At 35.5% G+C, this 144,179-nt stretch overlaps 6 protein-coding genes across 7 annotated transcripts in view; 3 read left to right on the top strand and 3 right to left on the bottom strand.

The window, feature by feature from the left end:
* Positions 1 to 4,960, bottom strand: part of LOC124630805 (netrin receptor UNC5C-like) — a 15,006-nt gene extending 10,046 nt beyond the window's left edge. Inside the window, exons 1-2 of the mRNA XM_047164816.1 lie at positions 4,825 to 4,960; positions 1 to 346 (exon numbers count right to left, since the gene is read on the bottom strand). The exon at positions 1 to 346 is cut by the window's left edge and continues 104 nt beyond it. Coding sequence (XP_047020772.1) covers positions 1 to 346; positions 4,825 to 4,894 — 416 coding nt within the window. The 5' untranslated portion in view covers positions 4,895 to 4,960. The remainder of the gene's footprint in view (positions 347 to 4,824) is intronic.
* A 22,694-nt stretch (positions 4,961 to 27,654) lies between these two features.
* Positions 27,655 to 29,109, top strand: LOC124630806. Its single transcript, XM_047164818.1, has one exon. The coding sequence runs from the start codon at positions 27,655 to 27,657 to the stop codon at positions 29,107 to 29,109; it is 1,455 nt and encodes a 484-aa protein (XP_047020774.1).
* A 30,348-nt stretch (positions 29,110 to 59,457) lies between these two features.
* LOC124630538 lies at positions 59,458 to 60,997 on the top strand. The gene is made up of 2 exons (XM_047164487.1): positions 59,458 to 60,499; positions 60,871 to 60,997. Exons 1-2 carry the CDS (start codon positions 59,606 to 59,608, stop codon positions 60,871 to 60,873), a joined length of 897 nt encoding a protein of 298 aa, XP_047020443.1. The 5' UTR covers positions 59,458 to 59,605; the 3' UTR covers positions 60,874 to 60,997.
* A 3,689-nt stretch (positions 60,998 to 64,686) lies between these two features.
* LOC124630746 (SET domain-containing protein 4) lies at positions 64,687 to 66,216 on the bottom strand. Its single transcript, XM_047164726.1, has one exon. The coding sequence runs from the start codon at positions 66,066 to 66,068 to the stop codon at positions 64,695 to 64,697; it is 1,374 nt and encodes a 457-aa protein (XP_047020682.1). The 5' UTR covers positions 66,069 to 66,216; the 3' UTR covers positions 64,687 to 64,694.
* Positions 66,217 to 66,679: 463 nt separating this feature from the next.
* LOC124630373 (mitotic spindle assembly checkpoint protein MAD2A) lies at positions 66,680 to 67,978 on the top strand. Its single transcript, XM_047164249.1, has 3 exons — positions 66,680 to 66,904; positions 66,990 to 67,136; positions 67,478 to 67,978. The coding sequence occupies exons 1-3, from the start codon at positions 66,835 to 66,837 to the stop codon at positions 67,882 to 67,884; spliced, it is 624 nt and encodes a 207-aa protein (XP_047020205.1). The 5' UTR covers positions 66,680 to 66,834; the 3' UTR covers positions 67,885 to 67,978.
* A 4,035-nt stretch (positions 67,979 to 72,013) lies between these two features.
* LOC124630590 (protein vein) lies at positions 72,014 to 125,774 on the bottom strand. 2 transcript variants are annotated; one of them, XM_047164554.1, is made up of 6 exons: positions 125,261 to 125,774; positions 77,011 to 77,179; positions 76,047 to 76,195; positions 75,287 to 75,386; positions 75,057 to 75,115; positions 72,014 to 72,722 (listed from the first exon to the last, which is right to left on the bottom strand). In XM_047164554.1, the coding sequence occupies exons 1-6, from the start codon at positions 125,673 to 125,675 to the stop codon at positions 72,700 to 72,702; spliced, it is 915 nt and encodes a 304-aa protein (XP_047020510.1). In that variant the 5' UTR covers positions 125,676 to 125,774; the 3' UTR covers positions 72,014 to 72,699. The 2 variants fall into 2 exon arrangements, with proteins under 2 accessions (XP_047020510.1, XP_047020509.1); XM_047164553.1 differs by lacking the exon at positions 72,014 to 72,722 and having other exon boundaries at positions 73,132 to 75,115; positions 125,261 to 125,768.
* Positions 125,775 to 144,179: the final 18,405 nt, after the last annotated feature.

Raw genomic sequence — 144,179 nt, 5'->3', positions numbered from 1 at the left:
GACACATTCAGTTCAGCTTCAACAACTCTCACTCCATTATGAGGATCTACATATTCCAACTGAACAGTTTTATTAGACCTCTCATCATTACACTTAAAGTACACTTTGAGAGCATTTGCAGCTTTACAGAGCAAATTCGCTGGTCTATTCCTTAACACATATGAATTCTTAGGTTCTAGTAGAAATATTGGTAGACCGTCTATGGTTTCATCGTTTTCTGGTAAAGGTATGTAGTCATCATCTTCTTCAGTTTCTGTTTTGAAGTCTGATAGATATGGGTCGAAGTTTAGTAGACCATCTGGGTGTATGTATTCGGGTCTTCTTTCTTTTGTGGTGTGTTCTGGTTCTGCAACAAATTGAAAAATACGTTAAATTACACATTAACATAGGTATAACTGTAGAAATACCACCCAGAGGTCTTTGCTTATTTAGTGAAAAAAATATTGTACTGAAGAATCCAGAATTGCGATAGTATCAGATGAATTCGAATTGGGGGAATCATGGACGCCTAAGGTGCTACCAAAACATAAAAATGGTTAATGAGAAGGTAAAGATTTTATCATCAAAGGCATATCTCACTAAGAACTACAATTCCACTCATGGATATAATGAAGTAGATAAAGATTCTATTAAAACATTACACATTTTATTTGCCCTTTGTCGGTATTTCAAAGAGCGCGTTCAACCTACTTCAGTAGCTGTCTTTTCGTTGATAAATACTCAAGATTACAGCGAGTAAGCCCAGGCGGTGCCACTGCATGTTTTAAACTAAGATCATAAATATTTAAGCGTGCATATCGGGGCTATGAAAATAGACTAGATAATGGCGTAATCAAGGATGCCCATAGATGATTCATGAAGCTTGATACTGTAGTTAAAATATATAAATGTTTTGATCTGGTATGAATTAAGCAATCAGAGCAATAAAAATATTCGAATTTATCGACACGCAAGCGCTTCTTGTGCAACTGAGGCAATACTTGTATTCGATATAAATAGTTAAATGTTGTGGCAAATATAAGCGTACTTTTTTTAATATAGGTTCAATTTTTTCATCTTTTTAAAATAGGTAAGCGAATGACTCAACAATAGTCGTGAACTCGTGAGTAACCCAAAACCTCACAGATACACCATCCAAACCGTATCAATAAATACAAACGTCTATCGTATTTCAACCGAATCCTTAACCGGCTGTCAATCGCAAACGGTCGGTTACACACAGAAGTCAACGACGCGTTATAACCGTACACAGGCTTCCCGCAAACTGTTAGGGTGGGCGCACATTGCGGCTACTGTAGTGTTCAACTGAATTGAAAGCACCAAACGAACAGTGACAAATTATTATGCATAGATTTAGAAGTATTGAACAGTAAAGAACTTTAGTCTAGTATCAAGAAAAAGTTTTGAACTTTAGACTAAATCCTTGATAGTGTGGTAATTTTCTCTTGCACTTTTGCTTAGTAACAAGTCATTCAAGATAATAATGGTACATAAATGTGGTAATGAGACCTTAAAATTACTAAAAATACTTCGCTAGAAGAAACATAGATTGTTCATATTCCTGTATTTTCTACAGAATTCGCTGCAGGCGGTACCTGGTAAACAGATAATAAACAAGGCGTGCAAGCAATTTTCTACTTCTGTTAAACGTGCTGTCAACTTAAAAATATCTCGATTAGCATAAAAATTACAATCCACTTACGATGCTAAGATGAGGTAGGTAATGAAAATAACTGCGGTTGCGTGTTACAGCCCCATAATTGAAATTGTAACTAGTCACAGTCGTTCCGATGGCTTCAACACTTATTTTTTTTATTTTTAGCATACGTAATTGCAGTACTTGTACAATGAAACTTTATGATTATTATTCAATAAAAAAAGTTGTCAAGTTAAGGCTGACTCAACTTTACAAAACGGGGATAAAACGAATTTGTTAAGTAGCTTAATATATTCTTACTAGTCTTCTAATCTTTTAAGCTAATATTTTTACTTTTTCAGATTGCTAATCCCTAGTCTTCTAATCTTCTAAGCTTATATTTTTACTTTTTGATATCCAAGCACTGCGATAAAAACTATTCTCTCTCTTCCTCTAGATTTCTAACTTCATTAATATCCTCCATTTAAACCAGTTCACAAGAGGAGAGAAAACTGAGTTTAATAATTAAAATCTTATATTCATTTAGTCAGTACACTTGAACTTAGTTCAGCCTGGCCAGGATTATGATTTTATTGGCGAAATGGGTCCATAAAAGTTAATGCAGAAGTAACTCTTATAGGTTAATGTCAACCTGTATAAGACGAGTTTCGGTAAACAAACCTATTAAATAAGTTATGACTAGTACTTCAGGAGCATCCTAGTGGAAGTTTATGATTTAACAGGCGGCGATATTGACGTCATCTGCCGTCACCTTAGGTATTTGATGGCACATAAAGGGCTTAAGAAAGAACATGATGGATTCTAGTCAGCAAGAGTCCGATACCCTCTCACGCTGCACCCGCTGCGGGAGTGATCATTTGATGACTTCCCTCAAAAGACTACTTAACTACCTAATTGTCGGTACGTATGTATGCAGCTAAGTAGTTAGCGGTAGTTAACATAGTCATGTAGCATAATGCATGAGAGGCTGATAAATCAATTGAATCTAGTCAGCCTGCAAGCCGATACGCAATTGACAAAAGGCAAAACGATGATGAGTCAATCCTTAAAGCTTCAAATTGACAATAATAAGCAAACCCAACATGAACAGTTAACTAAGCCACAACCACGTCTTACTGCGGTTAATCAGAGGATGAAACTCGTCCCGTAATTGACTTTAATAAATTTAGGATGTTAACTCCATGTAAGTCTTGTTACGTAACTTCCTTTTAGTCCGTATTGGATTATTAAGACAGGATATTACGTCAGAATTTATTGCCTTTGCTAAATTAGTTTGGTGTTATTTGATAAGGATTTGGAAGTTTAAGATTTGGAGTGTTACTTAGAATCAACATCTGTATCCAAAAAAAAATTTTGTGTCATACAAGACCAACACTTTTTTTAGGAAGAGTTCTTTGAGTATTATCAATCCTAATGTAAACCTATGAAGATAGTCTAAATAATACAGTCCTTTTTCTCTAAATATCTCCAACTCAACAAATCATCCACCTACAAGGATTAAATTCACAGCAACAACCGATATGAATGAAAATATGGAATGTAATGCTGCTTATTATTCCGCGCGAGTTCGTGCTGAGAGGAGCAGGTTACGCGTAACCGATGGTTTGACATCCTGTCACTATCAGTTCTAGGATTACTGGCATGCGTGGAACATTGACTGATATGATTGGCGGAGCGAGAGGTTGAAGATGTAGCAATGTCTGTGACGTTGATGGACAATGGATTAATAACTTCATCTGTATCAAATGTGTACGTTTTTTTATGAAAGTCCATTGATTCATTTAAGGAAAGTGTCATTGTGAATTGACTTGCTAGATTTATGAATGACAATAGTAGACTCAGTTCCGATCAGTAGTTAAAATATGCTACATAGGTTAGCATACGTCTATAAGTAGCATTGTAAGGAATATTATATATATAGCTTCTTTTAAAAGCAAATATAGTTTAACTTTTAAATAAACCTAACTTGGGAACCGAGTCACTCCTCAACAATAAACAGATCATACAATACAGATACAGTATTGCATACTAAGATACCATCAATTGTTTCAGAGACTGTATCTCTGTACTTGAAACTTGATGCAGGTGAATGGGCAGCTGCAAGCTCACAATAAGCTACTCAGGTTACCAATCCTGCCATTTGAGGGATCCCGCCTTTATCTCCGGATCTTACATTGTAGTTATGACAAGGATTGTATTCGACATAATCAGCCTGTAATGTTCCCAGTGTAAGGGAATTAGGGCTTGCCTTTATGAGAAGTAATCGGCCGTTGGGCTGTTACACACATTGGTATTGCGTATAAGAATAGGTTAGTGATTGTGTTTTAACGAAAACTACAGGTATCTTAATTTTTTCAAAGTGTCCTGCAATTAGATCACATTTTAGTTATATCTGAGTAACGCAAGTATTGTGCTTTTCTGATATCTATTGCTATTGACATGATGAAAGGTAAACTTTAGACATTATTATGTAAGTTCTTATCCGGAATCTGATCTACCACTCAAAAAACTATAAATATCTGCAAAGTGGCAAGAAATAAGACCTAACTAGCTACAATTCAAACTTAAATTAAGAACGCGTTCTTAAAGGATCGTTGCTCCATCATTACGAATAATCGATGCGTACATCCTTTTGCGTTATAATTGGATAAGTTCAAGTGGTAATCGATTCAATTAGTGGTGTTATCTTGTGGCTACCGTTCTCAATAGTCTGTGTTAGACACATTTAGATCGCTATTCATGGGTGATTGGTTAAGTATGTGGCTTAGTTTAGCTCTTGAAATATTAATTGGTTTTTGTATAATTATATTGAAGGATATCGGGATATAGCATCTTGAATCTCATAAAGAAATAGGTACTATCTTGTTTAAGTATAGGTAAGCTTTGATTTTTAAAAGGTCATCTGAGGTCTTCAACCTTATATCATGCATTAAAACAAAACAAAAAAACTAGAATACGGAAGTAACCTGACAAAAATATTCATAAGATCGTTATGAAAAAGTAATAAAACATTCATTTATTATTCTTTAAACAGCTGCTATTTTTTGCCCCCACAATAATATGACTCAAGCGGTCAAAGGGTTGATATTATAACACCCCTATGTGAATTGACCGGTGTATCATTCCCACATTATTCTTTATAATCAGATTATCGAAAAAGCTCTCACCTCCATTCAGAACATTTTTGGAAAACATGACAACGACGAAGAAAATCCTCAAAGTCCTTTTCAAAATCATCACTGATTAAAAATTCACAAAAACTTCATTCACTGTTTACCGCGATGTTTTTCGTTGAATGAACGAATGAATGAACGAACGTGCGCGCGACACGGCGGCCCGCGGGTTACTGAATCTACCCCATACGTTATGGTGATACATTGTAAGGCCCATAGGATGCGCACCAATTAATATTCATTACGTTTCCTCCTTTAGGTTTTTGTCTAATGAGAATAGAAATTGAAACAATTGAAGAGCAAACAAAACATTTAAATATGGTGCCAGAAAAATTAGCGTGTGAAGATTGTTAATTGAAGTAAAATTGGGTTGGTGTCGTTAGTTAGTTGGGCAAACACGTGATCACTCCTCCCAAAAAAAAGAGAGGAACTTACTTGCAGTTGAATAAAATTTTCATTGATTTATATAAAATATGTTGTACCCATTTCTGGAGTGCCACACTAGAAAAATGTGAATACCTTTTCAAATAAAAAAAATGAATATGATAACTCACTGAAAGTACTAAACAATAATTTCACTGCTTGAATTAAAATCCCGAAAATAGCGTTTTTTCAAACTATTCCTTATTTACCAAAACATGTCACTGGACCACTTATTTTACGCAAATAAACCAGAGTTAACTGAAACAATACACCGTTCTCATCTAAGTTTATAGTTTGAAACAAACTTGAAATTACACGTTCATTTTTCACAAAGAAAGCTTTTATTGACCTTATATTAAGACATTCAGTGCCATCTACATTTACTCTTCAACAGTTAAAAAGCTCCCCAAAAGCTCCAAGCTCAACGTACCAAATAGTTCAATGTGATACCAATAGATGGCGTTATTCCAAATGTTCTGAAGATTAGTTCGAAAGCTCTCTGCAGATGTCACTTCGTGAATAATTTTGAAAAGCGCCATCTGTGTTTTGTGTCTTGAACGTTGGAATATAGGGGTGGCTCATTCGGGTAAGCGGTTTGTCTCATTTACCACTCCACAATCGTGATACTCCCTTCAATATTACAGTGAGCATCACAGAGATGGCTATAGGGATGATTTTTGTATGTTAACATCAGGATCTCAGAAATTCTCGGGGGCAGTCGCTATTATAAGGTAGGGCTGTTAGATGGCATTGTCAGATCCAAAGCGTTTTCGTTATCCGGTTATCGTTTTGAGGTACATTCATCACGGGCAATCACTCATGTCCTTTACCTACTAGTTAATTCTCCGGTTACTATTAATTGAAGGTATATCTTTAACAGTAATTACATAAAGTCAGAAGCCTGAATCTGAATTTGAAGTGTGTGGCTTCACAATTTAAGGGCGCTTATCGTGTTGCTTGGGAAACTGGGTTGAGGAGTTCAGATAGGCATCCAATAATAATATTAATGATGTGGTCAGGCTTAGGCATATAGCTAAAAGTATACCCTTCCTCAATGACCTTTGACTATAATATTATTTTTCCACCTCGAAACTGTATTTTATTAAGGTATCTTTTATTTTTACACCAACTGCCTTCGTTTGAAATTCCAAATGATTGATTTCAAATTCAAACTTGGAAGAGCAGTGTTGCCAACATTGAATATTGATTGCACAAAAGGCGTTTGGCGCCAAAGCGTATTCTCAATTCAAAATTATTCGTGAACCATCGACTCCTTTTGATGGCGCAAAAATATGTAAGTAGCTGAATTCGTCAGTCACATTTTTATTCCGAATAACATTTTCTGTTTCTCTCGCTCCCCTCATAAGAGCGTCTTCTTACCCTCTCTTAATTTGCGGTACGGAAATTCAAATTTGACGGGTTGGCTCGCCTTTCCGCTGAATTTCGTAGTATAATGAGCCTTTAAAGGTGGAGCAATCAATAAAAATATCAAAGGTTTACCTATTTTATGGAAAGCTTTGACTCCGTTGGAATATTTCACATTAGCATCGAAAAATCGTAGTGAGGGTGTGAATTTGCTCTCAATTTTTGTTTGACCTCAAACAGTAATTTCTGTTTAATGCGTGAATTTTAAATTATCCAACTAGACGGTTGACCAAACATAGTTATTATCATTGTCCTCATCATTCAGCATTTCAGGAGGTCTATAGCTGAACTTACGCCTCCCCCACTGATTGCCAAAAGAACAGGTTGGCAGCGGCCAGTATCAAGCACCTAGTTACCAGTTTTACTTTTCGATCCAATTTACAAAAATCATCATCATATTCTCCTTCAAAAATTCCTTATATTAAATATAATACTAGAACTACCATCCACTGGAACCAATTATTATAATAGTTAAGCGAGCAAAGTGGATAAAATGGACAAACTTAAGTAAATCCGTATTTGCGGGGCCGCGGCCGGTTGTTAGAGACACTCCAGCCGAGTTTGTTCTGAGCTGCTCGAGTGCCTCGGACTTTTATACTTGACGATAAATAATCTATACTAATATTATAAAGCTGAAGAGTTTGTTTGTTTGAACGCGCTAATCTCAGGAACTACTGGTCCGATTTGAAAAATTCTTTCAGTCTTAGATAGCCCATTTATCGAGGAAGGCTATAGGCTAGAGGTTTCTACGGGATGCGGGTGAAACCTCTGGCAGAAGCTAGTTACAGATATTTAGTTGCTCTACATTTGCAATAACTAAACCTTACTTTTCAGGAATAGGTATTCTAGCAAAATTCCCTAGCAATTCTACGGTTGTCTATTATCTATTAACAAGTTCGCTGAATATAGCAAAGAATTGAGGATAATATTGCAAGGTTTATCTGTGTTCTCTACATAAATGTACGTTTAGATCTGTAGGTAACCATAATTAGTCTTTGTTCCGAGACATTGCTTGAATGCACCTCATCATCGTATCGTCCACGTATCGTACACTTTAAGAGCTCTGCAACTGTCAACTTTATCCAGTTCGTTCTGCTTCGATCCTCTTTAGTATCCACGTCACGTGCTGCAAACGAATGCGGGACGACACCGACACGTCTCCAATTGTTCGAATCTTGGGGCTTAACTCGATCAAGCGGGTTAGTTGCCAAGTGATAAAGCGCTTACGAGCCGCACTTTTTCGGCTTACAGCTGATTGGGGAACCACTTCGATGGTCTGCTAGCCTAGAGAAGGTTTAAGTGATTACGTCGAATGTGTGGCTTAGAATGGTTGATAAGTGGAATAATGATAGCAGATTATTGCTATTTTGCTAGAATTGTCTTTAAGTACCATGATTTCTGCCGGGTCAAAGAAAACAGTTTAGTGTTACGCCCTAGTCCAAGAATTTGATTTAATTTAGCTACATTGTAAATGTTAAGAATTAAGATTCGTTCCTGTTAATGGCAAACCTGTGATGGAAAATTATTTTCTCATAAGAATATTCCCATTTCTAGGAATTCGAATAAAAATGCAAAGGATGGTCGAAATAATCTTCTATGTATTATAAAACATATATTATATCATACAGCACGGAGAAAAGTCCACTTGTTTCATTTGAAAATCACGTTCATAATCCTTTCTTAATCCGCACCACTTGTGTCATCCCAACTTATTTCATCTCGCGTCTCACTCGCACACAACTGTTTACATTCCCACAGACAACGCGAATTTTATTAATTCATTTTTTCTCGTCGAATTAAAACCTTTATCTGATTATCTTGTATCGGTTTTTGTGGCAGTAATAAATAAAATAAAATTATTTTATTATATTCGTGCGTTCAGTAAGCTGATGTGTTTTTACGCTGCAATGATTCTGAATGAACGTTTCATTTTTTGGCGAGTGATGTTCATTTTGATAAAATGATATTTAATTGGAATAACCTTTTTTGTTACCGCAGGTGTACGAATTTATTGGAACAAGTGTTGATTATAATTGGATGTGTTTTTTGGGGTTGCTTACCAATGTTTTGCATCGACCGTGATGTTCGAAGGGTCGATCTTCTGTCAAGAGCAATTTTACCGTCTCAGTAAAAAGATAAACCACAAAACATTACAGCTTTCTAAACTAGACGTATCGAATCTTCGTACTCCTCAACATTTTGAGAGCCTTTAAATAAAATCACATTGATTTTTAACCTCAAAAAACACAGATTTACTCCCAAAATTCTCAGTGACCCATGTACGCAAAATAGATTTGAAAACTAAGCTCCGTAAGGGCAGTAATCCTGTGGCAGCTAGTTGATATAGCATCACGTTTGAGCTGTGAGCTTCGGGTATAATCCGCGAACAAGCCCGCCCTACCCTTTAACCAATACGTGACCACAAGCATTATGTGACAGGATGCCTGAAGATTTTGATACGGTGTCTTTTTCTTCAAGAACATTTTGTATCATATATGATATGACTGTAGTTCGTTTAGATTAAAAACAAAGAGTTGTCCAAGTTATATTGCCGGTGCGGCCTTAAAACACTTTTCAGGCAAGTATTGTGTAGGTATGATTCATGAGAAAGCTAGTATTTAAAATGCTGTTCAATTGTAGCAAGGCTATTTAAAATGGCATTTTTATACTTGCCAGGTTCTAAACCTGCACTTTTAGCGTCATAATTTAAAACTTATTACTTACCAGATGTAAGTACTTACCAGTAGAAATTATAAAATAATGAGATAATAAAAATAAAAAGTATAATTAAATACACCACCACATCCATCCAGCTATATTCCATGTCCGTCAGCAGGCTTGTCTCTTGTCTCTCACAATCGGCTCAGTGTCCACCGCACCGTAAAATTGTATTTGACGTTCGCTGGACGCGGGGCGCTGTGAAATTAACGCGGCTTAGGAGAAAATCTCCGTGTTATGATATCGCGCCGTTTGTGGAACGATTATCGCTTTAAGTATGTTGCGGGATTTATTCACTGGATTCTTATGGTCAGGTGCGTTTGGGGTAAAAGTTATTTCGTTATGGTCACTGTGGTAAATATATCTTCTACGTTGAACAAGATCAATTTGTCATTTAGGTAATCATTTCAGCGTACTTTAGCATCCATCACAAGTTCTACACATGGAAACTTTTACTATTTCTACTTACAAAAAATGCCATAATTCTCTTCCCCGTAATAAAGGCTGCATATTTCGCGGCAGTCTGCAGCTCAGTCCCGGGGGATCAGATAAAAAGTGACGCTAAAACGTCTCTCATTCGCTCAGAGTGGGAAAATCATATTCTGTTAAACTCGTTACGTGTCCACGACTCGCCTTGTCGCGCTGACCTAGCAGGGATGGGATTGTAAGGACCTGGCTTTACAAAAATGTTTTTTTTTTTTAGTACAAGGCCAGAATTTTAAGAATTATACTTGTACGAGTATACTAGGTACTTGAAGCTACAATTACTTCTTTGCAAAACACATATCTGTCTAACTGCTAATATTGATCTAGGACTGTTTTGTAAAAATGAAACTGCTTAGGTACCTACTTCTATTTATACATGACTGAAATTTGAGAATTGACACTCTATTAAGGAGAAAAATGACCTCCTTCAAAAACGAACACTGTGAGGCATCTTGTTTGAGTAGCTAAAATAATTTGTAGAAAAACAGCAGAAAGATGAATATTGATTAAAAACTTCAGAATAACAAAAAGAAAATCAAAATTGCTATGACAGTTTAAAAACGTCAGCAATATAGTTTTTTAACCAAAAAACTAACTTCATATCCTCACTGTGTCCAACACAGCTACTTCGCTGTGAAAGCAATACTGTATTGAGTTTTTAGTGTTCGGCAGGGCTCAACTGTCGCGCGATAACACAAAATATTGGGTACGGAACCTTTTTACCGGCGAATGTGGGCGATGATTGATTTTTTGATTGGACTACTATCGTGCCCTACTTAGGCGGGATTGTGTGGGGTGAATTGAAACATGTTTTGTTAAAGTATACTTTAGTGTGGAAGTCTGTTGTATTTTAGGATTTTTAATACCACTGATGCATCACCTGAAGCAACTGAAAATAGTCACTAAAAATATTTATGCTTTATTTTGTAAAATATTCCATATACATAAAGAATGCAGTACCTAATAAACATACTTCGGTAGGCACTAATTGACATAAAGAACTTGATTTTTATTTCACACAATCTGCCTAAAACTTCTGCTCTCCCAAAAAGCACTTGAAACCAATATTCTCACAGGAAAAAACCCGACAATGACCACTGCTCTTCAGCGGGACAAATGTCGGGAAAATTAATAAAAAAACAATACGAACTCTTCTGAAATCACTGAGCCGTTATCTCTTACAATTATAGAACATTTTTATTCATTTATTTTGATCAATTCGAGTCAAGCACCTATCGCATTGCACGGGTTGAAAACTTTACAACTTTATTTTACAACCCACCCAAACTATTATCAACTCTATTCTTATACGTGTTAAGGTAATTTTCTAAACAAATGACTGCAAATATAAGTTGGCATGGGGTGTGTAAGTGGTTATTGGAAAAATGGTTTTTGAAGAACTCTTAAAATATTGGTCGAGAGGTTCTCGTTGCAAGACGACACGATTTCGGTATTAATATAGAACAAAGGAGCCATTGTTTAAGAGTTTTATTTGTGGGAATTATTTACAAAGTTATTTGCAGCTTTTCAATGATTTTGTTGGACTGAGGTTTATACTATTTTATATGGTTATATGTATACTGCTGAAAACATATATATTTTTTGAAAAACACGGGGCAATAAATAGATAAGTAACGAAATAACCTTTTCATGTCAGAAATGGGCGTATCATAAAACATATCTTCTTAATAACACGCGCCTGCTGCTTACGTGTTAGGTTATGGCTATATTGTGACACAAACTGGCCGCTATGATAGCAAAGAGGCTTCCAGAGAAATAGGTGATGATGGTCCGAGTCCGACTATACGAGGGCACAGAAGCTAAGAGAAAAATGTGCTGTGGACTAGCTCCGGTACGATAGATAAAGGACGCTAAATGAATGGTTAATAAACCGTAACGTTCATCTACTGGATAAAGTGAGTTGAACTAGTGGTTAAAGAGGCTCCTGAAAACTACATCCAATAAATACTAATGGGAATTCATAAAAGCACATTATGTGTCTAAGTTCATCGTGTAAGTAAATGAAGACAAACTTGGTGGTTTGTCTAGGTACTAATAGAACACATATTCGTAGGTACGTAAAGTATCCACTATTCGGTAAATACATATGACTACATCCCCAACAGTACATAAATACAGCACAAAAACAGCTCCTCCTCAGTTATTAATAAGGCGTCTATATATTTTACGGCGGCGAACATTTGAGGGTGTCGGATTTGCTCCTATCTCCTCCGCCCGTGGTTTGACCGACATATTCTTAGAGCTTGCCTTACGAACCCTGGCACAGGGGCATGGAGTAGACCCAGGATTTTATAAATAGAGCTGTTAAAGAAATAACTTTGAACGTGACTAAAATCGTCTTAGCCAAAAAGAAAGGCATTTATGTGACGACATACTTAATTAGAATGTATTAAAATGTTATAGAGGCATCTATTTAAATTTAAGGCACCTTAACGTAGAAGGTTTGGGTATAGCACTGTCTTGAAAATAACCTAGGGACTTCGAAACAAAACAAAATGTTTCGATGATCTGCTGAAAAGATGAACTTAAGTCTAACCTACTATGAAACCATATCTACAGAGATTACAACATCACTAATGTATATTCTGCACAATCTTGACCGTTAGTTTTAAATACAAACTGTTCGTGCTCAACAAAGGCAAAATTCATCAGAAAATTACAAACCTTCGCGAGTTCAAAAAGTTTCACAAGAGCCATTCCATTCCTTCCATATTCAAAAAAGAACGAATATATTTTTACGATTGCCACGCCATCACGCTCAATCCGATGAGTTAGTGTCGGAGAGCGCGTGCGACATACGCTGTTCTATATTCAAATTGAACGGCGTGCCAAGACCGTCGCCATTTTGTCGTCGTCACTGGAATAAGATGGCGGACGGTAAGAGGCTTAGAGGAAATGTGGTCGGTATGTTTATTGAGAGCTTTTGAAGTATATTTAAAATAAATTGTGTTAGAGGAAGTTAAATGGCTTCGTCGAATTAAAATTGTGGTTTCAGAGTTTTTAGTAGCAGTTTCGCTTGTTTTCTGCTTGTAGTGCTAGAATGAATCTTCCAATTTAGTTGAACTCCAGAATACTATAATATTTTTTTCTGATCACTATTCCAGGAATATATACATATTGAATTAGGTGTTTACACGTCTTAGGTAAGTATAGTACAGGATTCAATCCTCAAAAAATATTCCATAATATCTATTCCAAAGTTCAGGTTAACCATTGTAGCGCTATATTATTCAGAGTGTCAGCATGCACCTGAAACATCAGGGTTGTCCAACACAATATGATGTCATACATTATTAGCTGAATAAACAACAGTAGCTCGAGGGATGGACCATTTGGCCACCCTAATTGTATGAATCTGGCTGTAGTCGACGCATTTGGTACTGAATAATAATATCAATTAATTATCAAGCACTTGACACAGGCAGTGGCTTTGAAAAATCTAGAAAGTTATTGGGCCTTTTTTTATAATCCTGTTCATTGTTGTGATAAAAAAATAGATTTAAAAACAATTAATTATTTTATCATTAATTACCTAGTAGTTATTAAGTTCTATAATCAAGTTATCATTCATTTTGGATTATAGGAAATTAAATGAAATTTGAAACAAAAATAACTGCCCACAATACATACCTACTTAATTTCTCACAGTGCCAAATACGCCGTAGTTAACGCGCAAATACGAAGGGCGCTAAACAATTGCTTTGTTAAGGCAATGAAGACGTATTAGGGCTGTGGGTTGCAAGTAGATGAATAATTGACATGCTCTTTAAGTTTCATTGCGTTTAAGATCATACATTCTTCAAAACCTTTAACATACAAAATCATTAGGAAAAGTATGTCTGAGATTTTGAAAAATAACAATGAAGGGATAGAATTACTATTTTAATCATTTAACTCTTGGTCCTCATCATGTTTTCATGACATTCATTCATACCCATTTTAGCTTCCATAACTTCTTGCGGACAAAAGGAGCAAGACCCCACAATCCATCAAATACATTTTATACGCCTGTTAGTGTAATTACCGTTGTCCCATCATAACTTTTGGCCATCCCTAACCGTGCGTTCGCGTGACAATGCCCCGACTGAATAGTTATCTGTTTAAACCTGGATTAGCACTCGATAAACCATGATTAATAGTCTTGCCGACGGACCGTACCGTCCGCAGAATATCCTTGCTGTATTTATTGAGGGAATTTATGCTTAGTGTTTCATATTAAAGAGCAAATTGAAAGAGGTTTTAAAACTAACTTAAGATGCTGGCTTGCTATAAATTCACAAGTATTTAAACTTTTGTATCATCTACTATCTTCAGAAACGAAATTAACCTTTCAAAGAAGGTAATGCCAGTAGCCAGCTTTTGGTAAGTGGAGAAATAATAATAGAATAATATAGATACTATAAGATGCGGCATCGGATGTGGACACTAAAATTGACACGTAAAACTTAATGTTAGTGTTTGCCTGAAAGGCCTGATGCCCGCACAGTTTTACTTTGGTTGAAGTATTAGATTCTTAGATCACTTTTAAGGCACATAATAATATCCTTTTAGATCTTTTTATATTATTTTTGCTCTCAGTACGTATGGGTGCGTATTCTGGTCGAAGCGCGGAAGGTGTCGGCGTGCGGCGAACAGATAGTGGCGCGCCGCCGCAGAACTTCGGATTAGTACCGCGCGGATAATTTACTGCCAACCGGACATGTGCGGATATTCTTCTGCGGACTTATTATTTAATTATTTGACCATTCATTGTTAAAGTATAGGAAAATGGTTTTCTTTTTGAAGTATTAGATACTTTAATCTCGATTTCCTTTAAATCTGTAATTTTATGTGATGCCATTTATGAAGAACCAGCAGACGTGTCCCGAGGGAATACTTCCCACACCCGTGTAAAAATAAGCGTTCTTTCTCAGGCTTTAGACCATATTCTGTTGTGAAGCTGTTGGTAAACCCTTTAATAAATAAATAAATATTCTGTGAACCACGTTAATTTAAGGTGAAAGATTTTCTATATATTAACACACAGATAAGAGCTTCCTACTTTACCTTTGCAGAATGGTCAACTTCATTACAAATCTTCAGATAGAGAAATCCGTATAATTCAATTCGCAATAGTTCAATATTCAACACGTTAATCTTAGATTGAATTACAATATCATGTAGACTGGAGCTCAGACCGAGAGGCTCCTTCGCATATGCATGCCACGGTACAGTGTGCTGTTAAAACTTAGGTTAATAATAACTGTAATAATTTATCCAGAAAAAATACATGGGAAATGGTAAAGAGCGATAGATTTGGGGACTTTATGTTTTAATTTTCAAAAAGTGCTGACTGCCAGCCTAAGATGGTTGAATGCTTTTGAGTTTTAAAATGAAAAGCAAGTACCAATGTCACCTCCTAAGTCGTGACGTCTATTTTTAAATACTTAAAAAATATTATTGAGGAAACCTGAACTTTTAAATTTGAAATTACCAATCCGCCTCAAGCAAGCGTTAAGCAATTCATGCTCATTCCTTCACTGCATTAGAAGAGTGCTTGTGCTTGAGCTTCGCCCTGTTGGAAAATAAAAAGGCTGATGGTGTACAAAATTTAACTAGATAAAGTTTTGTATATCATCAGCAGGCAGCATTTAGTTAAAATGTAACTGTAAATCTTTTCTGACAATCGGTTCATATTTCAATTGACATCACCCTGTATATCACAAGACACAGAGATACACCGGTTTATGTAAACTCAGCCGGTGGGAGCCACATGTCGACCCACACCTGACGGTCGAACACACCCTGTATAATCCTAGTCTTAATTAAACACATTGATAATCTGTTTCTGTTTAGGATTAGACGAATATTTTGAATGAAGAAAGGTGTAGTTCCATGAATAGTAGGTTTGATGAAGTTTTTAATTTATTAGGGTGTTTAGTTACATAGTTGTGTGTACACTTAAAACAGATGAGTGTTAATGTATTTTGCTCTATAGTATAGAAAGAAAGTACCTTACATAAGAATAGAAGAGTAGATAATTAATAAAATAAGGATAAGGGGAGAATCGGGATGATGATGATTAATTTTATTAGTAGGTATACAAGCTCTCTAAAGCCGTTTAAATGTTGCATAACAGGTTTTCAAAATGACCTACAGCTGTTGTCATTTTTAAGGGAATTGAGTGTATTATCTTGAAGTGGCAAAAAAACAACCGTACTCCTAATGCACTTTATTCTTATTAAATACCATAAAGTCATTGCCAACTGAACCATTAAAATAAAATTTCAATTTTCAAAAACACATTACACCATACCGCCACCAAAAATCACAACCGATTGAAATCGCCATCCATTACAATCGGATCGAGCAAATGTTTTCATATCGATATGAAATCGAATTAAAATCGTCATTGAATTTGTAAGTATCGAGTTCGTTGTCCAATGGAGCGTGGTTTAATGGTGATATTATACGAATGTGTGGAACAACTGTTCGGAAGTGAGGAAAAATATTGAGGAGTTCCTTACTATGGCTTCCTTGATTTGATTGGATTGAGTGTCTTAGTTTCTTTGTGATATGGATATTTTATATCGATATTTGTTACATACGTATTGAACACTCCTGAAGTAGTCGCAGGAAATTGGAAATTATTCAAGATTTGCATAAGAGCAATATTCGTGTTTTTATCAATGATAGCTCACTAGGTATCTTAATTATCATTTCGTTCAATTTAATTACCGTCCAAATAAGAATCCAATGAAAATCTATCGATTAGTTTTCTAGAAAATTGGGATTGGATGAGAAAAAAATTAGAATGATTAATGAGACTTCTTAAAACAATAAATTTTAAATACAATACTTAACCTAACCACATCTAACAACTGGGGATCATTAGTTAAAAACTTGAATCAATTGTATTTGTTCCAAAACAAATCACGCTAAAACCCTTTGCTTGAATAAATCATATTTAAAAAAATGCCTATCGTTTCATTTGGAGCAGCGCATGCCGCTAAATGCGATCAAATCTAACAAAACATAAATTTAAATTTAGAAACGTAGGGTGTAAACCCTTTGTGTTTCAAAAATCAAGCGGTGTAAGCGACAACAGATAATTTGAGCCAGTAATTATAAAATGGCTGGCAGTCTCACCTACTTAGGGTTTTATTGAAGCTTTTGGAAGTGAAACTTAGATCACAAGTCCTACTCAACAAGCAATGGAACTTAAACAGATTGGGTTGAACGGTTTTGTAGCGAGAGTAAATGTAGCGGGATCCGTCCAAAGGTTGTGGAGTTTTGAACATTTCCAAGCGACGAATCCGCTTCAAGCGCTGTTTTTACAAAAAAAGAGTTTAATAGAATTTGGCGTATCTTACTAATGGAACGGTTGGCGTAATGAAATAAGGTATTTCTGCTCGTAATGGAGAATGTTCCAGACGATTTATTAAAAAATCGCTCGTTTTTCAATATGCGGCTGTGATTCGGAATCTGTTGCTCTGTTTTTGTTCGTGTTCGATTTTAGCTGTACTAATTGAGAGGAGAAATCTGAATTGTAATTGTAAAAGTTGAATGAAACTGCGATCACAAATTGGTCATTAATTAAAATTACTTTTGGTACATTAGTCACTTTAGATACGGATACTAATGAATTACGCTGATGATGTTTTTTTAAAACCAATTTAGAGGTTCTCCGTAAAGAAAATCCCTATTTCTTGAAACCAGCCTCCTTGCTCAAAGAAAAGCAAAAAAACTCGCCACCAGCGAATCAGTGAAACAATAAAATTAAGCATTATAAAAACACCTCGACCGAATTATCTTAATCTGCTTCCATATACCAACTGTCAAGTTAAAAAAGGGAAGAAAAATAACTAAAAGCTTTATCAGGGATCTCGGCGAACAAAGAGGGAAAGATACTTAGCATAATGAGTGACATTGTACGCACCGTTTAGAAAGAAAGAGATAGATTTAAGGGAAGCTTAACCAGCAAGAACGAGAGAGGTGCAGTTTTAGAGAGAACAATATCGCAATCTTGTTTCTGGGCCATTTCCTTTAATTAGTAGAGGACAGCAGGATTGCTACGTTGCTGAGTTACTGCCGGATGCGACTGGTTAGCGTGTGAAGGGTTGAGCGTTTGCACACTGCAGGGTTATGTCACTGATGATTTGGAAGTTAAATATGTGGATGATATGAAACTGGAAATAGGAATCAGTATTTTTATTAAAAAAAAAAATTTTTTCTTTATTGATGAAATTGAATATTTAAATTGAGCTGGAATTGGAATAGTAATCGTTCATAGAAAGCAAAGTTATTAGAGATGTCTATCAAGTTCAATGGATTCTTTAAGGATGTCAGTTTTGAAGGCAAAGAACTAAAAAAGCAAGATAGTGCTTGGTTTTTCGCAAACCTGTGGTTATGTCTATCTTCAGAAGACCCTTTTGAAAACCAAATCTGCACGAATTTAAATAAAATCTGGCTTTGGCTAACAATACAGGTCTATTGTGCACACATTATCTATCACAGACGATATGTCCCAACATTTTCAACCACCATTAATATTATTAAACAAAGACAACCCGTTTACAAGTGCGCGGTTAGCGAGAATCTTTCCATCGAATTAACCCTACAAAACCGACTGTGGGTCATAACGACCGCTGGGGCGTCGCGGTTGTTACATTAAATTGAGACATTTAACATTGAGAGCCTTTTGTGTTAATGTTTAACACGGATGACACCGTGCTTGATAAATACGGAACTGTGTCTAAACGATATGGATGGGTTGAGTGAAATGTCAGCGAAATCACCGTGGAGGTTTAAATCTATTTGATACACGTCTAATCGTGCTGATGTTTTGTACGTAACAATGCCCTGGCACATGACATAGTAAAATTAAATCGTCCACAGTGTACTTCCACGATTATCGATCTAGATACATCAATTTAGTGCCCTTTGAGGAAAAAAAGGTTAATTTCTGCCTAAAAATTCCTGCATAAAAATCCAACGTTGGCATTTCTAAAAACTACATTCTTTATCAAAATCAAAGAATTTTCATCAATCATGTAACACTCTATAAGCTCATACCTCATAAGTATATTAAAATAACAAAAAAATAAATAGAACAGCTTCGTAACCATTCAACTCCGACTTGGCAATGACCAAAAAACTTGGCGCCAAAAACTGCAGAATTAATTAACTCGGTTCTATCAATATGCTCTCACATTACTTGGCTGGAGTTCTGACTCTTGGCTGGAGGGGGGAGAAAATCAACAAAAAATAGTTCATAAATCATAGAAGGCAGACGGGCGGGCACAGAATTCAGAATACGTAATGAGCTACCATTCATTTGAGGGTTACCGGCCACATTTTTATCGTTTCGTATGGATTTTTTCGCGGTATTTGTGAAAAATATTATGTGTTTTGGCAGTATTAAACTGCTATAGCTATCTGGCGTTATGAGGGTCTCTTATTTTTTTGTAAGTATTGATTGGAAGTTAATGCAATTCTATTTTATAAGCACGCATTATCTTTGGGATGAAAACTTCACAAAAATGAAAAATTAAGCAAAAGAGGTGATTGTTTTTCTCCAGGAATCAACTTCATGGCAATCATTTGCAGTTTAGGTAGATCGATGCAAAAACACAATCCCATTAATAGATCTATATTGCCTGTATAAATTAAGAAGTCAGTTTTAATGAATACTCAAACAATCATTAATGAAACCTCCCTTTAACCTCTCACTTTAACTCAATAAACACAGTTAACAGGTAAACTTTCTAATTACAAATGATCAACAAAGAAAGTTCCCTACTTTCCCGTACAATGGGCGGCACTTATTCACGCAGTGTTTCCTGCCCTGTGTTCAAAACCATTGTATTTTTTACCCAGGGAACTTTTTCTCTTCATTTGTTTCCCTTTTTTTCAGCTTCAGGATTTCTTGAACCCATATTTCACGCTCATATTGTCCCCAATTTGCATCTAGACTCTGTAAGTTTGTTTGCTTTGCTTTTTAAAGGTAACATTTTTAGATTTTTGTTTGTATTTTTTTTATTTAGGTGTCCTTTTGTTTGGAGTGCTTTGAGAAGATTTTGTTGTGGTTTCGTATCTTTTGAATGTATTTTTTATGTAATAGTATTGTTTCACTTAACGAGTACATATCATTTGACGTGTTGATTATGACCTTTCCAGCTTGATGGCATAGAAAGTACAACTGCAGAAACACGTCTACGTTCCGGCTAGTGTAGGATAACATCAGATAGAAAGTTATGTAGGAAAACATCCTGCGCCTAGCCCAAATAATAAATCGGAATCGAAGGGCAGAAGAATGATGATGATTTCAGCTAGTAGTAGATACAAAGCACCTACTAAGAATTCTGGTGATCCCTTAAGCCCAGCACAACTACCCCTAAACACCACATATGCCTAAGTGGATCGTCATAATTAAAAGCCGACCACTCGACTTGGGGTGACTTAATGCAATTACAGCTGAATTTTTCGCGACATATGGCGACGATGCGCTTGCGATGTAGGGTGCAGCTTTTGCTAAACGACGATGAACGAATGAGTAGTATTTTGGAGTATTTATAGTTTTTTTATATCGATTTTATAGTAGCTTAACACTTGGATATACTGCCGTAGTAAGTAGGTACCCACCCAAAACAAAAATGTGAAAGACTGCCAAGTTCGATAATATGGGAATGCTTCGCCTATAAAAGAAGTGAGATCTGAATAAGTACCAAGTTCCATACACATACCTCAGTTAAAAATAGTTACTTTTTAATGATGTTACTTGGCAAGTTTTCATACACCGTTATAAACCTACTAAACGCAATGATTCAAGTATTTAATTTTCTATTAAAACTTGCCAAGTAACATCATTAAAAAGCAACTATTTTTAACTGAGGTATGTGTATGGAACTTGGTACTTATTCAGATCTCACTTCTTTTATAGGCGAAGCATTCCCATATTATCGAACTTGGCAGTCTTTCACATTTTTGTTTTGGGTGGGATTTCATTTATTTTTGTAAGGTTGTTTATTTTTATTTTTTCTTATGATGAAGTTAGTTAAAGAAATGTCTCATTTATACTATCTTTTAGATTTTTTTATATGCACTATGTTTCTTACAAAGAAATGAACTAGATTAAATAAATGGACTAGATTTACCAACTGACTGACATGACATGTTATCATATATTATGTTCGTGGATCAAAGTTACACATTCGTTATTTTCGAAAGTGATTCACACTTGGCCGTTTTCAGATTTTTACTTTACTTTGACTAAATATAAACCTTTGTACCATTCGAAGATATATTATATAAATATAGATAAATTTAGTAGTTTTAGTTCCTTAGGGGTATAAATTTACACCGGGTATAAAACACCTTCATTATTTTGAAACCGACTCACACTTGGCCATTTTCAGATTTTTCCCTTTACTTTGACATAAAGACCTACCTCCATGCCAAATTTCAAGTCAATACGACCATTGGAAGTGGTCTAGGTTTTTGATGAGTGAGTCAGTGAATCAGTCAGTCAGTGAGTGTATAGTAAAAATAGCTATTTTCTGACGTCAATATCTCAAGACCTACAATAGGTATATTAATGAAATTTTGTATTTTAGATAAGTGAGGGGGTCTCAACAGATACTAGAAATTTGATATGCATAAATAAAATAGATTTTGAGTTACAGGGGGGTCGAATTTGGCCCGAAATGGTTCGTGTAATATAACCCACGGCCGGTGTGTCGCTTTTTTTTTTCTCGAACTTGGCGGACACACTGCCGTGTGTCTAGATTATTTGAGCAATTTTAGCTTAACTTTTAACATCATCTCACCTTTCATTTGTACACCAGCAACCAATAATACTAAGGCAAATGTAATAAAACCACTACAAGATTTTTGAAGCCACTAAATGGGAACTCTTACGGAAATCTTACAGGGAAGGATTACGGAAAACAGCATAGGTTCCACTAAACCAATCTTTTCAAAACAAGCATTCACTACCGAGAATCTCCTCTGCATATTTTTTTGGGGATAACTAACTTACAGCTGAAAATGTACTTACTTCAAAACTACAATTACAATAACATTCACTACAATTTGACAATATTAAAAGCGCTACTCCATTTTCATTAGCGTAGGGCGTTGTCCCTTGAGCCCTTAAGCCCAAAGGTACATATGGCGTGTAAATGCTCTTCGTATTGAGTAGGAGCCCTTCACCAGAGGGCCTTAAAAAATATTGATGCGGTTGCAAATTGTTGTACAATGTTTTGGGTTGATCACGAACTGCAAACTCAATATAAGAAATTATTTCAGGCAACCATACTGCTATTGTGTTCACTATTTCACTGCAAATACTGGATGATTTAATGTAAAGCACTTTTGAAGGGCTTGGTGGAGTCGAAAATCTTACTAACTCAGTACGTGACGATCCCTCTTAAATGTAATTTTCGAATCAACATTATATCTAGAATTTATTTGACGAATCAGCAGATATAACTTATTTTTTTTTTAATTCGATCACTCAACCACAAAATTCAAAACAATAACAGCAAAACCTAAGAGCATTGATGTGGCCTACTTCAAACCGAAGCTCGGATTGCAAAGATAAACGCCCTAGGGGATGCTCTGTGACCATTATACTTATTGTGATCAAATGGCAGTACACCAGCGCATATGTTGTGTGATCACGACGAACAGTGCTATTTGGGCAACAATTTTGATACTTGAAATATTATGAAATAAAAAAAAATGTTATATTTCTCTTTAGTCTGTACTACAGATTAACTTCATTTAAGCCTAAGCAACCCCTTACAAGAATGTAAATAAGACTAGTTGTAGTTGTGTATTAAACAATCTTCAATCATCATCATCCTCCGAGCCTTTTTCCCAATCATGTTGGGGTCGGCTTCCAGTCTAACCGGATTCAGCTGAGTACCAGTGCTTTACAAGAAGCGACTGCCTATCTGACCTCCTCAACCCAGTTACCCGGGCAACCCGATACCCCTTGGTTAGACTGGTGTCAGACTTACTGGCTTCTGACTACCCGTAACGACTGCCAAGGATGTTCAATGACAGCCGGGACCTACAGTTTAACGTGCCATCCGAAACACAGCCAATGGTGTCTAAGATATACTTAGAAAGTACATACAGACTTAGAAAAGTTGCATTGGTACTTGCCTGACCTGGGATCGAACCCGCGCCCTCATACTTGAGAGATTGGTCCTTTACCCACTAGGCCACCACGACTTTTTTACAACAATCAAAAGTTTTTTAACAATCTTCAATCATATAAGACCTAAAACCAGTAAATAACGGCAAGATTTTTTTTTATTAAGTTTTGCACTAAACTTTTACATTACATGCCTATAAAAATACAACTTTTTAAATTATATTTCCTTTGAATTTGCATAAAAAAAATACAAGTATCAAAACCATTCATCTCCAACACAACTCTACCATCGTCAGCGCATACAATATGCATTATTGCATCACATTGTCCAGAATGTTGTTTATTTGCGCACGCGCACCGTACCTTTACTTGACAAGTGCGTGCATTTTATAGTATGTTGTTACAATTAATGGAATAATATATTACCAGATGATTCTAGTCTTTTGGCGTATAGTCCTTACTTACTTGGGCATGAAAAGTGAGAGTTAATAATGTCCATTTACCACTACCATCCATCATTTACCCATATTTTTATTGATCGCCCAACTTCTAAGGTCAATGCAATACGAAACTCTTGAAATACGTATTTAACGTGTCCCATATGGTAATGGGGTACGTACCACCATGGGGGCGTATTGTCCAAGTCGGCTTTTAGACCATATGGTCCAAAAATTCATAAACAAGTGTTCGCCAAATCCCAGTTTAATGCGAGCACTCACTCAAACATTTCGGTTGAAGAACTATAAAACGCAATAATAGACTTTATATTTGAAGCATAAGGTTTAAAATATATTTTATTTAAACAACAATTTGATTAATATTGATGAAATAGGTTATTTCAATATAAACCTTAACTTTAAGGATATTAGACTCAAAATCACTACAGCAATTCGACAGCAAATACAAAAGTATTGAGCGCAAGTTTTAAACGCGCCAAAACTACTATAAACGAGCTTTTCAATGCACAGAACTCAACCAAACATGAGACTAATCACACTAAGCATAAAGTTGATAATGCTCTGAAAGCCACAATAAAAGAAATTTTCACAATTAATAGGGTGAATGATCCAAAGGCCATTGAGAGTACAAAGGAGATGATTACGTAGCTGGGTTATATTGTCGGTGATCAGAACACCATATGGTAGGTTGGTATTAGAAGCGTTCTGTATTATGGGGATTAAACTGAGCATATTTTAATAAGCGGTACAGGTGCTGTGTTTATTTGCGAGGTCGTTGTTTGGTTTGTGGATGACACGTTATGTATTGTTATCATTTTGCCCAAAAATATCAAAGTATTTATATTCTTAGTGTATTTTGTTATGACCCTTTTTTGACCGGGAAACGCAGAATTTTAAACTGTTTGAGTTTGAATCTCAGTAGTTGGGTAATAAATACCATTTCGTAAATACCTTAAACTAAATATGGTTTTAGTGAATATTTCTACATCTTTATCTCGGTGCTGCGTGAACAAAAATCACTTAAACATTTATATCCACATAAAACCTTTTTTTATATCCGAAAAAAATAAACAAACTAAAGCCAACACAATCAAACAAAACAAATTGAAACAAAGGCAATACCTCGACGTTCACACCCACTTCATCATTGTCTGAACACAATCGAGTCAGGTCCTAAGGGACGCGTCACAGAAGACCATTCAATAGGAACAACATTAGCAGTAGCAGCTAATCTGTCGGGACACGAGGACCGATCGCAATCAAACTTGCACATGTGAACTTTGAGCCGACATCATCCGTCACTGCTTGGAATTCATTCTGTGAGTTACACAAGAACGGGTTAAGTTGTAACTGTTTTCTTGAAAGCTTTGCTGATTAAGTATATACGGCCAATCGTCTGAACTTAAACAATATTTTTGATTAGAATGTTAAGTATAGGTAATCCTTTTACATCAAAACAAATGAAAGAGTCCATCAGTGATCCAAAAAAATCTTTTAGAACCTCTCTCCAATTATTTAAACTAACAGAACATTTAGTTTCTCTCAAACATTTTATCGTAGGCACAGATAAAGTACTTTCTTCTTTTACTATCACTTTTTCTACCCTTCCATACCGTTATTCAATATTTCGAATAAATAATCTTCTAATCTGTTATTTATCGTGAAATAGGATTATGTTGGTGCAAACACATCCTGGTCCTTCCCTCCTGACACGTGCGACTATATCTGTGGCGTGTGCCTACAATTACTTATCAAGGAATTTAGAAGTAAATCTATTGATAAACAATTTGTTTTGTTGACTGAAAAGATCGTTTCATAGTCCTTTGAGGTCTTAATAGATAGGCAAATACAATTAACTTTTTTGCAATCTCTCTGAATTAGTAACATCTTTAAAGAAGTGTACAGGAAGCATTCGTTTATGATATACTTCTTGTGATATAGAATAAAATATATTGATTACAAGGAACTACTAAGATACTGATCGCAAAGAAATAATTTCAAAATAAAAAGTAACATCCCTCCTGAAACGATGATCTTAATTTCCTCTAAGATGAAAATTCTTGCTCAATACCAGGACGAATTAACAACACGGCATTCCTACGTCTTGCAAACGGTACCAACATTCTTCCCGAGGCAGTTCCATCAATCTTTGTAACAGGCTGACTCGTCATTGACATCTTATTACGTGTAAACACCGACAAATGTCCTTCCAAGATTGGTTGAACGTCCGCTTGTTGGAGTCTTGTACAATTCATTTGAGAAACTGAGTTTAAAGAGTAGTTTTTTTCTCCTGAAGATTTACTTGAAGAAAAGGTTCATGTTGAGGATTGTACTCAAACACATAACGAAAAACATATTTTAATAATTATCTATAGAAACTAAAAAAAAAAATAGGTGATGGGTACGACTACGAGCCTACCTATGATGATCACATTTTAAACTACAATCGATTTTTATTAGAAACACAATACTCAATAAAAGTCAAAAATATTTCACAGCTGTATAAACCTTTCTACTATCAAAACCACATTACGAGAAAAACATATTATTTTCCAAAAGGGATGTTTTTTAGCTTACGAATCACTGTTATTGTGGCAGCGAAGACAAATGACTCGCAACTCTGGTCGGGCTGATTCTCTCTCCTCCCATTGCTAACACATTTTTTCTTTGCTTCTTATCAAAAATATATCATTTTTATGCAATCTGTGTACAATGGGTGCCTTTATTATAATCATATTTTTGATGAGGCGGAAACAATAAATCATTGTTTTCAAACATAAAATGCTTTTGGAATCGTACTTGTCATATTCAGTCTCAAATCAAATTGTTATATTACGATCTACCATGAATAGCTTCAGGTACCGTTTTGCACAAAAAAAAAACTTAATTGTTTTCCACACACTTCTATACAAGTTCAATTGTCGATTACACGCTACCCCTATCAACAAAAAGTCTTATAACATTTCTTAAAATTTTCTCATTAACGCGCCGAGCAAAATAAATGGAACAGATTTTCATTGAGAGCCAACGAATGGGCAAAAAATGGCTAAAATCTGACAAATGGTTTTCCTTTAACGTCTGCGCCCATCTTATTATCGTTACCCACTACCGAACAGAACTCATTTGGGTCTTCTTTTAACTCTCCCATATATTGCCCATCAATCGAATTTATTCTCTGTATTCTTACTTTTACGACCGATTTTACTCTGGCATTTTATTCGATATTAGCTTCGATCGCAGTTATAGAATTCACGATGCTATTACTTTCGTGTTTAAGCTCAATTTCGTCTGCTCCATCTTCGAGTATGATATCAATTTGAGGAGAAGCGTCTGTGTTAATAGCATTATTCGCAATCTCATCTATACAGTCGGGGGTTAGGCCGACTATATGAAGTATCATTTTTTATGCGACATATAAAACATATTTATTGCAATCATAATCGTTTCAGTTTCTCCAGTACCATGTTTGGGTGTGATAAATAGAAGATAATGTTTGGAAAAACTTTTTTATTGATGAACTTAGTTTATATAAGTTTTTGTTTGTTAGCCTATTATTACAGGCATGCAATGTTTTATTAGTCTTAAAATGCTACTTTTAAGGCTTATAAAATGTAAGTGCATTTTTTATGCAATTATTACTGGGCATTGTTGTGAAGTTGACATCAACCATTTGTTACCTCTGCGAAACTAGGAACCGGTATTTTCAAAACCTATCGTAAGACGATAAAGGCCATAATTTTGCCGACCGTACCTAGTGAATAGCGAAATAAACCACAGTTTTCAATATCGCGGCGCTATTGTCAAGCTGACCCTACCACAACTCAATGCGCTCTCAATTCACAGCAGTTATTATTATCTTGACCTGGTGATTGAGCTCTCCTGCTCTCTATCGTCGCGAAGCGCTCTCATTGGCCGACCAATTCCTTTCACGCCTCCCGGTCGACGCTTATTGGTTCGTCTCGCCACGCCTTCACAACTTCAAACGCTCTATTAAGGGTAGTTCAAAACCCCACTTATATATTTTTCACCCTTATGTTACTCACATTCGTATTGTGGCCGCCGGGTAGTACGCACGCGTCTTCTCAATCACGCCGCGATATAAGTGCGAAAAGTTTCGAGTTCATGTGCTGTTTGTTAAATGAGTAAACGATGACAATGGACGTTCAAAATAGCTATCAAAATTATAAAGAGACGTCTCCTGATTCTAAGGAAACTAATTTGAACATTGAAAGTGCCAGAACTTCACAAATAAAACCGGAGATGCAGTCAACTGTTATTAACCCTGGAAAAGCTTCGAAGAGATCATTTGATGTCGCATTCTTGATGATGCCCGATGAGAAAGTTCGCCCAAAACCACCAGAGAGGCAGCTGAGAGTCTCCAAACAACTTTTTCACCATGAAGAGTGGGAACAGGTGCCTAAGAGGATGCCAGAAATGTACAAGCACAGTGATTACTCTAGTGATAATACGATGGATTTAAAAGACCAAGATGATGATCGGATCTGCGCGAACAACAATATATCACCGAGCTTCGGATCTGACATTAACATTGACGTCGGAACCGACGAGTACCCAAGCAAGTCTATGTATTGTAGTGATTCTGATAATTCTGAGAGGTCACGGAGCCGCCCAAACTCAAATGAAAGTGCAGCACGTCAGCCAAAGTTTCTCCCAGAATATAAGAACAAGATTTTTGATGACCCAACTTTAATCAGCATGCAGTCACGTGCGAGGTACGAGAGATATTCGGAGAAAACAGATATGTCACCGAAGAGCGCGTTTACTAAAGTTTCCAACTTTTCAATGAGATCACCCAATCCTTCGGTTAGCCCTGACAACTTGCTTTACCAGAACTCTGTTAGTCCACCGCTGTCCGCTGCCAGTCCACCTGCAAGTTCTTTCAACAAATCGCCGGGTTTCAACAATCTTCTGACGCCAGCACATCTGATAAATGGCAGCCACTTCTTTAAAGGCCAGAACGTGCCGCCGTCGTCATCGCCAAACTATCCAGATAACCCAGCGACGAACCACCGATCTTCAGGGTTCAATAAAAATTTGGAGTTTCAAGATAAACACGACGCAAAAACACCGCAGATGTCACCTAATAAAATTAACTTTTTGCCATTTAGACCAGAGATACCGTACCTTCAAGCTGGGTCATCTTATCCGTTCGGTGTTCAGAATTTCCAGTCACCTAATCCAGATTTTATGAAATTTCCTGTACCGCCGAGGGAAAATCCTTTGATAGCTAATCCTGCTGCGGCGATTCTCAGTACGCTATTGCCTCCAACTTTGGCCGCATTTTCTCTGCCGTCGCAAAATGTGTGTGCAAAATGCAGTATCAGCTTCCGAATGACTTCAGACCTGGTGTACCACATGCGTACTCATCACAAAAGCGAGTCAGCAATCGACCCTCACAGAAGAAAACGGGAAGAGAAATTAAAATGCCCCGTTTGCAATGAAAGTTTTCGTGAAAGACATCACCTGACTAGACACATGACAGCTCATCAGGATAAAGAAGGTGATTTAGATGAGGTCCCAGCTGGACATAAGAAAAGCAAACAATTTTATTCACACAACGGTAGTTCTCTCATTCATAAATAAAATACTCTTTTAGAATAAGTGCTGAAACACATGAGTTGAAAACTTTTAAATGTAAATGTCTTTTGAAACTACGCAACGAGAAGTTAGGCTAATCAAATTCATTTGTTAATCTTAGTGTACAGTTGTGAAAAAAAATACTACGGGCATATAATTATGTCGTGTGTTTCGGTACTTTTATTTGGACTAAATGTAATATTTTCTATAACTACGATAATTATTATAATGGTAGGGGAATGTGTCACGTTTGATTCTGTTCCGTTGTTTCGAAAATGTTAATTGTTGTTATCACCTAATTATTAATCTATGTGCAATATTAGTTGTTAAGAGTTTATTTTGTAAATATTAATTTTAGTAGCGGATCATCAATTACAGAGATTTAAAATTCTACGATTATTTTATTTTCACTTCCTATTTTTTCAAACCTTTCTAAATGGAGAAGACATATTGCCTAGCAAGGGGGCGATTTTGTTCAATGTTGATTTGAAATGAAACAAACTTTTTTTAGTGAAAATGGCTTTGAAACAAACTTTTCTAATTTATTTTAAGAGCTAATTTTAATACAAAATCTAATATATTTTATAGCTCTTACAATAATTATAACAATTACGTTCTCCTCGCCCCAAACGATATGAAACATTTCAGATAGCCAGTTTCCCTCTATGCATTAGACCCGCTAACAGGGCGAAGCATAGCGAATTATGCGTGGGGAGACAGATATAGACGTCATTGTACCCCTGTTTTGGCTGATTTGATTTAAAATAATGTTCTATTTTGGTTATCTTTGTCATTTTATTTCTTTTTTTGGGGTGCACTTCTAGTTTCTCTTGAAGGTTATCATTAATCACATGAAGAGTCACTCAGGGTTACGTAGCAAAAAGGAAAGAGTTTTTTTTTAATCATCAAAAAACGATAAGACGTAATAAACATTATTGTAGTGAGCTATATCTTATGATACTAGTTCTCAAATGATTCTCACAAAACTCCTAGCTTCTGGCTACATAGATCTTGGCTTATTATTAGTGGTAAGGAAAATTTTGGCGGGTCAAGCCATGTAGGCATCATAGGTTGTTGCAATAAAATGTACCGAAGACTTAATTTTAGAATACAATTAAATATAGGAATCAATCACAATGTGGAGAACTAAGTCAAATCATTGAGTTTAAAATGAGATCTTTACATGGTATTCGTAGTAATTATGTTAACAGAAATTCGTACCTTAGGAGACCTCCTCTCCGACAGTAGACGATAAACGAATTTCACCCCTATCTTAACCAATTCCCATATCCACCCCGATTAAACATATCACAATCATAATCGATAATCAGATTCATCATCACATCAATCCAGCCAACTCCATAGAAGTTCCGTTGTATATGTTGCGGAACTAAGGCCCCATGACGAAATCCTTGCGAACAGACCGATTCCCATGTTCGTGGACGTTAGCAGGAATGTAGTTTAGTCCGGCTCGTTGGACGAACGACCGTGGTGAATCGCTATGGGAAGGACCAGATTTTAGATGCAGAAGGGTATGGAGAACAAAATTATGGATAATGATTTTGATATGAGAAGAAAGTTGTCATTGTTGCAAAAGTTTTTTTGATTTTGCAGTTTTAGTGGCTTTTCCATAAATATTGGCTGGCCATTTACCTACTGCACGGTTCAATCACCGAAGTTTGATAATTTTGAAACAATTTCCTTCTTTATATCATCATTTGACAAGAATATTAAAGGTAAACCTTACGCCAAAATTTCTACATAGTGCTGACGCGAAACTACACCATACAGAAACAAAAACGTGTAACCAAACGCTTTATCTCGACCAACGTCCGCATAACGTGGAACTCAAAAATGGAAAACTTGAAAACAAACATACAAAAGTACATCTGTGTGTCGTAAATGTGAAAACTTCTTGGTGTCCGCGTAAGTACGAAGAGGACAATATTTTTGGTGGCCTGCCGAAGCGTGAGTAATTCAATAGAAAATATTCATACTGAAGCTGGGACCGGCGCCCCTTACACGATTGTACAGAGTGTTGCTTTTCTCACTTCTAGGGTTAGTTAGGAATTAGGAATGTTCATTTTTGGATTGGTTAAATGTCCTTGAATTTCATAGAAAATGGTTGAAGAGACTTTAAACAATAGTGATGAAGCCTTTTGGAAGACCAAAGAAACAATGGAGGAATCAAATCAAATAAGGATTGTATGACAGTCGATACGGCTAGAAATAATGTTATTTAGATAATGGCAGATAGAAGAAGAAGAATATAGAAGAAAAAAACGCTGCGCTGAACCTTATTAAAGTTGGGGTAAGAGCAAGATAATGATGATACATTGGCGAATTCCATTGATATTATTTGAAGTCAGTTATCTGCTATTAATTTCTTGTGCATACATACTACAGGCTTTGTGCTCATTTTTTCCGGCTTTGATCTATAAGTGAACACCATGTGTAGCTGGTGTTAGCAGACGCCAGCAGTAAGACGGATGGGTCGCGTAACAGCTATGAGTATGATCAGATTTGAACATTTGAATACGCGGTGTCCTCTGAGCACTGACTTGCTCCTTATGACCAGAACTTCTGGAGTTTATTGGATATGGATAATTTGGTTTTAGAAGCTGGTCCTTCTGTAGTCCTACAGTTAAATGGCATTGTGTTGCTTGATGGAATTATCTGGACAATGGTAGAAAAGAGAAACTGTGTAGGTATATTGCCAGATAACATTTAAACAATCCTTAAAATGAAATCAGCTTAAACAAACTGAAATGAAACTACTTTGTTCTTAGAAAGTTCTGTTGTTGCAAGTTGTTTGTGTTACTAGTTGGGAGCAATAGATCAATGCGTTTGACCGGCCAACCTCTCGACCGCCGGTCAAATCCAGACAAATAAAACCCAAAACTACAGATGGGTATAAATGACTAGACAACTATAAGAACCGTTCAAAACATTAGACGGTCATGCATAATCAATGCAAAAGCAATATTTTCCACTCAAATAGCTACACAGAATACGAAAAATAATAAATATGTATTTTGCTGAACGCATTTACAAGATTACAATATTAGCGAGCACGTCCTCACGCTGCAAACGCGTCATTACAAATGATAAATAGTCGGCACACTTCGATAATCAAATTCTAATTTCGAATCTGTTCAACCCTCGGGAGTATTTTTTCGAAGCAAGGGAAAGGCGGCAGGCAGCCTGTTTTGTATTGTGAGAAGATTGTGACTTTATTAACCGTGAACGAATGGTCTCTTTAACCGATTCACCACGGAGGCCACGTGACCCGGAACCGATTATGGTTCCGTACCCGATTTGTATGTATTTGTATGTAAATTGGTGCGTGGGGTGAAGAGATAACCGGGCGTGCTTGATAGGGATCTGTATTATTGAATTAAGTGTTGGCGTTTAGTGATTGTTGGGATGATTGTGTCATTGAAGGATTTTTTGTTTTGTTTATTGTGTGAGGAAACAAGTTGCTTTATGAAGGACATCGTTGTTTCCCATTTTATTTTACACTGCATTCGGTGTCATCAGCCAGGTTTTAACGTTGGTAACTACCTCCTGGTCTATCAATCCTGTCAGATTTAAATCCAAAGCCAAGGCATTACCTCTATGTGAGTGGTTAACAACCACTTATGCATAAAAGAAGAAAATAATTCAATATGTGGATTGGACGACAAATACAGTTTGATTAGTAATTGTTTTAGTTTTAGAGGATCCACTAGGACCTTTAAGAAATATATAACTGAAATAATGAAATAAAAAAATGACACAAAACTACAATTTTTCCCTCCTATTTTCAATTTTCATATCTCTCAAACATTAGCAATTTAAAATACTATCAGATTATTCACAGCACAGTACCAGGCGATCATAACTAAGAGGAACAATGCAGAGAGCTTCCTACGCAGACATAGGGTGGGCAACAACGCAAGAACATACGGAAAACATTGGACACGCTCGCCGAACCCAAGATATGGCTCTCGTATAATTGTTGGGGGTCATATTGTAATGTAAGATGGTGGATTTGATAAAGAGTTGTTTTAGTAAGTTAAAATTATAACTTAAGTTTGAAAGCACTGCTATGGAAGCAAAGAGAAACCAAGCAACAAAAGTGTATAATTGCGTTAGACCTTCTTGCAAATATAAACTTCAAAACCTAATAGACCAACAACACAAACACAAAAATCATCATCTGTCTAGCCCTCCCTCAAATTTGAGGGAGTTGGAGAATTTTAGTCGAACTATATCTGCTGTGGTACTCACCAGGGGTGGTCAAACTGGTGGCCGACCCGCAACATACATAGTTGGGAAAAGATTCAGCAGATGATGATGATGTTGGTGCCTAGCTGCCGAACAATGAGTACGTATTACTATTCTGTAATCAAATACAATGAACATGCAACAATATTTATGATATTCCACTTCCTTTACCCTTGCACGTATTATCACCAAGATCACCGTAACCACAGAATTTTTGACCCAAAACATCCGAAGCCCACCTTAACTATCACCGTACCTTTCTCCCACAAGACAAAGCCTTATCGTAAATTAAAGGAACTAACGCACTTCCTTATCCGCTGTGACGAACAAACTAACAATACATGTAAATATTTTTGGGACCTTCCGTTGTACTTCATTGTACACAACCCTTTATGTAAGGTTTTGTTTGAAAACTGTTTAGTTCGTATGGTTACTGTGTGTGTGAATCTCTTGTAGTATAATAATTTTCCAGACATGGTGTAGTTTTTTTAATTACAAAGGGAAAGGATAATCAGATGTTTGTATCGGTGTGTAATTCCTTGGCTATGTCCACTCCTTAATGTTAGGCTTATGAAGAAGAAAAAAGAAGAAATGCAAGTTTTTTTTACTAAACTTAACATGTTTAGTAAAAAAGGCTTGCATTTCTTTGTATGAATGCGATATAGAAAACGATACATATTTTATGAATTTTTTACTGACTTCTCATTATCAACTGCGCTTTTAGTTGACAATGAAAAGCCAACATAGGATGTGCATAATATCTGCAAAATTCACCTAAAATGCTGATTCCGAAAATCATCGTTTTGTTCATGTCAGGGGTTTTTTGGCTTAATTCTCAATGTTAAGATAACTATTATGAAAATAAAAAAGAAAACTATTTCAATTACGACCAAACTTATTACTAAACCGTCTCGCCTTCAGCCAAAACAAATACCCTAGCTACTACAAAATTAAATCCCATTATTTAATACAACATAGTAGAAAATAAATTAGAATATAAAGCAGAGACTGTTTTCACTGAATTAGCAGATGGTTGCTCGAAGCGGATACTGTTCAAAATAAAGCTGATTTATAACGCCTTATTTACATTTTGTTGGGACTATGTCTTGGAATATGGAGGCAGGAATATCTTTAGATAGTTGTGGAATATTATGTTGTTGAAATTTAACATTTTTTACTAAATATTTTAGTATTTTGGTACGTTATTATAGTTCAGCACTAAGAAATGAAAGATTCATAACTTGTACTCAAATATTTTCAGTAATACATTCTCTGATTCTGAATAGTGCTTACAGTTGATCAAGTTTATAATTTGATTTTCTTTTCCAAATGCTAATATTATAAAGAGTAAAGTACATGAAAACTACTTTCAACGCTGCGGATATAAAATCACATAATAACCACCTGCAATTACAACAAAATGACTGAATAATTTTCATACATTTACAAGCAATTTATAAATAATCGTTCCCGTAACAGCAAAACAATAAAGTTGGTAGCGAAATAGCGAACGGTTGACAAAACACCGCATCTATTTAGCATATGAATTAAATACAGTGAAATATGGTTTAAATTAATATGGATATATGCCGTCGCGCAGAGCTGTTACTGGTTGCTTCGTTTCGTTTGGTACTTTTGTATTAATGTTTCTGTCATACCTTGCTTTTACTATTTATTGAAAAACTGGTTGAAGAATCACTTATTGAGAATTGGGCTGAAGCTTAAAGTATTGATTGAGTGATACTTTCTCTTTACTTTCTAGAAACATATTTTATGATGTAATTTATCAGTTATTCTATACTCAACTAATAGGTAAAGTATCGAAACAATATTGGAAAACCTGTAAGTCCAAACCATGACCGACGCGACGGCGAGTTAGTACTGTTTTACTTTCTGCCGGAGATAATTAAAAAAAACGAAGGCAATCAATTAAAAATGTGCAGCAATTAATTCTCAGTAATAAAAACTACAGAGATAACGAAAAAATCAAATTCAAATGCGTCAAACCTAGCTACAGTTTTTAAAATTTGTACATACGCAGCTCAAAAGAAAATGCTTCTCATGAACTTATGTGTCAGAACGGAGCATTATTAGAATTTTTAATCATCGTTAAAATAGCAATATATCATAATTAACAGGTACAAATCACAAAGGTCTTGTATGGAACTGAGCTGAAAGTAAGTCGAAAGTAATAAGCGGGCTCCCGCGACAATATTCACTGAATACATTATATTTTGTCTTGCTTTACACTTGGTACTTAGGTAACTATAGTTATTTGTTTAATGTTGATACGTTATGTAGTCAGTTCAAGAAAATTCGGAGTCAGTACATAGTCAGTCAGATCGCGAAAAATCTTAAGGAAACAAAGTCTAAATTTCTGAATAGTATGCAAATAATATTTCAGGATTCACAATGGTGCATGCTTATTTCAGATTTACACTCAAACTGTTCACTATTTTTACACTGAAACAATGTGTACACTAAGAATGTTTTTATTAATTAAGATATAATAGGTTGAAAACTATCACAGGTATCTGTGGAGATCTAAGGGGAGACCTATGTTCAGCAGTGGACGTCCTATGGCTGAGATAATGATGAGGTTGAAAACGTGATCTGTGCATTTCATTTTCAAGCCTATCATTGCTCTTATCGTGATCTTATTATGAGTTATAAGTTGTAACACAATCTCATGAAAGTTTTCGCCAAACGTTAAAACCAATTTCAACCTGAAAGAAAACTACTTTGAAAATAAATTGTAAGTTAAAATCAAACAATCTTCCAAATAGTGTGGAGTGTGAATGAGCTACAAATTCGGCGGCTCCTATAAAATTGAATTTAGTGTGATCCATTAAGGTTCGATTCGGGATCGTAAATCGGTTATCACATTAGCTTGATGTATGGAGTGACGCGGTGGACTTATATGAGATCTTAAGGCGATGTTGGACTTATTTTTAGTCTATTTAGAGATTGAGAAATTTGAATTACTTACAAAGACACAACTTATTCACTTGCATTATCTTATATAAGTAACATTTGTGTCGTCTTCATGATAATACGCACTACCTAACGAAGTGACGTACGGCTAAATACTTGGTTAAAAGAAAGATGTAGCTTCCGATAAAAATAATAAAAATAACGTGTGCTATTTTCTGAAATTGAACCCATTAAATTTTGGGTATGAACTTTCCACCACAAAAAGTCACACAATTTTTTGAAGACCGTAGCTCTCTCACTGGGCCTTAAACAAAAATATGATTACTAGTTGTCAAACGTTCGCGATGTCGTCTGATCAGTGATATATAGATTACGGAGAATGTGCTCAACTTGATTGTGTGTTTGATGGAGAACTCCGCACTGCTAATATATAGCTTTCGCGAAATAATTGCCTAGTTTTTTAAGACATTCTTCTTAGCGAGGAAGTTTTGTTAGGACAGAGCGTTTGGGGAATTATGTTGTTTGTGCGTTGCTTTTTCAATAGTTATCTTATTTATCAGCTTTTGTCAAAATTTACTTCAAAGAGATCTACTGCTATTAGGTGATCTATGTCCACATAGCTATAATTTTACTTATGTTGCATATACTTAGGTGGTATAAAACGTGGAAAGATAAAAAAAAATATTGCTGCTAATCTAGTTGGTGCATATACTGTGTTTCGGATGGCACGTTAAACTGTAGGTCCCGGCTGTCATTGAACATCCTTGGCAGTCGTTACGGGTAGTCAGAAGCCAGTAAGTCTGACACCAGTCTAACCAAGGGGTATCGGGTTGCCCGGGTAACTGGGTTGAGGAGGTCAGATAGGCAGTCGCTTCTTGTAAAGCACTGGTACTCAGCTGAATCCGGTTAGACTGGAAGCCGACCCCAACATGATTGGGAAAAGGCTCGGAGGATGATGAATCTACTTGGTGCATAGGTACCTATTTAGCAGCTAATAAAAAATAATAAAAAAAGGTTAAGCTCCTAATAATATACAAACATTTTCAATAAAAAACCGTGCTTGAAATGTGAAATGTTTAATCAATCAGCACATAAAAAAGATATGTGATTTAAACTTCGGTATTTCTCTTTATAAGTACATACATACACAAAGTCCCATATACAAAAGCTAGTGTAAAAACAAATACATTCAAGTATTGTATGGCCATAAAACCAGCGGGCCGTCACGATAGCAACGTAAAATATTGACAACCGCCATGCAAATATTGCTAGCATGAAATAAAATGCCGATATGCCGGCGAGTACCTACTTCTTTGTTCACTTGGATTTTATGTGTTTTGTTTAACCATTGCTTTGGTTGGCAAAAATCTTTTGGTTTATTTAAGATGCGTAAAGAAAGTTTTTATCTAGTAACTGAAAATGTATTTACATAAATAGAAAAAAGTTGAAACTCTTTTCACATGCATTTATATTTTTGAAGTAACTCCACTATGTCTTATCTATTGGAAAATATAATAGTAAAATGTCCTTGAAGCCTTTTACAAAATAGGTGGTAGGTGCATACTGCCGACGCGACGGATAAAAAAGAGCCCTTATCAATTATCTTAATACTTTTCACATTATAGCTAAAAAAACAAAAACCGACAAACCCTGTAAAAATAAAACAAAAGCCCACCATTAATCTTATACAAAAAGGTGCAATACATAACCGAAAGCTTTTTTCAGTTGTCACCGGACGGGCCGACGAACGGCGGAAACTGCCGAATCGCTACGATGAGGTTACCAATTGACGAGTGCTGTCTTTATCTAATTCGTGGTGTGTGAGAGGGATGGAGAGGGTTTTAAAGCAGAAATTGAGAGAGGCATCGTTGACGATGAGCCGCAGGAAACAATACTCGATTCGGTGAATTAATGACAAACAGGGGTGTAGTGGGATGGTATAATTGGTGATTTTAATCTTCGTGTTTATATAGGTTTCGTGTGATTATAGTTCGGCCATTCAGAGAATGCGTTCCTGACACGTCGCGATTGAACTGACGACGTAACTACATTCATTGATTATTGATATAATAATGTTGTTTTAATGCTCCTCAATTGTTAAAACGGTAAACAACCAGCAAAAATATTTTTATCGTAACTGCAACGCCATTGCAAAGTTACGTCGTCAGTTCAATCGCGACGTGTCAGGAACGCATTCTCTGAATGGCCGAACTATAATTAATAAAAAGATTTTCAATTGACTCAAACTTAACGAATGCCATTAGGTATGTGCATAATTTCACGGTGTAAGAATTGTAGCATGTTAAAATGAGGTACCTAAGTAATTATATTTCATTTTTTTTCATTTCATTTATTGAGAACAACATTACATTGTGTAGAACATACAACTTACAACTAATAGTTAAAATGATGTTACAATTTAATTCCCTGACACAGTTATAATTGTAAGAAAACTGATACAGAGTACAAACATTTTTCTAACAAAAATGCCTTTAATTCCTTTTTAAATGAATTAGGGCTATAAATTAATAGTTTGAGATTAGTTGGTAGCATATTAAACAATTCCACTGCTTGGTACCCGGAGCAATGCTTAGCTATATTAAAATTTGGAGCTATCTTGTGCTTGAAGGTTTTCCTTCTTGTACTTTCCCGTATCTTTCTTTCCTCTTGTGATTCAGACTGATGAATATACTTAGCAAAGTGACTTAAGGTAGTTATTATATATAAACTTGGAACTGTTAGTATTTTTAATACTTGAAAGTGTTTATAAGGTTGTCAATTGAAAATACAACGAATACAATATTTTAAAATTACTTGTGATTGATGAGAGAATGCTATAAAAATAGATTGTGCAATAGTATATCACACATAAATAATAAATAAAATGTGTTATTAGCATAATAAAATAAAATACAATTACAAAGGAAGCCCTGGCTCCTGAGCTAGGTGAGACCTGTGTTACAGGAGGCAGTGTCTTCACCCGTTTTTTAGAACAACACTTTATATGCAACTAAATCTAAGGACAAAATAAGTAATGTAAATACATAAGAAAAAAAAGAATGATATGCTTGCTCTTTTACTGAGTGGTGTAGTGACATTATGTTCTATAAGTTCTTTAAACGTAAACGATTAAACCTTTGTTTAAGATCCATTTATATTCAGTTGATTGATAAGTTGGGCTCCCATTATTACCAGATGACGTTATTACCAGTACATTGCATAATTTTGATTTCGTCGTAAAAATCCATGTTAACAAAATCAACGCTTTTCAAATCCGTGTTGAGTACCCCTGCAGCGCAATATTTCAGTAAAACAATGGTTGTGTTGTACAAAGCGAACGATGCGTCGCTCGTTCGGATCAACCTGCGGATATTACCTGTATCACTTGTAATACTAGCTACAGCTTAATGGTTCGATTTCTGGAATACATTGATTGTTTTAGAGTCTAGCGTAATTTTCAATAGGTACCTATTCGATTTTATATGACAAAATATTTATCTATCTATGTAAATGTTATCTATGTTATATGTTACAAGTAAAAGTATGTCCAGCAACCTTTTGCTGACAAACAAACCTCGAGAGTATTGAACCTTATAATATGTATAAGTACTTTTAGTTTAGTAGGTACTTGTTCTCTGCTGAGTTGGTTTAGCCATGTAAGGAGAAACGCAAAAGCCAAGAAGGGCCGAATCTCATTTGAAACTGTTTGCTAAACTGGTTAAATATCACGCAAAAAATTTAAATACATACTTACAATTTTGAATAGTCATCTATGTCCCAATTTGACATATAAATACCTGTTCATATTAGACAAGCCCTTTAAAACCTCAACTCAAAAGTGAAGCTACCTAATCCCCGGTGTGGTGATTATCGCGGTCCGTTCCGGCGCGTGTCCGGTGATCGGAATTAGAATGGGCCGCAGAACCGTTCCGATCATTACGCGTTCCGGACCGGCGGACGATGAAGCCACTAATTGTGAATGGCTCCTTTTGTTTGCCGAACATTCCATTAGAATTATGTTTGGATATCAATTGCAAGTCTTTTGTGGTTTTTATTGTTATGTTGTGACATAAATTCATCCGGCGAATTTGCAAAAAAGGAGGGAAAAAAGTGAATTACAATAGGCAACCATAGGAAACCCAATTATATAAGACATTAATTTAACTAACAATTTGACACAAAAAAAAACCTTCCAATAAATCTTATCACATCTTTTCAAACAAAAAATAATCGTTACATCTAACCTTTCTCAACCATTTACAATAACAAACATCTTTGCTCCACCATTCCCAAAACTGAACAGCCCAATGATAATTAAAAATCGTTGTAAATCCCAAAGTTAATCAACAGCGAGCAGAAAGTTCCCGAACGCTCTCATACCCCACAAATCACGAACAAAATTGTAACTAGATAAAAACATCATTGGTGAACAAAAGTCTAACTTTGAGAGAGAGCCACGCTAATAACTGCTGAGAGAGTTAATGACTTATGCCAGTGGAGTGTGAACGCACTTTAAATGTTTTTGGCTATTACTTCCCCTTAAATTTTCGGTTACGTTTGCAGTAGTTTTGGGGATGTAATTATTTTTGATCAGGTATGGATAGTATTTTAGCGGCGTCATTAGTTTGTCTACGTGGCTTAGATGGTCGCCTCTACCCATATACTCCATTATTTTTACTTGCGGCTAAATCAATCGTCCTGGAAATTATAGAGTGTATATCGTTTGTTGCCCGTGGTACTACCAATAGTACTACCAGTAGTACCACGGGCAATTTTCTCTTCCCGTAGTACTACCAAGCGGTCTGGTAGTACCACGGGCAAGAAAAAATTGCCCGTGGTACTACTGTCAATATTATAGGTTTTTTTCAACCCTTTTGTTGTCACCGTTGATATTGTCATCCTAGAAAGAGAATTGAAATATATATATTTTTTTAATGTTGATATATTTTGGTACTATTTCGTAAATAGATCTGGTAGTTTAGTTTAGTTTCTATTTCGTTTTTGACTCTTGTCAATTTTGAGCAATGAAAAATTTCACAACTACCAGATCTATTTATACCACGGGCAGTTTTTTGTTGCCCGTGGTACTACCAGACCGCTTGGTAGTACTACGGGAAGAGAAAATTGCCCGTGGTACTACTGGTAGTACTATTGGTAGTACCACGGGCAACAAACGGTGTATATATAGTGAAGAAAATCGGATGCAAAATAACAATACTGTTGATATAACTGACAATTGTCGGCAGCTAATTCATAAACAACTTAACTAGGAACTTTACAACCTCGAAAGTGGCGGCCACAAAATAAAACCAACTTCCCCAATCAAAATAAGGATCAACAAAGCTACGAAGGAAACGGCAGAACATTATGTACTTAAATCGGAACGAACTATCGCGGTAGGCGGCACTGCAGCCATTATCTTATCGAACGCGCAACGAATCAGTGGGCACGCGAGTTACGACCATCGCCGAATGCCACCGAACTTTGGCGAGGGAAACGTTTCGAAATTCGAATCCTAAAAACTGTTGTTAAGGGGTATGATTTAAAGATCTGGATTATTTTTATTTTATTTAAGAATCGGATACAACTTTATGATAAATTGCAGAAATCCATGACATTTAACTGTTGGACTTCAGTCAAATCATTCACTTTAGAAATCGCGTATTTTTTCGTTTAATTTACTTTCGTAAATAGATTGCATTAATGTGCTATTAAAATCTGCCGTGGATGAGTCTGAGGATCAATGATAGGATTAATTATGAGAAAACCTTATTTATTCCTGTCAGAAAAACCTGGTGATTAAACACGGCGTAGGAATGACTAGTCCCTGACTAGTTTAGACCCTAGAAGGGCCTATTGAGTCTCCAGGTCAAAGTTTTTAGTAACATAATCGTCCTAATCTCTATTTCTATACCTTCAACCTTTCCCTTAACCAGTTCACCTGGTAATCGTCACACAACAGCCTCCTGAACGAGTGTGTCGACGTGTTAAACCAGATATCGTAATGACTGCCACAAATGGCACGGAACGATTTCTTTTATTCTAATGTACGTTTGATTAGGACGAAGTCAGGTGAGAGGAAATGATATGTGGTGTTAACGGGTGATCGTATAGAAAGGTGTAATTTTAAGGGTAAGTAACTGGGAATATTCATACTGTTGACCAAGTAATCGAAAAGTATATCGAATACAAAAAACCGCTCTACATAGCTTATATTGATTATAAGAAAGCTTTCGACTCTATTCATCATACTAGTATATGGGAAGCACTAAGTGAACAAAGTATTAACGAAAAATATATTAACATTATCAAAAACGTTTATCATAATTGCACAAGTAGAGTCAGGCTAGACAGAATAGGTACCAAAATCAGCATTGGCCGTGGAGTCAGGCAGGGGGATCCTATCTCGCCAAAACTATTTATAGCGGTTCTTCAAAACGTAATGAAAGAGTTACCATGGGCAACGCAAGGGATAAATGTGAATGGAAAACATTTAAGCCATCTACGTTTTGCGGACGATATCGTCGTTTTCTCTGAAAGCCCGAATAAACTGAACACAATGATCAACCAACTACAAACTGCTAGCGCTCGAGTAGGACTGGAAATGAATTTAGAAAAAACCAAAGTAATGACTAACAGACAGCTAACTCCAATACTGGTAAATGATGTGCCACTCGAGTATGTAGAGAGTTACGTTTATCTTGGTAAACAAATTTCATTTAGAAAAGACCGGAATATGGAAGAAATAAACAGAAGAGTAGCTATCTCATGGAAAAAGTACTGGGTTCAAAAAGAGGTTTTGAAATCGAAATTACCAATTAAATTAAAAAAGATAATTTTAGACTCGACAATTTTACCCTGTCTCACCTACGGCTGCCAAACATGGACCTACGACCAGAAAGCAAGACACAAAATCCAGACAACTCAGAGAGCAATGGAAAGAAGCTGCTTAAACTTAAAGCTGAGAGACAGAGTTAAAAATACAGAAATTCGAGAAATTACCAAAGTAAATGATGCTCTACATTTCGCTAAAAGTTTAAAATGGAGGTGGGCTGGTCATGTTGCGAGATACACGGACAATCGTTGGACAATCAGCATCACAAACTGGAAAGGCCCACTAGGCAAGCGAGGTATAGGGCGTCCATGTGGCCGGTGGCAGGATGAGATTGTGGCTACCGCAGGAAGAGACTGGATGTCAACGGCCAGAGACAGAAATAAGTGGAATTCTTTGGAGGAGGCTTTTACCCTAAGGGGGTCCACATTACCTAAATAATTAATATATAAATATCCCTGATTCAAATCAATTGATCGTGTAAATTAATGTGGAACTTAAATAAAGCTTAATTATTATAATTATAACTGGGAATTATTTTGTATATCTTACTTTTTGAATGACTTCAGGCCTATGATAGAATAGGCCTTTGAACTTTAAGATTATAGCTATGTAATAGGTACTAGCTTCCACTAGCGGTTTCAATACACAACGTTCTGTGAGAACTTCTCCACAGACCCTCATAAAAGTACCCTGTTGCTCTCCTCGATAAATGAGCTAGCTATCTAACATTGAAAGAATTCTTCAAATTAGTTAAGTAGTTTCCGAGTGTTTTGTGTTGAAACACATAAATTTCAAATTCAAAAGTTAAGTAAAGATTGGCCTATCAAGTCCAAGGTCAGTTGCCAGTATAAAAACCATTGAAATGAAGCGTGTACCACAGCACCGCACTGAAAGTGGTCTGTTTAATATTTATGAGTTTCGCAAAACGCATCATCGTGCGGTTTGTTTAATAGCGTTGTTTTTAAACGACTATTTGACGGGGAGAGAAACCCTTTAGGCTATAACTGGGGAGTGGTAGGGCTGGCACGAAAGAGTTCCTAGTATTAAAGTTTTTTTTGCTGTTAACATTCGACATCATTAGTAGTTGATAACTTAGTATTGGATTGGATTTCTAAATTAATATTGATGATCATTGCTGGTGTAGTAAATGAGTACAACAACGGAAGTACCACGACTTACGATCAGTTGTTTTAGTGCATGTTAGGCTAATCTAAGAACAAATTACCAACAATTAGTGAAAATAACATATAGATATATAAACATATTATTATTTCTAGGAGACAAATCATCAAAAAAAAAAGACTAATTATTGTAAAAATATATTTATTTTTGTGTTTTATTTTTATATTTAATATTTAAAAATGTTAAATATATGTATAAAAATAAATAAATGAAATAATATTTATTTTTAAAATATAAATCATATGTTGTAAGATAAATAAATGAAAAGAAAATATTTATTATAAATATTTTAAGAGCCCATAACTTTGATAGTAAATGTGTTTCATGACAGCCCTATGTACAGCGTTTGCGGGCGCTAAACGGTAGCGTACCCGCTGAAACCGCGTTACACTGTCATCTTCCAACACAATCTTCTCTAACTGATTTATATAGCGATTGATATCCGCACTTATTTTTAGCACCTACCATCACCGATACAAGAACTTCTAGCAAAAATCACGGTAAAATAATTTTTGAGTAATAAATTACAATATGATTGTGTACTTAATAGCTAAAGAGACTGTTGAAACCATGAAACCATTTGTTACAAAGCCCAAATTAAGAAAGAAATCTTTGAATATCTTTGCTAATCTGGCATATATTAACTTACAATATAGGAGCGTTTGAACACACCGATAGAACCGCTGAAGGTTTAAGCTTTCCTGCCAGATAATTTAAGTTACCTAACACAGATACAAGTCCTTCGATACAAAAACTATTATTACCTAGCTGTCATAAAATATACAAAAACCGAGTCTCCCAGAAGAGCACTTCCATTACTCTGTATAACAGGTTAAATAACATCACAACAGTTGTCTAAGTTAAAACGGATCTGGTATTTGCATATTCCAATCTCGTAGAGCCTCGGGCTACGAGCCTCGTAGTCCCCGGCTACGCGCCTCGTAGCCGCCTACAAAAATGTGTAGCCGAAACTTGCATAGCAATGGTTGGTTTTTGGTTGTGACATATTTAGTAAGTTTTGTGGGTAATGAATTATAGTATTATCTGTAAAAAGTATTTGGGTCAATTAAGTGGGTTATAAATTTAAGACAAGAGAAAATAACTTGAATGGTAATGCGAAATTATTCCCCAAAAATGTTGGTAGGTTACTCATACGCTTATCACTAATATGTATTTATTTATTTTTTCAATGTACAATGGTGGACTTAACGCCTTAAAGTGGTGGTGCAATAGAAGTGGTGCAACACTGTTGTTGAGATTTAAGGCAGAGATAAAAAACAACAAGTCTATGCAAAAATAAACTGTTTATTTTTATTATTACAACTTATATAATCGTATTATTATTTTATCAGTAGGTATCATTTAAAAGTCACCATTTTTTTTGTCCTTATATCCATTTACATATGAAGTCAATAACTGAATGGTTCCTCAAAAGCCTGGCACATAGCACACAGCCTGCATACAATAAACCGCCTATGCCATCAGCCCGCCCGCCGCTCGGGCGCCGCCCTAACTTTCCGTTTCAGACCATTAACGGAAGGGTTTGCCAATTAAACAGTTTTACATGGCTTTAGCTTGATTTTATTGTGGTTACATTTGCATGAAAATAAGCTCAAATGGGTTACACTGTTCTGGATTTGTTTTCGCACGATTAGCGGGATAAGTGAGGTTTGTTTTAGGTATTTTTATCCGAAATCAAATAGGTTATCGTATAGCACAAATGATGTAGTTTTAATTCAGATTGATTAAAAGATTAAAAATTACCTCACATTATGAGTCCATAATTTGACCCGCTAAATCGGTATTTACGAACTTACTGCATTTACTGAAAAAGAGTGCCAAAATATGTAAACTCTAATGACAATGTTACTTAACATATTTCAGGAATTAATACCACCACTACAGCACATGATTTTCCACAAGAACATCAATCATAAACAATCAGATACTGTACCGTAGTGTCAGTGGACTAAACGTCTTCTCCAGCTCAGGGGTGACTGTGAATCATATTTTGTTGCGTAATCAAATGCGGAGAACACCCTTCTTGTTTTACGTACTATGCTGGATAAATGCGACGGCTAGTTTAGTTTTCCGAGATTAGAATACTTAGTGATCAAATAAGACAAGATTTTTAGGTGCGAATTATTTTCTGCTAACTTTACATTTTTAAGGGTTTTAGGTATGTACATATCTGTTGCTTTATTTACATTCCATGAAGGAAAACTTTGTAACAAGTTTTCCTTCTTTGACTACTTTTACTCAGAAAATCCTACATAAATAATTTTCAAAGCTCATCTCCTGAGCACAAAGTTTGGGATTCCAATATGATAAAATTTGAACGTGAGTACTTTTTATTTATGTAATAAATTCCCATATTCTAAACTGGATGTCCTTAGTCGTTACAAAAACCGCCGCGTTTTATACCCGAGTGCGTGCCCCCATCAGCGAATAACGATAGTAGCGCATCAATCATATCGCAGCCAATTCATTACCGCCACTTGGCGCAGATTGCCCGTAAGCATTGCTGTATGTGCCACTGGCCGGTGTCATGGTCAACTTTTTCATGTGGTGGCTGAAAAAATAATTATAAAAATAGTGTGTTGCGTTGCTTAACATGACCTTTTGCAATAGTTACTAAAATCAGATGCGATGATATCCCATGAGACCATAAGAGTCTGACTAGAATGCAGGTTTCTCGTATCAATGGTACTTATGTTGTGTAAAAACCACCATAATCCGAATTCCGGTTTTATGCCGTAACTTTGTACAACAGAAATTATTTTCATGACCTTTTCAACACTACGTTTTTATTTATTTCAGCTCTGCACAATGTTAAAAACATAAGATGAGTCCTTAGTTCTCGGTTCTTGATCTACAAAAACCATAAGAAATCTCAGAAAAAAATGCGTGACATGTCCAATATTTTGCTCCAAAGGCTGTCAGATCACAGCATGATGTATCATGTAGGTCCTGACGTACCACTGTGTTCATATTGTGACGACAACTTTGTCGGACGCATATGCGATGTCTCTGACGTCACAGCCCAATCTAGTAAATGGTCGACATGGAGTTGTGAATGAAGAGATAGGAGATCAATTGTGTGCTTTATCAAAAACAGGTGAAATTGAGAAGCAACTATAGAAATGGCTTCCTAGGAATATTTTTGATGCAACTTCAGCAAGTTATGGTATGATTTATCATAACAAAGAAAATTCAGCTCAATAAGCAGATGATGAAAAACTCCAAAGAATATAAAATACTGAAGACGCTGAAACTAACTAAGCGATATAGCGCACACTGACTTAATACACCAAAAATTCTGTTGAGTTTATGGATAAATTATTGTATATAAAAAACCATTTCAAATGCCACATCCACACTACATTCTTCTGTGGCCATCAAACCGTCTGACAGGTCCACTGCGTTCCGTTGTCCAATTTAATTATATTTGTCGGGTCGCCAGCCATTTTTAATATTTCCTCACATGTCCTGACGCATACGTACAGAGGAACGCTTGCCAAAAGTTATATTTGGTTGGACGACAGATTCCTCAGGAGTATTTTTGGTATTTTCTTTTGCCATATTGAATTGCTGATATAACCTTTTATAGTATTAAGTGAAGAGGATGTGGAAAAACTGAAAAAAGTTCGCTATTACATTATGTTTTTGCCTATTTTATAATAATACAATTATTGTCAATCCTAAGAATGGATAGAATTCAAAAAAAAGTTTAGTTAAATTCGAGATAATTGGCCAGGATTTGTGAAATCGACCGTAAAAGATGCCATAATCTTTCTATATTCAAAGTTTAGTTGGACTTTCTGTTGTCAGGTCCCTTGAAAACTTATTCAAGTAACACTGTGTCTATGGTAGACGGGTAGACAAGAACTGTCTCTCAAGTCTGCCAAGAAGCAAGTACCCCTTTTCTTCTGTCAGCAAGTAAATCACTAGTATACTAAACAATACGTTGACTACAATAGCTCCATTTAATCACGAAGTAGCTTATTGCAGTAACGTTATTACGGCACCCTCTGCCCCACTGCCATGCAGTAAATTTCAATCAAAATGATGGTAACTGCCGGACGAACGGGCAGGACTATTATGGAATAGTAGTGCAATGACGAGACGATATCGTTTTAGATTTTTCAATTGCAACTTTGTGACTAATATGTGTAGAAAAACCGTGTTACTTTTAGGCAACTCTTCATCATCAATTTGACTACGGATTATACATATTCTAATCCGCTTATTATTCAGTAAATTATTAAAGTTATTATAAGTAAAAACTATTAAAAAGGTGTAAAAGACGAATGGGTATATCTATAGTCGCTAAATATACTTTTGCCTAACAGAAGTAGAATTACAAACTAAAAGGAAGAAATGTGAAAGGAGTAAGGTGGCGTTGTAGAACAAATGCTACATTTCTAAAAACTTAAGAGCGTCATTATCAAGTTTTACTTATATGAATGTCAGTATTTTACTAATTTGCATAGTTTAGCTCCCAAAAATCCATTCTAACTACAGCATGATTATAAGTACCAGAATCGGCCGACGGACGGGCGGCGACGGGTAGATGAAATATGCGGCCCATGTCGAGCAGAGACTACACGACACGATACTTTAAAATATTAACACCGTATATAATATACGAATAAACAGATTATTTGTTTAGCTGTTTGAAAAATTGCTGCGAACCGAGCGGTTTTCCGTAGTCGAATTTTATGGGTAGCTTTCTCGTTAATATTTTAGATTAAGATTTTTAATCAATTATTTTTGGCTTGAACCAAACCTGTTTAACGTTGATAGCTTTCAATTTATAAACTTTCTATCTATGGCTTAATTGGAGCTAACAATTAGCTGAACTCAAAACTTATGGTATAGATAGAGGCATACCTGTAGGTAAAAATAACCCTTTCGAAAACACATTGGTATCTGCCAAAATAGTTAACCAATATCTGAATCACAAATAAACAAAATAACACAATAATACAGCAGTTTTGTCGCCCAGCTATAATGGCGAACAGTTTGTCGGTAACGCTGTTGAAACATGGGCAATAACTTTAAGAGTTTTCGCTATAAAGTATGGTAGGCGACAATACGCCGTGTCAGAGATGTAGGCAGCAGTTGACCTGATAACTTCGAGGGTACACCTCGTAACAAGAAATTATTTCCATATATTCTATCACTATTGTGATGATTCTGTGGGAGTGTGGATGTGGATGATTTGGTGACAAGTGGTAGCTCACGTTTGCTACCAACTTTACTGACAATTTTGTTCCTTTAAAATATGTTTGCATCGATTTATATGATCCTGCAAAGTCCTATTAAAAAACTTTCAAGTTAAACGGTTTTATTTTATGTGCACTGAAAACTAGAAAAAAAAAAAAAAAACTGTTAAGTCCTTACCTATAAACCTACGTAGGTGGTCCCGGTCATATTATACTAAAATAAAAACGTGGGGCCCATTACCTAACTATTGCTGTAGTACTTTCTTCTAGAAGTATAATAGGTGTGGATTGCATCGACTTACTATAATCGTAACTGGAGATTTTGACAATCAATAATCAGCCGTAGCGGCTTCACCAGCGCACGCCGAGCTCATGATCTACCAAAGTATAAAGATATGCTTTGCCATAGGTAGGATTTCAGAGGGCCCCAAGTTTTTATTTTAGTCTAATATGACCGGGACCACCTACGTAGGTTGACAGGTAAAAACCAGTTTTTTTTATTCTCTAGTTTTCAGTGCACATAAAGTAAAACCGTTTAACTTAAAAGTTTTTTTAACAATCCCGCAGGCCTGGGCCCCGCTGGGGTTGCTGACAGTATTCTACTTGTGTAGCCCTTTCATTTGATACCCATATTGAGGGGGTTGAAAAATGAAAAATATGTAATCCGCCATTTTGTACCGGCGGTCATCTTGGATTTACAATGTTATTGATATTACTATATTGTATTGTCATCGGAATTGAAGGTGTGTACCAAATTTCAGATCAATCTGACAACAGGAAGGTACTTAAATTTGAATTACTAAATTTGACCCAAGAATAATAAATAAATAAAAAAAAAAACAAACAGGGTGAGCTAAATAAAACCGTTTAAAATACCGATGCCCAAAGGTTCTTGATTTTCTTGAAGTGTTATAGATACTAAGTGCAAAATTACAATCTAAGGTAAATGTGAAAGCAGAATAAAATATAATTTTATTTTGCAAATATGGGAATATATAGTCGGTTTAATAGAGTACGATCTATTCGTTCGTTTTTTTTATTTTTTCGTTTCCTACATCGTCGTAGTTTTGGCAACAATATGCGAGAACAATCCGACGTGAAAGCCTGTCCGTATGCTCGAGTGTGTACATAACGCGCATAAAACGCCCGTGTCCGAGGCATAACGCATTCCTTATAGCTAAGTAATTGAATGGCGCGATGGAAATAAACGACTTACTTATCCAAACAATAAGGGAGGAACTTCCTACTTTAGATTTGGGAATATGAGTAAAAGGTGTTTTATAAAGAGAAACAGATACATTTAAATAATGCCACTTCACGCTTAAGAAGTTTTGTTTCATACACCTATACACACGCATTGGTTTATGATCTTAAATGGTCCGGGTTATTCTAAGTAATTAGTGACTAGATAATTTTGTCAAGGTATATACCAGTCTTCAAGGATTTTAAGTGTTCTCTTAGATTAAATAACTGTTTCATTTGACCTGCTCGAGAAAACGCTAGTAAAACCCACTCCCAATACTTCTACAATGTAGGTAATACATACGCACAAAGTATATAAGGTACAAAATTCGCAATAAACAAGTGTACCTGTGCCACACATCCATAAAGCACGTGCCGATTCCACATCCGCTCCGCCCCCGCTTCCGGCAGGGGCCCGGGCTCCGGCAGCCAGGGGCCCGGGGCCCGCGCCCCGTATGTAAATGTTACGACTCGTAGATACCGACTTGTTTATGTGATTTAATACCGACTTCGTTTCAACGGCCACGACATGTTTATTGCCTTATAATAACTGTTGGTTTTAATTTTTATGTGGAAACTTTTTGAGAAACAAACACGTAGTAATGGATTGTTATTGTAAGTTGAGAATTATTGTCCTTCTTACATTCTAATCTAAAGGACTTTGACGAATTTGCGAACCATTTATGCACGTTATGTGTACAATCTTAGCTTGCTATAAATGACTGTCTACCTATCTCGCACACGGTTAGGATCAGCAGTCCTATAATACCAAACCTGAAAAAAGCCAATTGATGAAATTAAAATTGTAAGAATAAAATAAGAAAACCTTTCAAAGGCTATTTATGAAATGTAATGAAAAAGTATATCCCTGGAAGCATGCACGAAAGGTCCTGTAAAAAATATTTAGAATTACAGTTTTGTATGTGTGTACTTTTGTAGTAACATTTATTTTCACGAAGGACCTATTCAAATGACCACATTATCTAGAACCTACCTGTTTTCCTGTTTTCCTTGGCACAGGTTGTTCTTCCAGCAGGGCTCTGAAATATGTTATTATCATATTCAAGTCGCAAGGAATGAGATGTCCGTAGTATAGTTTTACGCCCCGACTCCGCCTTCGTATTACCTCGCCGCCCAAGGCTCTGTGGTAACTAGGAAATATTACATGGATATAGAAAAGAAGGAATTGCTTATACAAGTGTCAGAAAATGTAGTGTATTTAGTAGGTATGTAAAAAGCTAAACGATGCCAGATTAGGAAACTTTTAAAAAGGAATGGCCTAAATGCAGATTTCTTCATTGTTTTTTAACACTGATAAGCACATGTCAGGGTTACATCTGGGGCTCTAAAGTATCACATGAATTCAATAAACGAACTCGCAAGAAATTCATACTTTTTCAAAATTAACTTACATAAATAGATGAGGATCTATTACTGGTTAGCATGCCAAAAGAAATTATTAAACAGTAATAGCATTTGCGCACAAAAGTCGACTTATCATAGGAAACATTTAAATAATAAATATGGTTCCTCATCCAGTAACCCCAGTTCTTTGTAACCCCGGTGTGCAAGATAAAAAATAGGAAGAGGTCCGGCGTAAAATATGTAACTTACATATTGGCAGCGAAGGAGCCGCCATATTGAGTGAGCGGTCCACTGATGGCCCAGCTACTCTATAACTTGATATACTTGGACTTCTGTTGTGGAAAAGAAGAGAATTTACTTGTATAACATTTTTGATGATAGAAATATGAATTTAAAAGAATCTCTATGTCTGTAGACTACTTCTATATGTCAACAAGATGACTGTGTTCCTGGCTGGTCAAAGGCATCTGAAAGAATTGAAGGCATGTGAATAATCTTAAAAGTAATTTTACCTTTTGTTATTTTATCCATATTCTACAGAACTGACTTCTTCTTACAACGGCAAATATTTTGGACTTCTTGTTGTAGGATTTCTTTGTAAACCTCGTTAGAATCTGTAAGTTCAATCATAAATGAGATGCAACTATAAAGATCACGATATTAAAGAAGAAAACTAAGTATAAACAAAAACATATTTCATTTTTCTTCACACTTTAAACAAAACACAATGAAAATGAGACAGTAAATGTAACAAAAGATTTTCCCAAAAGACTAGGGCAGCGGGCAGGGGGTCACTGCGGATCCAATTTATGCACAATCTTACCTTCCTTATGATATTGAATAGTTTTCTCTACACAAATAGGATTGTTCAGATTTTGGGGTCCAGTATGATTTTGAAGCAAGGGTTTTAAGACAACTTCCAAGGTTTATTTTTGATTGTTAACATTACTCCTAACCCTGACAATTATGTAGTTAGGTACCGTACAGTTAAGAGTATATGGTAGTTTATTATGAAACTATAACCAGTATATTCGGTGAAAAACAGCGTGGTTACCTACAAAGCTACCACCTACACAATTCCAGTCGTATTCACCCCAGATACCTATAAATTAAGGCAGCAAGGAATATGCATAATAATATATGTTATATGAGCTTCGTACGTACAAACAAACAGTTGTTCTAGCGAGTATAACGCAGGAAGTGTGGTACCGCACACAATGTCTTATGTTCACCCGAGTGGATGTGGTTGGATGTGTTAATGTCGTAGGAGTAGATGTGGCATATTGACCACTTGAAGCCAAAGCATTAGCTGCACGTAAACTGAAAGGTAGTGCAGGTCTTCGTATTCTAACTGTCCTACTACGGATCTGCTGGAACAGATTTCTATGGAAATAAGCAGCACCATTGTCCTACTTCATATTATTACTTTTTCTGTCATCTGAGTTTAATGAGTAGGTACACAAATGGGTAAACCATAGTTTAACAAATCTGACAATGACGTTAATCAACACCAATACCAGGGTTTTTCTCCTCACACATGATATAAGCGTAATAAGAGCGGGCCTTGGAATCTTTCAAGTTGTTGAGTGCATTAAACAGCAGTTTTACTAGGCCGTTTCTTTCCTGATTCTTCTAAATGAAGAGATTCCTATTCTAATCTTTTATATACCATATCTATTCTAAGCAAGTCCATGTGTGGCAGTAGTCCGCGCCCCACCGCCGCCACTCATACGAGAGTTATGCAGATTCGCTCGGTATTTATCGCAAAAGTTCAACAGATACGGCCCGACACCGCGAATCTGATTCCGTTTGTACTATCAGCCAGATTTATTGACTGTAATAATGTTATTGGACGTTTGTTTTCTGGCGTACTTTTTCGTGATAAACAATAGGTATTCGGCGTGTATCAGATTTTTGCCGAATTTAGATGTTGCTTATGTAAATTTGACAGATATCTGCGTAATGCGACATTTGGGTCTGTTTTTTTGGGGGCTGGTGAAAAAATGTTTTTGGTTAGAACAAAAATAGGACAGAAAACACGTTACGAAGCATTAAAATATTGCCAGCAAACCTCATTAATGCTCAGAATTTTAAGTCTACGTTTTTCACTATGAAAATATCAGTGAGCGTGACATTTACATCGGGGAGCAAGTAGCTCAATCCTCTCTCGTATTCAGAAGGTGTTGCCAGTCATTACTCGCGGCAATATAGATGGTTAAGTGAGCATTTAATATTTTATTAGCAAGATTCGCGGCGAACGCGCTGTTCCCTAGGGTTGGCTGCTGAGAAAATTGATTTTCCTGCAAATTAAAATTGAATATTTCATTTGGCTCGAATGACCATATAGATGCAAGAAATACTCGGTCCATTGCAGCGTGTTAGGATAAAATAACCGAGTGCAAACAGATTAAAATTGCTGTACCTACCTATAATTATTGACTAATGTAGACACAACCAAATTGCAACGATGCCACCACGACAACATTTCAGAGAAAGTAAATGTAAAAATTCAAACGTTGTTTAAATCTGTTGATTATTTCTGCTTAGGAAGAAAATATCCTGACTTTCACTGACTAGTCTTCCAAAAGAGTTCGTTTTCACAAAAGCCAGCCCTGTAACGCAGAAGCGGTTTCCACTGTTATCTAGATCACGTAACGCGGATCGCGCTCGCGCCTTGCATATTCCTTGCCTTTAAACCTTATCGTTTTATATAAATTAATTGCGCGGAACAGAGATTTTGGTGGTTACAGCTCCTTGTACTGAGTGTGGAAGTTTTGAAAGCAGCGATTTTTATGAGTGAAACCTAAAAAAGTCAAAAAGGAAGTGTGATTTGACAGAAGCATACCTAATGAGTAATCAATAATTAAAAACTCTATCTAAGTAGAGGTACATAATTAGTAAACTACTAAGAAGACTTCTCTATTGCTATTTTAGTGTCGGTAACAACAGTAAGTACCTGAAAATTGGTACAACTACGATTATGGCGTAACGCCAGCATCTGTCTATCATTTGCACATGAATACCTACAAGAGTCATAATAGTAGGTCATGACTTTGTGGTATCGTTTACCGCGATCGCTTGTTTCATAGCCATACACAATTTCTTAGTTATCTAGCTTGTTGGTTAATTGAAACCATTTTACGTAGATTTGGAGGCGCCATAAAATGTAATCTACTCTTTCGAATTCTAATATCGCGTAGTAATGATAAAAGTTGGTAATGGATATTGTATCAATTATAATTTTCTTGGAAGAATTAAATTAAACTTGGTTTCCGCACATGAAGGAAAGTAGTTTTTTTTTTTACATGTAGATATAATGTTATAGCAATCTTTTGTTTGATTAAATGACTGATGATAGTCTTACAAATGTTTAATTTTTACGGATTCGGAAAATTGTATTTTTGTTTTAATCAAACTTAAATGTCTGCGCTTAAAACGTACATCTGAAAAATCAATCTAAAACTAAACAAGCCAACAAAACATAAATGGTGACGAAAAAATAATAAACAAAAAGCGATCAAAGTTAGTCACCCCATCCGAGGCAATATCGCGTTTATAGTTAGAGAACATTCCCGCGGGGACATTATAACTAGCCAATGATTATTTTGTTTCGTTGGAAGGGGGCCGATTCTGAAACAGCAACGAAGAAAAATGTGTTTGTTTTTTTAAACTGTGTGAATTTAGATAGTATACTCTTTTCAGTGTATTTGAAGTTTGTTTTTTATTTCAATGGGATTTGTAAAATTTTACAAAACAAAACATCAACTATTTTGATTAGTATAGAACATCAAGATAATTGTTATGGTAGGAACGTACAGTAAGATGTTTAAAAAAAACTTGTCAAGACGTTCACCTACATCTTTTTTATTATTAAAAACTAAATTCAAAATTCGAGTAGAAACGACACAAAAATACAACAAAATCAATCCAGAGAAGCACAGAATAAGCGCCAATCTCGCCCTCCGCCACTCTTAAGATGCTCATAAACATGTTTTTGTCGCAATAAAAATGATAAATCATCCGGTTTTTTATATGGTCAATCAGTAGATACAGTGTTTTCGCCATTGACAGATAAAATCTATGGACTCACAGTTTTTCTTTAATAGAGGAAAAACTCGACAGAGTAATAAGAAAAGTCCGATTATGATTGATAGTGTTATGATAAGGGGTAGATTTTTTTATCGGTAAACAGCTTTTGTTGCACAAGAATTGGGAATATGAAAAATGACTTGCACGAAAAATAATATCGGGCTTAGGTACAAACTTAATTAAACGTCAATGATAGGTACTTAGCGCTGAGAGGCTAATGGCTGAGGATTCAAAATAATCACCAAAAGAAGGACCAAAGTAGAGCATATTTTTGTTTAATTAATCCTTTCTACTTTTCAATGACAAAAGCGCACTGCACACAAAACAAGTTAAGCACTTCTCCATAAAATAAATATAATAATAACAAAATATAACCCCTCTATTTTTAATAAGCTCATGAAAAAGCTGTAAATAACGTTCTTTCAAGGTTAGAAAGATGTGTTTTTATAGCCTAGCCATCTCATTTGTAGTATGAATAGAGGCAATAATGTATTACATACGATGATTATAAATTATGTCGAGCCATTCTGCAAGCAAAGCTTACGTTATGCCTTATTGAGTATGCGACGAAAACAAACGATGAGTTATTGCAGAATACCACCGCAAATAAGCATTTTTTCTTTATTAATGTTACTCTCATAGGTACTTAATGTATCCAAGTGTGTTTTCGAAAGGTTTTGATGGAAAGGTTTTTGTATTTTGATTTTATACCATCATTAACGTTTTTGTCTTGATGCTACATTAGGAATTAGGTCTGTAGAAGTCAAATCGAAATTAACAGATACCTATTCTTTGCCTCAAATAAATATAAAATGTTTACAGCCTGTAAAACAAGCTAGTCTGTTTTCCGGCACCAAACAATAAAATATTATATTTTCGTCCCCCAACAAAAACTAGTTAAACAAAACGATACAATAAGTCTCCACAATAAACAGATAACAAAAATTAACTTTACAACTACTATACAGATATTCCGTTCCTTATTATTTATCCCCTGCAATGTTTTCCAGATTGCAACACAGTGCTCTGCTGTGTCACAACTTTAGTACAATAATTTGAATAGAGACGAACTCTGTGTTTGAAAATTCATGGTGTGTGTTCGTGGGAACAGTTTACATTATGGTGTTGGAATCGGCGCCAAGTTTTGATGATCATGGTTTTATTAACCAATATTGGTTGACGGAATTTGGCGAGGCGTTTGTACAGTGAAGGTTTTGTTAATCTTTGTTTAAGAAGAATTATTTAAACGGTTGGTTTCCTGGCAATAACTTTGAGAGCCTCGTTAGCTGTCTAACGTCCATTGTGGGACGCCATTTTTTGATTTACGATATTTTTTGTTTATTTTATAAAACGCCATTCTCTTAATATGCTCATTTAGCAGGTTGCAGATACCTACGTATACCTATTTAAATATCTCTTCCTATTAAAACTTCTATTCTCATCCAACGCACTGATGGTACCTAATGTCCGAAAAAACAAATGCAAATCTAAATGAAGGAATCTGCGATTGAGAGCTAACGATATTCGGTGCAACCAGGCGTCATAAGGTTCCCCAGAGAGCGGCAGTTAGTCGCGGCGTCGCCTCTTGATTGGGATTGTCATAAACCGCTCCTCGCCAACTATGGCTAGGGAGATTGCTGGAACTTGTCGATGAAACAGAACTTTTAATTTTACTATGGTCGACGTATGATTAAAGTGAGACGAACGCACAAGAAGAAAATCCTCCAGAAGCTTCCTGTAGCTTCTACCTTTTTGTCAAAAAATATGAAGATCTTATTGTGATTAGGTAGGCAAGTCCCACATGAAACAAAATATTTCTTGAATCTTCCCATCTAAATTTCCTCGCGCTGAAAAACGGATCAGTCAGATCAAAAAATCTCGTTTGAAAGACTATCTATCCCACCATAGATAGATAGATATAAGTAAAAATAACAAATAAAATGCGTATAAATTGGTAAGTACCTAAGTAATGCCCACAACCTCGTACCTCCTCTGAAACTACCTACTTATTACAAGAAGTTGCTTAACTTTAATAATGGAATCATCGACACGATTCGCTACACTATTCACAGCTTTGAAATCAACTGCGAGTCAAAAATTTTCTACATTTACACTACACGACTTTTCACACCTAGATTCATACATATTTTAATTTCGCATGTTTTCGTGCGAAATACATGAAAACATGCGAAATTTTGGGTTCCCTTAAAATTCAAATTCTAGGTATCATTTAACTAGGTAAATAAGTATATTATGCGTAGGTTCTGGCGACCTAGCGTGGGTAGGTATGTCGGTGTTGGTATCTAAGTAAGTAAGTACCTAATAGGTATACCTACTTCTGATAGTTCTAATAAAGTAATAGAGACAATAGAATATAGCTACCTACCTACATGCGTTTATCAATCATTTTATTAAAATAATGGCAAACCTAGCTGCATCTAATTAAACTGGAAATAGACCAAAAGATATAATAAAACCTACTCTCCAAAAGAGCTTTCAGAGCAAGAAAAGAAGTTTACAGGAATTTATTTGCCCAATAGGAAATTAATTTGGCTTTTAAGTGTTAATTGACGATAGAAAAATATGATTTAAATTCGTCTCGTTGCCGTCTCGTTCCCCTGCGCTCTAAACATAGCAGAATCAAATTTCCAAACTGTGAATATTCGGAACAAACCTATGTGTTTTGTTTGACAACTTATTGGCGCAGAAACTGTTGTTATTCACATTATTTGTGACGCTTGTTTTTGTTCGCCTGTAAACGATTATGATCTTTTGTGTTGTTCGGCGGGAATAGGTAAACAAGTTCGCCTTGATTTAAAATGGGAATATTTCCGATAAAATATTTCGGCTTCGTTGATGGTGAATGTTTAATGATTAGGTACCTCCCTATCTACCTATGTCACAATACGTTGGTAAATGATCTTAGGAAATAAGGAAGGGCTTCATAGAGACGGAATGTGGTAAACACGGCGGCCTAGTGCTTCAAGAAATTGTCTCTCCAACTACCTACGACTTCGCAGATTCAATTCCAGATAGAACTATCAACTAACACCTACGTAGGTACCATCTGGGTATCACTATGGCATCTACGGTTTTTTTCTTTTTAAGGCTATCTAAGTATCTTGTTTTTCTTTCTGAGTCAGTCTATATTGAACTGAGTTCTATCTTGGACTTGGGTGATTACCGCCCATATTCCTTCTCTCATGTTGAGGGACGTCACTAGTCCCGTCATTCATTTTCGTTCATCTGGAACACACAGCACTAGCAGCTGTCAATTTATGGTCAAAGCATGTGGAACATAAAATAAAAGTTTTAACATCAAGTGGAAGTTATTTAATCAAGTTTAATCAAACCCATCATGACCCAAAACACAGCAAATAACATGGTGTCAGCGTGGGGTGGAATGCCGCCGCTTCCAGAAATGTGTTTTGTGGGAAACCTGTCAAAGAATTTTCAGGTGTGGGTGCAGCGATTGAAGATATATCTGATCGCTCACGGAATGGAAAAAGAAAACCCAAAAAGATTGGTAAATATTCTACTTAACTATATAGGGCCGAAAGGCATTGAAATTTATAACACTTTTGGAGTAAATGAAAACGAAACTTTGGAAGAAGTCATTAAAAAATTTTCAGAATACTTTGCTCCGAGAAAATCATTGATAATTATACGAAACGAATTTTTTACAACTACGCAAGGAGATTCAACACTTGAAGATTATTTTCAGAAACTTATAAACTTAGGAAAGGACTGCGAATTTGAAAACTTAACTGAAGGAATAACAGTCAGCAAAATCATAGCAGGGTTAGACAAAAGATTTAATAATTTAAAAACAAAATTAATGGCGGAAGACGATAAGAGGCTTACTCTAGAATATATAATGAAATTTCTTCTTAGTGCTGATGCATCAAGAAAGTATGTAGAGAAGATGGGTGGATCGGAGGAGCCAGTGGAAACAGAAACTGAGGTACTGTTCTCGACCTCACGGAAAAAGGATAAATTATATACAAAGAAAATAAATAACTGCACAAGATGTGGCCAAACACACGAAATGAACAACTGTCCCGCTTATGGAAAAAAGTGTTTCAAGTGCGAGAAATCTAACCACTTCAGCAACAAATGTCGCAATAGGGGGCAACGTCAAACTACTAAACAACAGCATGTGAATGTTGTGGAAGAAGGAGTGGATGACAACAATGAGGACTTCTTCATTGGTGTGGCAATGCTCGGTAATGAAATAACACAGGATTTCATGGTAAGAAACCAAATGATACCTATGAAATTTGACACTGGGGCAGCCTGCAATATTATAGGTACTAATGTGTGTAAAAAACTAGGCCTTAACAAGAGTGATTTTGAACCTTGTAACAAGAATGTCATACAGCTTGATGGTAAAAGTGTTTCAGTATGTGGTACATGTACATTAGAAATACAGCATCCAAATCAGTTAAAATATAGAGTAAAATTCATTGTTATTGATGGTTCTGTGCCTACTTTGATAGGATGTAAGACATGTTTAGAATATAATTTTGTGAAACCTAATACTAACCTAGTTAAAGTACACAATGTAACATGCAATGATACTGAGATCAACAAATTAATTACAAGTTTAAAATCCAATTTCAATGAACTATTTGATGGTGGTCTTGGTTGCTTACCTGGCTTGGTGAAAATACAACTAAAGGAAAATGCTGTACCTGTTGCTCAAGCTGCACGTCGGGTTCCCTTTTCATTATTGCCTGAATTGAGAGAGGAACTAAAAAAATGGAATCAATGGGAGTTATTGAGAAAGTAAATAAACCCACTCAATGGGTAAACAATCTAGTCCTGGTAAGAAAACCCAATGGTAGGTTGAGAATATGCATAGATCCAAGAGCATTAAATAAATTTATATTACAGCCAAAATACCAGTTACCGACTATAGATGAGATTAAAAGTAAAATGCAAAATGCTAAAGTATTTGCACTGCTTGATGCTTCAAATGGTTTCTGGATGTTGAAACTTGATGATGAAAGTTCTGATTTATGCACATTCATTACACCTTTTGGGCGCTACAGGTTCAGGAGACTGCCATTTGGTGTTAGCTGTGCACCAGAGGAATTTAGCAGAGTAATTAGTCAGATGTTTGAAAATGTTGAAGGAGTAATACCATATTTAGACGATTTGTGTATCTATGCTGATTCAGTTAAACAACTAAAAGATAGATTACAGAAAGTTTTAGAGATTGCATCAACAAATGGTATAAAATTTAATGAAAATAAATGTAAGTTTTTTGTATCAAAATTACTTTTTGTAGGTCATATTTTCACAGCAAGAGGCATTTCTCCTGATCCTGATAAAGTTCAGGCAGTTATGAATATGGAACGGCCGAGGTGCAGGAAAGATTTGGAAAGATTTCTTGGCATGTGTAATTATTTGTCACGATTTATACCCAATTATTCAAAATTAATTGAACCTTTGAGAGTTTTATTGAAGAAGGATACAGTGTTTTACTGGGATAGCAATCAAGATCAATCAGTGATGTCACTAAAAAAGGCTTTGTGTAGTAGCCCATGTTTAGCCTACTTTGACACAAATAAAGATATAGTATTATCAGTTGACAGTTCATCAACTGCTCTAGGTGCTGTAATACTACAGCAAGATAGACCAATTGCATTTGGGTCTCGTGCCTTAACTGTAACTGAACAAAATTATTGTCAATTAGAAAAAGAAATGTTAGCAATTGTATATGGATGTTATAAAATGCATCAATATGTGTATGGTCGTAAAGTTCATGTAGAATCAGATCATAAGCCACTAGAAACATTATTTAAGAAACCATTACATAAAGTCCCTGCTCGACTACAGAGAATGATGTTGTCTGTTCAAGGTTATAATTTAGAGGTAGTATATAAGCCTGGTAAACATTTGTATATTGCAGATACCTTGTCACGCAGTTGTCCACCAACTATTGAAAATAAATTTACACAATTAAGACAGAACATTGTCTGCCATGTTAAATTGCAGAGAGATTGCTTACCCATATCAAGTAAACAGTTAATTAAAATACAAAAGGCCACAGATATGGATCCTACATTAAAACAAATAAAAAACTATTTAAAAAATGGGTGGCCTAATAATTTGAATAATTTAGATAAAAAGACTAGAATCTTTATGACATTTAGGGACGAATTAGGCCTATTAGATGGTATAATTTTAAAAAGTAATTTGATTGTTATCCCTGACTCTATGAAAAGTGAAATTTTGAAAATAATTCATGATGGACATGTAGGTGTGAGTACCTGTAAGATAAGAGCTAGATCATGTGTATTTTGGCCTGAAATTAATAAAGATTTAGAAAGTTATGTATCCAGCTGTGAACCTTGTGCTAAGTATAAACCTAATTTGCAAAAAGAACCTTTAGTCAATCACTCTGTTGAAACTCTGCCATGGCACAAAATAGGCATGGATATATGTACATTTAAAGGAAAAGATTTTTTGATATTTATAGACTATTACTCTAAGTATATAGAAGTATGTAAGCTTGAACAATTGTCCACTGCCTGTGTAATTCTTAACTGTAAGTCTGTCTTTGCAAGACATGGCATTCCAGCTTTGGTGGTTACAGACTGTGGTACACAATTTACATCAGGTGAATTTAAAAACTTTGCGGAAAAGTATAATTTTAATCATATTAAAACGAGTCCCAAACATTCTCAATCTAATGGTCAAAGTGAAAGTGCAGTTAAGATATTCAAAAACATAATGAAAAAATGTACAGAAGATGGATCAGATCCATACTTAGGTTTGTTGAATTACCGCAACACACCGAAACTTCATATGCCATCTCCTGCCCAGTTGCTGTATTCAAGAAATTTAAGATCATTGCTACCAGTGTCCAAAAATAAGTTTGTACCTAAAATATTTAATGTTGATGACAAATACTACAGTCATATTGAAAATGTTAAAAAGAATTATGATAAACATGCTAAGCCTTTAGCAGAACTAAGTCCAGGGCAACATGTATATTTTAAAAAATCTCTTGACTCAAATTGGTCACCAGGTAAAATTATTAATAAGTGTGAAGAGCCACGCTCATATTTGGTGGGGGATGAATATGGTAAAACATATAGAAGGAATAGAAAGTACCTTACAAATCGGCCTCAACCTAAAATGAGTGTTAGTTATAAGCCTTTAGATAATAACAACTGTTATAATCATACTTACTCATATTTTGAAGATGTGCCTGAACTTTCAATGTTGTTTCAAGAAAGCTTGACTCAAGAAGGTGGAACCACTCTAGATAATCATGATATTATAAATACTGAAGAAAGAGAAAATCAGAATATTTTACTTGAAATTTCAGGCACAGACACACAAGAGCATTCAAATGATTGTAATAGTGATTTATCTCTTGCTTCCTTTCAGAGAAGCTTCTCTGAAAATACATTGAAAGAAATCTCGAGAGAGAATGATGATAGAGAGGCTTGTCCACAAGGAAGCTTGTCTATAACTAATTTAGATTCTAATACCTATGTTACTCGCAGTGGTCGTAGTATAAGAAAACCGCCTAAATTTCAAGATTACTGTGAGTATGAAGATGTTGATTAGACAAAATGGAGATAAGATGTTACTTAGCTCATTAAGTATAAAAGGGGGGATGTTGAGGGACGTCACTAGTCCCGTCATTCATTTTCGTTCATCTGGAACACACAGCACTAGCAGCTGTCAATTTATGGTCAAAGCATGTGGAACATAAAATAAAAGTTTTAACATCAAGTGGAAGTTATTTAATCAAGTTTAATCAAACCCATCATGACCCAAAACACAGCAAATAACATCTCATGAGAAGAGGCCTGTGCTGTGCATTAGTACATAAGAAGGTAGAAAGGCTGAGATTCTTAATCTGTATTTCCGAAGAAACTGATGAGCATGATGTTGTTATTTAAAGGATGAAAGACAGGTAGGTATTAATATTTTGGACAATGTTGACGATCTGAATGTTTGAATGCCCCTCAAATACTTAAAAAACGGGTCATTATAAAATTGCTGTTACAAACTGGCATAAAACAACTTACTGTACAAAATATAATTACACTAGGCAGACAAATAAACTCTGTGGTTCAAAGTAAACATTTTGTTCAATCACATTTAGTTTTAAAGTTATTGTAAAATTATTTTGACGTCGGTTTAAGTTTCTACTAGCGCCATCTGTTCAGTGAAATAAAACTTTTTATACTAGCGCCATCTATGACTTGCCTAGTTTTAAATAATTGAACCTCAGAACTTTTGAGCAGACTGAACTGAAATAAATACTGCATAACTCCATAGATGTCGCTGTGAGCAATTAATTCTGTAAAAGTAATGAAGAACTAAAAATTGAAATAATTCTATGCAACTTGAGCTTTTCACTACACATGGAAAAATATTTACAGCAGGAGATATAAGAAATAAAAGCAAGTATTATGTATCTAACATTTAATAAACTTTTCCAATATTCTAACATACTGACACATAAGTTCTACACAGTTATTTAAAATAACACACTTATTGACATTGCTTAGTTTATTTAAAGACTCTTTTATGCTGAGCAGTTTATCTCTGACCATTGGCGCAACAATATCATTCAAGTTGTTATCATTGGAGCAAATGGCAGCAGAGTATATCAATCTACTCACATCTGTATTCTGATCGTAGTAGTACTTCACAACTAGTAGTAAACCATAAAAATTATAACTAAGTCCTTTGCTATCAATGTATAGATCTTTACTCAACCCGTGATTGTTTATAAAGGATAGCTGATCTTGGGATAACTTGATATTCTTTGTTTTTAAGAACAAAGTCACATCTTCAAAGGTAAAAGACACATAATCCAAATCATTTGCTGGTAAGAAAAACCCATACTCTGTAATCAGTTTCAAATTATGGCTGTCCCCGTAACATATGAATACTTGTGTATAAGGATCAAAATCATTTTTGGTGTATATTGAAAATTGTACATCTGAAAATAAGTCTTCGCTTAAACTATTTATGTTAACATTCTCTATATTCTTGCTCACTAATAACTGGGTCTCATTTCTTGCATTTGGACTGTGGTTGATCATGTCTAGGTACGGACATAATGATATTTTGGTGTTATCGTTTATAAGGGTTATAATAGAGTTCTCAATATTTTTCAAATCAATTACTTTAGTCAGATCCATAAACACACACCTTGTGTTTACTGTGAAGTAGGCCCATTCATAATCAGCCAACGAAAAGTTCTTCTTAAATTCTCTTATTGTATTATGTACACTCACATTACTCAATAAAACATTTTCAAAAATACTATAGGAGGAATCAATGATATTTTTTTGCTTGGAGATCACAGACAGAATGTCACTATCAATATTTAGCTTCACGTCATTTGGCAGAAAGTATGGAACAGAGTAATCTTTTGGCAAACTTTCGAGGTAAATATGCCACTTTGTATTGTCACTTTGGAATCGTAAAAACGCGAGGTAAAATGCCATAAGAGACTGGAAAGAAATAGATTGCTTATATTCTACTAAACATCTTTTGGAATTCTCGAAAAATATGTTACAAAATAGGTTGTCCAACAAAATTGTAGTCACGTTGATAGTCAAGTTCAAAGGTAAATTCATAAGTTCCTCTCCACTTCGTATTTTCTTTTTTGTGAGTACACCACGGCCTGTTTCTTGAAATACAGCCAGGTGTAGCTTGTCATTGTAACGCATGTCATGTTTAGAAAGCCAAGAGTTCAGTAAAATTATCTCTTCTTGATCATCACAAGCGCAAAAATCGCGCGCCTTCTTTTTGTTTCTTCTGCGCCGAGTACGGCCCATTGCTGACTTCAAGGTATAGCACACATTTTACACGGCTGCCACACTATTTACTGGTAACCAACCCAATGTTACTCAATTCATTTACCACGTATAAATTAATCGAAACAAATACTGAATTTGTTTGTTGTCCCTCGAGGCCTCGACATCCACGTGACGTTTTGTTATTTATTGAATTAAAAGAACGTTCTGTTACTACATCGACTTTCTCTACAGTCTTTATATGAAATAAAAAACCGAACTATATTCATAAACTGTACTTTGCAAAATTTAAACTACTTTTACTGTAGATAGGATAAATTTTTATTTTTGCATATAATTTATATTTCAAAAGAAACCCCATAGCAATTCGCTACTGCTAAATATTAAATAACGAAACGTAGAATCGATAACAGTCTTGGAAACGTTTAGAAATATTATAAGAAAATAAATGAATAAATTCATTATCTTACAATTACAGGGGCTTTAAAAAGGATTATGTTACCTCTATGTAATTAACTAAATAAAATGCCAATCAATAATAATGAAAAACTTACCTTGAACACATTAAGAACACGAATCTTTCGTTCAAGAACGTTCAAGCCGCCCCGCCAGTGTCAGTGATTTGAAATTAAACCGTCAAACGGTTTTTGTATGGTGTTTTTTGCGAGGTGTTCTTAATCGAATCATTATATTTGTTTAAATTAAAGTGAATCCTGGATAATTGAGTTACCTGAAGTGTTATAAAAGTTTAGGTACTGATCGCAGCTAATAATTTACTAAAATCACGATGTCTCAACAACAAACCAAAAATTGTATCACACTCCGAGGGTCTGCACAAATAATTTGCGAATATCTGAGTAAGTTCGAAAACAAATGCAATTTTCATTTTTAATTCTTAATTTTCAGCCTGTTCGTTACATTAACGTTTCAACCTTTTTACAGAATTCGCTATAAATTCAGTTTTATTCCAAAGAGGTCTATATCCTCCGGAGACGTTCAAAACCGAACAACAATATGGAATTACACTTTTACTATCGGAAGATGCTCAAATTAAGAGCTTTTTAACCAATCTCTTGACTCAAAGTGAAGGTAAGCATTCTTATTTTTCAAAACATTACTCTGCATCACACTGTCAAGCAAGTCTGAACTTGTTTGCTAAGTTTAACAAAGGCATAACATAGCGAATGACAAAATAAATGCTCCAGTTTTTATTGTTAGCAAATTGTTTACTTATTATAATTTGTGTTTGTGAACATTCTGTAGAACTTTGTGAACCCTAATCTAAGTTTTTTTTCAATTCTTCTATTTACAAACAGAAAAAAGAAGTTAGGTATAGCTAAATAGAGCATTATAAATTTACATCCCATGGCAGGTTTATTAATTTTTACTTACTACTTGTCTTAACTAATCTAATATTTATTTATTTTCAGAATGGATAATTAACAAGAAAGTAAGCAAGCTCTCCCTCGTAATTCTCAACGTAGCAAACAAGGAAATCTTAGAATGCTGGGATTTCAACGTGCAGTACGAAGATGGTGATGCAGCATTATCAAAAGAAAAAAACGAAACCGTAGGTAGTAAAGACTTGAAAAAAATACAACAGGAAATTAGAGATGTCATGTTGCAAGTAGCTGCAACAATATCATACTTACCGTTCCTAGATTGTCGGTGTTCATTTGACGTTTTAGTTCATGCTAAAACTGATTGTGACGTGCCGGAGAAATGGGCTGAAGCAGAGCCTATATCCATAGCCAACGCACAAAATGTTCAATTAAAAACATTTTCCACTAGCCTTCATAAAATGGAAACTGTAGTTAGTTATAAGCTAGCAGATTAGTGTAATATTAGTAGTAGGTAAGCTTACTTTGTTTTAGGATTTTGTGTAAAAGTTTTTATAGCATTTTTTTGCTTTAATAAAATTGTCCACAGCACTCACAGTATTAAATTAAATTTTTGGATTTAATTTACCAAAGTTTTTGAATAATACTTTGTTTTCTAGTTTGTATGATTTTTAACATTCCACCTGAAGAACACAACATTAAAGCATAATAATAAAAAGGCATTTACTTTTGTTGTTTTTTAGCAATAAAAATGTTGAAGATATAATTGTGATGTTGTGTATTCAGGCTCAAGAGCAGCTCACTCATACTGTTAGTACAATATGCATGTAGTAAAAACAAACACAAAATGTCGGTTTTTATGCAAAATGGAACCACTCGACAAAGAAGACGGATCACAATCCATACAAAATTGCCCCACGTCCTATAACAATGTGACGTATCTCAAAAAAAAGATAAAAATATTTAAAAAAATATGGCATACTCTCTAATTAATTTTTTTTACACCTTCATACGAAAAAAATGCTTTAAAAATTGTTCAGGCGCTGTTATGAAAACATCGTTCATAGAACTATTAATGGACTATTTTATTGAATTATTTTTTTGTTGATAGGGTATACCTCACAGGTGGTCCCATAATCATCAGGTCAGGATCTGATGATGGAAACCCTGAGAAATTCAGGGCAACTTTTGAAAGTTGTAGGCATGCGCAGGATAAAAACTTGACTATAAGATGTATGTCTTATAACACTATGCAACAGTGAAGATTCGGAGCTAACCTGATGATGGAGACGAAAGAAGGTCGAGGGAACTCGACAACTGAATATGTAAACTACCTCGTGTTTGGGCTTGTATTATTTGTATTGAATAGACCTTTGCAACAGTGAAGGTTTGGAGCTGATCCGATGATGAAGACCAGAGAAGGTCGGGGGGACTCGACAACAAAATATGTAAACTACCTCAGAAGTCGGTGTCTAATGGATGTACCTAAGTTTATATCCCCACCGACTTCTAGGCCGATGCTCCTAAGAATAGTTTTTTTTTGGAGTCTGTTTTATTTTATTGTAAAAAGTTTTTTTTTTATTTTTGGCTTTTCAGTGACAAGCACAGTTGTCACTATCCGCATAAGTGGAAAGTTCTCATCAATACGAATAATATAAGCCCAAACACGAGGTAGTTCACATATTCAGTTGTCGAGTTCCCTCGCCCTTCTCTGGTCTCCATCATCAGATCAGCTCCAAACCTTCACTGTTGCAAAGGTCTATTCAATACAAATAATACAAGCCCAAACACGAGGTAGTTCACATATTCAGTTGTCGAGTTCCCTCGACCTTCTTTCGTTTCCATCATCAGGTCAGCTCCAAATCTTCACTGTTGCATATTGTTATAAGACATACACCTTATAGTCAAGTTTTTATTCTGCGCATGCCTACAACTTTCAAAAGTTGCCCTGAATTTCTCAGGGTTTCCATCATCAGATCCTGACCTGATGACTACGGGACCACCTGTGAGGTATACTCTATGAAACAAAAAAACAATTTAATAAAATAGTCCATTAATAGTTCTTTGAACGACGTTTTCATAACAGCGCCTGAACAATTTTTAAAGCATTTTTTTCGTATGAAGGTGTAAAAAAAATGAATTAGAGAGTATGCCATATTTTTTTAAACATTTTTATCTTTTTTTATCTTTTTTTGAGATACGTCACATTGTTATAGGACGTGGGGCAATTTTGATCCATCTTCTTTCATTTTTTACTTTTTTTGAAGAATACTAATGTAAAAGTGGTCTAAATTCTTATACAAAATTTTAATCGTTTGCCGAAAACTTTTTTTAAAGTTAAAACAAAAGTGCATCTATCGCCTTTTGTGCAATAACGAGATTTATGGTTCTTTATCTCTGGCCCGTAAAATGACAAACAAAGCGCGTCGGCATGTTTTTTGAGATTACGAGTATTTAAACTAAAAACTAGATACTTATTTTCTTTGTTATCCTATGCAGGTGTTAAAACAAAGCACGTCGGCGTTGTATTGATTAAAAGAAAAGCTTACAGAAACATGTAGATAAATCATATTAAGTAAATCTGTTCTAACATAATGTACGTTAATATACCTTCTTTCCAAGGGGGAAATCATGTGGTTCTTTTTTGTATAAGAATTTAGACCACTTTTACATTAGTATTCTTCAAAAAAAGTAAAAAATGAAATTTGTCGAGTGGTTCCATTTTGCATAAAAACGGACAAATAGTCTTCTACTTACGTATACTTACATAAATCATCATACAGTACATGTTGTAATCATACAGTTCTCTCTCATTGTAATGTTCACTTACTACTAATTTCTGAGCACAGATACTGAGTAGTTGTCCGTGTCTGTCATGTCCCATTCTGCCCCTTACTACCTGGAAATGGTTTCCACACACTTCTCAGGTGGCTATTACCTATTATTACATTTGGCATGAATATAATTGTGTCTTCTATGAAGATAAAATAAGTAAATATTTAGGGACTTAATAAAAAATCCTGATATTACAAAAACTTTCCAAGTGTGTTTATAATGTGCACCAAAGCATGTAGGTGCTTTAAACAAAAAAATGTAGTTAAAAATATTAACTAAGGCTTCATTAAAATAGATCTCAGTAAGTTTTCTATCTTCTCAATGAAATATTAATTTTGATAAATATTGTTGGTTGATTTTATCCTGTAAATTGTGCACGTTGTTTTAAAACTTATTTTAACCAAAATCAGAAGTTCTTATTTTAATTGCATTTGTCATAAAATCTAAGTAGTAGTGGTATGTCTCAATGCAGTAGTCTAATTATGTCAAAGTAGTTTTAAATAGTGATAAGTCAGTAAAGCTTCTGTATTATATTGCCCTATTGTCTTTAGTATCTTGTACTAAGTAGCTGTTTTTTTCTAATATAAGTATAAATTAAATTTTGCTCTTTGTTTTGATTTAAATACTAACCCTAATACGAACCTAACATGTTCAAAATAGCTAAACTGAAAATGGTATCAACTGCTAAGTTTTCAAACCAAGTACCTACATAGCCTTTTTGTTGATAAACCTAGTCTATAAAAAGAAAGAATAATAAATGATGTATTTTTATAATCAGACAATAAAACAAAATCACACAATATTCACATTTCTTTTATTATTTAACAAAGCACTTAAAATAGCAGTTACAAGCTACAATAAATAACACCTATTCAGCAAATAATACTGTACATGACTGTTAATATAACTTAACATTTTTAATTATTGGCTTATTCGATATCGTTTCACAACTCAAACGGCGGAAATAAAGTTAAAAAAGTTTTTTTTGTATTGAGTAGGTAAACTAAACTTTTAAAATTAAAAATGGTATTCTAATTCTTATTAGCTGCCTTGAGTGAAAAGTATGATTAAAAAAGCAAGTAGGTAAAATATTAAAAAAAAAGATAATAACTAAAAAAATTACGTTGAGATTCTTAGTCCAAAAATCAGTAGGCAGGTATATACGAAAAATGAAGGCAGTAAGTGACACAGTGGTTTGAGCATACGGACAAACAAAAAAAAAACTATCATCTGGACTGGTATTTATAAAATTTCACACTGTATCTTACTACTCTGTCAGTCTTCTGTTTTGTGTTTCCTACCACCTGTTGCGTAGATTACCTTCAATAGCCCATAGATGGCGCTAACTGTATTACCTTATACATAATTGAGGAGTGTTTAGTATAGTTATCGGCACGGATAATGAGCTCTCGGCGGAAGAGTGGGGATCGCTTTGCGCACTGTACACTTAAGGCAATAAACCAATAAATCACTTCTGCGCAGGTGAAGGTCAGGGCTCAATATCCTTGCCGATGATTATAAAACTTAAGAAAATAATTTCTAATGTTATGGCTCCTTTAAAATATTATTCCAGTCCCGCGATCCAGTCTAGTACAGGATCGCTTATTGGAAAATAGTAAACCGGGACTGGAATCAACTGAATCCAGTAAGATCAATCCAGTGCAACTGGAATAATGTAGACGGCCAATCCAATGCCATTCTATTCATTCAATCATTGTCACGTATCTGTGTTCATACTTCAACGGCTTCTAAATAACTGGAATAATGGAAACGTTTCAGATCCAATCCAGCACTGGACTGGAATCTCGCCAAATAACTGGACTGGAATAATGTAAACCGGCCATGTGCGTATTTTTTTGTGGAAGCAACAGGTGCCTAGAAATTGAAACGAAGATATTCTCTTAACTATCTACCTTACTGTAAGTATAGTTCGAATATTAGGAACATAGAATGGAATTAATTTTGTAAACTCACATTTTCTTAAGCACCACATTCTACTTAAAGCTAAATATCGTACAAAATTAAGCTTATCTAAAGCAGTTATGTATCAACTAGGTGAACCTATATATTTTCTCTGCAAGCCGATTCAATAGGTACATTTTTTTATCAAGTTAGAAGTTCCAAATCGGTATCAACATAGACAAATACATAAAAGATTAAGTAGGTACGTTATGTGATAGCTACCGTAAACTAAAATTACTTTGTTTTCGAATAGGTACAATTTGTAGGTATCGATCGACTTGCATCGTTCCGGTATTATGTATGTAGTCAGGCTATTAAACTCGATATTATAGGCAGTGGGAAATCGTGTCTAGTTACTATCCATCTTAATAGTCGTAGGCAAAATAATATAAAATCGCATAATACCTACATCCGATGATGTATAATGCAGGAATGCTTTATCATTAATATTTTTTATATAAAAATGCCAAAATACCATTTCGCTTCAGTCGTAACGTTTCGATTTGTTGCGGTCATCACCACAGTGGTTCGCCTTTACCTGCGTACAGAAAAAATGTTGTAGATATTTATTCCTACATTAAAGTTTTAGCATGCAATATTATACCTACAAGTTATTGTTATCTCACAACAAATAGTAAGTTTATAGAAGAGACATGCATTCTGCATGCTTTACCCTGTTTATTAGTAGGTACCCACGAACATAAAAAGCATTAGTAGGTATTGAGGATAGTGAAATGAAAAAATGTAACAAAAACAAAGAAATACTGAAATTAGAAAGGGTTACATTTTTTCATTCATCGAAAATGAGTGCGGAGTGTTAAACGAGTGCACGACATAAAATAAATTTCGAATATACATACCATTTCAGATTTTTCTAATTTCCATGTTCATTCCGTCGCGGTTTTATAGGATTAAAGGAAAATGCAAATAAAAATAAAAACAGAACATTGTCGCCTTTCTGTTAATTCCAACACTCATTCTTTTATTGTCGTTTTGGTATATCCATTACATTGACTTAACATGGTGTTCGCGTCTTAATATTTGTTGTGAGAATACAAAACTGTTCAAAATGTAATGACGTCATTCAAACAAAATACTGACATCCACGATACAAGTGCTCAGCCAAATGGTATTTATTCAATTGAAAAGCTTTTAAGTACTTCTGATGCCGTAAATATTTACTGAGGAGTTCCGAATTTTCCCGAACGACGCCATTTCATTTGAGACGTATAAATGCCCTAAAATCCTCAAAATTTTATTAAAAATAAATAGTCACTTTTCTACTTTAATTACATAATATAAATAGTGAACTTAAATTTGTAGAGAACTTTATACAAACTGAAAAAGAAAAAACGAAACAACAAGAATTATATAAAACTATTGTGCAAGTTTCGGTCCCATATAGCGAGTTAGAAAAATCAGAGAAATAAAACAAATGTTATCGCTATATCCACAACCATACGTCCAATTAGACACACTCATAAAATTAAATAAAAATTAATTTATTTATTACTACCTAGCTATAGTTAAAACTGGTATCTGACTAGGTGATGTAACGGACCGGTGAAAATATGGGAATTGCCTTTTAATTTCTTTTTTACTGTACTTGCTATGCTTTACAAAGAACAGTAGTATCTTTAAAGATGCATTTTCATGTATTTGTATGGCGGGTAACTGCAAAAATGTTTGAAGTATTATTTTTTAAGTAGTTAAATTATCTCTCGTGTTATTTAGGAATGGCATTATTTCTAAATAAAGATTATGTAATGGAAAGTCAAATACATAGCAAGTAGGTAAGCAATACTGTTTTCAGAAATGATACTTTTTGTAAAAAAAAACCCTTACCCTAATAGATATGTACATAAGTTGCAAGTCTCTTTATCATAATATTACATACTACTAGTTATCAAACCTTAAAGTTAATAATAAAAATAATAAATTGCAAATATTACAAATAATGTTTAAAATATTTACATCTTCAATAATAGAAGAAAATATAGATTTCAAATGTTATCGCTCATAGTAAAAGATAAAGAAATAGCACTATTTGCAATAATATATAAAGTTAAGTCTTACAATAGACTTTGTTCGGTTATCACCAAAAAAATCGATAAAACCCGTGAAATGTTTAGAGAAATCAGTTCAATTATAATTATAGTCGATATAATTGTTGGAACTGTAAAATGGAAATACTTAAAAGTTTATAATCTCACTGGGCTATTAGTAAAATAATTTAATAGTAATTTAAAGCTCAATGAAGTTCAAAAGTAACCGATCTCAAATGAAAAATACCTAAGTAAAAGCGATAGATAATAACGAGTAAAAATTAATAAGTTAAATTTTCGAATCAATTTTCAGACTCGAGGTTCATGAAAAACGTGTTTTATTATTATTTACAAATGCCATAAGCACGTTTGGCTTCTAAAAAAACTAAGCATTCAGCATCATAAACTGTCGCAACAATTGAGACAGCTCGTATTAAATTCTCGTATTTTTCCTACAAGCGCACGCGATGGAAACACTGGGCTTGGGCCGTGAAAACTAAAAAGTTTTGCATTATAAAAATCTTTAAAAATATTGCATTCCAAATTAAAGTACTACGTGATACCGTTAGCATAAATTATAAAACGTATAAAAATGTATTAAACATTGATAATTTTCAAAAAAACTAATGTAAATCTACAAATAGATGCAAATATCTGTCTCGTAAAACGTAAAAGTTTTAACAGTCCAGCCGAGTGCGTCGGAAAGTCGCGAGCTAAAAATTTTAAATTTAAAATTGGAACGAGGTGGGTTATGCGCCTGCGCTTCGCTGGCTAACAGTAGTATGTGATCGAGAGGCCCAGTTTACATGTGTAGGAATGGGACATACTACTTCTGTTCGATATATCCTTATTCTCGCAACGCTGCCCGTTGAAGCCTTCCGGACATCTGAAAAGAACAAAATAAATCTTACAAACTTAGAGCCTTTAAAGCTGAATTGAACTCGTGGGAACTTGGTATTCTCCTTTCTGTGGCCGAAGAATATAATTACTTATAGCGGATCAACTTTCCGCGACTACTTAAAAATAGAAGAGGTTCAAAGGTTTGATAGGTACTCACTTGCAAGCTTGTTCTTGAACGATTTCGAAGAACAAACATGTGCCTCCATTGAGGCAGTATGACGACGGATCGGGCATCGGACATGGCGAGCCCAACGTCGCTGAAAATAACATAAAATAATGTTAAAAATCGTAATTTGCCCACGATTTGCAAAATAAATAATCTTACAATTAACATAACGCAATAGTTGCTTGTGTAAAGTGTAAGAAAATAAATGGTCAACAATGACCTTAAACTTAAAAAATACCAAGTGTTACAAACACCGATACCACCAACTATTGATAGATCCAACAATAATCATCCGCTTGGCCCATAACAGAACACCGATACAAAAACGAATGATACAACAAACTCATTATACAATGTAACCGATCACCCTATTGGCCTGTATACAGACATTGTTTGAGCGACATTCGCGGAAGAAGCAGTAAGTTTCCCAAGTGTTGTTCCCAGTACAACGGTACGAGCATCGGTAAACAATGTGACATGGTTTGTCGTGTTCCTTTGTTTACGTATCGGCACTGTTGAATCTGGGCAATATGGCTATTCAGATCAGATCAAGTTCAGTCTCTTTAACACGATTCGTATTAAAGAGACGCAGATCGTGTCGCAAGGACTTGGATATTCGTCTATTGAGCTGCCTATATGACTTCGCATCGTGGGAAGACTGCAACTGTAGCAAGCGTCGTTCAGCCATGAGGTTTAAAGACACAGTTTGAAACAATATCAGAGTAGATTAAATATAAAGGCAGATACTCACTCGAGTCATCAGGCGCGGCTGTGACTGGAGGTAGAACGCTGACGTTAGCGCTGGCGATGGCCGGTGGCCCCACCGCGCCTTGCGCCCTGCATTCGTACGCTGCGGAGTCTTCACTGCGCGCGTGCCTTATCACTAATACCGAGCGCCTCCTGAAATTTGACACAGAGGGTGATGATTAATGACTTTAGTTAAAGATCACACAAAGAATACGCCGTGTTAAGATAGCGAGTCTGACTTGTAGTAAAACTATCGGAAACAATACGGCCCAGTTAATGACATGTAGTACAACAGTAAAAATGTTTTCCATGTCCCTAATACAAAACCATAAAAATAATCTGAGGCGACACATTAATTCAAACAGTTCTCTTGTGCAAAATATCTAAATCATCATCAGAATGTCTAACGATCCATGAAATTGTTCGCGACGCTCAATCATAATAATTACTCTATACCTCCATTTTGACCGTTGAATGTATTAGAAAAACTTCTATAACTTAAAGTTAAGGTTTAGTTTTGCTTGACTCAGCAGCAATAGTATTTGGAGACGCACTTTCAGGTCGGTCAATGACAGCTGTCTGCAGTTGCGATTAGTGCAGTAATCGTTGCACTTAATGTTAGGACCATACGAGTGCATGCCTCATTTGTTTGCAGACAACATTGTTACTATTTAACTGGAGTAGTACCTCTCTAGTACACAAACATGCTCTCATTTTGGATCAAGATCAACATTGCTTGAAGTCAACTGGGTCATTACGGTAGCTGTTTGTAAGATAGATACTTGGTGATTTAATTTGTGTTTATTTATTATTAATGGCGATCATTAGGAATGTAATAAGGAGAATCTTAGCGTATTAATCTCAATGTCGCACTCCAATATACCCACAAGACTTTGAATACCAGGAATAAAGATGTCTCGGATAGTTCTTTGATAATACCTAAATTTTCAAGATAGCTGATATCTCACCTGAAATTCTGCACCCGGAATCTTCTTAACGCGATATCGGCGACGGGTTTCCCGTCCTTATACCATGAGATGCGAGGGGGTGGCCGTGCGCTTGCCTTGCACTCCAGTCGCACCCGGTTGCCGCGTGTTGTCCGCACCGACTGCATTGGTTCCACGCGAGCTGGGCTACCTGGGGACAAGGATAGACTATCAGTTGGGAAGCTTTTAAATATGTTAACTCGTTAATGTTCTGACAAGTAGTGCCATGAAACTGTAGACATGCAAATTCAATATCTAAAACTCTGAGAACGTATAACTAGGTAAATATATTTTAGGTTCGTTTTTAGTGTTATTCCTGAAAGCGTGTGACTAACTGAATTGAAATTGAAATGGCGAATCCAATTTTTATACGTCCGTCGCGTCATTAACCCAGTTCTCAGTAGTCCGGTACCCTATATTCAATCGCGAAGTGACGATTCGCGTCTGTAAATCGCAACAACATCAAAAGGAAATTGGAAAATCTCTATCTCGATACTTAAGCAAGTCGCCTTCAAAAGTCCCAAACTAAAAATAAGCTGCTGTCATTAGGCCAATGGCCTTATTATTTTGTGTGACGAGTAACATATGTAAGAACCGAAATAAACTCGTATTATCTAAACGGGACTCATTCGTTTGGACAGCATCCCATCCACGGACGATGGAAAAAAATTGGCTGCTTTTCAGTGAGTAAAGCGAAAAAACTAAAGCTTTAGTAGTAAATCACTAACTATTTCTTTAGGATGTGTCATCCTGTCTTCGTCTGGTGGGAATAGGTAGGATTGCGAAAGCTCGGGCACATTTTATGTTGGACATATATTTTTATGCGAAATCGACTTCCAGGCGCCCCATGAGATCTCTATAAGACATCATATTGTAACATTTGACCAAACGTTCACATTTGGCACTGCGCCGCGTTACGTAGAGTTTGGTAACAGCTGCATGCGTGTGTTCATACAAAACTTCAATTAAATTCAGTCTAGGCAGCGGCTTGTAATAAAAAAGATATAGATAGGTCTTCAATGACTTTGTGTTAAAGAAAAATCGTTTCAACATTAATAAATTGGATCAGAGAAGATTCAAGACTATAAAGAAATATTGTTCTAGATACTTCAGAGCTAAGTAGCCACGTAATCAGGGCATATCTGTCGCCATAGTGCCACCTACTTACCAAATGGATGGGGCACTTAATACCCCATAGTAATTCTTACCCTATGAGCTCATCATGGTCACGTCATCCATTCAATCTCACACCCACTTACTATTTCATTCATACTATGACAGTAGTTTTATAGAACTCTTTGGTTACCATCAGAATCCTATGTTTGCGAATTGAGTTCATAGTAAACTAAAAGATTTGTTTTTCTGACAAATTATTGTTGCTGAAATGTGATGCAATCGTTCTATTTTACTGTATACCTAATGTTTCTTATTCACTTGTAACACATATTCAAATATTCTTACATCAGTTTTGTAAAGACCACGTTTTGTAGAAGACGATTGATGGCAATCTTGGTTCATAGAATATCGAGCATCAAGTGCCATTAAATAGACCTAGTAGCGGACCCAAGGAAAATTCTGATAAATCCACTTAAAAAAAGAGATGTGTGTGGTTAACGGCCTATATATTCGGCGACTAGGTATATAACGGCCGGTATATTCAGTCCGGATTTCGCCAACCATGAATTGGCTTTACCTACGTAGTATTTCACTAATGTCCGTCACGACTGAATGGAATGCCATAAAGTCATATGAATGGAGGATCATTGACATTCATGACAATCCTACCTCCCACGCCCTGCGACCCAACGTCACAGGTCTTTAACCAGTAGTTTTCGGCTTATGAATGGAGATTTTACGCCATTTCTATCAACGAAAGTGGCAATTACGTCAGATGAAGGCATTTTTACTCTGCCAAAGTAAATAGCACGTCTTTTGAAGAGGCATTACGTAAGCAATACCCCTCTTTCTGTGAGAAAATTAATCTGTGAGAGTAATTGTGAAGATTCGACAAATAGATTTCGTTATTGAGTAGAAGGACTTTTATGACGAGTTAAGAAAAATCCTATGACCCATAGGAGCTGATTACATCATTCTCAACAAAACACTTACAAAAAAAATGAGTCTACGAGCGTAGACCGTGGCTAATCAAATACATCGTCACCTAATATAAATAGTCTAGTAGCTAGGGACCACATCCTGAACGGAAACTGAATTGGAACATCACAGGTGAGGTGAACTGGCTGACGGCCAAGTGACTCAGAACAGTGTTGTTGGAGACGACCGCATGACAAACAATTGTCCAATAATGCGAAGAGCCGAAGGTCGGAGATTCATTACCTGTTACGACTTTGGTACTGTTAATTGGTATTGCTAAGTTGAAAGGCATTTGGCAATATAAGAAGATGGATGGCTGATTAAGCCTCAAGACCACTGAGCTTTTCATGACTTCGTCGAATTGCGGATCTTTCAGTGGTCGTGGGATTGTTCCACTACATTAAATCAGCATTACTTACAAAGAGTCTTGGAAATAAAGAATGCTCAATAAGCTTTTCTTGCAGATTTTCACAATTTTCACAATCTGTCTGTAATATCGATAAATTAAGCCTCATTAGGTATACCTACGCTCAAAGGCGAACGGCAGATTTCGTACCGCATATTTTTTTTGTTGTTCAGTTATAGAATTTGTACCAATTATTAAGGCTACTAAGCCATTTATTTTCATGTTAGTGTAGTATTTTTAGAACTCCGGATTAATTAATTATACCAATTAAAAGATTCAAGTAATTCGAGGCTCGAAATGATAAATAATTATTTAAAAATAAAAATAACAGTAAATATTATTAACCAATTACGTATTATACCTTAAAATGAATAATTATTGCATACTATCTTAATAATTATCAATTTAATGATATAAATTATTGTCACCATCAATATTTTTTTGTATTGGCAATTATTTTATTGACAGGTAACGAAAATCTTTCAGTCTCTGTTCAGTTATTTGTTGTTGATTAAGAGACAAGCTAGGTAGAACATTTATTTTATTACCATAACAATGTTTAATATGTTTATGTACCTAGGTAAAACAACCTACATGGGTACACTGTAGTACATAACCTTAAAAAACAAAACTGGTTATAACTTTTACTTCCCAAGTTCTAAAAATCTAAGAATTTACAAAGGGCTTGTCTATCATATTACCCACCAATTAAAACAAAAAATATACCAAAACACGAAATTTTATTAGCGGTACGAAAGTCCCATATTGCCATTCGCCTTTCGCAAAAACTCACGATTGAAAATAAAGAGGTATGAAACGAAATTGCTGATTTAAAGGAATCGGAATCGATGCCTGACCACTCAAATCAGGCTTTAGCATTTTCTATCGCTGAAAAACAGATGGCGCTAGCGGTTCACGTAGCCAGCATCAACCAAACATTAAAATCAGGTACCACAAAGTATAAAACCGAAAATTAATTACAGATTGATATGTTATCCGAATCAAAAGAAACTGTAAAACAAATTGTTTACCCAGCAATGAAAATAAGGAGCGTTAGTGTGCTTGCCCGATATAAATATCCAGTGGTAATTAAAGACAGCGCAGACGGGCCGACAGTTTCAAAATAAACGGCTTTTTATTTTTAACTGCAGCCACAATAGATGCAGCTTAGTTTGAGTGTTTAGGTATTTCTTTGTTGATAGTAAGCGGTTATTTACTATAAATGCATTTTTACGACTTATCTATCTAATAAAAACTGAATTACAAGAACAACTGTATGTAGGTGTTTTGTAAATATAATTGATATACTTAGCTAGATTACCACAGATCGAATAGTTCAAATATTAAACATTGGGTACTAACCTCGAGTGTTACATATATATGTATTACCGTAATCATTACCTACCAAAATTAAGTAGTAAAATTACCTATTCATTTTAAACATTGTGCCTATTTACCCAGATCAACCACTTACAGCTCAGCTTTTATTAGGTAGGTACCTACATTCTAAACTTACCTATCTACATTTATTAAACCTGTACATACATAACTTATTCAAATAAAATATCATGACTTGTCTCAAAACACAAACGTACCAACTTTATAATGCTACTTGTAGTTAATTTTTTCCTCCACATACAATAATATCGACAGCAATTTATATTTTACTGATCCAAAGCAATCTCGAACTACCGTGGTGGCATCGTGTGTGTTCCTTCGAGAAATTGCGTTACAATCCCCATAAAAACATGTGTTTATATCTTCATCGGGATGATCGGGTGTGAGGGCTCACTTTATTGCTAATTCAAAGTTTGTTATACTTACTTTAAAGGTTGAAATATCAATCTATATCGTTTTACGAAAACTTCTAATAGGTGAAGACTATAGCCAAAGACTATGTTTACAGTTGATTGCCAAATAGAGATGATAAAATAGGGGTATAATTAAGCCTTCACCAAAACCTCAATACCAAATCATTTAATTAATCAACAATAATAATTAACCGAAAACTGCGTTACTTGCTAAATAAAGCCAATGCCTATGCCTAATCGACAGTTCCTAATGTAATTTCCATATTGCAATTGAAGGATTTGCCTTGCACCTATTTATTTGATTGAAGGTTACCTTTCGATAGATTCGAGTTACGTTCGTATTAAATGCGCCGGTGGTCGATCAGGAGACTCGTCGTAAAAATTTAAGTGCCTCAGTAATAATTCCATAATAAAAAACATCATTCAATCATGGAGCGGCTTGGTTTTCATTATGCTTATATTTAGCTTTAAATGAAGGATGGGCATTAAAATTCAGGTGGTTATTAAGACTACTATTTTTATTACAGTTTTCCCATGATATATGGCTTTCATTAATATTTTAAATCCATCTCAATTTAAAGTGTCTTGGTAGATTTATATGCCTACGTGCCTACTGACTTTCAAAACATCTAGCATCCTATTTTTGTCGTTATGAAAATAACAGATAAATATTCGTCAATGCGACATTATCTATTGCGGATAGGCTGGGCAACATTCATTGATTTCATTATAACATCTTTATTTATTATATATTAAAGAAATTAGGTATGCTTCCAAGAGCTACATTCGAAGATTTCTCAACAAATCAACGAATTCTCTTCCGAGCACGTAATTACAGTGACCGATTGCTGACCGAGTGGCGTTCCAATTTTTTACATTTTAAAATAGTTCACGCACTATAGGCAGGTCCCAAATGACACGAGCTGCGTAAGTCGTATGCATAAATTTTAACGTAACGATCTCAACAATAAAATACGTTGTTCTGAGTCACAGGTTTTCCTTGAAACGCGAAGATGCATGCTGTAATTTTTCTCGTAGTGAATGAGCCAGATTTTTTGTCGCCTGCTCTTGTAATTCTACCTGGGTTTTCCTGGACTTTTAAGTAGATGCTAAGTTGTATTACCTATGCGCACCTATAAATAAAACCAAAAGGCGCTTAGCTTTTTATTTTTAGTTCAATGATGAAAGGTAATGTTTTCTGCATTTGGTCATATTTGTGCCAAATCTTCTTGGCTCCTTCTGAATTCTTAAAGAAAAATATATTCTGTCGCTCTACCAAATTGTTTTGTCGTTGTATGGAGAAAAAGAAAATCAGACAAAACAATGGGTACCAACTCAGGAACCCAAATTAGCCACGTATTTATCTCCGTAATTATAAGGATTTAGTTTTGTTTTTCAAAATAAAAAGTATTAAAAGGTCAATACGCTTTCACACCCACGATAAAAAAATGTCAACAAGTTATAAAAAAGTGTTTAAAAGTTGGCAAATTCGCAACCCTATTAATTTTGCCAGTGGCCAGTGGCTGCGATGGTCGTCGGCATATATTAGTGAAAGGGCAGAGATGAGCATGTTATTTTACGATACAGTCGAATCAGCCTTAAATATATGAGGTTGTTCTTGAGCTCTTACTTCACCAATGGCTGGAATAGGTCAACAGTTTAAACTGTATGGAAAAAGCGAGATGCACACCATGTTATTCATGGAATACACCATGCATTCAAAACACATAATTGAGAGGGTAAGTAAGTTATTTAGAAAGAAAATCATCTTATTACTAATCCTAAACATTTTAATAAAAACCACAAACCACACGACAAACGCAGTTGCGATCGGTTTGTTTACGCTGCGTCGGCGCGGGCGAAAAAAGCACGTAGTACGCATGCGCGACGCGCGGAGAGGGGAGGCATTCTACTACACTACGGCGGCGGCGATGACTTCGTTTTTTACCACAATCGGGTTTCCTTTTGACTTGAGCGCCTGGTTTTTTCGTTAGCGCCCAGTTTGGCGTAGCAACTCCATATACAGTTACACCGGAGAGGCAACCCCGCAGAATTGTTTTTAAATGACGACTGCTTGCGCAGACGACGCGACGCGCGTTACTTTAGAGTGCGCCCTTTAAAACGTTTAAGATGCCGACATAATTTGTACTCTGTAGAAGAATATTAGGCACGCTTTGTGTAGTCAGGGCTAAAGTTGATTACCTAATTACCGACAAGTACCTTCCTATGATTGCAATTTTTTATACCTATCATAAATAATAGGACAGGTACTTATTCATAAAATATTCCATGTAAGTACCGTCCAATGTAAACAAATAAAATCTAAAAAAATCATCCTATCTCATTAAACAATTCTTCACGGTGGGAAATGAAAGAAACATGGGCATCAATATAAACTAATTTAAATACATCCATCAAACAGGCATGTTTAAAAATTATAACATTTTACCTAAAATTAACTAGGTAACAGATTACAGTATCAACGGTTAAATGCAAAGATCGCACTAGAATCGCGCGCGCAGCCTACAGTCGGCAAATAAATACAATCTTTTGTTCATCCCCACATGGTCCGGAGTTACGATAAGCGAGTCCGTATCCCATCCCGGCCGAGGACAGTAAAAGTATCCATTTATTGTTGTTTTTTGTACATTTCATTTTTACTTGCGTTTTTCCTTATTTTTGTTGCATCTCTCTTATGTTTAGATATTTAGAGATAAACATAAATAAAGTGTTCAGTGTTGTCAAATAGCGAATAAAAAAAAACATCTCTGAGTGTTTAGAGAGCTAGCTTTAAGAATCGAAATTAATCAAAATCTAGATACATACATGATATTTGAATAGCTTACCTATTTCTTTAAGTCTAAGTAGTCTGATTCACGCTATGTTTAAGGTACCAAAACTTTTTAACACAAATCACAAAATTGTCTCACGAACAATACCTTAATCAAAAAATTCCAGACTAATACCGAGATGTATCGTTTTTTTTTTTATTATTAAAATGAATTCTTACTCAAAACATTTACTTGAAAGTAAAACGAAAGACGACATTAAACAAATTATCATCATTATAACCGTATAAAATTTCGTACGAAATCATCAGGCTATCAGAATGGTTTAAATTCAAGAACAATACCAGCTTTAGGCGGTTTACAATTTAAATATTTATAGGGCACGCGTGGTAGCGAATTTTCGAATAATTTTTGAGGATTCCTGCAATTTTACTGTGAATAGATTGAGATTGCGTGATATTCGGCTGCAGTATGTAGGGTCTCCACACGTTTAGGATTATGCAGGACTTTTAAAATAATTCGGATACAAAAAATCTAGTGTCTACACGATACTTTGTTTCATTATAGAACCTCACTTAGCATCTTTCTAAATAGAATGTAGAAATTCAGGATTAAAAGACAATAGTTCCTGTCTTTCTATATTATCTCCTATTCTAAACATATCTTCAGCTCAATAAGCTTTTGCACTCAAGATTCCTCCAAAGCAAAATGCTATCTGACTCCCGAATCCTAAGAATCCATATTCACCCCAAATTATGGTATTCCTAATGCAGAGTCCATTCGCACCCTAGTAATTGGCTACCCATCGGGACGTTAACCGTTTTAGGAAATATTTTAAGGTTCGATGACTCTGCTTAGAGGTCACAGTAGGTTGCTATGCAGAGGACAGGATGGGGCCAATCATGGTGATAGCATGAGACACCTGCCTTTCCCCGGCTAATGACCGATTGATTTCGATGTAGTAGTCTGCAATCATTTGAGGACGACATGAATTGCTGATTCGTCTGATACAGTAATAGGAATATTAATGAATTCAGGCTGAACTTTACCTAAGCCTTCGTGTTTAGACCATATAATCATTATTGTAAATATTTAAGGTTTAAGGCATTTTAATTGCTTCTTTAAAAATACAATTGTCATGTCTAATGTCGATGTACGACAAAACAATAAGGATCGAAGTGCATCATGATGAGAACCTAAAATCCTTTTGAATCAATCGATTGAATTAAACAAATACTGCCAGTAAACACCTATTGAAATTTTGGAAGCTTCGCCTGGGTTATAAATAACATGTTTTAGTTTTACAACGTGTCCTAATTTACGCGAATTAGATGCGCCACAGACATACACCGATACATAAACTGTGTAAAGCGATTCACACTCGTGTAACGACAGTGGTTATTTGCGCGACCACCGATTCGAGACTTTATTACTCACTGATAAATATCTAATAACAATATTGTCAGATTATCGATCCCCATTTCTTATAAAATAATTTCAATTGTTTCGTAAATTAGGAATGAAATGATGGATTAAAGATGGAAATAACTCCATGATACTACCTATTTGGCCGATCAATTCTCCACTAAATATGCACAAGTATTCAATGACGTACTTATTAATACAGATGTCATCGTATTCAAGGAATTCAGAGCAACCAATTGAACAAATAAACAATATGCATGTAAAGAAACCCAAATATGCATACCGGCAAACATAATAAGTAGTCGGTGAAAAAAACCGAAACATTCCCAATACAAACATCCCACAATTATTTCAGACATGGTGATGTTTAAACAGAATTTGATCACAATACTGAAACGAATGTATTTGTTTTCCACATGGATTGGGCATATTATAAAGAAGGGGATGGTGATATATAATACCTTAATAAAGAAAAAGGAGAGCAGATAGAAACACTTGAGACTACAGCGGTCTGTGATGAAAGGACGGACAGAATACAAATGAGAGCTGGTGACAATGCATTGGAATCCAGAGACGGCAACAAGTAGGTTAAAAGGTGAACATGGCAGCTATTACTGTAATTAGAGGTGTGTTGGCATAGTAATGCAAATGACGAGGCTATGTGGAGCTAGCTTGATGCTTGCGTGTCATATTGGAAAGTTAGACCAATTTATTAAACAATTTAATGCCCATAAGTCAATCAGAAAATAGTACATATATTTTATTTAAATTGAAATGTTCCTCTTTGAAATCTTGGTCACTTAATTTGATGATACTATAAGCACCATAGAAGAAATAAATCTAAAGAGTATCAACCCTAGATACTTCGGCGCCACTTAATGATCAATAGTAACGTGGATGGATTACAAAACAGTACGGTATAGATATACCTCGTCAGTCATATGCAAGTCTTAGTGATTATTGCGCAAGACAATTACACTTCTTTCTCCTTGAAGGTACACAGGATTAACAAGTGCAGTAGATGTTATTGTCATATAATTATCATCAAGTTGTCTAAGGGAGATATGGACATCGACTGAATGCTAATGGCTATTGAGCTGCTATGCTAATTTAAACTAAAAAGGCAATCAACAATGCATCAAGGCAATAAAAACATACATACTACAACATGCAAACCGTCCTCTTTAACTTTCAAGAAAAGCAGTCGCAATCCTTAATCCTAACAAAGGTTTTTATTCGAATGCATTTGAGGACATTGGAGAGGTCTAATTAAACAGTTTCGTGAACTTTTTACTGGGGAAGCCATAATCGGCCTTAAACGGCCGGTAATTAAGGCGATTGCTATCGATTCGGCCGTGGGAGATGCCGGCACGACGAAACAGCCTGTGAGGCCGATTTTTTGAACTTTCCATCAGTATGGTGAATTAGCAAATAATTGCTAAACTAAAGGATAATGGCATTTTACTTTTTTCTTGGCGAACGGTAAATGGACGGTCCTGAAGTTTTGGTAAGGTACGTATTTAAAGCTAAACGGTTTTCACTTTTACTTGCTTTTAGTTTTTGTGTTAAATAAGCTCTTGTTGCGTCGGTGAATTCTTGATTCTGGTATAGGATTTTCTTCTTATTACAACTCTATGTATTCCTTATTTTTATTTAGTCATCAAAGAAATGGTTTTCGTCACCTCATCTCATCCTCAGTCAATCGAAGGTGTTTCATTAGTCACTAAATGTAGGTATTTTAGTATTTCAGTGCAGTAATTGGTTTTTCTCAAACCAGAAAAAGACTTTGCAGTGAATACTGTCGGATGTCATTCGGGAAGCAGACGAAATCAAATAAAATTGTCTATTTTCGTCAATCGCAGAACAATTCAAAGCCTTGACGTTATGGCAAAAAATTGGCAGTCGAAAGTTCCTAGGTCTCGTCAGAACTCAAATAATGATGAAACATGAAAAAGAAACAATAAAGTACCGCTTCGACTATAAACATTCAACCAGAAAGCAATGAAAGTGAATTCAGCGATTCGTATGAAAACCTTCGATAAACATTATAAAGCTCGCCATTGTGAAACAGCGGAAAGTGGTGAAAACATGACACGTTTTATTTAAATATCTCATTCAAAATAGTGTGGCGTGACCTCAATACTGGATGGTGACGAGCTGACGATACCAGTGGGTGGGAACCTTGACACTATACCATTGTTGCATGCCTGATCCTAAGTTCCTGATGGCACAAAAAATGCAGGCAGTTTTTACGGTCCAGTAAGTCTAGGTTCGTTATGTCTGTCTTGTATTCTTTTCCAGTTTTAATTAATTGGATTTTAGTTAATTAGTTTTAGAGTATTGTACCTACTTCTTTTCCTTTATGTCAGTAATGCCCAGTTCTTCACTTTCCATTATTGGTTATCTTCCCTTAATTGATTAAGACATAACGCGAGAAAAAAAAAATGAGATAGGTACTGTAGAGATACTACAGTACTGAAGTAGATTAGAAGTAGGTTTTATTTATTATATTTAATACCTGGCCGGACAATGATGTAAATAGATTCGATTTGATATAGAATAAGTTTTTATATTGAAGTATGTCACTTCACCTCTCGAGCCCAAACAATAAATGTCGTGATATCGAATCAGTTTTTCATTTTGAGCAAGATAATTATCTCCCGGTCCTACTCTTTTAGGTTTTACTCTTTTAGATAGGTACTACTCTTTTAAACAAATACCTACTTGACAAAATATAAATCAAATCTTTATCTTTATAGAGACACCGACTTCACATCCAATTAATGACACTAAATGCGTCGAAAAAATAATAAAAAGCGAACACAATAAAATCGTTTATCTTTATCGCGGAATCCCTAAATCAAAGCCAGGGATCGGACTTCAGACAAAATAAAACGGATAAAAAGCAATGGATAAAATTGAGATACTGTTAGTTGGGCAAAAAGCATTCCGTTAGTCCTTGCCGGAGGCGCCTGTGCACAAACTCGCCAAACTAAAACATGACAGTGACTTTTTAGTGCATAAGGGCCTAGCGTTTTATTTATAAGATGGCTTAAATTTTTTATAAGGTGGTTAAGATAATCAAGTTGTGAGCTTGATACAAAAATGTCCTTCGATATTGAGATTAAACAATGTCTACATAACGTGTCCAAAATAAGCATTCTTTCGGGATTCTTAGCTGTACGTTCTTTTGGATATTATAGGTAGTGACTAGGTAAATGTCAATACTTTTTATCTATTGGTACTGAAGCGTATGCTTTCTGCAAGTGTGCTTTAGTACATAATTGCACTAAAAGGTGAAGAAGTGCGTTCATTTAATCAAGTACATAAGGTGACAACACAGTCCAAGTGCGAAAGCGTCACAACCCGAAAAAGCAAACTTTCCCCTCCCACGGTTTTTTGCCAAGTCACATTGTTTTTGGCCGATGGTTGCTGGCATTTTCGGAATTCAGCCATTTACATAAATACCGAGGAGTCTTTGTTGAGCCGCTAAGGCGCCGCAGAGGGAACGGGTTGCGTCGTAGTTGCGTACGCGCGGTTGTTCTTAAATGGCGAACACTGTTGTTTGTTTTCAGTTTTTGTTTCTTAATATATAGCTTTGTTTCTTGCTGAAAGTTTCGGAAAACTATCCTGATAATCATTACCTATATGAAGATCTTTTTACCCTCTGATGTCGTCCGCAGTTTCAATGAATAGAGATAATACATGTTAAATGTATCTGAATTCGTTTTAATTTTAGACAAGTTTAAAGGATTAGCAGTCAAATGCTAACCGCAACAAAAATATCCTTTAACCACACCACCGAGCAACGTCGCATTCTCAGCAATAAAGTTGAGACATAACAATCGAAATTATAATTAGTTTTCAATATATTCAACCCAGGAGTCGAACCGAAACAGGTCATCAATCTTAAAGAGCCGTGGCGCCGTCTTTTCACTGACCCCAACACCCCATTTTGGTAAAAAAAGGACCGAAGCTACTATAAAGAATGGGCAGCAAAAACCATAATATTCTTCACAAAATCTATCGTCGAAATTAAATGAAAATGGGCTTTATTTTCGTAAGAATAAGGTCACTGTGGAAGCAAAATGAAATCGTAAGTTTGGTAATTAGATTCTGACAGTTTGAAATCGGCAAAGAGGCCGACTGTCAAAAAGTCGGCGCCAGAACCAGCGTGCTGTAAATAAAACATTGCAATTCGGAAATTTACGATTCTTAGGTTTGGCACGTTCTGTTTTAAGATGAGGCGAATTAGGCGCATCAAAAAAATAATGTTCATACAGTAGAAAACAGTAGTAGGTCAATTTCAAAACCTAAACTACGCCCTAATACACACTTGTCCATTTATTAAAATAAACGTTTCCACTAAAATCAAATCACCCGATTTTCTTACGATTCAAAGCAGAACTCGTGTATTTTCATAACAATTTTCTATAGACGCTGCCAATGATTTTCGTAGGTACAATATTTTCTATTTCTTATTTCTATTATTATGAAATTGATTCATACACGCGGTGTTGCCCAGTCTTTATAGCCCTCGTAAATATATTACTCACTCTGCCTCTCTTCCTATATAATATACGGTCTGTTATGTTTTAGAATTGACTCGAAACTCTAATTTACGATTTTGTAAATCGTTTTGGGGTAGCGGTGTCGCCACTAAATAGTAATGGATTTTTACACGCAAGTAGGTAAGTATTGAATAAATGGGCCCAATTAATGGGTTGGTGACAGCTCTATGGTTCTTAGTGCAAGGTCAGTAGGTAGAGATTATGTAAAAGACGGACACCTAAATGATTTGAAAATAACAAAATAATTTTGTGTAAAAATGTGAGGTACTTTGCCTTTGACTCATATTTTGGGTGCGTGTTTATTACATAAAAATATAGAACACTATAATAAAAAGGATTTCATTAGATAATTTTCAAGAAGAACTATCTCACTTTTAAATCCCACTTGATCATTTAGCGACCGTCAAAACGGATTCAATATAAGTTAGTGCGAGCATAAAAGTGTTGGCATCGAAACTGATACAAATGGACCATTACCAAGCCTTCTAATGCTAGATGTGTAGGTATAAAAATATGGAAGTGCAGTTTTGCTCTCATAAATCACGAAAGAAATTCGTAAAAAGTTTTCGGAAAGTGAATTACTGTTTGCGAAATTGATAAATGATGTGACCGAAGTAATAGATAGTTGTTTTTCGACTCGACTATTTGGGAGACTAAAATTCAGATTGTTTAAATCCCAGATCAATAACGGTAATGTAAATATTACAACACGAGTCAATAAAGGGGCTGAATTTCAGCTGTAAGGTATTTCGTTGTCAGCAAAATTCTCATATTTTTATATCAGTTGATATTAAAGTTAGTGTCCCATTTGACCGTTCCCAATATAATAAACTTACTAATTACTAATCAATATGCAAATAGAGACAACACTAATAAATAAAAACCGCAGAACTTGTAACAAGGGTACACCAAAAAGTATAAAGCAATAACAACAAAGAACATTGCACAATACTCGCAGACATCTGTACTATAAAAACTAACAATAAAATAAAACACGATTAAATTACTGAAGGCACTATCAAGAAATTTATCGGTACTGCTAATGAATAAGATACAATTGCACCTGCCTTTGCCTATGGTGAATATAGTACCGTTATACTTGTCATTTACCATAACATGTTTGGACTAACAGGTGATAATGCATCAAACTCTTTCATGCCTGAAGGGATGAATAAGATATCAGAATTAATTACTACGAATGTTAATAATTGTTGCTTAGATAGTAATGGAGATGAGGCTACTGGTCGAAAATATAGTTTTAAAGATTATTGGAACAAATTTTCGTAATTAAAGACAAGAAACCGATGTTACATTTGTTCCTTTGACCGAGGTCTTAATTTAAAACGATCTTCAGCGTAACTGAAGAATTGCTGTTTGGTTATGACCTAGTCTTTTCTCCTTCGTGGTTATGACTTAGCTTCTGTTAGATGTTTTATCTCTCCATCAGTAAAACAGGTGGTCATTATTAAGATTTACTAAAACATTTATGACTTAAAGCATTTTCGATATGAAATATGCACGAGCAACAAGAAAATGTGTCGTGTTTACTTGTGACTCACGCACAGCGAGCTTACGCAAAAATTGTAGTAGTAAAAAATAGTTGTACACGAGTTTGAAAATAAAACAAAATGCAAAGCTAAGTTGCCATGAGGACAAGCTAAGAATAGTAATCTTCCATGTTTTCATCTTATTTTAATACAAATAGATAAGCAATATCAGATGGAAAAAGAAAATTCAAGTAGGCACCTAAGAGAATACAGGTTTGATGATAAAAACAGTTTTCCTATTAAACGTGGTGTAGAATGACCTAAGGTTAATAATAGGTTTAAAAAACATTGAATAGGAGTCAATATAATTGACAATGAGCTAGCATTCAATAGAACAGATAAAAGGAATAGAGCATTTCATGAATGAGTAATAAAGAATTTGTAGAAGACATGAAAATGTAGGTGACTCAACGATGTAGTAGCTATATCTAGTGGTAGGTACTAGAAACAAAAGTCAAATATTATTCGAGATTGCAAATGACTAAGGTAAAGTAGATGACAATAAATCAAATTAAACCTTAAAATAGACAGAAACTAACCAGTCTGTATTTGTCTGTGAGTAATGACCGGTGACCATCCGGTTCCGTGGAACACTGAGTCAGAATTTTAATCTTTACTACGGAAAGGATCATCAGGTGGGACACTTAAAGTAAATATTGAATTATTGTAAATCAGCTTAAGGTTTTCATCACACGTTGTGACTTTGATCATGTGCTTTACATTGTCATCAACAGGTATTTTGAACTTATCTACAACAACACTTACTTCAGTTCCAAATAGGTCTTCTAAAATGGTAGTTTTCAGTGCATACGTGCACGTATGTAATGCATTTATATTAAAATACTAAATTCTGCAATTAATTGAAATAAAATTTTCTTAAAATATCACTCATCGTCATAACTTCCACATGGGTACACTCCGAGAAAATTCTTACATAAGAACGATTTTTCATTCATAAACTATTCAGCTGCAGTTCATATTCCGTTAAACGCCCGCTCTCTCGTCCAGACGTATTATATTTAGACCAAGTGACTTTTTTCGTCGCGTCAAGTATTTTGGTTGCAAAATACCGTTTCGACTCAAAGTGAGAATGCCAGCATTATAATTTATAGTGTCATTCCGTGCTTCTAAATTAATGTGTAATAGAAAAAATATTATAGGAACAAATAATATTCTGAAAATATTTTCTCTCCATTTTGTATCAATTCATATTTTGATGTAGATAATGATCTTATATTTATTTTCTTCTATTTTATTATTCAACATCATAGATTCTAGATATTTAGTCATAAAGATATTCTCGCAATTTGTTTCAGCGTTATGTATTATTTTGTTCCGGAAAACGACATCAATAACTTATCATCTTCATACAGAAACATTAATATCCAAAAAATGTGTTGACAGGTGGTAAAGCGCTTATGTCAGTCCATGCAATCGTCGAGTGCGACAGTTCGAACGTGGATAAAATTATTTTCCCGCTGTAGGTACAATGTGACCCGGATTTTTCAATTTATTCAGAGATTTCAGATTTTCTGGAAACTCGATGACGTATCACTGAGTTATTAAGTTGCCAAATATTCGTAAATACATAATTAAGAAACCTAAATGATGTCATATTCAGATGAAATATTCCTTCTTACATTTGTAAATTGATGATGTAAGCTCACTAACAACCCATTCGAGCAATCAAAAGAAGATATTTATGTTTGTTTGTTTGTTGTTTTCACACTTTATTATTGTGTATTGATGTTATCTTGGAATAAATGAACATTTTTAAGATTATTGCTGTCATTTAATTCATTCTTGCTGTTAATAGTAGGGAAACTGTAGATCTTAGAAATGGCTTAAGCAGGGCGATGCATAGTTACAGTTTTAGTTTTTTCCTGTTGGTCTACATCTTTTTTCGTAACAAAAATGACAACCCATTCCTCCTTCTTTCTAAATCCATACTTCCCAAGTGCTAGTTCAAAGAACTTACCAGCTAAATGACGCGTCTAAGTGGCGTACACGCAATCACACTCAAGTACAAATGTTATGATTTCAGTGATACGTAATGGAGGGTACTTGTGAAAACTCGTGTAAGGGGACACCCGCTAGCCGAACGTTTGTTGGAAGCACGTAATGTCTCAATTTGAATGTGCACTATGGGGAAAAGAAAGAACTTTGTACGGCTAGCAGAAGAAATTTTAATATGGAATAAAATATTTTTTGTCGTTTCAATTTCCTAAAAAATGTCGCGTTCTTAATGCTCAATTTATTAGTTTTTCTAAAATCTAGACGGTATTTGTAAAGATTAAGGTGATAGTATAAATGGAAAGCAGGAATTAAAGAAGGGACCAATTAAGTAGGTATTCCATATTTTTTATGATGACCCCCCATTGCGAATTTTCCTTTTCGGCAATGTTACAGAAATACTTTATTTCAGACCAAAAAAAAAGTACATGCAAGTTTTTAAAGTGCTTCACAGAATTTCAACAAAAACCATATAAGGAAAAATAACAAACACACAGAAAACATTTCCTAAAGTTTCCTCAGTTTTCCTTGCGGACGGTATTGGTCCGACGCGCCGTCTCGCCCGCGCTATTTCGGTCCACGCCCGCCCAGCCAAGTTTATTGACACGACTTAACGCTATACTATGCCGAGATTTAACTGCTAATACCTCACAGTGAAGTGCTTGCTAGTGCCGTGCTAATATGTGGTCCGCTGTTTCGGTTTCATGTCCTTTAAAGACAGACTTTAGCTTGATAGGCTTGAAGGCGTTCAGTGATCCCGTTGAGTATTGAAAGACTCGTGTGCCTCACGTCACACGAGTTCAAGAACTTACGTACTGTATGGCGATTTAGTTCAATGTTCAAAAACAATAGTTAAAGCGAAAGTTCGACTTAAGGAGCGGCTACCTTTATAAATTAAACTTATTATTACTCAGAATACAACCCGATTAGAAACCCCAAAATCAGAAAAGTTATTTTGCCAGATTTAATTCAATTATAAACAAAGTATTTATTTTTACTACTTAATATGAGCACCTCTTCTTCATAGAAGTGCCTTCTTATCTAAGAAAAGTAGGTAGATCTTAGCAGCATCTCAGACATAGATACGGTCGCGAACATTTTTCTCACGTGAAAATGTAACTACATATATAATGTTTTTCTGTATGTTGCCTACGTCAAACATTCTTTTAATAAAATGATGTAGAGTTGTTTATTTTATGAATGTTTGATGTATATTCTTACTAACGCAAACTAAATTAGCTACTAGGTGTATAAAAAGAAACGGAATAAGTTTAATTACACACGTGGTTTGTTACACGTTCACCGAAATATGTATTTTTAAGCCAAGTGGATTAGATTACTTCTGAAAACCTTTAAGATGCTTAATACATACACAATATCCTTCAGTATTTCATAACAAATTTAATGTTTCTTCATTATTGGTCACGATAGGTATAAATGAAAGTAATATTGTAAGTGAGGTACTTAACGTTAAACACAAAAGTAATACAAAAAGAAGACTCCGGAACCGCCCATAACTAAAAATTAGGCTAGAGCAGGAAAATTGAAATTATTGGGACTTTCCTATCATTAGCTCCGATCCGATTGCACTACATACATTTTTCAATTGTTATCTAGAACTTAAACTGAAAATTAATATATTTATTTACATAGTTATATACACAGATATTTACAACACAAAAAAAAAGGATCCTAGTAAAACCATTAAAAAAAATACACTATGTCTAAAAGGCGTCAAAAAATTCATCCCCACTTAAACTAGATAAATGTACTCTACCCAATCAACATTAACTTCCCTACTACAGTGCAAGTGGTCGCGTCGACACGGCAGATGTGCAGGCAGCTGCGCCTGCGACTTGCGAATTATAACGAGATCGCGTCAACGATGTGACGTCATTATTATGTAGTTATGACCGTTGGTTGTTGGCCTCTGTTAGTGTTTGTTTAGGCTTTATTGTTTTACCCTTCCCGGTTTATAATTTTGTTAAATGTCCAAAATTTTGTCTTATTTTCAATAAGTATGTGTTAAAAAAACATCTTATTTATTTCGTATCTCTAGGATTGATTTCTATTTTAGAAAAAAAATGTATTTACATATTTACAATAAATATTTTTAAAAATATCCTAGTTCAGACAAAAAACATAACTAAATCTGAAAAGCGTCAAAAAATTCATCCCCATCGCTGTCGAAAAATAAGAAAAAAATATATACAAAAAGCTTTATCGGCTTGTAAGTTAATTCATGGTTATTCATTTTATCCAATCTACACAAGAATAACAAGAATATTTAGATGATTAACACCTATGTCCCGGTTGCCATTTTACTTCTTCTACATACTTTTACCTATTTAAAGCATTTCATTATATTTCTTTCAAAAACAGCCGTATTAAGACGCAAGCGTGCCATCGCGACTAGTACGCTATACTACACAATTAGGATAGCTCGCCAGGTGGCGCAGGTGTGGCCACGCCCCCCGGCGCCTGCGCATATCTGCCGTAAACAATTCATTGCTACGTTAATCATAGTGGGTTGTATCGAATCAACCAGCTTTTAGGATCTGTTATAATTTTTAAATGTGTTTGATTAACATAGTTACAAATTTTGAACATAAATTATTTAGGCAGGATTTAACATCACCCACAAATAATGTAGCATTCTCACATTATAAACTTTTCCTTTTAAAGTAGGTTTCAAGAAGAAGATGGATGCGCAATCCGCCCTAGTTTTGCATATTTAATATTTTTCGTCTGCCTTTATAATAATTTTTCCTCTTCTGTTTACCGTTGTTAGCAGTAAATACATAATTATAATGAGTCACTGGACCTATAGTAGTTTGCCTACCGTTTCTCATTTAGCATCTCCCACAGCATTTAACCATCATAATTTAATTCATGTTAACCGCCTTATATACTTCTCTACCTATGACTTAAATAATGACACCAAAATATTTTTTCAGGAAGGTGCAAATCGTTGGTTTTTACTTTCAAGGCAACTTAACATGGTGAGCGTTGTTCCAAAACCCCTCAAACAGCTCTAGAAACATTTTCGTAGTATTAAAACGCATTCAAATCCAACATCAACGTGTAAATCGACCTCATCGTACGGAGTTAATGAGCGCTAACCAGTGCAAAGCAGTTTTTGCCGCCATTGTATCAACAGCTACATATTCCCACGACCCGCACATATACATACATACAAAATTATTTTTTTTTTTATAGTTCTTTTATCTTTCTAAATAATTATTCTAGAAAGATTTTTGTTTAATTGCAAGATCTCACATGACCTGAGATGGTTCTATTGAACTTTGATTCTCGTGTGATCGGTGTTCTCTATTTTGTTTTTAAATTGTTTTGGGAATTGTGTCTTTTGCGTCAATACGTAATAAATATGTTAATTTCTTAAAATTGACAAAAAGTAACGTTTTAACTTCTATAAAGTTTTAATGAGCATAAAACATCTAGACTGCACATAATATCTTTTGTATGGCTATATTTCCTGCAAGTTTTTCACCTTTAATACTTCTGGGTAAAGAGGTTGTATAAATACCTTCTACTTCCTTCCACATCTAAGCCATTATCCCATTGTCTAGCTTTGTTCTATTTTAAAAAGTCCTTTCATACATCCATTAACGATTTAGCCTTTTCGAGCCCACGCAAATGCACGAACATTCTCATCACCGGTAACGTTTCAAGCGAACTCTTCAATAACCTATTTGTCTTTTTCATTTCATCGGTGTTAGAGTGAGACAGGGATATAAGTAACGCGTAACACGATACAGAGCACAACAAATCGCTTCCACGTATTCCATTGAACGTTAAATTGTGTATTTGAGTTACATTGCCAATAGTAATTAGTCGTTAGATAGGTCAAGGTTGTATTGTATCGTTTTGCCAACAAACTTGTTTGTTTCGACTACTTTTCTTTGAAGAACTATTTTCTTTTACAATTCAAATACATAGCCATCGAATTTTGTAAATAGTATTTCGTATATAACTTTAAAATATTTGAGTATGACATATTCCATTTATCGATGAAGATTAATAAGTTAATTTTTATTCGGGTCCATTTAGTAGTTCTCATGGTATGCCATAAAGCCTCTGGCGGAAGCCAGTGTTAAAAACAATATTGTAAGTATGCTAAACTGCTGAAATATCCTTGAAGCATTTAAAAGGGATGTATTAGCCTGATAACAGTTTCGTACACTTAATGATGTTATTTAATTTCACGGATAATTACCGCCATACAATACGCGTGTATTATGTCATGTATGTCTGTTTGTGTATTTAATGTCTAGACTACCGTCAGACAGGAAATCACGGTGTCATTCAAACCATTTATCTTGTTAATATGATACCTCGTCACAGTGTAGCGTTTACAGTAGGGTAATGAGACTGGGCTTGCCAAAATTAGATCATTAGCAGAGCACCATGGATCAAACTTTTACAGTACGATCGAACTTTTACAGCACGTCAGATATTTAATTAAAAACTAGATGAATTTAAGCGTACATACCGTTATTTATTTGACTCGACTGAAAACAGTAGTTTGTTTTACGATGACAGTGTGATCTATCCATTTAGGTTGTAAGTTTAATGGAAATTATATTTAATAGCTTTTTTGCGCTGTTAACATAAGCAATCTATTTGAATATACTACGATGTTTTGATGTCTTATCCAAATGGTCTTACTGCATTTATCTGCACTGTGTTACCATCAATGGACACTCGATCTGCATTCTTCGTTTTTGTTTACACAGTTACAGTCTTTATCGTGTTCCGGAAATTCTGCTAATGTATGCACTTATTACAATGCAACGTTTCACACCTACCGTAATACAGAAGGTGTTAGCCAAGGCTCTTTGAACGATAGTTAATGAGATAAAGTACATATTTGTATCTGATTTTCCTCTACGTCTGATTAGCACTATGTCGGCACCATAGTTTAAATATGTGTAGCAACAATAAGCTCATCTTAATCTCAAGATTGACTCCATAAATGTGGTGACAAAAAATATTTGATAGAGCCTTCACATTTAACTATAGGTGTTATGATTTGTAATTTGTCTATATTTATAATAACTATTTTGTAATTAGGTTAGAATGTAGTTTTAAGGGAGTACTTTTTTAGTCTTTGGTTTTATTGTGTTATGCGCAGATAGAATGCGATTTATGTAGGTATTTCAGACAGTCGTTCATAGAAACTGATACACCAAAAATAGAGTTGGCAATAAATAAACATGATATTTCATTAATAAAATGTGTATCTTTCAATAGTAAACCGACAAATATTGACATCATTCACCAATACTGTAGCCGCTAATATAAATAGCGACAAACATACATGTATTCCTTATAATATTAGTTTAGCATTCATAAATATGTTTATAATAACTGACGTTTACAGTTATAACTCTGAAGTGATAGCCGAAACAGACATATTTATTTAATAGTTAGAGTGTAACAGAAAAACTGTAGGTTTTACGAGCATTCGCGTAACGTTCGAAATGAAATACTTACTTACAACTTTCTGTGAATTTGAGACTAAAGAAAACAATTGTTTGGCTTGTATTAAATTATTTGTAGTGTGAGAACTTTTGTATTAGTAGTACTCGTAACAGAAATTTCATGTTTGATGTAGTAGCGAAAGGGACAGAGTAACTATGTTTATGAAATATTTAAAATAAAGTCTGTCGAAAAACGATTAATCTAGATATCTAGCTTGAGAGAGAATCGCATACGTATCACAAACTGTGTACCTGCGTCTATCTGTGAAAAGGCTACATTTCCAACGACTATACCTCTAAATATCAAATATTATTAATTCGTAACAATGACTTGCGAAACCAGTAGACTTTTTCAGCCGAAAAACTTAACATAAAAAATGCAATTTCATTCAAAGAATACGAGGAATACTAGGTATATAATATAATATCAAAGTAAACTATGTGATGTCTAGTTAATTTTCCCACAAAGTTCAGCGAACCCGCGACTTTAATGCCTAACATAAACCGGCCTCACTGATGATAAACGTGTTTACTTCGATCGGGGAAGTATTTTTGTTTGTTGATACCAATTGTGTAAATCTTTAGTCTTTGGTAACGACTTTACGTAATGGCAATGTCCTTTGATGTGACGTTGTTTGAGGAACATTAATTCATTGATGGTTTCTTTGTAGACTGGTTTAAGGGTGTGTTTGGGGCGTGATGTCAATAAGGCGTGGTGGTAGTTTATTTTTTAATCTTATTTTGCCTCCTTTACTGCAGAAAATTGTAGCTAATATGTAAATTATAGCACTGACAAATAAGTGTTTGATTGTGAATAAATAAAGAAGGTTATAACATTGGCGCAAATCCCAGTTTCCATTTTCATTTCTGCAGTAAAGCCTCAAAGCTTCTAAGTTTCACATATACTTATAGCCATCATATTTCATGTATAGCATAAGGACCTGCCTATCAAACTTTCTATCTCCCTTTACGGGTTTTAAAGGATTTCCTGATACAATCCAATACATCATAATCAAGTCCTAAACATTTGATCACTGGCATAAAAGAGGTTATTACATTATTTATGATCACCCTTACAATATTTAGATTCAGATACGTTTAACTAGTACTTGGGATGTTTGATAGCTCGTAATAATTTTATGTCGTGATCAATCATATTATATTTGATAAAGTGTTTATAGGTAGTAAGCGATTAACGTATCTTCTGTTGGCTAGTCTGTGGCTTGCTATAGCTACTCGAATGATGGGTGCAATTGTATGACTTTTCGCGGTTTAATGAAATTACGATTAGGTCTAATAAGCCGTGCTGGTTAAAACATTTCTCACTTATTGATCTTATTCAAAACATATCGTTTGATAAGGTCGTAAATTCTATAACATTACACGTCTACTAATCGTGTATTTAGTTTCCCACATGTAAAATACTTCGAATAATGGAACAATGTGTTTCAGTTCCGGATTCGTTCGGGGATTTTTCTTTTGGGAGTTTTTTTTAAATCATACGCATGATCGCTAATATTCGCAAGTAAGGTACACAATACAGACAGTCGCATCAGCATAGTGCGAAATTAGCATCTAGGTGCTCAAACACAGCTTTCACAATTTTCCGAAAGAAAAGTAGACCTTTCGTTCTCAGTTCTATAACCTCATAAATCAATAACATTTTTAAATTCCAATATTTACATAAACTATCAGCCAGTTAATACAATTCTATTCTAGGGATATCCCTACATACAAAGCTCATCCACTTCTGAGCTTCATGATTCATTTCTCAAGTACGTTACGCGTCGACTACTCATCTGTAGCGGTTTAGTGAGGCGCGCTATCGACAAACGATTGTCGATAATAATAATATTAATATGTAGCCGACTTCGAGTGCTGTGTTGAAAACGCCTATCGAGATTTAAGTAGTGATGTGGTTGGTTTGAAGTGATAATTTGTTGTTGAGTATTGTAGATGAAAGTGAATGGATATTGATTGTGTGTATGTATTTATTTAGTTTATTTTGTACATGTCAGATGAATAATATTGTAAAATTTTATAGTTCTGTTAAAATCTATCAAGGCACAATTTTTTAGTACTATTTTTCACCATTTTTTCCTTTACTTCAGTTAAGAGACAAAGTTGGCGACGCTTTTCCGGAGTTTTCCGGATGTATCTTTTGTGCCCTATTCATTTTGAACTATTTCTGAAGATAGCATCATAGACTATCCAACCAAAGATATGCTCTATCTCTCTGTGTAGGCAAAGAAAACTATGACTAAGATTTGATAGTTTTCAGCGTTCTAACAAATTCTCTATTTATCATAGTCGAACAATACCCCTTTCAAATATGCGCCACATTCATAGCTGACAGGAAAATTACTTATTAATCAACAAATCAAAGCAATTAACATTTTTCAGAAATTCCAGAACATACATACTTACAGACATTCAAAAACTTCGCTATTGTAAAAAAGAGAATTAATTAGCATGAACCATTAGTAGTTTTTATAAACAGAATTTTGCCAGCCATTAATATTAGTTATCAAACAGACTGACACTGTTTGTGTTGCTAGCAGCAAAAAATCGTCAAAAAAGTGTAAACAAGCTCTTAGGTTTGGAATTTGTAATTTTCTTTGTAATTTTGAGTTTTTGTTTTCTAGTACCGTAGAAAAATTCCATTTCCTAGCAAGAAAGAATGCTACTGTTCGTAACATACATACGCTAAATTCATGACTACCTAAAGTAAAAACGAAAAACAAAACAGTACCGCTCACTTAATGAGCTACAATACTAAAGTCATTAAAACAAAAATCACTGCATTTAAGTTAAATAATTCACGACTACTGGTTACTCAATTAAAATCATAATCATTAACGTAGCGCCACCACTGGGCGGCGCGGGAGCAGTCATTAGTGCCGACCGACTAGCTCGCCACTCGGCTAGTCACGGTCGCTTCCGTCGAAAAAACACGTCACAACAATGTTATATCACTAGACTGACTGTTGTTACATTTGACGAGGTTTAGTACGTGGGAGCGCAGACGCACCTAATTGCTAAGTGACGGATTGGGCGGCAGCTCCGGATGTTAGGATCGTCGCACCGATAGATTTGCTTCACGCAAATTGTCAAATTACTTCCTGTAAAGTTTACGAACTTCTCTTATTCTAGACAGACTCAGTGCTACTGTTGTGCAATACTCCCTTTCGCTCCCTGAATTGTTTTGTGCTATAATTCGACTTTGAAAGTGTCACTTATCGAATAGATACTTGAATTTTGTGTGTGCTTGTGGATTGTATAGATGATCACCAACTTATATAAATACCAAAAAGATTTAATCTCAAAATAAAGTCTGAAACAAAACTAAAATTAATATCATGCAATTTGCATGTTTAAGGATGCAGAGGTGCCGACACTGCACGAAACAAACATAAATCTTCTTGATGCATCTAAAAGTTTTTCTAGAAACTCTTAGACAGAAATAAATAAACCTAAATTATTAGCAACGATTATTCTTTTTCTAAAACAAATAAGAGATACAAATGGTCTATTGTTTCTGTACAATCTATCAGGTTTTTTTGTAGGAACATAATTAGCGTCATCGGTGTGAACGAAATCGATAGTCGATGCAGCGGAGCGTGGCAACACTTTTTTGCTGTTTGCCCGTGCAAGTTAGGGGCGAATGCGATAGTAGATGGTAGGCGTTAAGCTATAGAAATATGTATTCATATACTAAAAGTATTAACACAATTAGTAGATTTGTAATTTTTGGACATTTCTGTTATCTGGCATTTATGGCAAACCATCAAGAATTATTTAATATTAGCTTAAAAGTGTCTTGGAACATATTCTCGTTTCATGTAACACTTTTTCAAATACATCTTCAAATTATTTTGGACGGAGTATTAACATATTTTGAAATGTCTGTCAAGTTAACAAAGTCTAATTATAAATCCACGTTAAGTGCATAGTTACTAGTTTTTGTTTTAATAAAACAATCAACATAGATACGGTAATGGAAAAACTCCTGAGAAACACTAAACTAAAATAGCTAACCATAGAGCTTACGTAATTATTTTTTGTTACACAAGTTATTTCTGTGTGATAAAGGATAATTAGGTAAGTTAATTCAATCTGTTTTAATCTTGTTAGCAAATTGCAACAACCTATTTGACTGAAACCTTTTAGCACTCCTAGTCGAATATTATCTAAGGAGCAAGGTTACAATAAAATAACTAATAAGTATCTACCCTAATGAAAACTGCTTTTAGATTTAATAAAAGTTATACAATATATTTACTTCTGATGGTGAAAATTCTTAAGATAAGTAGGTATAGGTAGGTGAAATATGTTGGTTAAATTATTGCCTTGAATGGTGATCGTATTTGTGTTACACATCATATCTACCTCCAAACTTCGCAACTTCATCTTTATAAAAGCACGTGGTTTTCATGAGGTTAGGAATGTTCAGTTACGCGCCTTACGCACTTCGCTTCGGCTCTTTGATCCGTCAGCAGCATATAACTCAGGCAAGTGGGCGGGCGTTAGCATTCGCTTCCAAAATGTTCTAGCCTTACCTATACGTACTATCTGAAGTTTGAGACTTTTAACGTACCTATACCTACTTCAATTTTCCTTGACATGGCAGAATCTTTCGTTAAGGTAGTTCAATCTTTGTTTACGATAAAATATTGTGTCACTGCAAGCAAAATTAGAAAAGAGTCTATTAGAAGCAGATATTTCTGGACCAGTTCATGATCCAACTAAACCTTGTAAAACACTTTATTTCAGTCTTGTCCGCTTACTTCAACTTTTCTCTTCTCAAAGTGAAACAGTAAGTGCTCACACAATTTATGTAACAAAGCGCTCTCTAGGTTGATCAATAGCAAATAATGTAGTGCATACACATCTACCTGGCAGTACAAATTGACGTTCAGCTGCTTTTGACTAGACGAGCTGTGACGTTAATGTGATGGGAACAGGTGATTGATTTTATGGAAGAGCAAGATTCTCAAATGTGTGAAATATAAGATCTAAAGAAAAGTAGAATGGAGTTAATTTTAGAAAAGAAAATGGTTTAGACGTTGTTGTAGCTGAACTGAATGCAAGAGAGATTAATCTTCTACTCCAATGTCATTAAGAACTTGGAGATTATATCGACAGTAGCTGCAGCTTCACGTGGAAGACATCTGTACAAACAGCCGAACATCTGCTGAGCGGTGCGATCGATACTCTTGACGTAACATTAGCACTGAAAGATCACGTGCGTATCGACAGGTGGTTCAATTATATACATCCGAATTAAGGTAGAATTCCGTGGGTCGCGGCTGACGCAGCCGCGCGCGGCTTACGACAGTCGTCGGCCGCGCGCGACAATAGTCAACCTATGAAAATGTATGGCACCGCTGCCGAGGCTCGCGACAGTCGCGCGCGGCCGACGAATTTCGTAAGCCGCGCGCGGCATTGTGTTGAAATTAGTAGATTTTGTTCGTCCGTTTCCTGTAGTCGAAGTGCTAATTGATATCCTTGAAGAAGAAGAGGATGACGTGTTGCTGTGGCTGTATTATGAAAATAGATTACCAATCTACCCATCTTTAAAAAGTAGAAATGATGAAGGATACTGCCAAATACTGATTCAAAAGCATTTGTATTGTAATGAAAACAAAAGGAAGTTTTGCCGACTAAATAAAAAACAATTCAATTCTGGTTTTACAAAAATTCTATAGATGTTATTAAGCGCTAGACCATGTTGAGATGCATACGGCCGCGCGCGGCTCACGAAATTCGTCGGCCGCGCGCGACTGTCGCGGACCTCGGCAGCGGTGCCATACATTTTCATATGTTGACTATTGTCGCGCGCGGCCGACGACTGTCGTAAGCCGCGCGCGGCTGTCGTAGCCGCTATCCACGGAATTCTACCTTTACATTATCAAAGGTGTCATTCAGATGTAAAGCGTTTAAATTGATGCCGATTAAATTGTAGTTCAAATAAAGCTGGGCTGAAGATTCTTGGAAATTGAACTCAGTGATTGGAAATCACACCGAGTAAGCCAAATCATTGTCTTTGAAACTGTTTATTTCGTGAGAGGAAAGGTGTTATTCAATCGTGCACATCTTAAAACTTATTAGATAACGAGAAGTCGATGCACTCCTATAAAATGAGCATCAGGCATACGTAGAAAAATTTCCAGGAAATTCTTATACAAGAGATATTGTGAGAACTTGAGTAGGTGTCAGACTAAATAAAACGCCGGCACGCATGTTTCTGCATGAAAAACAATATTAGGCCTTTGATTGGGTGTTCGGAACTAGTAAATTCGAAGCATCTCCGGTATATGTTTAGATTCACATTTTTCTGTTGGCACCACATGTAATTAATTTTAACGCTGGTCTGTGTTAGTTCCCATTTCACCTCTTTCTTTATAAAATGATAAAGAGGTTAATATTGATGTAACTGAGTCATGACACACAAGCACATCTTATTTAACGTATTATATTTTAAGTCATACTTTAAGTCTGAATCTGAAGAGCCTATTTATTGAGTATGGCAATGATTCTTCTATATTTATAAAGCTTCTTGCACGAGGTAAGTCAATCAGTTTCAAATCTTACTTGGACTGAAGTAGGAACTTCAAAAACTAGCATCATGCTTTCTTATGCTTTACGAATCAATGGCTATTGTTTCCAACTTCAGCTGTATTACCACATGGGCCACTACCGACTCCGTCGTATTAAGCGCTATAGCGAACGTCTAAACCAGCATTCTTAGCTAAAAATACACGAACGCATCTAAAGCTACTACTGACTGGATCTAATAATAAGTCTAACAAGTCATTCGCGAGGCTGAGTAACTCATCTATTGTTGAATTTGCACTTGCCAATGTTTTAGTTTTTCATTTGCTTTGGCAGCGCCGTGACTAATGTCATTGATCAGTGTTCTTTATGGCGGCTGCTACTTCTAGATCTCTTAGCGAAGGATGCGCTCAAAGTGAATTAATCATACCAATTTTCTCAATACTTATATCACTTTTAGGATTCTACTTAATTGCAAGTCTCTACATAATTATCGAAATCATGTCATAACTACCTTTTTCTCAGCCAATGAGGGAATAAAAATATCTAAGTTATAAAACTAAACAGACATTCAAAATAAACCTTTTAAACCAATAGATATCTATGACGTAGATAGAAGAAAAGCCTATTCTTCAATGTATCTAGATTGTTTTGGATTATTAATGTTCAGCTTTCGTAAACAATAACAGTGTAAATAACATGTGCTACATTATAAGGAAAATCTTGAACCAGAAGCAATCTATGATCGATTTTCGTACTTTTTGTTGGATCAAAAAACTTCCTCTTGAAAACTAGATAGCTAGTAAGGTTGCTATGTTTGCTAAAAAGTCCAACAAATATTGTTATAGCAGAAGAAAAATGTACAAATGTTACGATTTATTGCACAAGTGGACATTTCATATGCATCTCCAAGTTATAATGCATTACATCTTCATTTTTAATGGTAAACGGTTCTGGCGTGTTTCCAGTACTAAATAAAAAATTGTCTGGAGTCACTTTCAGCTGGCAACATGAACAATTATGTTTTTTTGCAGTCTAAATGATCCACGATTTCGTTCAAGGAATTTTCCGCTTTTCCAAGAATTTACTACAAGAGCACTTATGCATTTTCCTTCTTTTGAATATAAAAAGTGTAGGTATTGTTTTTTTTTGTAGTAGGTGCGATTATTTTCCTGTGATTCAGGGATAGTTTGTTCTGGATCAGTTGAAAATGGCTCATTCTTTTTTGTTTCTTATGCTATCAACTCTACCGACTCTAAATTGCTTACACCTTTTAAGCAATTTCTTTTACACAAAACCATATCTTTAAGTGGTCATGCTTGAATATTACTCATAAGTGAGTGATCTTGGATATTGAGCCTTTAACCTTTTGTGTGCGTAACCTTCGCCTACTTCACGAGCCGTGTAATACATCACACATCAAAATTACCCCGTATTATCTTGTTAACGTGATTTTAGATCATTTATCTCTTTGATTTGAATATGATCGTTATCAAGGAAAAATTATAAATTGTTGTTTTGTCCCTATTTGTTAGCTTTATCTGTGTCATCAAGATCATTTTTTATTATTGAATCATTAACTATTGTGGTGGTGTTTTGAGATTCCTCTTTTGCTCTATCTCAACATGTTTTCTTGTGGGAAATCAAAGTCCAAGTTTCATTCTTCTGGAGCCTCTTATGAAACAAGGCCGCGGTATCTCTTTCGAACAGTCCTAGGGCTCTGGTAGGCTTCAGGCCTTAAGGTCCCGTGAAGAGTTTTCTGATTGAATTTTGAGGAATGCATGGATCTCAACACTGTATTTTCTCTTCAATTCTGACTGCAAAGTTTACTACTAACTCTCTGTTCTTGGTATTTTCATCGCGAAAACTTCAAGTAGAAAAATTACCATATCTGAAATTACTGCCATTGTCTTCCCGACACCTACTTTATTCATGCGAACGAAGATCGATTAATTTCCACCTGACACCTGTCTGCAAGTCTGTCACCTCTTCAAATATTACGTCAGCCATGTAAATGTCTTGCAAACGTCTTTATAATACACATAAATAGACAATCAGTCGAATGATTTATTTCCTTTGTTTCACGCTTCTATGAAAAATAATGACCTTATAAACGTTTGTTATAAGAAGGTATTATTGTGTACGTAATAGTACGTTGTCTATATAGAGATAAATGGACATAAATATGTGGCTGGCTTGAGATTGTTGCAATTTGTTCTATCACATTTTCTTCTAGGTTTGGTTTGGTTCCCACGATGTGTTGTTTGGACTCAAGTAGAAAATATGAATTGAAATCATTCAAATCGTTTTATGAACATGCGTCAAAAATTACAGACAGGTAATTACGATTTATAGAGCAACTAAACTTTCAATGACAAAGTTTCTGTTCCGTTACCAACTCTTTGTTTAAATATGTAAATGGATAAAAATAGTTGTTTTACTATTTTATTTTTAGCTGCAAATAACAATAAAGAAACTGCAAATTGCGGTTTCCTGATTAATGCCACTTTACTTCTATTATGCATTTACTAACACTACAGAAGTTTGGTTTAAAAGCGAAATTGATATGAAAAAAGAAAATGTTTACATCTTTAGATCACAAAGTTAAAAATTCCAATCCATTTCCTCAGCTGTATCCAGGAGCGTTTAGAAAATTCGCTTCAGTAGCGATTGGACTTCTATCAATCAGAAAATCTCATTGTTTACTTTGGAAATATTTTCGAAACTAGTCAGTGGCATGTATTGGCTGTTAACATCAAAGTTTTGAAAGAGAAATGTTTGACATTTTCAGCAAAGTTCGATGACACTCGTGATATTAGATTTTTTATTTCCGTTCAATTAATATTGTTGATCAATGTTTGATGTATCTCTAAGACAAAAGCTCGGCTTTTTAAGGCGCTTCAACAAAGTTTTTATCTCGCTGTAAATTATGTACCTATTCTGATTTCGCTTGCGTGTCATCATTACCAGTCTACAATCTACCATGGACATGGTTTTCATTAATTATCCCTAACCTACCTCTGGCTGCCATTTGTAACCTACTAAGTAACTGTTTGTACTAATGATAATCAACTGCCAACATAAGAGGTCAAACCTCACTAGTAGTTACACCTACTTACATCAAAGCGTTAACACATAGTAACCAGCCTATCCCCACGACACCCCATGACATTATTACGCAAATTCAGTTCACCTAAATATAAAGTCTAGACAAGTAAAACTCCAGTATCTATAAAAATGGGTCTGATCTAATGTAAACAGTCGGGTCAATGTATTGTGGCGTGGTGGATTCCGCGAATACTAAATTACCCGGCCGATATGTTTCTATTCAGCTACGATCAAGGTAACGAATCATTGGAATATACTTCTGTCATGTGACGTCACTCAGGATACGAGGAGCATCTTTGTAAAGAGTTTACAAGATATTTCTTTACGCGCAAATCACTGCACCGCGTGCTTTTCCACTCCTCTCAAATACAAGTGGGGAGGATTTAAATTTCATGATTGCAGGTTTCATTTCAGTAAGCTTTTATTTGATGAAAAAAGCTCACACTTGATTGAATAAATAGAAACGTAAAGTTAAACTTTGCAATGAATTTGTCAAAAGGCATGAACTGAGTTTCATAGGCGGTGATGGATTCCCCAGACGTAGATACAACAGAAACACCAAAGAAAAGAATAGCATGTTTGTATCACTTTGAAACCTTTCAGAGATATAAACATACTGTATTTTTACGTTCTATACAACAATAACTAAATAAGAACTGCCAGTGTCTGAATCAATAAATCTGAATAACGGGAGTTATAAATCTGTTCAGAATAAGTACACTATTATCTTCAAAATGAAGTAGCTCCAAAAATAATGGCGAACAATTTCTTTCTTCTGAAACACTTTATGTAAAACTATCGAGCCCACCTTTAATCTGCGCCGAAACTTCAGTTCATTGATTGTTTATTTGACTAGTCAGAATGTTGGCGCCCATGAGCCGAGCTTCCCAGAACATCACGGACGGTATCAATTATTATAAGTTTAGTTCAGAAAGTAAACACGTGAACACCGCTTTGTTTTGGTCAGTCACTCTGCATTGAAAATTTATGAGATATCCGTGTGTGTCGAATGATTTTGGATACCACATGTGGTTCGTTTGGGAGATGCTAATCAGGTTAGTTGCGTTAGGCAATGTCTTAATTTCCTACTGCAGTCAGAAGATTAAAATATATCCCAACCCAGCATTGTGTAATGAACTAGGTATTATTCAGCTATTGTTCGTAAATTATTATTATCCCAGAAAGCGATTTAGGCGTACGTAGAACGCTAAATTATGAGCATCATTAAGTATCGGTTATTAAATGTTGCTAAGTATACAGAATTCCCTTTAAATGTTTACACGAGCCCAGACAGAGCAGGGTCGACTGTTTAGTCTAGAGTTTTGTGAAGTCTAGATGTCAGAAAGTCGAGAGGAAATGATTATAGAAATTTCTGGAATATTCAGTTTTGTTGTGTAATGGGAATAGTGGCAAGAAGTTGATCTTTTAGGCTTAAGGAGATATGAGGATAGAAATAAATTAATTTACGTACTAAATTGGTTTAAGCGTCATTTTACACATTTCTATGTATTCTGATAGATATTGAGAAGTGCTGTATATCGAGACTGTAGGCTTAAAGGATTATGACCGACTGAATCATTCTATATCTAGTTCCTACGTGTAATTGATGGGATCCAGTAAGCTTATACTCTGCTACCCCTTACGAGCCAAGAAGACCTACTTCCCCACTTTCTTAAACACATTCTAAAACCAAGTTTCTTGGAATTATATATTCCTACATAAATACACAAGTAAATGACTCATGTAGTATGATATACAGGGAATAGATGCCAAAATATTAGCGCCACCCACAGTACCGAGAAGTGTTTTGTAATAATTTATAGATTTCTCATCTGCACTGGCCCTTGGAAACTGTCCCAGAGCGGCTTTTAGTTTGTTTTGAATATTGGAAACAGTCAACAGGTTGAAATCGGTGATATCGGTTTTGTAAGAAATAATGTAATGTTTGTTACGTGAAAGCAAAAATACGCCTTCATCTTTCCTTTTACATACTTTTGTATTTTCAGGAAGAGCGCGGCCAGATATTGCAAATTGGAAGGAACTGGATGACGAAAATTAAAAGCTCAATGCTGAATAAATAAATAATCAGCCCTTAAATTAAAAATCTAAATAATGTGAGTAGGTACACCATCAAATGAACTAAATACGACAGATCAAGCGAGGTGTAAATACTCACACAATTCGCATACCAAAACCCAAACAGTAGATATTAATAAACAATATCTCTGTTTTGGTTTCCGAAACGAGGAATGCTAACTATGCCCTGTCTGCTTATTGTATGTCTCTGCGAAAATGGGTTACGAAGGATGTACTATTCCAATAAATCCTATCTAATATTATTGTAGTGTTATGCATTGCGTTGAAACTTCACCGATCCGTCCGGAGTACGGAACCGACATAAATATTGAAAACAAAACAATACTAACTGCTTGCTGACACGTATATTGGAGAGAACTGAGACTTGTGTATCTATAACTTTAGAAGTAACCGAGTAACCACATGTTAGTTAGAACTGCTGCAAATTGGATTGAACTGGAATACGGATGGGTTTAGATGAAGGATTGAAGTCAGGTTTATAAAATCCAATATTGTGGTTATCAGAACCATTGAATTGTCTGTTGATATTTTCATGAAATTGTTACATTACGAAATAACCCCGGAGAACAAAATTACTAAGAAGGATATAAGACTAAAATAAACCCAACATAGAGATGAGGATAGCTCAACAACAATGAGTCACATAAGACATAGATATGAACGTCTGTAACATGAATTACTTTCCTCCGATACATTTATGTTCTAGCTACCCACCCACACATTTGTATACGAACCTATCCCAATAGCTCGATAAGCTGTCAATCAGCGCAAACTAAATAAACCGTCAGTTTGCCGGTAAGATCAGTCAGCAATGACAAATAAACGGTACTTATTTATATAAAAGATTAATGTGTTAATGTCAGCTTGTAACTCTATAAACGTTAGATTGATTAGGACGGGTGGTCGTGGTCCAAGGTAAAAGCGACAGCGAATTTTGGAGCTTCACAACTTTAAACTAAAAATTAAATGAACGAAACGAAGGCTCTATAAAAAAGAAAACACAGATAATAATTAAAATATTCTACAAAATCTAGAGAATTTTCCAGACAAAAAGAGAAGGAAAGACAATAAATCTAATATTGAACTTTGCAAAAAACTCCCCTCTTAACGCAATCGGACTCATGACTACTACTTAGTATTTGTATAAAAGCAGAACGTTTTCACTGATACATACTATTATGTAAAGTTAATGGCTTACATATGTATATTTGTTTGAATCCGGATGTTTGTGTATGTGTCCTGCATTTTTAATATCTAGTATTCTTAACCGGATCGTTCACTCTTGTATATCCAAAAGATGTAACTGCATAAAATATCTTGGAACTGAAATCTATGTATATCTATATCAATATTTCTAAACTTTAACTACACTGATTTTCAATTAGGAAAATATTTAGTAACTAAGTAAATGACTGATTAATTAGTAGACTGAATTATTTAATCGTGTATATTTTTTTACTACCATAGGTACATATTTTTGTTATAAGTGATGCAATTTTAATAATCGAGTGTTAAATAGAATAGAAAATAGACAGTCAGCTTGTAACTTAAGCCCGCATTAAGTACGACCGAGGTCGGCCATACATATTAGGCGGTGGTCAGACTATGTGACGCGCGTTAGCAATGAGCACTCACCTTACTACTAGGTACTACTGAACCTACTAGCTACCGTGTACACTACTTCCAACCAATACTATTCGAATTAACTCAGCCCTATTGATTTAAAGAGTTTAGTTGAAACAGTGACATAAGTTAACATTTCTATATTTGGCTATTATGACATAAATATCGAAAAATACATTTCAATGGCTTATAAATTGTTGTTTGATAGAGTTACAAATATATCGACTGGAGAGCACGGCGACTCACGAAATATAGGAATCAATAAATATGAACTAACAGAAACCTATTCACGCGTCGGGTCATGATGGTAATGATAAAAATCACTCACTGAAACCGAAACAAAAGAAACAATATCCAGTAGGTACATTTGTCTATAAGCAGTGATAGCATAGAATAGTATTCGCAAACAGATATAACTAGACGGCATTCGTGTAACAAACGATTACACTTAGCGTTCGTCATATCGAGTTGACGTCGTAGAGATTGTAGAATTCGCCATTTAGGTGACATAATATTTAATTGGAGTTCAATTTAAACGTCTATTACTAACCACTATTTATACCGCAAACTATTCGAGTTATGTGTTTAAAGGTCCGCCTGATATCAAATAGCCTAGTTGCATGAGATGGATTGATAACAGCACATTTTAATGGAGTAATTAAATATGTATCATATTTAAGTGTGTAATCAGAAACCGGTCAGTTGCGATTACGATTAAGATGGATGGCTTGAGCGAATTTTATTCGTTCGTTAATACAAATACCGAAGGAGTGTGGAGTAGTGTGGTTTACAGCCTAATCTGGGTGGATTAAAAATCTTGTCTAACAAGTAAGGGCATAGAGAAAGAAGTTGTTTTGCACATAGATTAACGGTCTACAGCAGATCACTATAAAGATGACGAATTTCTTAATAAAAGAATTGTATGGCTCGTCGATTTTACTAAGTTTTTTAATAAAAATAAATTTTGTTTTTTAAACGAATAAATATTGACTGATACCTTTAATTAATGATAAAGAGATATGTATCTCAACAGGTGTCATGTCTATTTTCGCCGTTGGTAACCCCTAATTACAAAGAGATTGCACTTTCGTCGACATTTTATTATTTCGGTCGACATTTTCACCCGTTCGGCGCGCCCTGCAATTAATTCTAAATGTCATATGAATCGCCCACTTTAATTTTAATTTAAGTTATTTACTGACCGCGGTTATCGTGGGAACTGGTCAAGTAATGGTCACGAAGTTTACTGATGGGCTAAGGAATATTTGTAAAAGGAAGTTTAATATATATTTTTTTAAATGATTTCATAGAATAAATACTAATATAAGACTATAATAAACATAAGTTATTTTCAAATGAGCCTTGTGCATAACTACACACCATTTCAATATCTTCGGAATAAACCTACACTAAAATCGAATAATCTGATTTAAAAATGTAAATAATAAAAAAATGCAATAATGTCTACAAGCAATATTAACCTATAGATACTTACTTACTATGTATATGAATTCTGCAAAATGTTTGTAATTTGTTTTTTCTTTTTTATTATCAAGCGCAAAAAGTGCCTACGCATAGCTGCCAGCGCTAACCTAATCACGACACCCCTAACGTTTTCTCCTGACAGCTACAAAACCTAAAGAAGATGCCACATTTACCCTAAAACCGCTATCCGCTCCGTCCTTGCACCACGCGAACTCGCCCTCGACATTTGCGCGTGGTAAATTTTACCGAAACGAGCCGCAACCCGGTCAGCACTTACGTAATATGTCGAGCATAAGATCGTTCGAGTTCATTATGCAGGGAAAAGTGCACCTGATTTGTTGGACGGTTCATTTCCTATGGTTTATTGGGCGATCCTTATCGGCTGATGCTCGTTGATTTACGAAAGAATTATACAACTGTAAACGTATTTTAAAGATGTGTGATGAATTCTAAGGACCGATGTTGTAAGAATTTGGGTTATGGTCCTTCGTTACGGAGTAAGAAGGAACTGAACTGATGCATATTTTGAAAGAGACAACTTGGTCCTTCTTAGACCTGTCTCATCAAATCTTATAGATATAACTATCAATCATAATATTTATGAATATAATATTCAATGTAAATCACACAGCTTCAAATCTGAACTACTCAAAATTTTACCCAGCTCCCATTTTACCCAGCTTCCTAAAAACCGCGCGTGGATACATCGCCATAATAAATGACATAATAACTAAACACGAGGGCACCCGATGTTTACCGAAGTCGATTACGCATGCATACAGGTGCGCGGGCGCTCATTATAGTACGCGGGTGGCCACTAATGTCCCCTGTATTACCGTACCCCTTTGAATTAAACTGGATAGAATATATTATAGAAGTAATATCCTTATATCTTCCTATAGTATTTGCGGTAATGGCCCTAGACTTCCGAGGCTGTGGCTGTCTCACAACTTTTGAGACGGGGAAGGAAAACGTCGTATGCGCTGTTTTGCATACGATTGAAGATTTGTACTTTTCGCACCGATCTTTTAATTAGTGGAAGGGTTGTCAAGCTAAATAGTAACTCCAACAATGGCATTGTAAATAAATCCGTCATCCCAAGACAAAAAAAAACACAAGCAAATAAATTCTTTCATTCCCAATTCAGCATTGTAAACGCAATTAGTTTCCGCAAATATCCATATTCAATAATATATAAACAAGCGACTCACGTCCAACTGATCGTAAGATCAGGCGCCACTCCATAAAGGGATCAGGGTTTTTCTAACGATTCGAAAATTAATGTCTTCACCTTAGAAGTAAGTAAAGGGAATACACGTCTTAGGCCGTATATAGACACAATTTGTTTTATGTATTGGTTATTTTTGATCGGTGCTGATGTTTTGAGGCTGGAAACACAGTGTGAAGATGATGAAGAAATTAAAATAAAGTGTAATTGGATAGTTGTTACTACAGATGTTCAGGTGATAAACTAAAACCTTAATGTTGTAGAATAGCGACCAGATTTAAGAAGCCATGCAAATCTTATCCTGATATGGTATTTAATGATTATTTTCGAAACGAACGCTAACGTCCAAGTTTAACTTGTATGATTGGCAAGATTCTAAAATGTCTCCTGCGTTTTTGTGTCCTCTTCTTTTAATATGATAAACTTTCAGACTTGGAATCTGGAAAACTTTCAAAAAGCTTTTCAAACAAATTGAAAATCAATGTCCCAGAACTACTCAGAATTCTAATTATTTCTATGAGTGGATGCATAAAACAAAACCCCGATGCATGATTATTTATATTCCACCTCAGTTTGATGATCAAACGGTCGATTCGCGTTAACTTTGCCTTAAAACTTCGTCCTAGCTTTAATTATAACGTGAGTTGCGTAACATGTGAGTGGTCCGAAGTGAATATTATTTTAGGAGTTCAGAGACCGTGTTCTGGCTTTCCCGTCTGTTGTAATACCGACCTTGTCTACTCAATCATAAAGTTTATTTTGTACTGTGAAGTTTTCTAGTATTTATGTCCTTTAGGTTTCAATGTACCGTCACATGTCGCATATCACTCAACGACTCGCTTCCTTTTCGACAACAATAAAGAAAAAAGTTTCGACGCGACGGATTAAAGCTGTTTCAATGAAAAGGTGATAGATTGTTATTAGATATATTTTTGAAAGAAACGTATTTTGTCATAATGACGGAAATCAGGGATCAGGTAGTGTTAATCAAACCCTCAAATTACTATGCAAATCTTGCGTCATTCCAATAGTCTAGCTCATCAATGCATTTTGCGAGATTCCTTTGACCTAATTTGACAGAACTACGAGTACTGCAAACTCTTTCGAAGTCTGGTCTCTGTCCTAACAGTTAATGTTGATTGATACAAACCTCTAAAAGAAAAGAGCATCGGCGTACTTTTATCTGTTTTGGTAAATTAAAGGTGAATCCGATTCACACTTCAGTAGCTTCGTACAATCCTATTGACCTCGTTAATCGCGTCTTATTTATTTAAGGAAGATCTATTTTAGATTGTTGTAGTAAAGAGCTTCTCGTCTAGAAAACTTCGGCTTTTACATCTGATAGACGTTTATTGTGATTTTGATATTAGTAATACTCTGCTATAATAGGGTCAAGTCTTTGCAATACATTAATTTTGATTGTACGAGTATTTCAGGTAATCGGGTTTGAATGATATTGTAAATTAGGTACCTATACAAAAAACTGAAAATATCTAAAATAGATCAATAGAAAACTTTGCTCTGATCACAATAACATAACGCGATTAGTCATTAGTTAATTCGAGACTTTGCGAGCTATTTTCGGTGATTGATATTCCACACAAAAAAGTTGATAGGAAAGCTTTTAAAACACGCATTTTCCAGATTCCTCGATTCTATGAGACATCGTCAAAGAATGTCAGATAAAAAAATCCGCACTCATTAGAATTTTACAATATTTAATGCAAAACGTCCATCATTGAAATGAATTTGTAATCACATTTCTGATTCCACATTTGCTTACACGAGTCTGAAAGTATATTCTTCAGCACTTTTAGACTTGTCAGGCGTATCAAAAATATTGTGACATGCTTCCAAAAGCGCCATATTTTTTGTATTATTTCGCTGTACCTTGAAGTGTTTTATAAGGTTTTTTCAAAAGTGAGTTTATCGATATTATTTGCTATAGATGGTGTTTAGTGCTTCGCAGGACAATGAGTGTGCTAGGCTGTCGACCGCATCCGTCATGGTTATAGTGCATGAAACTCACCAGGAAACGTAGAACCGTGTCTCACTTGCTACGATTGAAGAATGACATTTGCTAGAGAAGCCTTTTGTCATTTAACATTATTTGTATCTAGAAGCTAGGATAATGACGACCTATCAAATACTTTTTTTATTGAGGGGTTCCGAACTAAAATTCATCATTATTCAAAACGGTGTTTCCTATACCCTCGACCAATTTTTTAAATGTGTTTTTTGTGTTGACCTACCTTCACCCAAGTGAATCCGGGGTAAAAAGCCTATAGTAATAAAATGGCGAACAGTAACGGGCCTCGACCGCGCCAGTATGTGTGGCAGACGCGTTCAGCAAAAAGCTGGCCTGGCAATGTTGCCATATTCGATGATAACGATTATTATGCGGCCAGCAAGCGTTATCAAATGATCGCTGCGACGACTGTTTTGATTTAAATGAAAACTTTTTAGATACGTTTGAAAGGAAAATCCAGTAGCAGCTGCTAGATAAAGTGCATGAGGAAAATGATGGTTTGGTCCTTCGAACAACATTCCTAACATAAACCATTAATGTATTAAAAGAAAATGAAGTGGTTTCTGAATATATTACCAATATATTAAGAAACATGCATAGATACTTTTATATTAATAAAAACACGAATTAACATCGACCTATGATTAAAAACTTGATAGCCATAATCTTTGCAATAAAGCTACAGATCAGTTAGGTACTCATAAAAACATAAGATATATAATGTAAGTGTTAAAAAGAAAGAAAAGAAGATCTTACTCATTCCTTAAATTGCGTAAGAACAAACTTAGGTCTTTATCATACAAGGTTTTTGTAGACAGAATAGAGACATAGTTAATAAATAGCACTGTTGAACCTGTCAATTGGAGTTAATGGGTAAATTGGACGAAAAAACGTCTCCCAGGACAATTGTCGAATGTCCCGTCGGTTTTACGAAATATTCAGAGCGTAAGGACGGAAACTATTGACCTACTCACGAGGTTTGGAGCATTTGTTTTAAAACAGGGAGTTTTATGCAATTTAAAGTGTATTAAAAAAACTTGTATAACTTTCCAAAAAATCCATACCGTCAGTAGTAAATTGTGGGTACCTAATACTGTACCGTGTGAACAACTCATTTTATATCATCAAACGATATATAATTTTAAACAATCTGACAGTCTACCAATATTTAAACAGCAGTTGACAATAATTTACTACCTTACGATAAAATTCAATTTGTACAACGTTTGACAAAGACCATTTCATCAGATTTACTTAGATCTTACGCAAGAACAACAAACCAACTACTACACAGTTAGAGCATTGCCTCCAAAAGCTATGACGTAAAAAATGCAGAAAATACATAAAAAAAAACAAACGTAAGCGTCGGAACCGCACAGACGTCGCGCCGTCTAATTGGACCGGCGAAATGCCTAGACGACGTTATGTGACATATAAAAATTCCACAATTTGGATATATTGGTCTGGTCGCTACGGTTTGATAGTAAAACGAATGAAATGTTCAGTTCTTTCATCTCGTGCGGGATATAAAACGTGATTGCATTATAAAAATAACGACTTGTATGCGGTTGTAAGGACCATTTTTCGGAGTAGTCGTGGTGATGATGAAATTAGAACTATGGATGTAGAGACACGTTTTGTAGACATTGAAGCAGATACAACACTGATAAAATGTATTTGTTTTGATTAGATGCACCTCAAAGCTCAACAACCATAGTCCAAAAGTTTAGTATCTCGGTTGGTGAGGTAGGTACCTAACTGTGGAAGGGAACATCATCAATACATTAAAGATAGCTAGGACCTCAAAGGCAAAGGTCAAAGGCACTTAACGATATTTTCAATTTTTTTTTTTTACATTTCAAGACCTACTCCAGATTGTGAAGAATTAATGTAAAAGATTCAGAAGCAAGTAATGGGTGTTTCATCAAAACCACTGAACACCAAATTCAGCGGCGCCTCCTAGGTAGATTACCTTCAAAACCACCACTTATAGTAAAACATCCTTCTAACACACATAAAAGTGAAGACACACACTTAGTACATACATTACCTGCTCGAAAAAGTCGTAACAGTCGACTGAAACAAATTGATTACGACTATACTAAATCCTAGGTCCGTCAACCCCAGTATTCGCTATGGACGCTAAAACCGACTAGTTATTACCAACACGCGTTTGAAAAGGTGCCTTAAACTCTTTAATATCCTTTCAACACTAGTTCGGCTAGTTAGAACCATTGAGAATACACAGGACGTATGTATTTACAAGTCATTTTTGAAAGTTTCTCTTCCTTAGGGAATTTGGTCAATATTGCTTATGCTGTCAATTAAAAGTTATGCTGGTGTTTGTATGAATGGAGATGGATGAAACTTTGGTGGTCCTTGCAGGCCAGATAACGATAGACTTATCTTATTATTTTATTAACTTTAAGTGGAGCTTTCTCTATCTTTTCTGTATTTTTAAATAGGTACCTATCGAAATTCACTAGTCTAGGACATCCAATGTCCTTGATAATTGAAAAAAGTTCAATAACTAATTCATATTTATCTAATTGACCTTTCAGAGAGCACTTTACGATGACACGTCATTACGATTACATTATATTTAGAAGAGGACTCCTCGACCTTATCGTGTCTGATGCATTTTCATTACGGCTGTTCATTACGTAGGTTTAGCTACCAATGACACACAATTAATGTAACCGGACAATAGGGTCGCACTCTTTTGGTAATTTTATGGGATAAGTCCCGACCTACTGGAATTTATTTATTTACTTTGCATTTTTCAAGACAAAAATATAGGGTTTGAAAAAAAGAAGTCAAATGTGTATGTACCTACTTGGAATAGTGGTAAAAAACTACCCTTACTTTTATTTCACTAGCTCAGTTCTGCAATAATTCCTAAAAACAAACCAAGCCATCTGACACTGGTGTGGAAGCATGAATATAATTTAAAAAATAACAAGTTAAATTAAAGAAATCTCAAAAACACTTTAAATTCATGGCAACCATACCCAGGAGGGCGGGTGCGGATATACGCGTTAATTGCGAGGCCACCGTGCCCATAGATCGATCGACACCATTGTCGAACTCCGACCATCGTGTCGCGGGCCCCATGGATCGCGACGCATTATAGCTAACCATTGTTGATATCATATATGATTGCAGATTATTTTTTATAACTATGAGTTAATTTTCATTATTTTGTTCCAATCTGTGCAAAAGCTGGGCTCCGAAAAATAAATACGCTACAGAAATCTGTATTTGAACCGTAATAGGTATAATGAAATAACAAATTAAACCGGTAGAACAAGGGTAGTTTAGCAAACATTGCTAATTTTCAACCTATGAAATAGACATCAGTTTAGGCAGTAAAGCAAAATATTTACGTAGTACTTGTAATTTTCTGGATGTTAAAACCCAAAGTTTTGCATGCCTCCTTTCATGGCTAATTTCATTTTATTTTTCATGCACAGTCAGAAGTCCATAAATCTATCCTAGATTGTAACATGTTTGTGGTGTGCCTACTCCTTGCTATAGGTAACATATTAAGCTCAGTTGTAGGGGTTAACAGGTGCAGCAACCCTTTGAAATGAACTCAAATACTGCCTGCTTGTGGTTTCATCATATTGATATAGTCATCGATGAAACGATAATAGTGGTTAAGAACCAAGCACTCGAAAGGAAATAAATCACACCTCCTTGAATTGTACGTAGCGTTTAGTAATGTAAATTAAAATCATAAAACTACACCCCAACGCAATAACTTCATCAAGAAGCAGTAAAAAGACTGCAAACTAAAATGAATTGCTCCGAAAACATATTTTTTTACTTAAACAGGTAATTAACTGCTCAACGATACTGTGAAGCATTTTGCGCTGTTAACCTAGGATTTTATAGTATTTGCCAAAGGCTTGTTTATGACTACAAATTAAAGGCCTAAAATACTAAGGTACACAGGTTTTACGAGAAGTTTGATTAGGCACATGTCGTTTAATTTCTGAACGTACAGATATGAATGTCTAGACTAAACACACGTAGGAATTCAAAACTGAAATTCCTTTATAGGGTATAATAAAATGTAAATTATAAACAGAGACCCAAAATTAGAAGCCATTGCGAAGTCGCCCAAAAATTTTTCGTTTGGACACCTGTTGAAACTTCATAAAAGTAAAACGATAAAAGCTGTGTCCAAAGAAATAGCTAATAATTCTAGATTTTAACTAAAAGCCCCGTAGGTTTTTGTAGAAATTGAGATGTTACTATGCGTAAATGCACTGAACAGGGTATCCAAATTTAGATTATTGCGCTGCGCCCTACAAATAATTTGCCTGAATTGATTTTGGCAAACCATCGGTGTCATTAATTAACTTTTAATGCCTGTATGTCCCTGATGATTCGACAATGTGACACGAATAAAGGAAAAAAGAGAAAAAATAAGGGTTATTCAACCTAAAGGGCTAAATACAACAATCATAATTTAATTGACAAGAACCAAGACCATAGGTACTGTGAAAATTAAAATAAACGGTACTGAAGATGGTTTCTTTTCCTGTAATATATGACAAGATAGCACATAATGATGCGAATGAAGAATTATGAAGGATGTAACATATAATGTAGATAAAAAGCTTCACGCTGGACTCCATGGTGGTACTGATTATTAAATGGTAAGTACACGAAGAAACATACTATCTACATGAACAAATGCACAATAACCCCATAATGGTACTAACGAGTAGTCTTATAAAGATAGCGGGCGTCATAAAATACATATAATAATTTTACGTATGTTAATATATAATAGGACAGTAAAGCCAGCGGAGTGAGACGCGGTAATGGAGGTGTGGCAGGGCGGAACGGCGCGTTAACAGCCGGAGGACTTACAGATACTAGTTTTGCGTTTGATTGTCGTGGAAATTTGGATAATGTTTGATTGTTTCATCATTTAGATGAGACTACAAACACCAGATTTTATAATTCTGCATTGAACTGCAAAAGTATTGGACTACAAAAGGAGCTTTTGAAACAGATGTAAAAGAATTTTTGCACATCTATAATGATACTTGGATAGTAGGACCAGAAGTTGAATGTGATATTTATGACTTGTTGAAGTTTAGAATATCTTTATATAATTAATTAATTTTAATGATAAATAAACGCAATTAAAATGTAATAATTAAATAAAGTTTTTAGCTCTAAATTAGCTCGACCTGCGTCATTTAAGAGCGGTAGGTAATATTTTAATTTTGCTCAAAAATGTTCAGTTGGACTTAAATCACCTCTGTTCTATGCTTATAGATTTTTCGTTCTATTAACTAAACGATTCCCGCGCAACCAGATGCCATATTGACGAGTAGACACAACACTTGCCGAGAAGATTTACAATCGCACCCGAGTCCCGGACATTAACAAAGGAAAAAACGAAGGATCTCGTAAGGTAAACATTTTGGCTAAACATCGAGCCGATGAAGTAAACAGAAGCCACGTTTTACGTTTGAGAGTAGAGGTGAAGATTTTAATGATCATCTAAATTGCGTACTTACATATAAAATTTGACTGATATATATTTAGTCGAGAAATCTATGGAGTGATATTGATGAAGCTTTTGGAGGTCCGGGCATGAGGACCAAAAGTCTTCGTTTACCAAAGTAAGACATTCTTGATAAGAGGAACAAAAAGCTGCAGTTTTGAAAATCTGAAAGCTTATGATTCAGAAGACCAAGATGATAGTAAAAAATAATTAATCCCTCGAATTGATGTAGGTAGCGTAGTTTATGAAGAAAATTTTATTGTTATTATGTCATGAGTATGACGAAGACCTAAAGATAAAGATAAAAATCGAAATAGCAATATTTCATTTATGACATGTCAGGTGCAAATTCTCAAGCTATTACGTTAAAGTTTATTATGAAGGCGTGGGTAAAATTATGTTGAATTAGGTATGATTAATCGCGTGAGATGATACATGGTTTAGAAGAATTTTAGCGCATCTGACGGATCTAGCGTGGTCGAAGGATCATTGAAATTTCGAAAACAATAACAATTGATTTCCGCAGAATCACAGTGATTCATAAAAATCAGGTGCTAGTGTATAACGCTGTTTTTGATAGCTTAGGTTACTAGTTTTGAGAGATGACAGAATAATTTTACTTAGCACGCAATCTTCTTTATCTCCCATAGCCAGTGGCAACAGATTCCACCAAGAGGTTGTGGAAATAAAGAAGTTTACGATATGGGCAGTAGGAATTCTCGTTAGCTTTCGTAGAAAGGATCGATGTAACAATTCCGCTTCCAATTTTTTTTTATCATCAGGTGCGACAGATGCAAATCAATAGTTTTGACAATAAAGTAGCCAAAAGTTCACGTAAGAGATCGCAACTGGCACCGACAAGTCCGAACTAGAGCGTGCAATGACGTCACCCATTGAGTCGCACGCGCAACGGATCATCAGTTTATCATTATTGGATTTATATCTTCACGCTACTCTTAATTTTGCGTGGGCAGTTGCATTATCAAAATGCATTAGGTGCAGTTGCGAATATATGGCAAATATTTTTTGATTCTATGACGATATTATGAAGTCGTATTATAATTATGGGAGCTTCATAATTTTATTGAAGGTATCTATATTAAAAAATAATATGCCATTGAATTGTTTTCAGTTGACGTGTTGGTGTATCGTTCATACCTATGTAATTCCAAAATTAACTAGTTTATCTTTATTAATTTAACTTTTTCTTCTTGTACTTTTTCCGCAATTTGTAGTTATTATTAAATAAAACTACTGAATAATTACCTAAATGTGCAGTCCTATTAATATGTAAAAATGTTTAATATTTTTTTGCAAAAATGTGCATTTCTGTAAAATATGTAACTAATAACTGTCTGGGAACAATAGAATAACGGATTGTTTTTGCAAAGGGCAAATAATATCTTGTGCATATTCGCACGTCACGTGGTTTCAGCAAGGTACTCGCCAGATTTAACGTACATATTTGTGATTTGTTTCAGGTAGAGCTTCGCCTTAACCATTATTGTCAGAAGACATATTTATCGTAACAGTAATATATTTGTCGTAACATATTAACTTATGGGAATCGATGTTCGTGCAGTCACATCTGGAAAAACTTACAGGTATGAAACTTGTGAAAAGCTATGATAAAATGCTGGTTGTCTGTGGTAGTCACGGCGTGCAAAAAGGTTGGTCCTTAGAGACGACTAATTCGGCCGACATGCGTATTTTCTTGTAGTTTGCGATAATACTTTCTGTTCGTGCAAATGATTTCGCTATTATTTTTATCGGACTATCTACCTACGTTGTTTCTTTGTTTTAGTGTTCTACTTTTAAAAATTAATTGCAAACCCATTTCGTAATTTTTTTGAAACTCATCTTTTTCATGTTTCATTTCATAAACAAAATGTGTCAAGGATTTGTCAAGAAAAACAATTTTATGGAACTGGAAGAGCTTTAGTTTCATAATATTTCTTGTTGTTTCATTAAAAGTGTTGTAAGTAACGTTTAATTTTAGCTTGTGTTATCTGTTTCCTATCCACCTGACCGTTTATGAAGGGTGCATAAATGAGGTCCGGCTTTGTACGAGTAAGTGGCATGCGCTTAGTATGTTTTGCAGCCGACCACGTTTGCCGACCACTATTCACTGCTCAGCCTAAAATGGACTCATAATGGCTACTTGTTCCTACGATACACCTGCTGTCATCGCATATTTGCTGCCAGTATTATTCGCATAAAGGTCTATGCGCGGCTAATGATATATTCGATGCGAATCGATACGACTTATTGCATGCATGATCACATGGAATTTGACAGAACGTTCGATCAGAAATTGACTTAGAAATTGATATTTTTGATACCTTACGTGTCTTCAAGTTCCATGCGACCGCGCGGCTCGCATCACACCACGTCGTAATAAAACACTGTTCACTCACTGTAACCCGGCTTGTAGACAGCACGAATCCTCTTAACCAACTTGCTAGTCCTCTTGATGGGCGGGCCGAGCGCGACGGCGGAGTGGCCGCGCCGCTCGGCGAACACGATATAGTTCCGGCGGTTCTTGAGCGGCACCTCGAAGCGGCCGGAGCAGTCGAGGTGGTCGGGCGGCAGCTTGAGGCGCAGCACGGCGTCCTCGTGCGGCCAGTGGCCCTGGTGGCGGAAGACGCGCTTGACCTGCACGGTGGCGGCGTCGCGGGCCAGCGACTGGACGCGCGCCTCGAAGGCGGCCGGCGCGCGGTAGGCCCGCCAGGCGACGTCGGCGCGGTCGCAGTAGAGGCGGCGCGGCGCGGCGAGGGCGGCACAGCACAGGCACAGCAGGGCCCACAACGCCGCGCGCCTGTCTGTCTTCATCGCGCCATCGCAAAGCGCTCGTGACTCCCTGCACGTCCGCGGAGCGCCTATGTTCCCCCGAGAGCGGTCGGCGCGCGACTGGCCCCGACTGAATCATTCCCCGCCCACACCGAAATAGTCGCGGTACGGAGCGAGCACGCGTCGCTAATTTATCTCGTCTGATGATTAATTTGCGCTTGTTATATGTAATTAGTGGGTACCATGTCGATTGTTTGATTGGGGTGCAATTGATTCAAGTTCAATGAAAGTTTTTACTTTGTTTGAAACTTTTCAAACTTCTAGAAAACTTTTTTTGCATGTTTTTTAGATATTTTTGTCTGTATTTTTTTTTATTACACCCCTTCATAGAATTAGAAGATCGTTGGCGCTATAGCCATTTCTAGTGGTGGGAAAACTGATGTAAGCGTGTAGTCCGTGTTGTCTAGTAACGCGAGTTACCTACTGTAGCAGAGATTTTCAACTAAGGACTTTCGCTTCGTAGCAGCGTCTACGGAGAAGTTGTAGCGCGTAGACGTACCGTAGCTTTGACCTCAAGCGTAGACCCGCGACATTGTGGTACTCATAGAAATTATTATTATTTTAATAATCCTTTCAGCTCCTTAAAGACTGTTAAACTAATTTTGAGTTCAAAGAAAATTACTTTCATATTCTTTTCAAGTATGATTATGACAAATATTGTTACAATGATGTTAACTGAATCAGAATGAACTGCTTGGGGTGGGTATGACAATTCCATATCCATTTATTACATAACTGCCATCCGGAATGGCTATTTTATATAACCGTGACCTATGTTTTTCTCACAATATTTTTCCAAACTGAGTTATATTAAAGGCCACTAAGACGTTAGAGCTGTAGGTAATAGTACTACAGATAACTAGGACCACCTATAATAAAAGTTGGGTTCTGATAAAGTAGAGACCATTATGAAGGTAAAATTTATTTATTTCATTAAAAAAAATTGATTCAAATCAAAATTCACCTAACATTTATTCCTCTGAAACGCAGGCACACAAAGCTCCCTGCACGAAGCTACAAGCTTAAAAATGCATCCCTTCAAGATCATCACTTCTCATTAGTGCCTCATCATCCTTCCCCTGGTATAGTTCCAATCAATTATTTACAGTCGGGGCAGGCCAGCTTAGCACCTCTTCTTCCATATCTTCATGTCTGTCGTCATCTTAACACTCTCTCTAGTGAGTGCACTAACCCAAATATCATAATTTACACTACCCGACAAATATCCTGACTCACATTCATATTTCATCTCACTACGAATGATATCCTCAATACCTGGAATCGCGGTGGCCGTTTCCCACAGAACTGAATGAATGAATGAATGATTGAGACCTAACGGTGTCCCAATTGCCTCACATCCGGCAAGGCGAAGGTACAAAAAAGGTAAATATTGTGAGCACTATGTTTCGGCAATCGTACTCTCAGGTAGATCGTCTCATTCATAATGGTTATGAATGACCGATCCTTTTGGAGATCCCTAAGAGAGAATATATACTATTATATTAATTTAAGTGATTGGTGTTAACTATATTAAATAAATAACTATATCGTAATCTCTTTCTAGTGCGGTCGGGTAATTATAAATTGCAGTAACTTCAATAATATTATAAAACATAAGGTTAAAGTCAATCCATGAAGATTTGAAGCTTTTTACTATTATTTATTAGAGCGTTTCTTTTGTTTAATAAATTGATATTAATATTATTATTCTATGGAGCTATTTTTTTATGGTAAAAAGTACATATAAATAAATAATTGTCTTTCTTTAAGCCTACTCTACATTTTTTTACTATTGGTACAGAACCAACCCCGTCATTGGACTCTGGAGATTTTGTATACCGAACACAAAAACGTTCGGCCGTGGTGTCCGGAACTAACCTTTTGTGCCATTGAAGCGAGCACGTGCGTTACGGTGTGAAGGCGGCCTTCGTTTGTAGCATTACTACTAGTAACTAGATAATATTTGGCTGATAGCTTCCAAAACGATAAGAGATTGTAAAAAGTATAAAATTTAATTTCTAAACGCTTCTGCTTGGACAAGGACTGCAATAAGGTGCGTAGTCTTCTTCTAGCTTACTCATAAGTTTGTAGCTTAGTTAAAAGGTTTTTTGCTTTATTACGTACGAGTACATAGTATAGTGGCTGTACCCCGTTGCTGCTTAGTTTTATTGCTTTATTATGTACTGGCTGTAACCCGCGGTTTACCCACGTCCCGGGGGAATCACTTCCCGCAGCCGGATAAAAAGCAGCCTATACCTATACTTTTGCAAGCTCTTGACTGTCGGTATGGATCACTACATACAATCTTAAAAAAAGTGAAAGCCAGAAAGAGGTGCTTAGGTAGCACCCTAGCACCCATCTCTTTACAAAAGATTAACAAACAAAAAACAGTCTAATCCGAAACATATGTTGCACTTTCAAATCATTACATTAAGCCGTGCTAATTACAAACAGGTGCGTTCGCCTTTCAGATGAACCTTCCAAAATTATTACAAAAGAAATGTTTTATAAAAACAATTAAATAATGCTGTAAAGGTGTTATAAAAGAGTATTGTTTGACACCACGTGTTTGTTATTACGGTTGTGGGAATGTGAAAAACAATTGTTTGGATTTTGGATAAACCGTTTTGTTTTGTTTCGTGTTTTAGTGAACGTTATATCGGTGTATTGCAGTTTGTATTTTATCTTATCGGGAGGTAACACTTTTAATTTTTGAAGGCACCTGGTAAGTTATAGCTGGGGTACATGGTCGGCTAATATCTTCTGCCAACCGCGCTTTCCGACCTTTACAAATGTGTACTTAAAAGCTTCAAAAATGCATAGTTAAGTTGAGTGAAAATTCGCATACTGTACAGAAGAATTGTTTCCATACCATAACCACAAGTATTAAGTTTAAAGACCTTTCATTTATTAATAAAGAAAAAAGGAAAATACACTTCAAGCACACATAAATTCCCCATCTTACTAAAGGAACTCACAAAAAGTTGCAAGTTTGCGTAAAATGGCCCAGATGGTCGAATATCATGATGTCTTCATTACGGTCCGGCCGCGGTAGTAAGTCATCTTAATGCAAAAATGACAAAATAAATTATAATGTTGGTGCCCGCGCGAAACGCTAACATTGGTCACCGAATACGAGCTGCATGTTGCTCTGCTTAACTTAAATAAAATATGACCACATCAAAAGTAGGGTACTTTTTCGCCATCATAGTGAATGATTTTGCGGCATGAAAGATTATTAATATTAATGAATTAACTGTTTTTATTTTGGTTTCCATTATACTTACCTGAACATTATTAACAGTTAAAACTCCAAATATTTAAAGTACTTGACCTAGACTAAAGGCATGTGTAATTAAAATAACAAAACAATACCTAACTGTGTAATTTAACGTAATTAAGAAATAACATTTGCATTGTTGTGCAAATGTGCATATGATATTCAGCATTTTTAAATATTAATAGAAATATTTGCCGAATTTGATCCTCAAAGTGAACAGAAAACACCTAATTAAGTAAAAACATTATTAAGAGACTACATGAAACTGACAATAATTTACCACAGCTTACCTATAGATAATAATCTTTTATACTCAATTGACGTGGAACGTTTGACACTTGCAGAATATAAACAGCAAGTAGAGCCACCTCCGATGCCACGCATCTCGGCAGGCCACCCTCAGTGACGTTGGTTTCTCGTTAACCGTATAATTGTTTAAATTGTCATAATTTCGCCCGCATAATGTTGCCACATAAATATTTATTTATCGGCCCACTACTGATAACCAAATTGCTGATGACCGCAGCTCCACACTTGATTTAAGGCCTTCGAAACTGTTGCTTTTCTGTTTTTTGTGGTGCGCGTAATTTGGGCTTGAATTAAATTCCAAGGGGTTACAATGTAGCTTGAGATGGCTAGCTGGAATACCTACTGTACAATAAAAAGAGTTTGATTTATGTATGCTGCAACTGGAGAAAGAAGTATGCATATAAATCAACTGGTACAATTCGTTCACACGTACATTTAGATACGAAGACTATTTGCCGCTTGTGCAGGTTATCATGGTTTCTCAATATTCCTACTATGCTACCTATTCATATTCAACATATAAATGGATGTTATGTGCCTCTAATGTCTCGTTATACTGCATAACTAAAAGACAGTCATTCTTGCATGATTTTCACGCAATTATCCCAAATCAAAACACCCTGAGATCAAACATAAGCCACGTGGTCGAACCTAATCTCTTGTAAAAGTTTATTATCGAAGAATATATTCTATTCTAAGTAGCACAAGGTGCAAAATAGCTTCTAGGATAGCTGTACAAAATCATGATAGTCCTAGATTATCCAGCATAGAAACAAAATCATAGTATCGCCGGTAGCCGTAAGCGGCACACGAGCTCCGAAGCATCCATTCGGTAGGTCGCGAGTGGTTTATTTCTCTCGCGCCCCGGAGTAAATATAACTCGCATGTAACGGCTGTTAGGATTACCACGTGTTCGGGTTAAGTCGAACATAAGTCGTGTGGATTTGAAATGTTGGAACCTACATAAAGTGGGATCAATTTGAGGCAACAGTTTGAGAATCAGTTTTGAAGCTAAATGGAGTTCTATGCTCTACGGTGTTCGAAATGTTCCTGTGAAAGTGAGAGCATGCGCTTGTTAAATTGCAAATGAAACCTTAAAAGCATTGTTTCCACACCAAGACAGATTTGTATTTTCATCAGAAGTTTGCGAGCATTCCTAGGTGGCATACCTCAAGTTAATATAAAGATGCAGCGATGGCTCCATAAAGTATTTTTAAATACAAAAAAAGGAATCATGTACTCACAAGGTGTCAAAAGTTGAATTTCCCTGAACTCGACAGGTTTGATTTTGCAACTCCTACACTATATGCAATCGATAGAAGCACAAATAGTAAGGGTAGTGCTCTCACCTTAACCACGTGACGTCGTGACGTCTATTTTCACTACATTTGTTAGCCATATCAGGGTACTACAGTAACTACCAGTTGAGCTGATAACTACGAATCCGTAGTAATTTTAGTATCTACTACTGTCCTTTTCGATAACTGGGAGCCTCAAGATTCCTTACAAATTAACTAGAACAGAACAGACTAGAAATAAGAAGACCTCTCATACTTGCTGTTTGACTGAAGCGGTGTTTTTTTTCGATTCAATACAATATTTTTTGGGCCAGACAGAATTTATTGCACCTGTGCAAAGTCTAGCCAGCCTGAAAAACCACAGCGCAGGTGATTCAAAACTTCAATAAATCCAATTTCGGCAGAAGACTTCGAAATTATGATTTGCAACGCCGAATAACGATTAGGTTGCTTAGGACGATTGAGATGTAATTTAAGATTTGGATATTATTTTAATCGGCACCTGAATAAGCTACAGATATGTCTATAATAAATGGCTACATTTCCAAAAGAGAGGAGTGTCTGTAGACATTAAGCTATGGGTTTGAATTCCCAAAAATCCATCAATTGGACCTCGGTACATTAGCCTATAGGCCACGTGTTATAGGCGCATCCATCTTTAAAAATCTACTGAAAGCATTAAACATCGAGCATAATAAACTTAATACCACTTACAACCCCATTCCGACGTCTTAAAAAAATCGTCTGTCGTTTCAGACTGGCGTTTAATTAAAAAATAAACACCGTAAGGGCGTGCGGCGGTGCGCCGACGCATCTGCGGCGGTCGCGTGTCGCACTCGCTCGACTTAATTAGATACCAGTGGGGGAAAGCCGTGGAGAGGTGTTGGGTGTAAAGATTTTGTTTTAGTTTTTGGTTGGTTGGTTGGTGGTTGGTAGCTGTAAATATTGATTTTGATGTTCGTAGACGGTTAAATGGTTAAGGGTATGTGTACATTATGACATGGTGTTTTTTTAAAACTACATATCTACATGCTAACGAATAGAGACCGTTGACAAGTATAACTTTTTCAGGAAATGTAGATACTTATTATTAAAATTTAGGTACGGGGTGTATTTTATTGCAATTTTTTATACTTTTAGGAAATATGAAAACGGTTGGTCAGCTAGTGAGCAGAATAGCCCTGAAAAAATATTTAAAAGAATTGAGCAAAAAACACATACCAAATTTTTGACTGCGTACCGTCTCCACGGTCACCACTGTTCTGAAACAATCGCCACACACCTGTACATAAAATAAAGGTCTCAGTTAATATGATCATACCACCGCTAAAGGCGAAATATGCTTTGGCATTTGTAAGCTTTTTATGCCAAATAAAAACTCTATAATCCAAATTCCACGGCGGTCATTTGATTGTGCAAAATTGCAAATCAATATTTTTATGCTAGCTTGCCCCGAGGTTTCACCCGCTTTCCAAGGGAAGTTTAGGAGAAAATCAACCTGTGTCTAAGCTAAATTTTATCACGATTAGCAAGCATGTCCTAGAAAAAAAAACTTTTGTAATTTACAAAGCTTTAATTATGAAATTAGTAAAGATTTTTTTGTCGTGCACGCCCCTCCATGTATTCCTCTATTACAAACGGTCCCAATTCACCTGTTCAATGACGCGTTTAGTCGCGGAATGTACTTCTATAGTAAAAAACCCTGTTTACGTGGTGTCACTTGTAAATCTATCGCAAAGGTTAGGACATGAAAAGTTCAATAGTTTTCAACACATGCTACTGATTTGTAAAGGTCGTGTCCGTTTGTTTTTGACATTCGTTTCAGTGTCTATCTATTGTAAAAAACATGTTTGACTATTTTTTATGATTTTTTTGGCTATATCTTTATCTTTCATACGGCAGAACTTTTACCCCTGTTCAGTAGGAACTACTTGGCATAAGCAGCCTTAGCCTTCTTCGATACCTATATATCAAACACAGAAATAATTTTCAATAAGTACGGCCCGGCCGTTAGTGAGATAAGTGCCTTCGAACATAGAAAAAAATATTGAGCTGTAGAACTATTTTCATTTATTCATTTTATTTACTTTTTATATGTACATATTATTTACAATATACATGTATAAGTAATGTAATGTTTTTGAGCTTGATAATATTGATATGGGTTTTAATGGTTTGCTGTTAGCCGTGTTTGAATTAAATGACTTCAGTTTTCCAGTTACGTAATTTCCTTGTGCAAAAGAAGTAGAAAAGGTTGTTTCAAACTTGTTAGAAGCACATGAAAAAACTGTATGAAATACACCTGTAGGTACATTGAATAATGAGTTCTGGAATGTTTTCGTACTTATATTAACAGACGCCATTTTCATAAATTCAGCCAGTGGTACTACTGCTGCCGCCGGCCATAACTCTTGGGAATGAGCACAGCACACGCTTAGATATATTGCGATATGAAGCTAGTGAGACGATATTTTTGGTTCTGGTAGACAAAACAGAAAAGGAATAAATACATGTTGACGGGATGATGGAAAATATGAACATTAACCTAACGAAATAAAACACCGGTATGCAACAGTCATTTATTAGATCAGTCTGAGTGTTAAATATTTCTTGCAAAGGTAAGCAAACCAAAGCTTTGACTGTGCACCAGCCTTAAATTTTGGGAGGTCATCATTACTTTAGATTAAAATCACGCGGCGATTCGAATCGACATTTAAAATTGTTAAAATCGATATCGTGTAAACTTATCGATATTCGAATTTCGTATCGATTTAATGTGCGATGTTGAGTTTCACCCCAAATAACCTGATATGATGTTATTAATTGTTTAAAATAAGCGGTTACTCTTTTAAATCAATGGTGTGGGCTCAATTTAATTAAAGTATACCGATGTCACTTTGGACACTGGCCATACTTTCAGACTTTCGTCACCCCCAGCCAACGTTGTTGAATTTTAAATCACGTTTGTTGGATTTTTATTTCTAATTACTATGTATGTCTTCCTAGCAAGATCTCATGTCTTTTCATTAGTATTTAATATTAAAGAGGCCACTTAAAACATTGAAAAAGCATGCGAATCATCAACAATACAAAATGAATCACCAAGCTTACAAAAAAACAATAGGTTACGATAAAAACAAATAAAAACTAAAGTTTGTTAGTTAAACCCATATCATCCTGACACTAGGCACTAATTAAAATACTTCTTTGTAAACGAGCTAATGAGGAATGCCAAAAAATATAGAAGTTCGCGTCTTAGGTGGCAATAAGTTTTTTGCTTTTAACAAATTAAGAATTTAAATGCTTAGTCTGCCCACTGTGTGGGTTTCTTTGCTTGGTTTTTGGTTTAGAGGTGATGGACTATACTTAGTTACAGGTTGTTTAGATTTTGGGTTACTTTGCACTAGGTACCTATAGGTATATAGTACCAACATTATAGTATAGTTATTTATCTATTGTTTTTGTCTTGTGATATAATTCCTATGTCAAAAGTAGGCTGTATTGTAGCTTGGTACGACAATGATGCGGGCGGGCTGCTATTGTCAGAGAGATGATATCCTAAACAGCTGTATCTAACAACGGACTGTAATATGCCGACAATGTTGTCGAAAAAATCTGTGTATTACCATTATGTTTATTGGAAAATAAATTAAAAAAAAAGGTTTGCAAGATTTTGTGTAAGTACCTGCAGTTCCAATCTGACCTCAGGAACCTAATAACTAGTAAAACCAAAATGTGCAATATAATCCATTACCATTGGGTGATATTTCAATCATCTTACAATATCTTAGTGCCAACACGATCTGCATTCATAGAATACCCGATCAGATGTGTAGCACAGGAACGGAATGCGCACAGAATGGATTTATCTAAGCTCTGGATTGCTCTGCTCTAAATCAATTGTCTACAGTCTAAATGGCCGGTTTCTTGTCTAAGTGTCGACTGGGATATGTATGACGTTATGTAGATGCCTGGGTAATATTCGATAAGGTTAACATCTATGTCGCCGTGTGATAGAGGAATTTGTGAACTATCTTCTAAATTCATGACCTTCTTATCCGGAGCTGCTGGTGCCTCTGATGTGGAATTGTAACAATGACTGCCAGGCCCGAGCCACCCCTGCGTGCAACGTATGGGGCGCACACAGGTGCCAAGGCCATAAGATCCCTATTCGCGACAGGCGCTTCGGGGGTCGGCCCGACCCTGACGACTGGTGCTCGGTAAGAGTCGGGGAGTGACCTCCTGGGCACGGGATGTGACACCATGCACTTCCGTACTTAATTTTACTTTGTGAAAGTTTCTGGAAGCCACAAAGCCATTTTGGCCCGACCTAGGATTTAAAGATGACTTAACCGCACTGTTGGATTTTCGTCAAGTTTTTTCCTCACTTCAATTCTTTTTTTATTGAATTATAATGGTGCGAATGAATTTTACGTGAATCGTATATTTTTATACCAGCTATTGAATGGGTAAGATATATGGGCACATTCCAGACATAGTATTCAGAAACGGGGTCTAGAAGTAGGTCTTGTTATTGAGCAATAAATCTTTCTCTTTTTTCTTTTTGCATGCAGCGGTAGCTGTTAAGGCGAAGCGCTATGTAGGTATTTCTTTATTATAAACCAGAGACTTATCTGTATTACTTAATAGAATATTATAAAATACCACTTACATTTAGGTAATTAAAGTAATTGTAATAAAACTAAAGATTTGAAGTGATATGTTTAAAATATGCCTTTTTTAATACTTTGTTTTTAGATACCACGACTTCATACATTGAAAGATTTCTCTTTGTATCCCTATCTTTACCATAAAGTTTTCTTAATTACAATTTGTATGCAAACAAACAAATGCTTCACCTTAACAACAAAGGGTTGATCAAAGAACAAAATGCATATAAAATGGATAAAAATAAAATTTGGCAAAATGCGACGGGAATGCGTGGGAGTCGGATCGATGCAGGATTGTGATTCATTTGTATTGGATACAAAAACCAAATAATTGTATATTATTTAAATAAACCTTTTTGTTGGACACCTCTGATTGTTGCACGGTTGAAAAATAATTGTATAGAATCATAAATATACCTATAATTTATGCTTAAGCCGAAATGTGACGTTACAAACAACTTAATTTTTCCTACTTCTGGTTAGACCAACCCTTCATCCCTATATCTTTACTTGAGCATACATAGTATAATATACTAAATTCACTAATTTGCAATCGATATTAATGCTCAATGCAATTCAAAGGTAACTCTTAAATCCTTCAGAGACTAGAATCGGTGTTCGGATGTCATCAATTATCTCTTGGAGAAATTATTAAAGTAAGTTGCGCCGGTACCTACTTTCCTATAGCCGGCACATAACTCATTATCCTGAAAACATGCAATCCTTCCACTTTATTATATGTCTTAATAAACTAACACAGCAATTATAGAACGATTATAAAGATCGGCGGTATCTCCTGATACGCGCCCCGGTCTGCTGAACAGACTGAGGGTAGATTTGCAATAAAGATAGCTCGCACAATGGAACAATTGGGGTAGGGAGCTTTCACTTAAAACATATACTTATGCGGACGTCTACTGAACTCGAGAAATTCGCTGGGTAACACCGTAAATGGCCTTGGAAATATTATTTCTAGTAATTTCCCATGGTGATGGTGTTTTTTCGAATTTTCCTAATTGCATTGCATAAAGTATAAATTCTGGAAAAAAAATCGGAAGATTTTCCGCTGAAGACATTTAAAGGACAAGATAGACTTTTGCCGGAATACCTGGGAGGTACTGTCGTACATTAAACGCCTTTCTCTCTTCTATTTTGCTGCGCCCATAGGGTCCATTATTATGACAATAATTTTATATTCTCCACCTTATGTACATTATGGAATGCACTAAACTATGTATGATAACACTACACTTGGAGAGGCCTATGTCCAGCAGTGGACTGCGATAGGCTGATGATGATGATGATGATGATGTATGATACCTTCCACTTCGCTCCTTCACGAACAGAACAACTGCTTCACAAAATAAACAGCCACAGTAGCCTAAACCGTCCAAAGTCATAGCATAGCCTCTTCACCTCCGGTCACAGGCGTCGCGACCCCGCCACGCTCCGACGCACGCCCCCAGACGAACTAATTACCGGCGATAACATCGGACGCGAAGAACGCACCAGCCGTGACGGCCATCTTGATCGCATGTGAAAGTGGAACTTGATTGAAGCTTTTTGTGCTGATAGCTGTTTCTATGGTGGGTTTTGGCTGGAGACTTCAGGTGTGGAGGAGTAGCTAAAGTCGTTCCAATTCTCCGTCGATCGCAAACCTTTCAGATTTTTTTAGGTTTTACGTGAGATCCTCAAATTACCAATTTATAAAGAGTTGATGACAAACTGCTTGGTAGTCGAGGGAGTTGTAGATAAGTAGGCAAGACATAGAGTCTCTCTCCAGGCAAGCGTTTCTATTGTTATTCTAGGGAGTTACTTCAACTGTTCCTGTCAATTTAACATTTTAGCATTTGTACTCCTAATCTTAACTACAAGACTTGTCTACTGCAATGACTATTGCTCATCTACTTGTTTGACTTGATCTCATTTTCCGAGCTATATTTTACTTGACTAACTTCTCTCATGATCACGAACATCTACTTTGTTGAGTTCTACAGCAAATGCAACAAAATATACCTACTTAAGAAGATATTATATAGTACAATAAGGTTCGTGATCCAATGAGATCATAGCTGGCGTCATAGTAACTGGAACAGCGGTAATGAGCTGAATTTAACTAGCTTCACATTTAATAAATTACTTGGCGTTATTATCGTTTTGTTACGAGTTTACGATAACTAGCGTTTGACTGTTGCCAAATAACGTGCTTTGAGGGAATAGCAATAGTTTTCGGCCTTCGGAATAATCCCCGAATTATATTATAGAGAATTACTCGTAATTCTTAAGACAAAATATTTAGGAGAGGGGTTAGGAAGGAGGAAGATGAAGAGGGAGAAGGAAGGATGGGATTTATTTATGTTTTAGCATAAATGACTGTAAGCAGTTGATCATTGCTTCTTTATAGATCATAGGCAGATAGGCTGACAACTGTTACATTCGCCCTATTCATAAATTACCGTATCGTTTACAAAATAATTATGTAGGTAAGTAGTTCACGTAATTCGTGCTCAATAAATTGAATATTGGTTGGCAGTAAGTACATCATTTCGAAATACATTCATATACTTATCAATTAGCTTAGATTCTTAGTCCAAGAACCTACCTTCTTACAACACAGCAGATGTTCCTAAAACCTACCGATTTATTAATTTGCATTTACTGCCAAAGTCAAGAGGTAACTCAATAGTTAATATTTTGAATTTCAATATGCACTTTCCACCTACGTACTTCTTGGAAAAATCTTTTTCTATCTAGCTTTATTACACTACACACCCCAAAAAAACCTGAAAATTAAGTTACTAATTAAATTAATTAAAAAGTAATTTTTCTTCAATAGCCTATACAAACCACTGACTCATCCTAGTCCAGCCGAGGGTAGCGGTAGGTACAGACAGCGTGCCAGCCTCCGCGGCGCCGGCGGTTGCCTAGCAACCAGGCGCCACAGCGACGCGACCGCCTTTACTATCTGTGTTCCAAGGAGGTTGGGAACTGGATGTGGCTTGGGGAGACTGTGTGGCGGGACTTGGTAAATCCCTACGCCTATGTTGTGAGAAAGTATTGTTTTTCAAATATGCTTACTTACAAGAAAAAAAAAATGTAGGTACCTACTGATGTGCCTTACATTACAGGAAATGAGTTTGATTTGATTTACATTGGGTATTGAGCACTGAACCACCTGTCAAATATGCACGTATTCCTCGGTTAAATTTAAAAAAATAAATATCTAAACTAAGGCAGAAAAAGCACTCCAGATTACTTGTCTAATGAGACCTACATATCTCTTGTTCTTGTAAATTATAGTCTAGACTTGACTAGTTAGTTAACAATCATATACAAAATTCAACTATTTAACAATCACAACATGCCACTAAATTCAATGTCTAGACTATAGACACTTCTAGTGAACATGATCTACATCGTAATAACCAACATTATAGTGAATTTAAACAGCAACTTAATACCGCGCTGGCCATAATATTGGTGCACATTTTACAAGCAGCTTTACGATTGCCTGTGTGGCAAGTTTAACGACAGTATCGTTAAAATGTTTCATCAAATCAGTTTTGACAACTCAATGCCGGTTTTATGACTAACTTTGTAACTTAGCCGAATGATGACTAATGGGTTGGTTCGATAAAGTCGTAATTACTAGAATCTTAGTTGGTTGTTTATTTAGTTTCTGTTTTGTTTTGAGGAGCTATCAATCTACCGTGAAACTTACTCCTGCCATTGTCAAGGTGAAATTATCAATTTCAATAAAGAATTTTATGACCCAAATATCACATCCTAGTAGGTAGGTTCTTTAAATACCTATTGCCCTAAGAAAACCCTTTTCGATCATCAAATCGAGAACTACGGCCAACGAAATGCATAGATGCGGCCATGTCACCTTCTCGAAGACACAGTTCCCAGTTCAAATTCCCACTTCCCACGACACCGCGTCAACATTTTTCAGGCCTTCATTACTATTCCCAGCTCCCATACAAGTATCAACCGTATTTCCCTTTAAAACGAATTTATATAAAACCTAACTTTCCCACATAATACACACGCGTATGAGGCGGTGAAACGCTCAAATTGGGCAAAGCTGGAAATGGCCAGCGCCCGACCACCCAACGCCATTGTCCGGTGTCGGTCGACCAAGCAATTTACACTTGTGTGCGTATGCTTATTGGTGGGCTACCGGGTGCAGTTTTCGCGATAGCGAATAAGTTTAATGTTTATTGCGTAGGCGAACATGGTTTTATTAAACTAGTGAGGGATTCAGTTTGGATACGAATGTTTGTAAGTGCTTTAATTTTATAGGGGTTTTCTTCTGTTCTATCCACAAACCTTATTTACCGTTTCAGCACTGTAAGAGGAATAAATCTCGTCTACATTAATTTTTTTTATAAGTATTTACTTTATTACTTCAGAATTAACAACCCGAAAATAGTTTCGCCGACCCCAAATAAATTGGGAACGGAGCAGGAAGAAGAGAGATTTACTTAATAAATCAATTTTCCTTAACACATAATTAATACCTACGAGGCTACCTAAACAATTGTTTGAAAGCATTTATAGGAACGAAAATGCAACAAGGACCTTTGAAATGCATTCTTCGCGTAACACATTCGCAATCGAATCGAAAGTCATCAGCGCCGTCCAAGCCTCCGCGGCGACCGTGGGAACTCGCAGATTCCGTAAGATTAATCCATCGGTCGATGCTTCCCGCCACTTTGCATACTTTATTTATGTCTTTGAGCTGTTTTTGCTTATAACCAGACTGTCGCGTACTATGGGAAGAACATTAACAGATTATAACATAATTTATGGAATAGAGTCATTACGTACATGTTTGTTTGTAATAGTACTTTCTGCTTACTTTGGGTTGAATAACTACACTTGTTTTATACTCTAATTAAAAAGTAATTATGTGAAGTAATTGTGTTATATCTCTTTATGGAATTGACAATGAAATTAATAATCTATATTTGTCGCATAAAGGCTATTTTTCTCCGACTTTTCTCGTTTTGGTTGTGTGCCTCATACGGTAGTTAATAACTAGAAGTTAAGTGATTGTAATTGTCAACAGTGGCATCGTAATTAATAACCATTAATGCAATAAATTGTATAATTAAGTATCTGTTGTTGTGCTGTTAATGTTCTCTATCAAGTCATTAAATCGAGATAAATTATTCTATTATATAGTTTCAGACCATGACTGATGTTGTTGTTTGGTTCCCAAATAAAGTTGACTCATAAAATGATAAACGAAATAAAATTTGCATTATAGCTTCAAAATATGTTTGAAATAAACATAATATTTTTTTTACATCGAATAACTTTACTTAAAATAATTGTAATTATTTTTTAAGATCTTTGAATTGCTTCACTCTTTTGTTTTGAGATTCTCTTATAATTTTTTAAACATATCAGCATCTTCTAGTTGCATATTAACCCATGACATAACAACCAGCAATTCAAACAAACTCCAACAATCTTCAAGCATTACTAACACCTACCCAATGATCGAACAAGCCAAGCATGTGGACTATACGTCATTGGTAATATCGACATAATTACCGCGTTTTAAATCTGTTCACACACAACGTACGTGGAACTGTACCATACCATAATCCTTCACTCGTCCGCGACGCTATTTAAAGTCGGCCCTTACACCGTAGAAGCGAATATTGCATTCTTTGCATACCTGAGGGCTTGGTGGAAGTTGTAAGCTTTTATCTTCCGTTGTTGAAACCTAATGATTGTTACTTTTATGTTTAGAATCTCTTGCATTTTCAGTTAAAGATTATCTTTTCAAGGGGATCTATTTTTTGTAGCACTAATTAAGTTGGTTGGAAAGCTAATTTGTGCTCATAGAAACCTACGCTGTTTGTATGAGCACAAGCTTTAAGATTTGCAGTAGCTGTCTAATTCAATCTGTTTTCCACGCTAGATTATCTCTAACCACACCTGCAAAAAAATACAATTTAGGTGCTATTCAACCGTATTTACACACAATATTCAAGTACTAAAGACACACTACTTCGGACCGAGTAGATGACGATTTCTTCTAGATTTGCTGGTAACAAATGCATCGAAAGATTTCCACCTCAGATGGATGGTTTTAGAAACGTTTACAGAGCTCAGTATCATAGTTAAAATAATTTCACTAAAACAAATAAATCATACAAATATCGCTACTCTCCCAACTTGGACCGCATGATAAAACGGCCGATGTGAGAATTTGCATCGAATGGAGTTGGGACTCAGCACAGCCTCTACTGGGACGCGGTTCGTATGTATTGTGTGTCGTTTTATTATCTCTGATACGCACCTAGATGTTCCACGGATATTGGTAATGCGCTTTACAATTATTTTTAGGTACCGATTACTATGGCATTCTCTGTTTGAATGCGGTGTTATGAGTTGCGTTTGTACACCGAAAATTAAGTTTACATTGTGTATTTCTGAGTTTGAGACACCTGTTTATGATTTGCCTAGCCTTTGTCTTTAGATACGTGTCTTTTGTAAAGAAAAATAATAGGCATTTTGGGTAAAGTTACTGAAACACAACGAAGTGTATGGAATGCTCAATGAAAAAATACCTAATTACATAGGAAACACGTGATTTTGAAACAGGGTGTATTATTATAGGTCCTCAATGATGGATTTATTTTAATATGCTATCAAATTCGTGCAGTGGCCACCGTTGGAGATAATATTTCCCCTAAGATCAATGCCAAAGTCACTCAATTTCAAATTCCAATGCTCGTTTAAAAATAAATTAAGGTGCTATAAAGGGAGTTACGTGAGTGCCAGTCGCAACCCAAAACGTGTCTCTGCCCACTTTTGAGGGATTAAAAAATAAAATTGTACCCACTACCGGGAACTACCCCATGTCGAATAATACCTTTTGCATTAAACCCTGGGAGAACACGTTTGTATCGGCCTGTCATTGATGATCATTTTTTTGGCTGTTACTCCGTTTGTCGGAAGTCACGAATTGACTGCAGCGTAATGTGGGAATCGTAGCGAAAGTCGACCGGTAGTTTTTTGTTTTGTTTTTGTTAAGGTAGGACTGATGGTCCGTTGTGTAGATTTTGGTATCAGGTATTTATTCTAATACAGTTAAAAGTAAATAAGACGTATTCTATATTTGAATAAGGTGTTCCTAAATTATGAGCTTACGAGTGGCATCTCTGTTAATTGTATCACATATCGCGCCTTACGTGTATCAAAGACAATGTTATAACTTAAAGAACAAAGACGTCTTGGTATGTACGATAATACGTCCATGGGAATTTGCGCGTAAACTAACAACAATAGGCATTCTTTAAAATATTTTTCTGTTACATAGTATAACCGAAAATTATATAAAAGACGTCATAGGTATCACTATTTACAGAGAAAAAAATATTAGGGCTACCAATTTACGTGCTAACCCACATGACTAAGTACCTAACACATACCAGTATTGAGTATACCCCTTAATGGGGCGAGACAAGACCAGCAAATTAATCGGAGTTGCGCAGTGGGTCTCGTTAGGTGCGACGCGCGGGGGGAGGACCACCGCTGCGCACGCGGCTCGCGACCACTGTAATATGAACGCAGGGCTTTGGCGCAGGGGCCTTTGTTTGTGTGCTAGAAGGACACCTTGTTTTTAGTAAAGTTTGATCTTCATGCCCAAAGTAAATCACTTGTTAAGACCTAGATTTTTTTGCACCCTTCTTGTTGAATAAAAAGCTTTGTCGTAGTGGACTCTATCTCTAGAGTCAGTATTTTTGGAAGTGGGGGTCTAAGTTTCTTTAGCTTCTTATGAGCAGTGGTTCTGCAAGACTTTGGTCTCTATTGGGAGTGCAGTTAACAATATCACATAAAAATAAAGTAGCAATAATGTTATGCTAGATTTAATAATTCACCATCCATAACAATTTTAAATTAAAAACTATACATAATTTCTGTAAAGTAGAAAAACATTAGGTATAAGTATTACAGAATCATTTAGTACCTAAGTACCTATGTAAGTGCCTGCACCTATAAACCAGGCGGTCCCGTTTCACGGCTCACTAATAAAGACCCTTACGACTTTTTTTCAACTTTATTTCCATCGCGTTGTGCCTCCAAAATTGAGTTGTACGGCTTTCGCGGACTTTTTTTGTATTTTTTTCGACTTTTTGCAACTCCCCGGCGGTCGTCGGTAATCACTTGTATGTTTATTTATTTATTAACCGACTTCGAAGATTGGGTGTTATAATTTTGATGTGGTTTGCCTTTGATTTAAATAGATCTATGGCGTACAATTAAAGATTTATTTGCAAAACTATTATGGAAAGGTAAATATTTTAGGGTTCAATTGACATATCCGGTTTTTCTATATCTGTTCCTAAGTCCTACGTACCTACCTACCCAGACAATATTTATGATTTTTATCCTTATAGTCTGATAAGTCACCGCAATAAAGATTGCATATTGAGTGGAATGAGTGGTATTCTCACCGCACCTGACAGAGTAGTTGTAAAACAACTTGATAGCATCTTCAGGACAGTACTTTGCTTGAATTAATAATTTTGACACCTCTTTGTGACTCATCGCTTAATAAAAAAGGATTGGATTGTGGTCCGTACTACTGAAATAAGTAGTTCCTATAGGCAAATATGGGCAAATTAATTTTGACTGATTTTAAATTTTGACTGCGGCATTATACATTAGCAGTAAACAGTTTTACGCTATCCTAGGTATGTACTCGTAGTTGAGACACATTTTGTGGCTGAGAGCTGTAAAACTTATGTAATTCCTTACCTTCTCATGAACTTGCGAACTAAAATATAGTGAAAAAAATAAGTAGGTAGTTTTTCGTAAAATATTTTAATAAATTCTAAATGTTCCATTCATTTAATAATTATACATAAAATTCAGAGCATATATGTAGGTAGTCATTCCATAG

The sequence above is a fragment of the Helicoverpa zea genome, chromosome 5 (assembly GCF_022581195.2).
Source record: "Helicoverpa zea isolate HzStark_Cry1AcR chromosome 5, ilHelZeax1.1, whole genome shotgun sequence".
Lineage (NCBI taxonomy): Eukaryota > Metazoa > Arthropoda > Insecta > Lepidoptera > Noctuidae > Helicoverpa > Helicoverpa zea.
The sequence above is the reverse complement of the archived record's forward strand: the minus strand, read 5'-3'. Positions and strand labels throughout refer to the sequence as shown.

What these genes read in the sequence shown, in the direction of transcription:
- LOC124630373 (XM_047164249.1), top strand. Translation starts at nt 66,835, where the DNA reads ATGTCTCAACAACAAACCAAAAATTGTATCACACTCCGAGGGTCTGCA. An exon ending in AATAATTTGCGAATATCTGA is followed by an intron (nt 66,905 to 66,989) that starts GTAAGTTCGAAA and finishes ACCTTTTTACAG; the next exon opens with AATTCGCTATAAATTCAGTT. An exon ending in TCTCTTGACTCAAAGTGAAG is followed by an intron (nt 67,137 to 67,477) that starts GTAAGCATTCTT and finishes ATTTATTTTCAG; the next exon opens with AATGGATAATTAACAAGAAA.
- LOC124630590 (XM_047164553.1), bottom strand. Translation starts at nt 125,675, where the DNA reads ATGAAGACAGACAGGCGCGCGGCGTTGTGGGCCCTGCTGTGCCTGTGC. An exon ending in TGTCTACAAGCCGGGTTACA is followed by an intron (nt 77,180 to 125,260) that starts GTGAGTGAACAG and finishes CCTTGTCCCCAG; the next exon opens with GTAGCCCAGCTCGCGTGGAA. An exon ending in GTTCAAGAACAAGCTTGCAA is followed by an intron (nt 75,116 to 75,286) that starts GTGAGTACCTAT and finishes TGTTCTTTTCAG; the next exon opens with ATGTCCGGAAGGCTTCAACG.
- LOC124630746 (XM_047164726.1), bottom strand. Translation starts at nt 66,068, where the DNA reads ATGGGCCGTACTCGGCGCAGAAGAAACAAAAAGAAGGCGCGCGATTTT.
- LOC124630806 (XM_047164818.1), top strand. Translation starts at nt 27,655, where the DNA reads ATGACAATGGACGTTCAAAATAGCTATCAAAATTATAAAGAGACGTCT.
- LOC124630538 (XM_047164487.1), top strand. Translation starts at nt 59,606, where the DNA reads ATGACCCAAAACACAGCAAATAACATGGTGTCAGCGTGGGGTGGAATG.